At 41.3% G+C, this 144,179-nt stretch overlaps 1 protein-coding gene and 1 long non-coding RNA gene across 2 annotated transcripts; one reads left to right on the top strand and one right to left on the bottom strand.

The window, feature by feature from the left end:
- The first annotated feature begins 83,101 nt into the window (after nt 1-83,101).
- On the top strand, nt 83,102-85,505 carry LOC144336167 (uncharacterized). Its single transcript, XR_013407689.1, has 2 exons — nt 83,102-83,358; nt 83,503-85,505. It is a non-coding gene; the product is annotated as an uncharacterized LOC144336167 (long non-coding RNA).
- Nucleotides 85,506-100,935: 15,430 nt separating this feature from the next.
- OLFM4 (olfactomedin 4) lies at nt 100,936-124,274 on the bottom strand. Its single transcript, XM_001085453.5, has 5 exons — nt 123,681-124,274; nt 118,474-118,626; nt 110,876-111,088; nt 109,748-109,907; nt 100,936-103,038 (listed from the first exon to the last, which is right to left on the bottom strand). The coding sequence occupies exons 1-5, from the start codon at nt 123,888-123,890 to the stop codon at nt 102,236-102,238; spliced, it is 1,539 nt and encodes a 512-aa protein (XP_001085453.3). The 5' UTR covers nt 123,891-124,274; the 3' UTR covers nt 100,936-102,235.
- Between the last annotated feature and the right edge of the window lie 19,905 nt (nt 124,275-144,179).

Here is a 144,179-nt window from a genome sequence, read left to right as displayed (position 1 = left end):
GTGAGGAAGCCCAAGCTAGCCATTTGGAGTAGACACATGGAGATAGAGATGTTCAGATAGCCTCCACAATTTAGACATCCAACTGAGTCAATAGTCATGTGAATAAAAAAGACATTCTGGACATTCCAGCCAAACAGATATGGAGCACAGATGACGTTTTCCCACCAAGCTTTACCCAAATCACAGAATTATGAGAAAATGTACAATTACTGTTCTTTTAAACCACTAAGTTTCAGGGTGGTTTATTCTACAGCAATAGATAACTGAAATAGAGTGTGTGTGTTTCCATTTTTAAGATTATTTTTCTTTTCTTAAATATTTTGTGTGAATTAATTTTCCCATGACTAATTTTCTAATAGAAGACTAAGATTTTTAGAACATACTGGCACTGAAATCACAGGAAAGTTATTTTGTGCCATATTATCCTGTTCTACTTTCTTTATGGCATTTATAATTGTATGCAAATATCTCATTTATTTGGCCACTCTTTTTAATCCTTGTTCTACACAGGAATGTAGCCTCTACTGTGTCTTTTTCACTGTTGGATCCCAGCATCTACAACACTGCCTGGTACGTCGTAAGGGCTCAGTAAATACTGTACACAACGCTAATATAGGATACTTTTTTAGGGAAAAAGAAAAGGTCCCTGAGATTGACATTTCAAGTTTCTGGTTGCTTAATGCTAAGATGAAATTGTCTAGGGTACTTTGCTTCCACATGGAGGATGAACAGTTTAAGCAACTCCCTGGACTTGTAGAAGATTTTTGCTTCAGCAAAAAATAAACTTTATTGTATTAAATCACTAAGAATTTGGAGTCGTTTGATCCTGTGGTACACTCTAACTTATCCTGACCAATATGGTGCTTAACAGTGAGTTTATATACTTTTTGAACTCTGAACTATGAAGTCTGGACAGCCGTTTATGGATTCAATGATAATTTATTGAATACCGATCATGTTCAAGGTACTGTGCTAGGTCAAGAAATAGAAACAAAGATGGATTAGATACTGCTTTCAAGAAGTTTATAGTTTGATAAGAGAAATAAATTATGCACATTATAAGCTGCAGTACAAGGTAGAAAATTATGAGTGTCATAGATAGGTACAAGTAAAGTGATATAGAAATGTATCTGAGATGGATATGAAAAGGTGCCTTAGCTCAGACCCTTATTGGTATGACAATTTATGAAAGTGAGAAGAATGACTTCCTGTTTATATATGCCATGGTGGAAAAAGTCTAGCTGTTAGGCTTTCTTTTTCCCAACATTTTCATTTCTCTGTGCACCCTCACTCTAGGCTGTTATGGGTCAAATTGTGTTCCCCACAAATTTACATGTTGAAGTCCTAACCCCAAGTACTTCAGAATGTGGCCTTATTTAGAGATAGAGTCTTACAAAGGTAATTAAGTTGAAATGAGATTATTATAGTTTGCCTTAATCTGATATGACTGGTGTCCCAACAAAAGGGGAAATCCGAAGGCAGACATGCCCACAGAAAAAACAACAAGTGAACATCAAGGCAGAGATCAAGGTGATGTGACTACAAGCCAAGAAACAGCAAAGATTACCAGCAAACCACCAGAAGTTAGGAGAGAGTCACGGAACAGATTCTTTCTCATGTCTTAAGAAAAAAAAACCCTGCCAATACCTTGATCTTGGACTTCTGGCCTCCAGAACTGTGAGACAATAAATTTCTGTTGTTGAAGCCACCTAGTTTGTGGTACTTTGCTACAGAAACATTAGCAAACCAATAAAAGCCTTAAAAAGATGTATGAGATAGGGAAAGGAATAAGAGCCTGTGACTAGCCAGCTCTATGTTCCAGCTGCCCATTATCTAGTTTTCTTTCCTCTTCCAGACAACAAACGGCTTCATTAGAAAATGTGGAAAGTAACCAAAAATTTCTGACTATTGTCACCTGTGGTGGAAGAAAGAAAGAAGGAAACAACCTGGGAGAGGGGGTGGTCATTAGTTGGTTTTTCAGAACATTTGATTAGACTCCTGGAAAGAGGGCAGAGAGGAATTGTGTGTGTGTCTTGGGGGTGGGGGGTTGTGGAGGTTATTCTCCCTGTTTGCCTTCTTTCCTTCTTCAGTGAATGTCTTTTAAACATGATTTTGATTTTTTTTTCCCATGAGATCCAGTATAACAGAAATTTGAAATTTTAAAATGCTTTAAAACCTTTTAATGTTTGTGTTTGGAATTTTCTCGAGTTTATGTAGGTGTGTATAGCATTAGAATGATTTGCTTCGTATTCTTTCAATGAGTTTCTAACTCATTGACTTTCTGAGCCTTTCACACACCAACACAGAGCACTCCCTTTGGATATATTTTTCACTTTTGGTCTCTCATGTTCTTTTCTGTGTATCAGACGTGAAATGAAGTAATGGCACTAGTTTTTAATATGGTTTTCACAAGTGGTTCTGAAAGCAATTCCAGATGACAAGAACCAAAATATTTGGAGTGATGACAGATCTCTGATAGTGTAGACTCTATAGTCTCCCCTGGTGACCACTTTAAAATGCAAATATTTTTAGTTTACCTAAGTTCTATTATTTTTAAATCTCACTAGTTTGTAGTCCTAGCCAAGATTCTTTGGGTTTGGTTTTTTTTTTTTTTTTTCTGTTGTTGGCTTTTTTTGTTTGTTTTGAGACAGGGTCTCACTTCATTGCCCAGGTTGGCGTGCAGTGGCGAGATCACGGCTCACTGCAGCCTCGACTTCCCAGGGGCTCAGGTGATCCTCCCACCACAGCCTCCCCAGTAGCTGGGACTACAGGTGCGTACCACCATGCCTGGCCCCAGATAAGATTCTAAATATACATTTTGCTGCTTCTTAAGGCAAGCCAGCCATTGCCAACATAGAGTAACAAAATGCACATTGCTTTGCTAGGCACCTTACAGAACAGATAAATGACACAATGCCTTCCCTCTAGGGAGGATAAAAAGAACAATAAAGATATGTTTTTTCCATAAATGCATATATTAACATTTGACTTCACAAAAAGTGCTCATGTAAAGAACAATACTTTCCCTTGAAGTTAAGAAATTTTATGATGGATCTAACAGTACAAGGAAAAAGGAAAAAGGTCTTGGGGCTAATAATAATAATTATCACTTATGTTGGTACTTTCTGTGTTCAAAGCATTTTGTGGAAGATTAACTCATTAAATTTCTTCCCAGCGTTCTTGTCAAGTTTATAAAGCTTTAGACTGTTCTGATGTTCTCTCCAGTACAATTCCATATAATATGGGAACGCTCATTTAATTTTTGCATACAAATACTACTGGAGTTCTGATTAACCCACACGGTGTCTGATACCCAGTAAACTCACAAACTTTGGTGGAAACAATGGATGGTATTTCCTGGATCTTTATTTCAAAGATCCATTCAAAATTCAAGAGTCTGACCAAAGAATGGATGATCACTGTAAGCGTCCAAATATATTTTATCAAAATGGTATCATTTTACATTTTTCTTCATTTAAATCATGAGTTCCTCAAGGAAAGGAACTGTGTGTTTTTCATGCTTGTTCCAAGAATCACCTAGGTGTGTGTTGGCTCCGAATGATGCTTAGTAAGCATGTGTTGAACAATAAAAATGAATTCTTTACGGATAAGTTCTTATTAAATTGTGAGGAATAAATAGCATGTGGTAATCTGTCCTGCCCTCTAGGAATAAGTATGAAAGAGGAAGCAGGACTTATGTACAGAAAGCAACTGGACACAAAACAGAAAAATACAAAATACAACTAAGTGCTATAATGTCTGGTTGGAGAAATGAGTGCTAAGGAAAAATTACAATTGCTTTGTTTTGTTTTTTGCTTCTCAGCCCATTAGCTCTACCTCCTTCCTTTGGGTATATGTGTATAGAGAGAGAAAGAGTGAGCCAGCTTTTGGCCTGCAATAAAATGTAACAGCGTATAAACATATTATATTTTCTACTCTGTTTAATATAGAAAGTTCATTCACTTGGAAATTGTATACAGATCTTTAAAAGTTTCTGTCTTACAAAACAACAACAAAACTCCACACAGAAACACACGCACAAATACACTGAACTTTAATGGTGATCTTTATTCAAATTACAGTTTCAGTGCATACCTGTAATCCCAGCTACTCCAGAAGTTGATGGGAGTATCCCTTGAGCCCAGGAGTTCAAGTCTAGCCTGGGCAACGTAGTGAAATTCCACCTCTCAATCTTTTAAAAAATTAAATTACAACTTCCCATATTATAAAAAAGTACTACAGCTCTAAGCTTTAATGGAAATTCATTAGATTTTTATGAATTTGAAGGAAGTTTATTTCTGAAAATAAATTTTGTTGAATTTTTGTTGAATTTCTTCTTCTTCTTCTTCTTCTTCTTTTTTTTTTTCTACGGAATCTCACTCCGTCGCCCAGACTGGAGTGCAGTGGCCGGATCTCAGCTCACTGCAAGCTCCGCCTCCCGGGTTCAGGTCATTCTCCTGCCTCGGCAGCCCGAGTAGCTGGGACTACAGGCGCCCGCCACCACGCCCGGCTTTTTGTAATTTTTTTTAGTAGAGACGGGGTTTCACCGTGCTAGCCAGGATGGTCTCGATCTCCTGACCTCGTGATCCACCCGCTTCGGCCTTCCAGAGTGCTGGGATTACAGGCGTGAGCCACCGCGCCCGGCCAAATTTCTTCTTAAGGTGAAAATTTGTTTTTCATTCCTTTTCTTTGCATGTGAGTTTTGTATCAATTGTGGAACTCTATAGCCCCACTACATACTGGAATATTTGAATCTGTCGTGCTTTTTCCAGGAAATTCTGAATTTTAGGATAGTCTACAGGTACCATTAATTGACAAGTCCAAACAATTAGTTATCTTCCCTGAAGCCCAAACCTGCCATTTTTCTCAGACATGAAAGCCACCAAACCTAGGGTGCATCCCTGCCACTTCCCTCTGGCCCGTCTCTGGCTCATCCGCCACAGAGACCTATTTATTCTATCCCCTGAGTATCCCTCTAATTCCCTCTCGGTTCCAGCTCCACTCTTTCAGCCACGCTTCAGGACCACGGTCAGTGCATCGCTCAGTCTCATCCTAATTTATCCGCAGCTCCACCCACTCCAACCTCCTCTCCCCTCTCTAAGACAATCTTTACGTCACCGCTTATGCCTGTTCCAATTTACTGTCTCTGAGCCCCACATAGGCCCTTTTCTGCCCTACATTATGATAACTGGAGCTGGAGCTAATTTATTTCGTTAGTGGGCACACTGTTAGTCCTTGTCGGTAGAGGGCGCTAGAGGGACACTGCACGAGGAAGGGGCTTCTCTTCGGGTTCCAGCTCTATTCTTAGAAAACATGAGCTGCGAGGCCGGGCGCGGTGGCTCAAGCCTGTAATCCCAGCACTTTGGGAGGCCGAGACGGGCGGATCACGAGGTCAGGAGATCGAGACCATCCTGGCGAACACGGTGAAACCCCGTCTCTACTAAAAAAAATACAAAAAACTAGCCGGGCGAGGTGGCGGGCGCCTGTAGTCCCAGCTACACAGGAGGCTGAGGCAGGAGAATGGCGTAAACCCGGGAGGCGGAGCTTGCAGTGAGCTGAGATCCGGCCACTGCGCTCCAGCCCCGGCGACAGAGCGAGACTCCGTCTCAAAAAAAAAAAAAAGAAAAAAGAAAAAAGAAAACATGAGCTGCTTCCGTGGCAACCGGCAGGTCCCTTGGTAGGGGTATGCAGAAGACCTGATGACACAAACCCTCCAAAGAGTTTCACCCTCACCATAACAGGTGGCTTCCTGCTCGGCAGCCCATACTGCATCACTTCAGTGGACTTCTCTGACATCTACTAGACCACATTAAATGAATCACAGCCTTGAAACTGAACTGGAAGGACTTCCTCCAAGGTTACACCTTCTCTGAATGTTTTCAGCCCTATGCCTAGTGACTGCTCCCTGCGTCTTACCGCAGTTTTCTTGATAATTCCCTTTGTACTTCTTAGTAGGTAATACCCTTTAATTAGCTCCTAATTTTTATGTGGTATTAAGTTTTCCCTGTCCAAATTATTGGTCATGTCTCACTTAATGATGGGGATATGTTCTGAGAAATGTGTTGTTAGGCAATTTCATCATTGTGTGAACATCATGGCATGTACTTACACAAACCTAGACGATAGCATAGCCTATTAACAACAACCCTAAGCCATATGGCGTAGTCTATTGCTTCCAGGCTACAAATCTGTACAGCATATTACTATACTGAATGTGGTAGGTAATTGTAACACAATAGTATTTGTATATCCAAACATACCTAAACATAGAACAGGTACAGTAAAAACACATTATTGTAACCTATGGGACCACCATCATATAAGCAGTCTGTGTTGGACAGAAATGTCATTATGCAGCTCATGAGTGTACTATTGTGGTTTCTGTCTCCTGACCAAACCCTGACTGCTTACCACTTTTGTTCTTTCATTCTTTTCTTTCTTTTGACAGAGTCTCTCTCTCTGTCACCCAGGCTGGAGTGCAGTGGCGCAATCTTGGCTTACTGCAACCTCCACCTCCTGGGTTCAAGCAATTCTCATGCCTCAGCCTCCTGAGTAACTGGGATTAAAGGCGCCCACCACCACGCCTGGCTAATTTTTGTGTTTTTAGTAGAGACAGGATTTCACCATGTTAGTTAGCCAGGCTGGTCTTGAATTCCTGACCTCTGGTGATCTGCCCACCTCAAAAGTCTAGTTGGGAACGGTAATCACACAGTTTGGCTATCTCTTCAGGTCAGATTACTCAAATAAGGATTAAACTGCCGCTTATCTTTATGCTTGGCAGCATGGTATCTGGCCACATGGTACCAAGAGTGACTCAGACATGTCTTACCCTCTCTATTTTACATAGCTCACCTCCAAGCTATGTAAGGTGTTGAACTGTAACACAGAAGCACCCATTTCTCTGCTTACAAAGTGTCATGGTACCCAGAGGCAAAACTAACTCAGCCATAATAGTATTCAAGTGTTTTCCATCGTTCCAGCTTAATCCAAAGACCCTCAACACATTCCCTGAAATGAGAGATGAAGTGCACTGAGAGAATTCAGGGCATGTTTGAGACAAACTTTTCTCCTTGCTTAAGTCTTCTTGGAAATGGTTGGCTCTACCAATTTCATTTTTAAAGGCCTGCAATTGTGTGCAATGAAAGTAGTACCAGGCTGTTGTATCTTGCTCCCTTTCCCATAGACATCGCCAGAAGCCCAATTCATCACATTCTTAACAGCACTCTTCAGATTTATCTGTCAGGGCAAAGGATCCAGATTAAAGATGAAGCAACCATTTCACTTGCTTGACAAGGGGAGACTCGGTCTGCCAAATTTCCGTCCCTATCACTGGAGAACAGGACTTCAGGAAATAAATAATAAATGCTTTCTGACCTAGGGCCACCTAGCCTGGAATACTTAGGGGTGTATTATCTTAGTGCAACAATTATTCCAGTTAATAGGTTAAGGGATATATATAAGATTACCCGTAATCCTTTCGCACCGTTGTTCAGGGCTTATTTGAGATGCAGGGCACACATATTTAAGGATTAGCTCCTTCTCTCCCTACTCATACCCTTAGAGTGATACTACTTCCTGCTATCTTCTCTTGTGGAATAGAAATGAAGAATAGTTACACTAGGGGAGTTATTACAATCAGGCTCTTTTATATCTTTAAGGCAATTACAAGCAAAAACAAGAGTGCCTAATGCACAGCATTTCCAGAATTTGTAATTTTGGCATCTCATCTTGCCAAGCCTTGATAACATCCAGATGTTGCCCTATTGAAAGGTGTTAAATAGAATAAACCTCAAGCCAAGAGTACTTCCATGTTATATTTTGGAGACTTCCAAAATGTAAAACATTTTCTTTTTGAAATATCAGAACTTTGGTAGTTTAAGCAATAATGTTCTAGTCTGCATAATGTTTTAGTGTCTAATAATAACAGCAGTAGCACTTTGTTTCTCCATTTAAAAAAACTTAGTGTTGACTATGTGCTTTTCAAATATTAACTTACTTAATTCTCTATGTGCTCTCTCCTGGTACAACAATCTGCTCCACAAATTTCTCCAGATTTTTATCTAATTCCTGTTGAACAGTGTAAAATGCCACTTCTTCCAGGGTTGTCTGCTTATCATCAAAAGGGAAATAACACTCACTGAAGATGTGCCTTTGCTAGGAACTAGGACAAGGGTGGTCTTTATCAATTCATGAAGAGAAGGTATTGTGTTCATTCACAGACCTTGTGTAGGAATTAGGGAGAAAAATGTAAACCCTAAAGTTAATACTCCATGGGCACAATCCGGGCACAAGTTGCCTTGAAGACATTTTGAGGTGGCAGAGCTGGAACCACCTGTGCTATAAAGGAGCTGCTCATTCAGCAAGTCCCCACTGAATGCCTGTAATGTCTCTGTGACAGTACACACCTGCAGGCACATGCAGGAAAAGAAGCAGCCCCTGCACTCAGTACTCTATGGTCTCACAAACATGGGCCTGGGATGTGCTGGGTGCTGGCAGAATTGTAGGCACAGTGTGCTAAGGGGGCACTGAGGGAGGACACAGAACCCAGCATTTGGGCATCTAGAAGCCTTCCCAAGGGCTAAGGAGACACCTGAAAAATGAGAAAGAGTTACAGAGCCAGGCCCCCCGAGTTGGCCCTGCCAACCACTCTCCAAAACCCTTAGATTTTGCTGCCTTTGCCCTTGACACTGTCCTTTCCCTGGAGCTGAAAGTCTGTGGGTAGAGGAATGACTTTAAAAGTCCAGGATCAGGCCTGGTGCAGTGGCTCATGCGTGTAATCCCAGAACTTTGGGAGGCTGAGGCGGGTGGATCACCTGAGGTCAGGAGTTCCAGACCAGACTAACCAACATGGTGAGACCCCATCTCTACTGAAAATACAAAAATTAGCTGGGCATGGTGGAAGACACCTGTAATCCCAGCTACTCTGGAGGCTGAGGCAGGAGAATCGCTTGAACCTGGGCGGCAGGGGTTGCAGTGAGCCAAGATCACACCACCGCACTCCAGCCGGGGTGACAGGGCAAGACTCCGAGTGTTCCAAAAAAATAAAAGAAAAGAAAAAGTCCAGTATCAGATGTATCTCCTTAGATCTGTCCTGTTCTAGAATCTTTTTAATAATGAGACAAGCATTCTCAATAGTTTCTAATCCCAAAAAAATTCTTTATGGCATTTCCCAACATTTCCTTTCTGGGAGCCAGCATATGAACTTGCTGCCTATCTTTAGCAAGGAGATGCAAATGACATTCACAGACCTCTTCTGCTGTATACCTGGACGAAAGCAAGGCTAGCTGTGTGTCCTGTGAGTTAGAAGGAAAGATGCTTACCTTAGATCCATCCACAATCTTCCCCTACTCCTACACCTCCAATTCAGAAAGCTGTAGTCATTCTGAATATCAGCTCATCCTAGGAGAATCACAGCTCTCTCCATGGATACAGGACAAGGTGAAGAGCCCTAGGCTGTTGCATTCTATGGACCAAAGATGAGACTGGGGTGAGGTACCTCTGGGTCACTGCTAAGAAGTAAAATGTAGAGGCTGTTCATTGCAGTAGTATCTTAAGAATTCCAAAATCAGGCTACCACCTCTAAACCAGGCAAGAGGACAATGAGTCAAAGTGATATGCCTGAAGGGTTAGGAACCATGAGGAGCTTATATTAGGGAGAAGGAAGGGAAGAGAGACCCAAAGAAACTTCATGGAGCTAATGAACAAGCACCTACAGAGGATTTATATATGATATCTGCAACCAAGAGAGTGGCATGCTAATTTAGAGGAAACCAGAAGGTAGCCAACACCTTCATTTCACAGCTGGCAAAAGGAGGAAAAAAATGCTTACTTAATTGTTGCTAAGAATTGGTCTCTGCAGAAATGCTTCGGAGCAGAACACCCAGGCCAGAAACACACTGCCATGTTTGTTCATAAATGTATTATAGCTGCCACCACTCACCCCCAAAGCCACCCTTTCCAAGCTACGCAGATCCACTGGGATCCACACTTTATATGTCCTCACAACAATCTCACACCCAGTGCGTCCAGGATGAGGGCAAGGAGAAAAGCATCCCATTTTTCACCCAAAAAGAAGGCACAAAATTAAATGTAACTCCAAGAGTTTTTGTGAGCACATATTATTTGGGGACACAAAGATGAGAAAACATGGCCCTTCTCTTCCTGAAAGAGTTCATAGAGTCCAAAGTAAAAGACAAATTGATTTGAAAAAGTAATTGCAAAACAATTCAGGCCCTCATGCATGAATGCATTTAATAAACATCCCCTGGTCACAATTTGGAAGTAAAAGTATATGCAAAGTGGTACATGAGTACAGAGATGCTACCACTTTACCAAGAACACAAAACAAATAGGAAGAAACCTGACCATTTAAGATAAGAAAGAATTCTAATGGGTGTTTGCCCACTGTCCTTAGAAAGTCCTTATATTGAGGTAATAAGAAGAGAAGTGCTGACATTTACTCATCACTTTCCTCATAAAATCTCTGGGAGGTCCATAAAGACTGTGAGCTCTTTGAGGGCAAGAACCATCTCCTACTCACCCCAGGATCCCTGCCCTTCATCGGTACCTGGTACATGATAGTTAATAAATGTGTTTTAGACTGAACCGACCTGAGGTTTTTCTAATTCTTGCTTTTCTAACTTTACAAATGGCACCAAGGACTGAAAGATTGTAAGAAGTAAGAGTAAGTAAGTTTTTAGCTGCTATATTCCAATAGCTAGTTTTTAAAAGTATTTTTAACTCTTTTCCTCTATTCTTGCTAGGTGGACAAGGTTAAAACCTGGGTTTAATTTTCATTTCATAAATTATTCTTTAAAAATAAATTATTTCAACTGTCTTGAAAAGTCTGGAAAACAAGGTCTGTGAAGTCACAGAGGGAAAAAGAATCAGAAACTAGTAGACAGCAGTTGGACCACGGGTGTTTGTTATACATTCTTTCTAGGCATTCATCAAAAGCTCAGAAAGGGAAAGTCAAGCGTACAAAATCAATAACGTTTCTATCGTATTTCATCTCTTTGGATTTGCAGAATGCTTTGGTAATTCTGTTTCTCAAGCCTGCACATCACAAGCAAACAAGTATGCTTATGGGTGTCTTAGCCCACTAGGCTGTTTATCAGAAAGCTACCAGTCCCCTGCGAGAAGCTGGCTTTCCTCCAGAATGTAGAAGGTGTTTAAGGAGACATATTTCTCTGGTACACCCTAAAGCAAGCTTGTCCAATGCACAGCCTGCAGGCCTATGTGACTCAGGATAGCTCTGAATATAGCCCAATACAAATTCATAAACTTTCTTAAAACATTGTGATTTTTTGTGTGTTTTTGTTTGTTTGTTGCTCGTCATCTACTGTTAGTGTTAGCATATTTTATGTGTGGCCCGAGACAATTCTTCTTCTTCCATTATGGCCCAGGGAAGCCCAAAGATTGGACACCCCTACCGTAAAGGCTAAGAAAAGCTTAGATCCTGTCCCCACCCACCTCAGGCTCATGTTGCTCTCCAGCTGGGTCGGCTCATAGAGCTCACTGTGGATTATGTATGCCCCGGTGGTGACAGTGTCGACAATGGACAAAACCAAGAGAGGTAACTTTAAGTATCACACAGATCCTGCTGCAGCCTTGGGAGCAGCACTCCAGAAAAGAAATCATCACTTAAGGCCCAAACAGCTTCTCAATGACGACCGAAAGTATTTGAATGTGCTGCCCCAGTAACACTGGCGGGCCCTGGGGAGCTAGCTGCCTTGATTCATTAACAGCAGTTCCTGAGTCTTGCCAGTTAATTCAAGACACTCTCCAGAGATATGCTCCATCACTCCTTATTTGGCTTCAAGGCCTTTTTTTTTTTTTTTTTTTTTTTGAGATGGGAGTCTCACTTTGTCGCCCAGGCTGGAATGCAGTGGCGCGATCTCGGCTCACTGCAACCTCCGCCTCCTGAATTCAATTGATTCTTCTACCTCAGCCTCCCGAGTAGCTGGGACTACAGGCACATGTCACCATGCCTGGCTGATTTTTGTATTTTTAGTAGAGATGGGGTTTCACCATGTTGGCCAGGGTGGTCTTGAACTCCTGACCTCAGGGGATCCACCTGTCTTGGCCTCTTCAAGTGCTGGGATTACAGGTGTGAGACACTGTGCCTGGCCGGCTTCAAGAATCTTGATTGCAACCCAGAGACTTAGAATTTAAGAGGAGGGGAGAAGGGAGGAGGGAGAGAGAGAAAGCAAAGAAGGATGCCGGGATGAGGTGGTGCTCAGGGAGAAGAAATGGATGGACCTACTGAGGAGAATGGACAGACACAGGAAAACACAGGCACAAAGAAAGGCATAAGGAGAGAGGAAAACAAGGCAAAGACAAAATAGAGAGACGGAGAGAAGGAGAGGCTGAGTGAAAACGACAGTTTTCAAAGCAGGGCTCATTATTCTCCTTTCAGACACATTAGTTACAATTTGCTAATGTCACTGATGTAGCTTGCCTCATATTCTAAGGGCTGACAATGGTTATTTCCTGAAGGCCCTGCTGAGTAGAGTGGAGGCGTAGGTTAGGTCAGGAGAGGAACTGAAAGGACAGAGGAGCTGCTTTTCAGTTTGGAGACTGATTTCCAGGAAGGGAGGCTGTTATGCAGGGAGAAAGATGGACGGCCCCTCCTCATGGAGGCAGCACACTTTTAGAGCTGACTGTGAAGAAGAATTGTCTGATAAAATGTTTGAGAGAAATAATTTGAGGGTAATGGAGAGAAAATAAAGGCTTATATCCATATTATCATGCCGGCGCTCACTAATTAAGTCCTTTTTTTCAATTTCCCTCATTCTTGTTTGTGCCTCTATTTTTGGCATAGGAAAAAAAAATAAAGGCTCACCATGTTTCCAGCAAAAAGAGAAAAATAAAGATGAGTAATTTCCATACTATATTACATCAGGAAAATTTAAATTTGATGTTATAACATTTTTTTATTTACCGAATATGCTGTCAATTTGAAGAACAACTGTTTGGTTCTCTCTACTTTATCAAGTGTGAGTTTAATTAATCACAATGGAATCCTATTCAAACTATTTTCCAACCCAAGAGGCAATTGTTTCCTAGAGCAGGCTGTTTCCTTCTAACTAAGGACAGCACTAAACCGGAGAAAACATTAAAACCCTGACGCGCATCATAATGAACTCCATGCAAAGTAGTTATATTAATGTAATGGAGTTGAGATCTTAATTGCACTCGTGTTTATATTTGCAACCTCCTTTTTTAAAGCCTTTTTATTTTACTAAATGATTTTGAACAACGAGGTAGGAGAGGTTACATGGCCTGCTAAATAGAGATGGGTTTCATCACACTAAAGGAGGAAAAATGAATCTGGGAGGGAAGACTAGCTAATTTAATTTTGTAAAGTAGGTTTTATTCTCAGTTGATAATGGCTAAAATTGCTCTGTGAAAGCAATCTTTCCAGAGCCAGAAAATGTTCCCTGGACGCTTAAAAAGAAGCATGTCCAAGAGCCATTTTTGTTCCTCCCTATGACAACCATTAGCTGCCACTGACAAACCTCCAGCCTGAGTGCTGAATCCTTACAAAGCAATTTAGGCGATGCATCCTCTGGCCTCTGATTTGAAAGAGCTGATATGTAGTAAGATAATTTCCAGCCAAATTTAAGATAGGAGAGATTGCACAATAGTGGTGGAAGGGAAATTTCCTATAAAGTAGACATTTAATTAAGAGTTATTGTTTGATGAATGAATGAGTGAATGAATGAATTCATCAGGGCTTTTAGTCCAAAAATGGTGACTCTCCCTTCTCTACTCTTTTTTTCTGTCCCTGTCCATCAGACACAAACCAGAAGAAAATATATTTATTTCCTCATTAAAACTCATTAATGTAGAGACTGGACAAATATTATACTATTTTTCCATAGCTCAGCCAGGAAATCAGAGGGAGAAGATGGCAGTGTTCACTAAATCACATGTGCCCTCATGAGAAACTTCTCTCAGGTCTCAGGATTTAGAGTGGTTGCTCTTTCCCAGAGCAATGAGTCATTTTGTTACATAGATAATAATAATTGTATAAACCGATCTTGTACCCTCTGTTTGTGCTGCTGGAAAGCTCAAAAAAAGTTCTGCAGCCATCTCTAGTGCTGGGCTACTCAAGACAGGCAGGAGATACACTAACTCCATCCCTCACTTGATCCCACCACCTTTTTTTAAAATTTGATTTGATTTTCAAGTCTTATTTTATTTTTTATGTGATTGTATTCATGGGGTAAAAGTGCAACTTTACTATACTGATACATTGAATTATGGTGAAGTCAGAGCCTTTGGTGTCTGCAACACAACAGCAATGCACATGGTACCCACCAAACAACCTCGCATCATCCAGCCCCTTCCCACCTCACCCCCACCCCTCCAAGCCTCCACTGTCCATCATTCCACACTCTGCGTCCATGGGTACACATTATTTAGTTCCCACTGGCAACGGAGAACACATGGTATTTGTTTTTCTGTGTCTGAGTGATTTCACTTAAGATAATGGCCCCCAATTCCATCCATGTTGCTGCAAAATACAGGATTTCATTCTTTCTTATGGCTGAGCAGTATCCATTGTCACTACCTTTTTTAAAACCTCAGCTAGTTTGTTTTTTGATAGTTTGTACAATGTAGATTTTGAAATACTATCTCAGATTTTTCTCTAAGGGGAGAAAATAAGAAGGGAAGGAAGGTAAAAAGATGAAAAGACATAGAGTTGAGTTAGATTCTATAATGCTTTCAATTACTAAAAAACATTCATGGCTTTCCTGTTGAACACCAGGCACTGTGTACTAGCTGTGTACTAGCTGTTGGCGAGTGCATAGTCTAATGAAGGAGTCAAAGGAAATTATAAAGTGCAGAGTAGTACCATGCAACTGTGAATAAAGTACCATGGGATGCAGTACAGAGGAACATCAACTCTAGCAAGGGGAATTCTATTACTACTATTACCAGGAATTTAACATTGCACTAGGTCTCAAAGGCGAGAAGGAATTTGTCTGGTAAAGAAGGGAGGAAAGGGCATCACAAGCAAATGAAAAGGTATATGCAAAACTGCAAAGGCATGAAGGGGTATGTTGTTTCCAAGATGCAATGAGAGGCTTGGTTTGGCAAAGTTTCGTACGCTTCAGGGTGGAGAGAGAGTAAAGAGCCAGAGCCTGAAGGATGAGAAGGTCAGAGTCAGATTTGAGAAGCCCAGAATGACAACATATGGAGTTCAGAGATTGATCCCAGGCAATGGGAAACCAGCAGAGTTTCAAAGAAAAAACAGCTACATGGTCAACTTTACTTTTTCAAAAGAAGTATACTTGGATTGGGATGAAGAGGGACTAGAGAGGAAGACTGGTAGAGGTGCTGGAGTTCAGCGAGAAATGTTGAGGAAGAAGATGAGAAGAAAACAGAAATACAATAGAAATAGTCCTCCTCTGCTGGAATGGTAGAGTTCACTAACTGATTGGAGAAACAACCAGGGATAATGCTGTATAACTTGGGAGATGGAGGATGTGACTGAGGCTGGTAACTGAAATCTAGACTACAAGAGGAAGACGGCAGCAGGGAGGGAGCAATGCTAAGTGTGAAATGCCTTCAGGACACCCACGTACATGGCAGAGAGCTAAAAATATCGATCTGGAGCTTGGGCAAGGCATTACCAAGGGAATTAGATTTGACATTTTCCAGCACACAAATAGTACCTAAAAAATGATAAAGAAGATCAGATCACTCAGAACATATGTATGTACAATACAGGAGAAGAAAATATGGGGCCCTGAAATTGAGGATTATTTTTAATCAAGGGAGTTAAACTCATTCTCCTTTTCTGGGCATTTTGAATATAGACTAGGTTTTCACCTACCTAGGGTACTTTAGGTTAGTTATTCTTTCAGGCAGAAGTATCAGCCAGGTAATCTTTCAAATGAGTTCAAGTAACTCTCCCAGGAAGGGCACTAAGCTTGTTAAAAGATCAGCCATCTAGACTCCTTAAGTTTTGTTGAAAAAGCACCATGCCATAACATTAGCAAGAGGGCACCTCTCAGTGCTTGGGAAAGAACAGGCAATATCCCCCAGCGGACCCATGTCATGTTTGGAAGAAGCAGCAGAAGTAGGAAACTGGGCTGTGTTCCAGTATAAAGTGGTGTCTTAAGACTATTTAAAATACACTGGAAACTATGTGTGTTGCTTTGAAAAAAACAGAGGAGTGTCAAGAAAAAGTGGTAAAGAATTGTGCTGATGTATAAACGAAGAATATGGAAACTACCAGCCAGTTTTCAATATAGGTGAATGATATCGGGGACCAGGATGCTGCAGTGTTGAAAGAATTAATAACAGAGAGTGAGATAGAAGGGAGAAGGGCAAGGAAAAGAAATGCCCTTGCAAGGAAACAAAAGAGAAGAGCCCAGGAGAAAGCACCCAGCAAAAGCCAAAACTGCTGCTCAGAGAGTGAGGGCAGGGGCCAGAGTCACAGAAATCCCAAAGATAAGGACAGAGGGACCAGAGAATGTTAACGGAGAGAATATCAAGGACAGACAGGATTTCTTAGGGTCAAGGGTAGAGATGTTAACAATTGAAGATAAAATGAAGGTCGCTGCTGAATCAATATAAGTTTGCTCTGATGAACAGACTTGAAGCAAGAAGTCCTGAGCTCAGATATAACTAATATCTCACAATATGACCTTATTTGGAAATAAGGGCCCCGCAGATGTAACCAATTTAACTCTGGGATGAAACCAAATCCAACATAACTACTATCCTCATAAAACAGGGAAATTTGGACACAAATACAGACACAACATGATGTGAAAACACAAGGATAACACCATGGAAAGTCAGAGACACAAGGGACACTAAAGACTGAAGGCCACCACTAGAAGCTGGAAGAGGCAAGAAGGTATTCTCCTTTAAAGACTTCAGAAGAAGCATGGCCCCGTCAACACTGAGATTTTGGACTTTGTCTCCAAAACTATGAAATAATAAATTTCTGTTATTTTCAGCCACCCAGGTTTTGGTACTTGGTTATCGCAGCCCTGGGAAACAAACATAACAGGAAGAGAACTAGAGGGAGGTGGGAATCCACAGAGCATGCTGAAACCTGCCGTCAACAGTTTCCACCGTAGAAACTCTAGACTTTAAAATCCTATACACTGGCATTACTCAGGATTCTTTTGATTGCAGTTAGTAATGTGCCGACAAGCTGGGGTCTGTGGGATGGAGTGTGCAAGGTGGAAAGAACAAGAAGGCAAAATGGTAAGGCAAGTCCAAGGTAGGACCGAGGTTAAGTCTGCAAAGGGCAGTTCTCTTTTTTTTGAGATGGAGTCTTGCTCTGTCACCCAGGCTGGAATGCAATGGCACGATCTCAGCTCACTGCAACCTCCGCCTCCTGGGTTCAAGCAATTCTCCTGCTTCAGCCTCCCAAGTAGCTGGGATTACAGGCGCCCACCACCACGCCCAGCTAATTTTTGTATTTTTAGTAAAGACAGGGTTTCAGCAGGTTGGCCAGGCTGGTCTCGAACACCTGACCTCAGGTGATCCACCCGCCTTGACCTCCCAAAGTGCTGGGATTATAGGCATGAGCCACAGCACCCAGCCAAGCCACCTCACCCAGCCTGCAAAGGGCAATTCTCAATGAGACAAAAATCCGTTCTATTTGTCTGGCTGACAGAGAAGCAGCAACGTAGGTCAAGGAAGAACAAGACAAATATGGAACATGGTGCCATAAGCATTATTTAAAAAACAAGCAAAACCATGGGATTCACATTATTCTGGCAGAAAAACTCAAAATAGAAACATGTATGTCATGTTTACTTACCAAGTTGCTAATAAGTCAGAGAATCAGGAAACTGAGCAACATAAAGAAATAAACATACATAACAGAGAGATATTTGAAAACTCAATAAGGAAAAGTTTAAATTTTTAAACTCTTTGAGAATGAATTTATCCATCAGAAGGGAAGGAGGATAGGGATCTAATTTACGGAGTCCCACTTGGTGCCAGGCCCTTGCTAAGCATGGAACACAGGTAACACTTAGTCCCCTCACTAACTCTGTATTACGGGTGAGGAAACCGAGACTCAGGAAAGCAAAGGATTTAAACTCTAATATGCCTGAGTTCAAATTCATGCTCTGTTCCCCTCACCATGTGGATTTAGGAGGATACAAATTAGAATTAAACTTCTCAGGAACCTAAAAAGTCAGCAACAGAAATGGACTGAGATGTGCTAAAAGGAGACCATGAGGGGATCATCCCAGCAATCCCAGCAGCCTGTCCCACTCGGAGTCTGGAACTCAGCTTAAGCACTTGCTCAACTCCCACTCTCTTGCTCTCTCTCTACTCTGGCTCTCTTGCTCTCTCTCTCCTCTCTCTGTCTCTCAGGAGCTGCCAGCTCTCCACTGGGCCAGTGCACAGCTGGGGGACTTCCAGGGGGCATCTGGACTCCGCTGGAGACAATTTTATCTCTGCATTGTCCCACTGCAGAGATAAAAGCCCGAAGACCCGGCTCCACTCCCTGAAGACCTCCAGCCCCGCCCCCAGCCAGGTGTATGCTCCCCCACATCCTGAAGTAGCTCATTGCAATCAGGGTCTGAATAGTAAAACAGAAATTAAATCGACACTTTGAAGCATTAATCTAAGCACAAATTAATATTCATCAACATCTGCTATTTGTTCAGGTGAATATTCAGCTTAAACAAAAAATAGCCTTTCTACCCAGAGACAGCGTGTACCAAAGAAAATGGCGTCCGCATGCAGGCCCTCTGCGCACAGCAGTCGGAAGAAGTGGGCTCCCTGAGGAGACAACATACCTGACAGACCTCCCAGAAGAACCCTGCTTATTTTTCAATAAATCATGTCTATTCGGTCACTGTTTTCTTTCTGACTCTCAAGACATCACCGTTCCTTCTCAAGAGGGAGGGAAAAGGAAGCTGGGTGATGTTTATTCCATCTCAGTGCTAGGCAACTGGCCTGCCCCTGTTGTCTGCCATGTGATCATCATCATCTGGGCAGGAGAAATTTCTTTGCTGGAAAATTACCAGCTACATTTCAAAATGTGTGTGGAGAGAAGTTTGCAGGGGGACTAGATGGGATAGTGGAACCATACGGGTAGCTCCACATGGACGGAGAATGAAGCAATTACACAGTAAACTCTGTACTGTTACAGACAAGGGGGGTGTTTGATGGTGTAACACAGAGAGTATCATTGAGTCAATAACATCTTTAGAGCAAGGGAGTATTTTTTAAGGTCATAACCAAGCTAACGGTTGTTCTCTTCCTGCCAAAAAGCCAGAAAAACTTCTGAGAGCCCTCCTGCGACTCCAGGCCAGGACAGATCTGAGAGATATTTAGAAACATAATCTGTTCCCTGGGTAAAACGATGGCTTCAAAGAGCACTTTGGAGAATGTATCTCTTTACGTTTCAACATTTCTCCTCTCCCTGTCCCAGATAGTTGAAACACAGGCACTAAAATGGTAGAAATATAGTTAAGACAATAAACAAATTTAAAAACTACAGGTTCTGCATACTTTGGGGGGGAAATGTCTTCCAATGACTGGTGGGAATTGCATGAATTTGGTAACCTGCCTATTCCTGTGTTGAGTAATGATGAAGGGATGTTGCAGAATTTTACATGTCATGAATGGGAGGAGAGTGCACTCATTAAGAGCAAGAACTCCAAAGTTAGATCCTGAGGTCATATTCCAGCCATCTTACTTACTACCTGTGTGATCTTGGGCAACTTACTTACCCTCTCTGTGCCTGGCTTTCTTTATCTGTAGAATGTGGATGTTGTGATGATTAAATGAGCATTTGAAACAGTATTTGCCACCTTACAAGTATCATATAACTGTTAGCTATTGTTATAAACTTAGTAATGAAAATTGTGTAGTAGTAGTATAGAAAATTGTATAGTAATGAAAATTGCATAGTAGTGAAAATTGCCAGAAAGTCCCTGGCAATTCTATCAATAGAGAATGATATTGCTAAAGGTGTAGAACGAGTGAGCCAACGTTGGAACTGGTGAACCCATTAAATTCATTTTACTTGTGGGAGAGAAGGGAGGAAAGAGACTAATGGCAAGTAAATTAATGAATACAGAAATAAGAATAACATAAATAGGAGTAAGAGCAATGCAGAGAATGAAAGAGGTTAATGTGATAGAGGCTAGAGATCCACCTTAAGCTGAGCAGCCAGGGATGTCTCTCTGAGGAAGTGACATTGAAGTGGAGACCTGTATGAGAAAACCCAGCCATCTCTACATAAACAGGGGAAAGTGATCCAAGAGGTGGAACACCTAGTGTACAGCCCCAAGGAAGGAGCATACTTGGAGAATTCAAGGAACAGAAAGAAAAACAGGAAAGCTGGAGTGAATATGATGAAATAAAGCTCGTGACATTAGAGGTGAGACAAGCAGGCTAGACACGTGGGGCTCTGCAAAACGACGAGATACTGGATTTCATTCTAAAATGTAGCAAAAGCTATTGGAAGTTTTAAGGAAGGCTGTGATATGATTTAAGGAGGGGTGATTTATGATTTTAAAAGATCACACTAGGGCCATGTGGTAAGCAGCTTCTGACATGGCCCTCAGTGATTCCCACCTTCTTGTATGCACACTCTTGTATGAACCCCTCCCCTTGAGAGTGGGCCGGACTGAGGGACTTGCTTCTAACAGAACATGGCAATAGTGATGGGTTGTCACTTCCATGATTAGGTTACAAAACGCTATGACTTGCCAGTCCTCCTTCTCTTTCCCTCTCCCTCACCTTAATGGAGCCAACTGCCATGGGAGCTTTAGGGAGAGTCACACCTGGCAAGGGAACCACAGGAGGATTCCAGCCAACAGTCCATGAGGAAGCTGGGCCCCTTGATGAAACTGAATCCTGCCAACAATCACCTGAGTGAGCTAAGAGGCAGCTCCCTCCCAATCAAGCTTTGAGATCGTTGCCAGAGAACCCAGATAAGCTGTACCCAGACTTCTGACCAAGGTAACTGTGAGATAATCAATATTATCGTTTTGAGTTACTGCATTTGGGGGTAATTTGCTACACAGTAATAAATAACTAATATAGGCTACTGTGTAGAAAATGGAATTTTAGAGGGCCAGGGTGAAAGAAGGAAAACTAGTTCAGTGGATATGACAGTAGATGAGAAGAGAGATTATGATAACTTGGATTAGGACAGAAGTAGATGAGATGAAGAGAACGGGACAGATTCTAGGTATACTTTAATGATTTTAGGGGTAAAAGCCAGAAATAAGACTAACTGTTTTGACTTGAAAAACTAGATGTATACAGAAATGGCGGAAAGAGAAGAAACGAGCGCGAGGGACAAAGGTTAATGCTGAGCTTTCTGTTTTTGTCATACTGCATTTCAGATAATGCTTACTAAATACCCATATGGAAAGATCAAGTAAGCATGTGGATAATTGGATTTAAGAGTCTGGAGTTCAGGGAAGAGATCAGGGCTGGAAAGTGGGTTTGGAACTCATACGCTTTTATGGGCAGTATTTAACGTCATGCTAGAGCATGAGCCCCCTTAGGGAATGTATCAGTTCTGTTGCTGCATAACAAGCCACCCCAACATTTAGTGACCTAAAGCATCCATTTTACTATGCTCATGGTGGGTCAAAAATTTGGCAGAACACAACAGGGAAGGTTTGTCTCTGCTCCATGATGCCTGAGTCCTCAGCTGGAGCACTACACATGGCCTCCTGAAAGGCTTGGGCTTTCTTTCACTGTGACCACCTCAGTGCTGGAAGCTCAGGATTCCTAAGACTATGTCCCAAGGAACCCAGGTGGACACCTCATGGTCTTTTATGACCTAGCCCTTGGTGTTACAAATTATCTCTCCTGCTGCATTCTAATGATTACAAATGAATTACTATGTTCACCCCAATTCAAGGGGAGAAGACATAGATCTCACCACTGGATGAGAGGAGTGTCAAGGAGTTTGCACACATGTTTTAAAGCCACCACATAGAGTCAATACAAACAGAGAATCCTAAGGGGAACTCTGAGGCATGCATCTGAACTCCTCTCAGATGTAGAGGAGAAGATGAATAATTAGCAGAGGAAACTGATACAACCGAATGTCAGTGAGGTAGAAAGGAAACCACTGGGTGAATATGAGGTCATGGCAGCCAGCATGAGAATCTATTTCCAGAAAGTAGGAGTTGCCATTGTGCTAAATGCTTCTGAAAAAGTGAAATATGTTAGAGACAGAGAAGATTGGGGTTTGGTGACCGAGAGTTGCTGGTGGCCTTGACAGAAGCAATCTCTGGAACGGAAGCCAGCTTAGATTGGGTTGAAGAGACTGTGAGGAAAGGAAAGAGGCATCAACCATAGCTGGCAGCTATACATGGTTGTATAGCTTTCAAGACTCTAGTAAATCAGAAGATCACAGAATCCGTGATGTAGGTCATCTGGTGCATATATTTGAGCATTTCTGATGTTAGGGAGCTCACTACCTTTACAGTAGCCCATTTTGTAGTTGTTAGAAAAATTATTTCTTCTATAGAGCTCATTTCTAACATGCATTTATCTTTGCCTGAAACAGCACACAACCAGTCTACTCTGGGTGTCAACGTGCCTCTTCAGGCTCTTTCCTGTAGATGAAGCATTGGTGGTGCCTCCAGTATCTGGGCACTTCCTGTCCAGTTTTCACTGCCCTCCTCTGAATATGTTCAAATGTGTTCCTGTCACTTCCACAGTGTGGCATTCAAAGCCAAACTTAACACCCTGGATGTAGTTGGAAGATGCCACACTCTGGTCCCACCATTATCTGTAAGGCTGTTTCAGGTTTTTGTCAGATTGCTGTCACACCTAGTGGAAACCAACAGCCGCCAGCTGTCATTCATATTGAGCCTTAATCATCATTATTGTGACTGATGAACGTTCAATACTATTTGATGCAATAGTCTCAATGAATTGTTCTTCCATAGCAAAGCTAGATGTTGACAAGTCCAGGTACACTGAAGAAGAAGCTGGAAAGACGTCTTCAGCCTTACCTCCCATACATTGTTGCTGTGGCCTTTTTCTTTGCACTAAATAAGGTGAAACACAAAGGAACAGGAAGTGGCTCCTGAGGCTGCTGGTGACCCAGGTCCACCTCTAGCCGACCAGGAGCCTCCGAAGAAGTGGAATGGAGGTTGTGCATAAGTGGAACCAGGCAAATCCTAGACCTGTGCCACAATTTACTAGCTAGCACACCCTCCAGGGCTTTTTCTTCTCTCCTTCCTAGATGCATAAAACTTATAAAAAACCAAATCAAAATTCTCTTTCTAAAAGAGAAATTTGAGCTAGCTTTTTAACCTCTCTTTCTCAGGGTTTTTCTATGAAACTGTTTAAAAGTATTTCTAAATCACTTAAGTGAATATTTGTATCTCCAGATTATATATATATATTTTTTACTTTAAGAAAAGGTTACGAAAGCTTACCTGGAACTAGAGAGAAAAAAATCCTGGAGATTAAGACAAGAAAACATGGAGCTTATTGTAACAGCTGTGTCAGTGTGGCACTAGTATATGCACACACACGCGCGCACACACACACACACGCGCGCACCCCTGTAGGGAGGTGAGAAGAAGGCCCACTGTGCCAGACTGCTCCAAAAACCATTGCTTTGTTCTCCACTGGTCTCTGCCGGCATGGCGATTCTGGGCAAAGCAGGTGGCTAAAGTGTTCTGAACAATTTGGAGCAGGAGAGTCTCATTACCCTCGTCATGACTCGCCCACCTTCTCTCCCTTCCCTTGAGAGCTTAAAAAACTCTCTTTGGATAAGAAGAAATAAAATATAAAAATGTACTAGTAAAATAATCATTTTCAGAGTCTTTCTTTCAGCTGTTCTGGTCGGGAGCTAATAGATCATTTGAGGATTAAAGGATATGCTTTAGAGCCTTATCCAACCCTATCAAATTCTCCCCAAAGTTCAGAAGGCCAGAAGGATAGAGGTTGGACCCTGAATAAATTGTGCATTTTTATCTCTTTAGTATCTTGACACATGTGATAGAAGCATAATAATTATTATGAGCTCTCTGTGATGCCAGTCCTTCCTCATGATACAGAGGAAAGGGTCAAACCATGATTTTTGAAGTCAGACAGTCAGGAAAGCTATTCCAGACACTTTCACATACTAGATTTGAGACTTCAGGCAAGACTCATAAACTTTTTGAACCTTAGTTTTATTTTCTTTAAAATAGAAATAAAAATGCCTCCTATAGGTACATTCCTGAGGATTTCAGTGAGATAACTTCATAGAGCATTTTTTAAAATATCATTTATAATGCCATTTTATTTTTTGACATCAGAAAATATTTATTAGTGGTTAAAAATGACAGATAACTTTTAGAATGCAATAAGTGCAGTGCATAGCAAACGGATTATGTATTAAAACTGAATATTTAATTACAGCACAAGTTCAAGAAGTTTTCCCATAACTTAGAGTGTGAGAGATAAAGGTGATAAAGTGTTAAATAAATGAGAAACACAGGGGGAATGATCCAGAAGATCTAGTACTTATCTGTAACAAGAATTCCAGAAAGAGAGATCAAAGTATTCAAAAGATCAATAATCAAAGAAATAAAGTCATTCTTGAACTAAAAAAGACATGAGTCTTCAGTTTGAAAGGGTTCACCAGGTATCATATAATGAATACATTGACACACACATCAAGACATACCTTGTTTGCATTCCTTAAAATTCAGGTATTAGGGGAGAAAATCCCATAAGCATCCAGGGTTTTTTTTTTTTAACATCACAGTGCTTTGTATATAACAAGTAGTCCATAAATTTTAGTTTCTTTGCATTTCTCTCCTTTTAATTCATGTTGCTTGAGTAGAATATCTAATCCACCAAAAACCTTTCTTTGATCATGTCATTCCCTTCATTGCATCCTGAGATCACTTCTCATTGTATGATGGATAAAACTCAAATCTTAGCATTACCCATCTCACCCTAACTTACCTTTCAAGCCATATCTTTCCCAACTGCCAAAAATGAAGCCTCAGTTCCTGCTAGCAGCAGGACTTGCAGTGCCCAGGTTTTCTCCTTTCATGTTCATTTCTGTGCTCTGGTTTGTTTACAGCCTTGTCTCCTCTGGGGTATTCAATTTCCACCCACCTGCCAATTAAAAGCTTGCAAAGCCATTAAGAACCAGCTCAAATACTTTGCCCTGAAGGCCCCAAGATGGGATCACCCTTTTCTTCCTAAAACATGCTTTAGGACTAATTGTATTTTTCGTAAACTCCTTGACAAATGATATCTCTTCCTGTTTATATACATATCAGAGGCACATGTCAAAAGATACAATTTCTATCTGTTGGCTGTTTATTTCCCACACTAGATGGAACTCCTTAGCAGCGGCGACTACATCTTGTCTTATATCTCTAGCATCTGACACAGTGCCAGGCACCTAGCAGGTGTGCCGTAAATAACCACGCAAAAGGTTTATCCAATAAGCTATCACCCTACACCTAAAAAGTTTAATTGCAAGATGTTTTGCTTAAAAAGTGGTTACACGTTCAAATCCTACAGCTACCAGGCATCTAACGTAAGTGGCTGACACAGGCTATGTCAAAGAGAATGAGGGAATGTGGGGACTGTGGCATTTTGGAGCAGGGCATCCTGCCTGTAGATGACTGTAGGAATGTGGTCCCAGTATCGTCATTGATATTTCAAGAGAAGCCAGAAACTCCTATTTTTTGTAGGCAATATCTCCTGATTCTTAACCATTAGAAAATAAGGCAATCATTTGTTTGTTGAAATGTTGTGCAGGTCCATCATAGAGGCCAAGCCAAATACAACTATGTTTGCAAGCATAAGATGGATGGATGTGGTAGGCCACAAGAAGCAAATAGCCCTTTAGAGGTGCGGATTGACCTTGCAGAGTAACAGGTGGGGCTAGGAGAAACCATGTTGAGTGGGACTTCTCATCCTACCTAAAAAAGACCAACAGATGGAAAGCTGGGTAAAGAAGGGAGAGAAGGCAGTAACAGTCAGATTTCAACACGGTGAGACTGTGACATGTGGGACTTCTGAGTGAGTAACAGCTGTGTCTAGAACTGAGTTGAACGGGGATCCTCCCACACCACCCTGGCAAGAGAACTAACAAATTGATGACTGCTCCAAATCAGTCGCCAATCTACCTAATACTTCTACCTGGTAGGTAGCCTGATACCCACTAACATCAGGCAGGTACTATATGATTAATATTTCATAAGATAAATATTAATCATTAGCAACTTTCAAAACTGAGGTACAGCTACTTCAAAAATGAAGAAGGAATGCAGATGAAGAGCACATATCACTAGAGAAATTAGTGATACAGAGTCAAGCAAAGTCTCCAGAGTTCTGAGGCAAAGAAGCAAACAAAGAATCACAGCCATTCTTTGAGGAAGCATCCTACTCATTAAAGAAATGCAATCATGATTATGCTGATCAAATGAAAATCTCAAAAATAGAGAGGCCATGGGGAAAGTCCTGGTTATGAGCACTGAATTCATTTACATATAAAACAAGGCAAAATAACTGTCGTAATATTTTGTAATGGTTATAAACACCAAATAAATGTTATATAGAGGTGAATTGCATAAAAATAGTAATATAGCAGTTTCCCCAGTTTTTCTTAATATTTAGTTAATAAATGCTGCCTACACTTGGCACATGAAGTTCAAAAGTATAATGACACCAATCTTTTAATATTCTTTTATATCCTATTTTTTAAACTTCAGAAAATATTTTGGGAATTAATATTTCTTGTACTTAAAATGAATAATTTGCTTTATTTCACTTTTTAGGGCTTTTAAAATTAAGTACGGTTAATTTTTTTATTTTAAATTGTGTGACAGAATATTCCAAATTCAGTTTTTCTGTATTTTTTTCCTGTTTGTATTTCTATATAGAGAGATACATAGGATGATATTGCCCTTTGTTAATAATGGTTATTTCTGTATAGTGGGAGACGGAGGGACTTTTTTTCTTTCTTCTTGGTACCTTTCTTTGCTGCTTGAATTCTTTATAATGAGCTATATTGTTTTCATGAGCTCAGTAGAGTTACTCTTCTTGAAAACATATAGTAATTGAGAGAAGCTTAATATTTGGCATCTCTAATTTTTAAAAAGTAATAAACACATATAATGCACCTCTTATGTCTTCTTTTTCCTTAAACCTTTCTACCTACTGACTTTCTTTCTTTTTTTAAAGACAGGGTCTCACTCTGTCACCCAGGCTGGAGTGCTAGAATGCAGTGGCACGACCAGAGCTCCCTGAAGCCTTGAGCTCCTGGTCCCAAGAGATCCTCTTGCCTCAGGTAGATCCTCTTGCATCCGAAGTAGCTGAGAATACAAGTGTGTGCCACCATACCTGGCTAATTTCTTTTTTAAGAGATGGGATCTCGCTATATTGCCCAGGCTGGTCTTGAACTCCTGGCCTCAAACAATTTTCCTGCCTCAGCCTCCCAAAGTGCTGGGATTACAGGCATAAGCCACCAAACCTGGCACTACCTACTGAATTCCAAGTTCTGTGATCCTAGAGGGTAAACATTAAGTTATTTTAAAACTGTAAGGGGCCCTCAGAAAAGCCACCTACCTTCTCACATTCCTTACCCCTCAGGGGATACTTCACATAATCAATTCTCAGAAAGGCTGCATGAGCCCCAGACACTTCTTTAGTTTTTACCCTCTAGAGAAAGGCTTTTTACATAGTGTTAAAAGGTTGTTAATACTGTCCCCACACTAAACAACATCATTCATAATGCAAACAATTGTAGTAAATGGGAAGTTATACGGTTATGCATATATAGCTTCTCTGGGTGTTTGAAAGTCTTGAGACCCCCAAAACCCCCAAAAACAAAGATGCCAAGAAGGTAGATGGCAATTATTTTCTGTTTAATTTTTACCTACTCCAAAGTTCTCTGAACCAATCTGATCTTCTACATCAATCCCAAACCGACATGACTGTGACCCACGCTTATTATTAGTATGCTGAACCTATGTGCCCTGACAACGAATGCCATGTATAGACAATTTGAAAGGCAAGGTGTGGAGAACCCAGACAAGCTAGCAGCGTTCAGCAGGTAATTCCTGAATAAAGATGTGTCTAAAAACAGACAGCAAAAAGCCGAAATCTGTGAAATCAAAACTAGATGAACACCTGCCCAGAAAGATCCAAGAAGCTAGAACCAAAGAAAAGGCAAGTTAGAATAGACGAACTAGTCAATCCAAGTGACCAAAGCAAGAAACTAAATCTAGCAGAGCTGACACCAAAGGAGCACAGAAACAGGTCTCCAGATCCGGAAATGAGTTAGTCAGAGGAACCACAGCCGAAACAAGTAAGTCAAGGATGGGAGGGTGCACAGACCCAGAGGGAGTTCCCAGATGACTCGCTACTGCTTTAGGAGTCTTCAACTGGTCCAGTCCAATCACACCTCCTTGACAAATGTTCCACAATTTATAAGACTGACTTAGGAGCCCCTATAGCATGATTACAGTACCCTGGGGGTAACTTTATCAAAGCACCTGCCATAGCTTCACCTGCCACACTGAAATTGATTTCCTTTACCTGTCTCTGCTAAGAAACTGCAAGTCCCCTAAGAAGAGATATCCTATCTTATTTGACAGTGCATCTTCAGCATCTAAAATGGTACTTAATATAAAGTTCGAAAAAGTCTAGGTGAATGAATGAATGAGTTTCTGCATCTAAAATTTAAAAGCAAGAAACATGGCTACTAACAAATAAGAGTAAATGTCCTGTAACAAAACTCATGCAACGTTACTCCTTTTCTCCTATCACCTAAAGTCTCAACTTTGCAACACATCATGCCATCTAATTGTTTTCAACCTTCTTTAACAGAAATCTCTATTCAAAATGGATGAAACAATGAGGAAATGTTTTATTCCACATAACCAATCCACATAACAAACTGTCCTAAGGGAAAGTGACTCCAAGGCCCCAGGAGTTTTTCATCTTTCTGCTCTGTCACCCTCAGTAAGTCAGTTTGTCTTCAAGCCAGCCATCCTCATGGTCACAAGATGGCTGCCTCACATGCAAACATGACAACTTCTAGCAGGAGAGTAGAGCGTGTTTTCCTATAGGACTCTCAACAGACACACATTTCTTTGCATCTCTTTTGCCTCTGTACAAATCTTCAGCCACTGACAAGAGAAATTAGATCACTGTGATTGGCTTAAAGAAGTCTACAACTGTATGGGGGTGGATCATGTGAACAGAATTAACAAAGTGGGAAAAAGTATTGGGTAGGTGGCCAACAGCTATTTCTACAATTTCATACAATGCCATTCATGGCCTCTTTGTCATGCCCCCTTGCCTCCAGCCTCCTCTTCTACCATACCTTCTATCTCAAACTCTGTATTCAGACCATACCTGTTGTTCCCTAAATATACCAGAAACTTTCTGCTTGACCAGATCATTTTTTGTCTCTGTGCTTTTGTTTTGTGTTCTTAGCTTTGCCAGAAGTGCTCTTCTCCTCTGTCCAGTGGGCAAACACCGATTCATTCTCAAACTCTCCACTGAAGCATCAATTTTCTGCAATGTCTTTCCTGACCTCAAGTAATTAACTACCCTATTAATGTTCATTCCCCACACCTTGTCTGCCACTTCTCTTACAGCATCCCTCATACTGAAAAGTGCTCCTTTGTTTACATTTTCATCTCTCCCATTAGACTCAGAGCCCCTAGTGAGCAGGACTGTGCTTTGTCCATCTTCATATCCCCAGCCTCTAATTCAGTGCCATGTGTTTTATAGAAATGTCATATAGGCTTGATACATTGAGAAAAATTGAATGAGCTGAACTGAATCTGGTTGTGTGTAATATTTCCAACAGTTTCTCTAATGTAACTCTGTCTGCTGTGGGGGAATCTTTCTTTGAAAGAACAATCACTGGATGATTCAACAGGGACTGTGCTCTGAATTGTCCTCTACAGATGAGGCTGGGGGAGGAACTCTGAGCTGTCTAGAGCCCAGAAGTCATGGAGCTCAGAGTCCTCTCCTGGAGAGCTGCCCATGTCCCTACTGAGGGAAGCAACCATTCTGGCTTTAGCACTGAAAATCCTGCAGCCCAGGAAACTCCTGAGTAATGGGCAAAGCAGAACAAATATCACGGAACCCTAAGTGGTTCTGCCATGACTTAACTTCTCTCTGCCATCTCAACAGAATCTCACATAAGAAGAGGATCAGTCTCCACCAAGTGCTTAATCTCTAAGGAGATGACAAAGGTTGTTTGTTACAGTCCTCATTGGGGAAGGAGATTAAGAATTCTCACCTGGGGTTAAAGGTTTAGAAACTGTGGGTAGAAGCGAGCAAATTATAGAGACCCTCAATGGTTGTCCAGGGAAGAGAGTTACACAACATTAGTTGTTTCTAAGGCAACAACTTCCCAGATTTATGCTAGAGCTTTGGAACCATTTCCCCCTAGAGCAGATGATTATATGCTCATTTATCTCCAGAGAAGCTCTTAAAACCTCTTCTTTCTCAGAAAATCCATTTGGCTAAAAAACACAGTGTTTAAGATGGAGGGTTACTCTGAACATTCCAAAATCCCCAGAGAAATGTTTGTGGAGATTGTTATGCCGTCCTAGCATTTGGCTCCAATTCCACATGGCTTCAGTTCAGCACAGTTTCATCACTGCAGCATGATCAGTTACTTTGGAAGGAAATTCTGAGGCAATATCCAAACGGTTATTTATACATTGGGGTGTCTCCTCAGAGCGGTTCTTAATAGGCAGTGCAGTGAGTCTATACCACAAAATGGCACTGTGCACTTACATTCACTGATGGTGATGAAGAAGAACAAAGGGAAAATTCCTAAGGGAAGGACCAACCTCTTTATGCAGTGATGCTCCCAGTCCCGTCTGATGGACAATGCCCTCTGCATAAGGATTCACAGTTTAACGGGAAGCTCAGGCCAGCCCTTCTTGACAACTGCCTCTCTTTCTGAGGCATGCTAAGACAACCACTTCTCAACACTTGTCTCAGCTGTGGCCTTGTCCAACAGTCTGGTAACCCAAAGCTTACACTGCACTCCATTGGTGGTAACATCCAGGTCTGTGAAATGTGTCTGGGATTCTGAGACTGAAAAAGAACGGTACTGCTATTTTGGTTAGAACCCTCAGACTATAAGCAGTTGAAGGCTAAAGGACTACATCTTATTTCTCTTGGAGCAAGACTGCTTTGGTTCAAATCTCAGCTGTTGTTACTTACAGCTTGTGAAACCTGGGCAACTTGTTTAACCTCTCAATGCCTCTATTTTTGGGGGAAAAACATAGAGATAATAATAATAGCATCAACTTCATAGCATTGTTCTGAGGATTAAATGAATAATAATAGCTGTAAAGTGCTTAGAACATGATGTGATGTGCCATAAACATTGTAACATTTCAGTTATTATTATTCTTCGTATTCTCAGTATCTCACATCATCTTTAGCACATAGCAAACATTAAAAATAAAAAAGTTGGCCAAGCATGGTGGCTCACGTCTGTAATTTCAGCACTTTGAGAGGCCAAGGTGGGCAGACCACCTGAGGTCAGGAGTTCAAGACCAGCCTGGCCAACATGGTGAAACCCTGTACCTACTAAAAAACAAGTACAAAACTTAGCCAAGCATGGTGGTGCATGCCTATAATCCCAGCTACTCTGGAGGCTGAAGCAGGAGAATCACCTGAACCCGGGAGGCAGAGGTTGGACGGAGCCAAGATCGCACCATTGCACTCCAGCCTGGGCAACAAGAATGAAACTCTGTCTCAAAAAAAAAAAAAAAAAAAAAAAAAGATTCAAACAAGTGTACTGAACTGAACTGAACTCAAATTTCCACTCACAAACAAGGCAGAGGTAAAAAAAATTCACCAAGTGCTTAGCATTACATACTGTCGTCATTCTAGGTTGGTTTTGCTTCTTTATTGGCTAGTTGGTGACATGTCCCTTTTTATTTGGTTGGATACCCAGCCACAAGCTTCAGAGGGGCTTAGAGGAAAGAGGACAAGTGACAGGGTCTCTGTACAAGTTCTAGTCCCAGCTGGTCCATTGAATGTCAGCACTTTGACAGTTCAGAGGAGAGAAAAGCACACCTGGTTGGGGAGCTCAGGACAGGCCTCACGAAGGAGTTGTCTCCTTAACAGAACCTTGAAGAGATTTCAAAGAGACAAAGAAGGAGCACATTTCTAAAAGAGAAAGCAGCATGCGATGGTGGAAAATCATGAAGTAGGTTCAGGAGATATTGCGCAGTCCACGCGGTCATGGGCTGTGCGGGAAGCCAGAGCACTGCTTTATGCCACATTTCTAACCTCATTCCTAACTATTTAGGCCCAACAATGGCACAATGCTGGGAGTAACCCAGAGGTCAGGTTAAGAAAGAATTCATTTCTGTTTTTCAGTTCCTACCAGGATCGTATGACTTCAAAGCCCAAAGAATCAGCTAAGTAGCTTTTAAAAACCAGAGAGACTTAGTCTGTTTGAATTTAGGATAGAAAGCAGCGACTTCTCAAATGGCATCACCACACACCTGTTCTTCCACAGAGCACATATTAGGTATGTGAATAACCACTCCCAAAGTGCTCACTAGAAATGCCCCAAATGAGTCTTACATGGGAAAGCCAGTGCGTTACCAACAAAAACCAGCCACAGCTGCTGGGGGATAGTAGAGTCAGTACACACAAAAAGGTGTGAAAACCAGGCTCCCACACCATACCGTCAGTAGGCCAGGGAGGGGTTCTTAAAAGAACAGAAGTATGATCAATGAGATCATTCACAAGACAGCTGTCTTACCAGACTGTCATTTTAAGTTTCTCTGCATAAGAAGTTCCCTTTGAATAGTGATTCTCAACTCCATATCTCGTGCCTGAAGCTGTTCTCCCATGTCCCATCAATCACTCAATCATCTGATCTCACCATGATGGATGACATTAACGTGTTCACAGACACACTTCTATTACATTGTTCCACATGGCCTCCAAGCTAGCCAAAAATCTTATGGCCTGAAAAAAATAGCTCATACGATGTCATCCCTGATTCCAAAGAAGAAATAATCTAGTTTCTTCAAAAACTAAATGGTGTTAAAATAGGGGGAGGAGAAAGAAGAACTGTTGTAATTAAAGCATTTTATAAGAACTAACAATCAAGTGCAATGTGTAGGCTTTGATTGGATTCTGATTTGAACAAACTCACAGGGTTTGAGGTAATCAGGCAAATGTGAACTTGAAATAGATATAAGGCGATATTAAGGATTACTACTAGTTTTGTTAGGTATGAATGGGATTGTGATTATGGTTTGTTTGTTTGGTTTTTTTTAATGTCCTTACCTTTTAGAGATACCTACAGAAGCACTTAGAGAATTTCTTCTCTGATCTTTGCTTTAGAATACTGTGGTAACAAGTGAGGCAAGGAAAGAAAATGATATGGCAAAAGATGAAACAAAATTGGCAACATGTTGAAATCTTCCGACATTGTGTGGTGGGTTCATGAGTTCATTTGTACTATTCTCTCTAATCTTGTGTATACTTGAAAATTCAGTAATAAAAATTCTTTATTTTTTATTTTTTATTGTTATTTTAGAGATAGGATCTCGCTTTGTCATCCAGGCTGGAGTGCAGTAGCATGATCACGGCTCGTGGCCACCTCAACCCCTTGAGCTCAAGCGATCCTGCCACCTCAGCCTCCTGAGTAGCTGAGACTACAGGTAACATGCACCACCATGCCCAGCTAATTTTTTTTAAAACGTTTTGTAGAGAAAGGGTCTCACTATGTTGCCCAAGTTGGTCTCAAACTCCTGTTCTCAAGCAACCTTCCCACCTGGGCCCCCAAAGTGCCGAGATTACAGGCATGAGCCACTGCGCCTAGCCAAGATATCTTTTTTCAGGCTTCCCAGGCTCACTTATACTGACCAACTAAATAGTGCACTCCATTACACCAGACACTTTGACAAAGAAATTGCTCCACTTACTCAGTGCAGCAAGCAGAGAAGAAGTAAGGGCCACTGTGCATGCTCCACCTGTTGCCACACTGCTGCACCCAAGGAAGTGCAGTCTCTCAGACTCAGCATACCTCAAAAGTAAATATGATGGACAGTAGTATGCCACTATACATGATCGCTGTTAGTCCATGACTTAACAGTTACTGGGCAGACCCCTCCATTTGCTTGTCCCAGGGAAAGTCAAATAAGTCCATTCTGAACAAAGGAAATGTGTCCCAAAGCAGCTCTCATCCTTGATTGGGGGCTTAACTTTTTCATGCCACTGCCCTGCATCAAAATAGGGCCTGGTCCCCACACTTCTCTCTCCTCAAACATAGTTAAAACAGAAGTAGAAGTAAGGACATCATTCTGTCAGTCCTTAGATCCCTCTGTCAGAGAAGTGAGATCCTGATTATTATTGACTCAACTCTTTATCTTACTTAAAGAGACAGATATAATGAAGCCTGGTAATCAAGACATTGGAACGCACATTGTCCTGACCTGTGCAAAACATCCTCAATCTTTACATATTCTAAGGCAAAATATAAGCAGCCCCCAAACCTAAAGATATTCAGTATGCTTTTCCTTAAAGCAGATGATCATACCCAGATGAAAAATCTTACTCTTTTCTTCATCTGTCAAGGTAAATCCTAAGATAGATAGATAGATAGATAGATAGATAGATAGATAGATAGATAGATAGATAGATGTGTGTGTGTGTGTGTGTGTGTGTGTTTGAGTGGCATATGCAATTTTAGTAATATTAAAGAGAGCAAAAAACAAAGTAGGGCACCAATGTGGTAAAGATAGAAAAAGGAAGACAGAAAGAAAAATCGTAATAGCTGCCATTTATTGAAAATTTACTAAGTGCCAACCACTTTACAGACATTATCTCTGTCCCCACAAACATCTGTCAATCCAAGTAACATTATCTTCATTTTGCAGAAGAGGAAATGGAGACTTATGACACCTAGATGGTAAGTAGCAGGGGCAGAATTCTACCTTCTATTGGATCTGATTCCAGAGTGTATACATTTATCTATTACTCATCAGAACGCACAGGGGAGTAGACCCAAGAAGATTATAAAACTGCACATACCATATGAAGAAAACTTTTTGTAAAATATATTCCCATTGGATTAAAGAAGAAAAGAATTGATACACTGTACTTCTAATTAGTGACTGTTTCTCACTAGTAGGATTATTCTATAGACTCTTCTTTTTGCTTCTTTGTATTTTTTAAGTTTTCCATGAACATGTATTGTTGTTACAATGAGAAAGAAAAGAAGTTATGTTTAATATTTTTAAGTACAGAGGCGGTTTAGAATTCTGAACACTCTGCTTAGGTCTCCAATAATTATGTCTTCTATGAAAACGTAAAGCCCTCCACTGACTTGGCAATATAGTATTTACTCCAAGACAGCAAGGCCCAAAGGACTGGAGACTACGTCCAGAAGAACTGTCAGCCCAAGACTTAGGGCAAAAGAGCAACATCCTCATAAGCAGGAAAACGATCAGCTTCAGATCTGCTCGGCTGTTATCTCCCTCCTGCGATTTCTCTTCCTGTGAATTATTCCACCGCTTGTGTATTTATTTTTTAAACACATAACAGAGGAGTTATTCTCCAAGTCTCTATCAGCTGAAGTATTAACAACTTCCAGCTGAGAAAATATCTTTTCACTTTGCTTAAGCCTAATCATTATTTTCTCCCTCCTACAGGAGTTTCAGTATCATACAAAGGATCACAATACAAAAGACCGTGTGGATGCTATTTTATAAAGTTGTTCATAGACTTACAGTGTATAATTTGGGTGTAAATCTATTTAAAGTTGTCAGTTGTTTGGCTTTTCTTTCTAAAAAGAAAAACCTTGCCCCCTTGTTCCTTGAAAGCCTAAATATAAAGTACCCAAACTAAGAAACAGAAAAGAAAAAAAGGGCTTCTTTTAGAACTTTCATTTTATGTCTTAAAGTCTCTCTTTTGAAATTGAAATTATAGACGTGGAGAACTTTGTACTGAAAACTTTTAATTGTCTAAAATGTAAAACTGTGTCTCACCACCTGTACAGAAAAGTGCTCCCTCTCAGATGTAAAAGGCGTTCTAAATAGAAATACTCAGAGTATGGAACTCTTTCCCTGGCCCAGGAGTCCTATAAGAAATGGATTCCGCTCTGATACTGTGTTTTCTTATGTCAGTTTCAAGTACCATTTACAACTGACTGGGCTACAGCTTCTTGTTAATGAAACAAGTCAGGAATACATTCCCTTTAGAAACCAATTGCCTTTACTCTGAGGCACAAAAACCATCTATGCCAGGCAGTCCAGACAACTATCTTGCAAATGCCTGCCATTTGCCTTTAGGAGATTAAAGGATGGGAATGGTTTCTAGGCACTCTCTCGGTACTACCAGCTAGCTGGTAGTAATCCCTGGCCCCTTGTTCTATGTCTTTTTCTACCTTTGGGGCATTCCTTTTTGTGCTCCTTAGGCACCCAGGAATCTTTTGCTCACCTCTTTTTCATTTTACCTTTTTTTAAAAAAAAAAAAAACTAAAGGTAGTTCTCAGAAAGTAACATGAAATTTAGCCTTATTTCAGTGTAAATGACTGATATCCCAAAGGGTTTTCCGCTGCCCAGACCCCTCTCCCATCTGCTCTCCCCAAGGACACTAAATACTATGGAACACTCAGAAAAGCCACACTCTACAGAGGAATGCTGTCTTGAACTGTAGAATTTTACGAATCAGTCAGGCTGAAAGAAGACTCTGGGCCCAGGAAGGATCCTATACTCCTGACCACAACAAATAAGTGACTATCTAAAGTCAGCACCAGCATCTTCCCCACAGGAAGAGCAGGAGACTCTTTATGTTTGGGGTATAAATTCATTTCCTCCCCCATAAAATGGTAATAATAATAATAATACAGGCCTCATAAGGTTGCCATGAGAATTAAATGAGATAATAAATGGGAAGCCCCTGGCACATAGTAAATAATCAATAAGTGTTAGCTTGTTAGCTCCCTTCTTTGCCTTCCCTTCATTTATTCACCCATTCAATTAATATTCAATGAGCCAGCTTCTTCCCAGATTTGAATCACTTCCCAGTGGTAATATGAGTTAGAGCTCCGGGACATGCCTGGTCTCCTCCAAGCCAGTAGGATACAATTTAGTACCCCTTAGCATAATGCACTAATTGGTCCCTAAGTGACCTGAAAGAGTTAATGCATTATTGTAGGATTTAATCTACCACTTCCTGACAAAATGAGTTTTACCATTTTTATACATAAATTCCCTAGAATTATAGAACAGAAATTCTCTTTCGCTCTTTCTCTCACACACACATAGACACATACATACATATGCACACACACAATGCAACTCCCCAGAGCAGTGAGACAGGTGAAATAATAGAATTAAGATCGTTCATTTAGAGTTTAGAGTTTTTTCTCATCATGAAAGCAACACATTGCAGGATATACATAAATCTAAATGAGACACACATTTTCTGTAATCTTACAATCCTCCAAAAAATGGTTCTCAGAAAACACTATAAGCATTTTGTTCTATTTTCGCCCAAACTTTTTTACTCTTATGTAATACTTATTCCACAGTTTGTATATAACATATCATATATACTTTATGTTCTGTGTTGCTCTTACAATTAAAATTGTGTCATGAACATTATTCAAAGTCACTGAAACTCATTAAAATATTTTAACAGCACTTTATATTCCATCATATGGACATTCCATGATTTGTTTAGCTATGGGTCTATTGGGGGATATTTAGGTAATTTCTTTTTGTTTCTACTATAAATGATATTAAGACACACCATTTTATACATATATTTCAAGCACATTTCTGTTATTTCCTTAGACTAGACTCCTATAAAGGAAATCGTCGATAAAAAAGTACAAACATGTTGAAGGCCCTTAGTAAAGACTGTCAAATTTCTTTAACGAGCAGTGTTAAATAATCCTCTTTCACCACACCCTGGCCAGCCCTGAGTATTTTTATTAAACAATCTGTGTTATTCTGATAGATAATATATTTTGTTTCTGTTTTCATTTGTGTCAGTATGATTACTAATGAGGTTGACCATCCATTCCTGTTTATTAGCCATTTGTTCTAGCCCTTGTATGAATTATAGGTTTATGTTTTTGCCTATTTTATTAAGAAAATAGGAGTCTTATTATCAGTTATATTCACTTATTACATATTAACATTGATATGGTGTGGCTCTGTGTCCCCACCCAAATCTTATCTTGTAGCTCCCATAATTCCCACGTGTTATGAGAGGAACCCGATGGGAGATGATTGAATCATGGGGACAGGTCTTTCCCATGTTGTTCTCATGATAGTAAATGGGTCTCATGAGATCTGACGGTTTTAAAAACAGGAATTTCTCTGCACAAGCTCTCTCTTTGCTTGCTACCATCTGCGTAAGATGTGACTTGCTCCTCCTCGCCTTCCACCATGATTGTGAGTCCTCCCCAGCCACATGGAACTGTGAGTCCAATAAACTTCTAAATTGCCCAGTGTTGGGTATGTCTTTTTTTGCAGCATGAACTGGATTAATACAGTAAATTGGTACCAGTAGAGTGGGGCACTGCTGAAAAGATACCCAAAATGTGGAAGTGACTTTGGAACTAGGTAACAGGCAGAGGCTGGAACAGTTTGGAGGGCTCAACAGAAGACAGGAAAATGTGGGAGAGTTTGGAACGCCCTAGAGACTTGTTGAATGGCTTTGACCAAAATGCTAATAATGATATAGACAATGACATCCAGGCTAAGGTGGTCCCAGATGGAGATAAGAAAACAGTCTTACTATCAGTTATCTTATTATAAGATAAGAACTGGAGCAAAGGTGATTCTTGTTATGTTTTAGCAAAGGAACTGGTGGCAGTTTGCCCCGCCCTAGAGATTTGTGGAATTTTGAACTTGAGAGAGATGATTTAGGGTACATGGCAGAAGAAATTTCTAAGCAGCAGAGCATTCAAGAGGTGACTTGGATGCTGTTGACGGCATTCAGTTTTATGAGGGAAGCAGAGCATGAAAGTTTAGAAAATTTGCAGCCTGACAATGCAACAGAAAAGAAAAATCCATTTTCTGAGGAGAAATTCAAGCTAGCTGCAGAATGTTGCACAAGTAACAAGGAGGAGCTGAATGTTAATCTCCAAAACAATGGGGAAAACATCTCCAGGGCATGTCAGAGGTCCTCACAGCAGCCCCTTCTATTAGAGGCCTAGGAGAAAAAAGTGGTTTCATGGGCAGGCCCCAGGGTTCCCACATTGTGTGTAGCCTCGGGAACTGGGGCCCTGCATCCCAGCTACTCCAGCCATGGCTGAAATGGGCCAATGTAAAACTCAGGCAGTGACATCAGAGGGTGCAAGTCTCAAGCCTTGGCAGCTTCTACATGGTGTTGAGCCTTCGAGTACACAGAAGTCAAGAATTGAGGTTTGGGAACCTCTGCCAAGATTTCAGAAGATGTATGGAAACACCTGGAAACCCAGGCACAAGTTTGCTATAGGGGTGAGGTCCTCATGGTGAACCTCTGCTGGGGCAGTGCAGAAGGGAAATGTGGGGTCAGAGCCCCCACACAGAGTCCCTACTGGGGCACTGCCTAGCAGAGCTGTGAGAAGAGGGTCACTGTCCTTCAAACCCCAGAATGGTAGATCCACTGACAGTTTGCATCATGCACCTGACTTTTCCTCAGACATTCAACGCCAGCCCAGGAAGGCAGCCAGGAGGGAGTCTGCACCCTGCAAAATCACAGAGGCAGAGCTGCTCAAGACTATGGGAACCTACCTCTTACATTCGCATGACTTGGATGTGAGACATGGAGTCAAAGGAGATCATTTTGGAGCTTTAAGATCTGACTACCCCACTGGATTTTGGATTTGTATGGCCTGTAGCCCCTTTGTTTTGTCCAATTTCTCCCATTTGGAAGAGATGTATTTACCCAGTGACTGTACCCCCATTGTATCTAGGAAGTAACTAACCTGCTTTTGATTTTACAGGACCATAGGTGGAAGGGGCTTGCCTTGTCTCAGAGAAGACTTTGGACTGTGTACTTTTGAGTTAATGCTTAAATGAGTTGAGACTTTGGAAGGCATGATTGATTTTGAAATGTGAAGATATGAGATTTGGGAGGGGCCGGGGGCTGAATGATATGGTTTGGCTCGTGTCCTCACCCAAATCTTATCTTGTAGCTCCCATAATTCCCATATGTTGTGGGAGGGACCCGGTGGGAGATGACTGAGTCACAGGGGTAGGTCTTTCCTGTGCTGTTCTCATAATAGTGAGTGGGTCTCACCCAATCTGATGGTTTTAAAAATGAGAGTTTCCCTGTACAAGCTCTCTCTTTGCCTGTCACCACAAACATGTGACTTGCTCTTCCTTATCTTCCACCATAATTTGAGGCCTCCCCAACCATGTGGATCTTAAGTCCAAGAAACCTCTTTCTTTTGTAAATTGCCCAGTCTTGGGTATGTCTTTATCAGCAGTGTGAAAATGGACTAATACAAACATATTCCTACTGTTTTATTTTTAATTTCTAAAATATTTACTCCATAGAAAGGACCCATAGACCTCAAACAAAGGGAAGGTATTTTTCTTGCTAATAAATATATCCCATTGAAATATCAATGATGCATAATATTTTCATTTCCTTTTAAAGTTTTATGATGTTTTGACACAAAGTTTTTAATTTTAAATATTAAAATCAATCTTTGCTTTTGCTATCTGGTCCATTGTATGTATGTTTAGATCATCCTTCCCCATTTTGGAGCAGGTGAATATTTACCACAAGTTTCTTCTAATTTCGTTAAGTGGTTCCCTTTTTCATGTTTCACTTTTTAATTGATCTAGAATTTACTCTGTTGTATAGCAAGAATGTAAATGGATCTTTTAATAGATTTGTTCAATACCATTTGTTTAAAAATTTATCCCTTTCAATCTTAATTTCCTATGAATTAGGATCTGTGTATGTACTATATATTATTTCCCATTCATTTGCCTATGTATTAGTTCACCTTGCATTTTGAAGTCTAATAGGTCTGGTCGTTTCCCTGTTTTCCCTCAAAAAGCCTTAAAAATTTTTTTATATCTATTCTTTCAGACAAACTCTAGAATTATTTGGTCCAGTTCTGAAGAACTCCATACAAATACCTGAGATAGTTGTCTTTGCAATATTCTTCTTTTGTTTTGCTAGTAGGCCCCTGTTTTGTTCAAAGGAAGAATGGGCACAACCTCCAATGATAATTTACTTCCTAGGCTCTACTGTAATTAGACTGAAGAAGTGAATCCATTTTGGTCAATGAGGCAGTAGTGGTTTAAAAATATGTCCACAAATGATTTGGTTCTTCTCCCTTCAAAAGATAGAAGTAACTGTCTTAGTCTGTTTTGTGCTGCTATAACAAAATCACCTGAGACTGGGTAATTCATAAAGAACAGAATTTATTTATTTTTTATTTCTCACAGTTTTGGAGGCTGGAAGTCTGAGATCAAGACACCAGCATTCGGTGTCTGGTGAGGGCCTTCTTGCTATGTCCTCACATGGCAGAAAGAAGAAGAGCAAGCGAGTGTGCTAGCTGAACACTGCATGAAGCCTCTTTTTAAAGGGCCTTAATCCCATTCATGAGGAAGAAGCCTCCTTGGCCTAATCACCCCTTAAAGGATCCATCTCTTAATAATATCACATTGGCAACACCTGAATTTTGGAGAGGATACACTCAAAACTCAAAACATAGTATTCGTCTTGTAAGGCTAGTTCATAAAATAATGTGATTTCTGCCTCGCTGCCTCTCAGGTCACTTGCTTTGAGGGGAGCTAGTTGCCATTTTGTGAGAACACATCGGGAAGCCTGTGGGAAGGCTCATCTTGGCAGTGAACCATTTTAGAAGTGGATTCCCCGGCCCCAGTCATGTCCTCAGATGACTGCAGCTCCTGCCGACATCCTCACTGCAACTCCATGAAAGATCCTGAACTAAACTCACCTAGCTAAGCCTCAGTGGAATTCCTGATCCATAGAAATTATAATAATTATTTGTTTTTTCTTTTCATCTGTCTTATTCCCTGCAGTATTGTGGTGGTTGTTTTACCACTGATTTTGAGGGTTATTTGTTCTACAGAATAGATCATTCATACAGAGATATAAGCAGAAGACTTCTGGAGGCTCTTTACTTTTCTTGATAAATAGGAAATATATAGCTACAATCACCCCCTCTTTTCTTCTTTTACTTCTTGAATGCAGATGTGATGCCAGAAGTAGAGCAGCCATCTTGCAACCACAAAGCAACAGCATGAGTATGAAAGTTAGTGCATTAAGGATGCTGGAATAGAATGATTGAAAACCAGATGCCTAATGACATTGCTGAATAGCTGAAACAATACCAGCAACTAGCTGGTAAATATGTCTTAAAACCAGCAAATATATCTCTCTCATTATGCGAAAAAAATAAGCATGTTGCTTGAGCTACTCTTAGCCAATTAATCTGTTATCGCCACCAAATGAATTTCTGACATTTGGTATCAGATCTTGCTGCATGGTCAGCACAGAGGAAGGCACTTTGTGAATATGTTCAATGTGATTTTTAAGTAATGGTTGGTAAATTTCAGCAGCTCTAATACCATAATACATGTAGACTTCCTTCCAAAACTTAAAGTTTGTAGAAATCATAGAAGGTGAATTAATAAATGACAGCAGAATTTAGATTACCTCAGGGAAAAATGCTTCAGAGCATTTAGCATATGAACAGACTCCCGATTGCAGCACTTTTTTTGTGTGCTCATGTAGCTTAACCAGTGGTCAAATATCCTGCAATCAGGTATTGATCACAATTCTTCAAAATGCCCATGAAACATGAAACAGAGTGAAAACATTTTATTGTTATTAAAATTCTAAAACCCCACATTTTAAAGCAATTCTGCACATCTTTCACAGAATAATTTAGAGCAGCTATCCTCAAAACATTGTTCGTACATAAATTCTCTGTCCCTAGTATTCCCCTGTGAGGTCATCCATGGATTTGTCTCTCTCAGGACATTATTTAATCTTTAAAATACAAATATTTATAGCTTTTTTAAAAAGTTTTTAACTGTTGTGTTTGACAATATCTATTCTTAAAAATGGAGCCATTTGTACAGCTACCAGAAGGGCTAAAATGTAGAAGACACAACATCAAGTAATGGTCAGACTATGGAACCAAACTCTTGAACCAGAACATTCATTGCCACCATCACATTGGAAAACTATTTTGTATTTACCAATGCTGAATATATGTGCACTCTTTGGCCCATCAATTCCACTCCTAAGTGTATAGCCAACACTAATGGTACATATGTTCAGCAAAAGATATGTGCAAGAATGTACATTGCAACATTATTCATAATAGGCATAAACTGTCAACATTCCACACGTTCATCTACAGTAGAAAGGATACATGAACTGTGGCAACTTCACCAGGTGAAATACTAGAGCAATGAGAATGAATGAACTTTTGCTACAGCAACAACATTAATGACTCTCTCAACCACAATGTTGAAAGAATCTAGACACAAAAGAAGACAAACTGTATGATTTAATTTAGTCAAAGTAATTTATTTATATTTATTTACATTTATTTATTTATTTATTTATTTTTATTTTGAGACAAGATCTTGCTCTGTTGCCTGGCCTGGAGTGCAGCGACACCATCATGGCTCACTGCAGCCTCAACCTCCCAGGCACAAGTGATCCTCCCGCCTCAGCTTCCAGAATATAGAAGCTGGAACTACAGGTACGTGCCACCATACCTGGCTAATTTTGTTTATTTTTGTAGAGACCGGATTTCACTGTGTTTCCCAGGCTGGTTGTGAACTTCTGGGCTCAAGTGATCCTCCTTCCTTGGCCTCCCAAAATGCTAGGATTACAGGCATGAGCCACCTTGCCCAGCCTAAAGTTGATTTTTAAAAAGTGATATGTAATGGAAGTCAAAACAGTGGTTATCTTTGTCAGAAAGAAATTAGAAGGAGGCACAAGAGGCAGTTTTGGGGATTCTGGTAATTTTCTATTTCTTTACCTGGGTGGGGCTTACATGGGAATGTTCAGTTTGTGGTTTGTGAAAATTCATCAGGGCACATTGTTTAATGTATGTTATGTTATACTTTACTTAAAAATGGTGCTATGTCTTCCCATTTGTCCCTGCAGTATAATTTTTAATATATTTATTATTATAAAACATTATTTTTAATATAGTTAATTAATGAATTTTCTAATATAGTTAAATGGCTATGTAAAGCAGACAAAGCTTGTGACTCATAGCAACTTTCACTTCAACAAACCAAAGACAGAAAAAAAAATTGATAACCACTGTTTTAAGCCAAATCAAACAAAACAAAAAAGAACACTTGTGTCAACTGATCCAAAGAAGATGAAAGGCTGAAGCAGTATGTTTCTGGGTGGAGGTCAAAATAAATAATATCAGCAATCTCACTTTTCTTACCCATCTTGGCCTAAATTGGGCCTCAAAGGAAGGTCAATAACAGAAGAAATGGAAGAATTCACCCCTTGCCCCAGCTTCCTACTCCTGAGTTAAGAAAGCGGTAGCATAGCAGGCTGGCAAGTAGCCAAATCGGGATTTTCTATCTACCTTAATTTGAGTACCATTGGCTTGGGTGGCTCTGCTTCCCAATATTAGCACCCATGGGCTGCTCACTAGAAGTGTGGGTAACCATAAGAGCATAAAGGCCAACAGTTGCTTTTTGACACCTATCAAAATTCATCTCCACACGCAAACTCTGACTCTCAGGTAGAAAAATTTAAGCCTCTGTTCAGTTCTGCTCTGCCTCTCACATTAGCTGTAGGCATATTTTCTCTAAGAGAGTATGAAGAATGCATGTTAAAGATGACTTCTCTGGTCCTTAGCGCTTTTTCTTTTTTCTTTCTTTTTTTTTTTTTTTTTTGGATTTATCTGGAGGTCAGATGTCCAAGATGGCGAGGTTCTATCTTTAAGGATTATCCTGAAACCAAAGTGCGTCCCCAGAGTCCTGGGGTCCTGTCTCATGCTTGATCATTTTTTTCCTATAAAAATGTGCCTAGAATTTGGTCAGAAAAAAAAAGATATATGATGAAACAAATATTTTTACCATTAAAAAAACACAAACCCAGAGACGTTCACACAGACTATATGGTGGAAAACTATTACATGTTTCTAACAGTTTTCACTGCTTATGAATGGCAAAGCTGTTTATCCGCAAGAGGGAAAAATGACATATACCTCCACTTCTTCAGGTGCCCTGAATTTGGAAGTTTAAAATAGTTCTTTGTATCACCTGCCTGGGATTTTGATAGATGCTTCAGGCTATTGGTAAACTTAAAGAGATTTAACAAGAAACTGCATTGCACCATTTTGTTTTAATCTGTGTACATAGTTACTTAGTTATGGCTGGCTTTAAACCATCCCGAAGCTGGAAGCATTTTAAATCCTATTTGTTCCTTGAGTGGACTATTCATTAATGAGTTTATTTGCTTGGTTGCTTCTGAAGTTAAATCTTATTTCTACATCTACTTTTTCCAATGACTTATACTTTTTGCTTTGATTTGTTGGGCACAATTTGGTTTGTTGGTTTCTTAATTGTACACTGCCCAGACTCTGCAGTTTGTTTTTTAAAACATGTTTTAAATGTCCAAGGCTCAAGACACCTCTGACTTACCTCTTTTATAAGGTAGATGCTCCAAGCTTAGAGTTATTTTTCCTTCAAGATACCAATAAGGGCTAATCACATGCACCCAGCTCTACCCCCAGCTCTCCCTATCACTGTACGCCCCTCTCCACATCCACAAAAATGTGCCTGTTCTGCTTATTGTCATAAAAAAGCTCTAAAAGTCTTTAAGAGCCCATTCATTGGGCCATTCCTCACCAAGAATTCTTCTACTATGCCTTTCCTGGAAAGTACCCACTCTAGATAGACCCATAAGCACCTGCGGATTTGCAAACCCCACTCTCAGCTCACAGTTCCGGGTCTGCCTCAAGGCCATCTTCACACATCTCCAGGGAGGTCACTTCTCAACTCCAGAGCCCAAGTCATCTCTGCCCTCTACCTGGGCTCTCTGTGTCAATTCTGCTTTCTGATTACTCTCCTGAGCAACTTCCCAGAACTAATCCCTCCTGCCTTTACATCCAGGGATGAGGAGATTGTCTCAGTGAGTGAATCCAACAGTCAAATTCTAGCTTAGTAGAGTGCATTTACACAACAAGAATGATAGACACACAGTAATGGCGAATTGGGAGTGGAGGAATGGGAGAAAAGGTTTGAAGGTGATTGAAGAAGCCCACCCACAAAGAGCAATGTCATTAATACTATCAGGTGACAATGACTTGGGGAGAGAGCTAATTAGACTACAAAAATCCTTCTGTCCTTGCAATGACCTACATCCAAAATGAAAAGTTATTCAGCCTCTGAAGAGAAGCACTTTGTTTGGGGATCTTCAAGTATGCTTGTCAGGTACGTGCCCATCACTGGAAACATCTTCAGAATATACTTGTCGTCTCCCTGACATCAGTAAATCCATTCATTCCCAGCTGTAATTTATCTCTTGATAAATCATGCTATCAAGTTGAAGTGTGAAAGCAATACCCTTAGGACATAAAATACCACTGAATCTGCTGTTTGCTTAATTTATTACTATTATTAGGGAACTGACAGGATTACTTTAAAAATCGAGTGCCCAGCGGCCCCAGATTTTTATCAGGTCTCGATACTGGAACAGTGTTCAATCACGCCTGGCTGACCCAGCCACTTCCCCCAGCCTCCTGCCGCCAGTCCCTTTGGAGAATTCTTGTCGGAAGAGAGGAGTAGCTGAAGCCAGGCACAAGCTCCTCTGCAACATTCAGACAGAATGGTAGGTCTAACGATCAAGAGAATAAAACCTTAGAGCTTTTTCTCAAGGAAGCTGTTTGCTTTCTTAAGAGGACTGTCTCTCTATTCAGTCCATGATATCCTGGCATTATGGATGTTGTGGCACAGCACTCAAGACTGACAGGGTGCAGTAAGAGGAGCCCCAATCCAGGAGGCAGCAGAAGTGACTTGAAATCCTAGCTTTGGCATTCCCTAGCTGTGTGACCTTGGACAAGTCATGTGATGCTTCTAAGCCTTGGTTTCTATAGCTGCAAAATAGTGTTAATAACAAGATTGTTAAGATAATTCATTCAGACATGTAGAAATGCTCACCTCAAAATAGCTGGCTGAGAATGTCTCTTGCTTCCTCTTAATACTACCGTTTTAAAGGCAGAATTTATATTAATAGAAATGTATCAATGGTCTTAATTGTCAACCACTTGTGAGTATCCATTTCTCTGTCATACTGAGATTCGTTTTAATTTGGGATTCCACTCACCACTGGCCATTAAGATAGATGGTAAATAAAGACACTATTGTAAGACTTTTCACACCTTAGAAAGCTAATAAGATGTATATTAATTCTCATTACAACAAATTCCATGATGAACCCCAATCTTATTTTTTTTAAAAAAAGGAGAGAAGTCGTAAGAAAGAGAATCAAAGCTACAGTCAAATGAACAGTATTTCAAATAGTATTTAGCATTTTCAACAGTCTAGCATGAACTTTGTTGTAGGAGGAAGTGCCCAGTATAAATTACCAGGACACTTGTCTAGGCACATGTGGTGGCAAATCAGGAACCTACTCCAGCCCCTGCTGTTGCCCTTCCTACTTCTCCAGCTGCTCCAGGCTTCTTCTTGACAAGCCACTTCCACGACCGCCTCAGGACCTTTGCACTTGCCAGTCTCTCAGCCAAAGGAAGTTGTCCCTGATCTCGACTAACCTCCCTTTGCCACTTCATGCAGATCTGAGATCAAATGTCATTTCCCTAGAGTAGCCTTTGCGAAACACCTCTCTAAAATAGTTTCCACATCCCCAGGATATCTACCACATACTCCCTTACCCTGCTTTTTCTTCATAGTGCTTAGCCCTACCTGATGTATTACTTTTTGTCTCTCGCTAGAATGTAGCCTCATGAGCACAACAGATATTTTCCCATTTTACTCACCACTGCTATGAATGCCTAAAATCACTGCTAGCATATAGAAGGGAGTAGGAGGAAGGAAAACTGGTGCATTCCCCCATCACATAGGGACAAAGTGCCCTTCTTCAGCCTGCAGGTGTTCAGTTCCTAAAATCTGGAGTCCTACAACAGAAAAAGAGCAGAGTCGACTGGACACCACCTATCCAGCCTCATTCAGACTCTCATAAGCCCTACTGGCCTTCTGGAGTAAGCTCCTGATTGTTATCTGTTTTACAAGTCTGTGCTCTATTTTTTTTTTTTTTTTTATCAACCCACATATCTCTTTTCTTGTTTATTTCGGTTTTGTTTGCTTTTAATTAATTGAGATACAATTGACATACAATAGACTGCCTGTACTTAAAGTGTACAATTTGATGAGTGTGTCATATGCATATACCCATGAAAACATCATCTTGATCAAGATGGGGAACACTTATATCACCCCCAGAGTTTCCTCATGACCCTTTGTAATATCTCCCTCCCACCTCTGCCCCATCTGTCCCCAATCTTCATCCCCAGATTAATTCACATCTTGTAAAATTTTGTATCAATAGAATCACAGAGTATGTATCATATTCTTGTCTTGGGGTCTTGGGTTCATTCACTCAGTGTAATTATTTTGAGATTTACCCATGTTAGGGTTATTAATGGTTCCTTCCTTTCTATTGCTAAGGGATACTGTATTGAATGGACATACCAAAATTTGTTTATCTAGTCACCTATTGATGGATGTTTGTATTGTTTCCAGTTTCTGGCAATTATGAATAAAGCTGCTATTAACATTCATGTGCAAACCATTGTATAGACATGCTTTCATTTCTCTTGAAATAAATACTTGAGAGGAATACATGGTCATATCCTAGGTATAAGGTTAACTTTTGAAGAAACTGCCATATTATTTTTCAATACAGTTGTTGCATTTTATAATCCCACCAGCTGCTCATGGTTGTTCCAGGTGCTCCAAATCCTCATCCACATTTGGTATTTGACAGCAACATCTAAACGAAAGACAAATCTGACCATGCCACTCCTTCACTTAAACGTATCCATGATTTCTCAGCCCACCTTCCTTAGGGATGTTGCAAGTTCCTGCCTCCCAGTACAAACACATCTCCCGTCAGGATTCCCTCTCCACATTCCCAGCCCGTAGACCTTTTCCACCTAGATCACAAGGCTTCCTTGGTCTTCCATGATCTCGCAGCACCCTTGCCTGACTCTGGGTCTTTATACAAGCATTTCTCCATTCCCTCACTGTTATGGACTACATTGTGTCCCCCTCCCCGCCAAAAAATTTGTATGTTGAAGTCCTAACTCCCAGTACCTCAGAATGTGACTGTATTTGGAGAGAGGGTCTTAGAGGAAAGTTAAAACGAGGTCATTAGGGTGAGCCCTAATCTGATTTGACTGATGCCCTTATAAGAAGAAGAAATTTGAACACAGCCACACACAGGGGGAAGACAATGTAAAGACACAGGATGAAGGTGGCCATCTACAAGCACGGAGAGATGCCTGGAACCAACCCTGCCGACACCTTCATCTCAAACTCCCAGCCTCCAGAGCTGTGAGAAAATAAATTTTGATTGTCTTAGCTACTCAGTCTGCAGTACTTTGTTATAGCAATCCACACAAATAATACACTTACCTCTTTAATGACGGACCAATTCAATGGTTGCTTTCTCTGTTAAATTATTTTCCCAACCCTCTTGCCCAGGTTTAATTACCTTCTTTTATCTTTCTCATGGTATTTTGTTCATACTTCTATTGGGAATTTGATCTCAGTGTAGTAATTATGTGTTTAAGAGTCAGACTATCTACCCCACCAGGCTAGAGTTTTTTGAAGATTTATTTTATCTTTGCATCTCAAGCTGTCTAGATTAGTCTCCTGACACAGTATAGGTCTCTACGCATTTTTGTTGCATAAATTCTCTGGAACTAGGCTGCTAACTGAGCTTTCTCTTCCCCATGGCTTCCTATTGTCCTTTTTAAAGGAAAAAAGTTTAGTAATTTTCCCCTATGGGAATTTATCCAAAGGAGATCTTTAAACAAGTACATAAAAATGGATGTAAAAGAAAGCTCTTCAGAGCATTGATTGTAATATCAAAAAATTGTAATCAGCCTAATTGTTGTTCAATAGAGATTAGTTAAATAAATTGTGATATGTCTCACAGAGGAATACTGTGCGGTCAATAAAAATGAGGGTTTGGATCTATATTTATTGACACATGAAAAAAAACCCACCACCTATTATTGAATGAAAAAAATAAGATACAGAACTGTTTGCATAGTGTACTACTTATGCACAGTTATATATGGGTATAGCTGCAGATATCTATGCATATAGAAACATATGAAAGAGTGTTTACCAAAGTGTTACCACAGTTAAGTAGGAGTGGTAAGATTTCAGATAATTTTTTCTTTTTCTCTAGATATTCAAGAATTGTTTTAATTTTTAAGAGTAGGCATGCATTAATTTATAAGCAGAATAAAATAGTAAAACTATTTTATTTTGAAGAAAATATAATTAAAAAGAGGAGAATAACTGGGCTGCACAATTCTGCTTGATCAGCCCCTTCCCACAAGCATGGGAAGAAGGCAATTCTCCTTTCATTAATTAGGCCTCCTAAAAGCAGGTCAGCCCTGGGCCCAGGCCACATGGATGGGTATCTGCACGGCACCATCAGGCGCTATTGAGCAGCTTCACCTACCTTGCTTGGTCTTATTCCCAAATGAATCCTTCAATCAGCTTTTAAAACCTAAGTTTCTCCCTATTAGTTATTCCCTTTAGATACTTCAATTAGGCAGCTGTTAAAATGCATGGGCAAAAGCAAAAACACAAACTATTATTAGTTAGGGACATGGTAACTCCAATTAATTCCCCAGCAAAAGGCTAGATTATTTAATTCTGATATGGGAAAGGAAAGAAGGAAAAATGGGCAGGAACTGGTGACAGGATTGGGGGAAATTCAGCATAAACAAACTCGGTCATTGGGGAAAGTAGAGAAAGAGCAATGTATTAGTCAGGGTTCTCCAGAGAAACAAAATCAATAGGCTATATAGAAACATATGAGGAGGAGATTCATTACAGAAATTAGCTCACATGGTTGTGGAGGCCAGGAAGTTCCACCATCTGCAATCTGAAAGCTGGAGAACCAGAAAAATCACTGGTGAAATTCAATCTGAGTCCAAAGGCCTGAGAACCAAGAGTGCTGCTGATATCTGAGAGCAGAAGATGGACATCCCAGCTCAGGAAGAAAGAGAGAACGTGCCCTTCCTCTGCCTTTCTGTTCTATCCAGGCCCTCCCTGGGTTGGATGATGCCTGCACACATTGATAAGGTCCTGCCTACACTTGGATGATGCCTGCCCTCAATGGATGGTATGATCTTCTCTACTCAGTCTACCCATTCAAATGCTAATCTTTTCCAGATACACCCTCACAGGCACACCCAGAAATAATGATTTACCAGCTACGTGGGCATCCCTTAGCCCAGTCAAGTTAACACATAAAATTAACCATCACAGGCAACAAACAAAAGGAGTGACTAGGGAGAAAAAGCCTAGTTATTTTGTAAATGTGCTAGGGCAGGCCAGTTATAGTAGGTAACTAGTCAGATATGAGCAGAGCAGGAGAGGGCTACCCTGCCACACACGCACGCCAGGAATCTCAAGCAACCATCAGGTGATGGTCAGGTGGCTAACTGTCTCTCTAAAATAGTAATTGGTCACAGCCTGCATCAGGGACAGGCAGTCTCCCAATAGATTAGAAAGAACTGAAATGTGATCTGCAGCTTCCAGATAAGATTTCAGGAGTTGGGCGAGTGGGCTCAAGCATGCACATTAAGAGGCAAAATGGCAGAGTTTAACTGGTATATGACCTCCTAGGGTCATTCAACTGGTAAGGGAAGAACACCTAAAGCAAGCACGTGTACAACTCCAGTAAACACACTGTGCATGCTCCCATCCCAAGTGCTAGCAGGCCACTGTGCATGCGGACAGCCCACCCCAAGGGAAGAATCACGGGAGAAGTAATGCAAGACCCCGGAAGCAGGCCACCATATAAAACCACAAGTCAAAGGTCAAACAGGGCATTTGATCTCTCAAGTCACCGGCTAGGCCCTCTTCCGAGTGTACTTTACTTCCTTCCATTCCTGCTGTAAACTTTTTAATAAACTTTCACTGCTGCTCTAAAACTTACCTTGGTCTCTCCTTCTGCCTTATGCCCCTCAGTTGAATTCTTCCTTCTGAGGAGGCAAGAATTGAAGTTGCTGCAGACCCATGCAGATACAGGTCCACTGCAGACCTCCAGTTCCTTTGTGGTACACAAATAACTGAAAAGTGTCCTTTACCCCAAGAAGAGAGATTAAAGATACAAGGAGAAAGAGAAAGGGAGAGCTTGATTCTCCATCAATGTACATTTTATTTCTTCGGGCCCACATCTGCACACATGGATGACGATTATCAGTTGCAGTCACTTACGTGACAAAAAAATATTGTGGGATATATATTTCTTGCAAAATCCCTTTGGCAGATTATATTTTCCAAAGATGACCATACCAATATATATACTATTTCATAGGCTCACAAAGTGACATGAACAAGACTCCCCATCCAGACACAGGGTTAATATTCCCTCCCCTTGAACATACCAGTGGACCTTTGCAATTGCCTTAACTGACAAAAGAATGTTGGGTGATTGATGGGGTCTCTCATAAAGGGCAATATGGCTTCCATTTGGTTCTGTCTCTCTCTTCTCTCTCTTTCTTCCCCCTCTCTCTTCTCTCTCTCTCCTCTCTCTGTTAATTTTTATCTTGGAACTCAGCCATCATGTTGTGGAAAAGCCCACAGCACATGGATGGAGTGGCCATGTGAGAATCTTTCAGCTGACTGCCTGGTTAGGCCTCCAGCCAACAGCAACCTCCAGATACCACATTTCCAAGCTTTAAGATGATTCCAGCCCATTATCTTTGATGATTTCCAGCTGAGGCCCCAGATATGGTGGAGCAGAGATAACTTGTCTTCACTGTGCCTCATCTGAATGACTGACCCATGGAAACAATGAGGAATAATAAATGAGTATTACTGCTTTGAGCAATCACTAACACAGAACCCTACCCCTTACCACTGCCCTCAGGTTAGGTTGTTGAAAGAAAAATGTGTCAACTATTTTTTGAGTTTCAAAGCAGTTCAATACTCATCTCTATGACAATGGCTTAAGGGAATTAGAATTGCAGTCTAAAAATCCCTAGCATTTGACTATCAAAAGACAAAGCCTTGAAGAACTTAAAGGCATAATACTTATACCTAAACAACAAATTTGGAAGAAGGCAAGTGAATTTTCCATTCTGAGACAAACTAAGATGAAATTTAAAATTAAAAAAATTTTTTTTTAATTTTTTTTTTCTGTAAAGAAGAGAGAGACTGTGTCTGAGGAGTAGACCTGAGAAGCCTGGAATCCCAAACCAGGGGCTTTGCAGCAGGAACCAGGAAACATAGACCAGAGGGGGTCCATGGGTATCAGCAGATGCCAACGGGAATCAATGAGAAGTGTCAGGGATGAGGGAAATCAGACATCTCAGCAGATATTGCCAGCACTGGCAGATGATGACCTAGAACCAGACGGGCCTCCTCAACAATCCACAAGTTCCAGGGGGAACTGAAAACCAACCCTGATGGAGAAGGAAAGAGTGAAAAACTGGTATGAACATGAGTCACCTGGAATTGATCATGTTAAATGGTCTGCCATCAGCATGAGGATGTTTGCAATACTGTTTAAATTTACTTATTAAAAAATTTAGTGACATTATTTATAGATCTGAGTTATAGCTTAAGGAATTTGTACTTTCTTCACCATTTTGATGGTTAGTTTCCTGCTAAAGTGCAACCCCCAAGAGAGGAAGGAGGTGAAAGGCCCAGAGCAGGCACTTAAAACATATGTGTTGAATGAGTAAATAAATGACTGTGTAATGAATTCTCAAGAGCTCTGTTTTGGAAATCAGAGGACCTGAATCATCTCAGCTCTGTCTCCATCAAGTCAGGTCACCTTTAACACGTCCCTAGCTCTCTCTGGGACCAAGAGTCTTAAGCTATAAAATTAATGATCTCTAACTATACCTCCAACTTTAATGTCCCAGTGGACAATAAGCTACAAGAACAGGGGTCAGGACCCAATCATTTTTGCAGCCCCAGAATCTAGCACAGTGCCTAGTACATAGCAGGCCCTCAATAAATATTTGTTGAAGGAAAGAAATGAACTTTATACTATGTTTCCAAACCCTAACCAGGACAATGTGTAATTTGGGTTGCCTTTTCAAGTACAAAAATGTTAAATGAAAACTACAGATAAATAACTAACCAAGAATATCATAATGTCATCTACATGGTAGAGCAACATTTGCTAACTGCCCAGCATTTAAGGAGTAATGGCTCTCTCGCCCGTGAGTCTGACATGGTGATTTGCTCCGACTCGCCTCCCTGTTATTCTGACTGACAGCCTCTCTGAGCCGTCTTTTGGTGGGCAGCTGTTGCCCCTGGTGCATTTTTTATCAAAAGTCCATATGCTGTCATCTTTTATAATCCTCAGAAGTTGAAGATTGTCCTTTACTTAAGTTTTGTGAGATGAAATTAGGTTTGAATAATAATCAGGATTGTGGATCTTCTTAAGCAAAGGCACTTTATGAGAAAACGCTATCTTATGATTCTTCCAGGCATAGAGTTTCAGAGTTGAAAGATTTCTCCATCCTAGGATTTTATCTTATTAATATTCTCCTTTGCAATTCAAGTACCAAGAACTGGAAAAAATCTCTGATTGTCCTGCAGCAATGGCATTAAAGCCTCCTCATAACATACAGAACCAGAATTGTGCCATAATTTACTGAAATTGAACATTGCTCTGTGACTGCTAATTTTCCATCGAGATGATTCTGTCTCTGACCAAGAAAAGAAAAGGTAAAATCTTGATAGAAAACACTTTTCTGATTATTGTGAAGACTCTCAGATGATTCAGGTTAAATATACCATTTTACCGTTGTCCTAATTTTTACCACAAAGTTCTGCTGAAACTCTTTGTGACTAGAATGTTGTAATTGGCAGTTTCTCTTTTAATCTTCTACTTGGTAAACCCAGCTATAATTGTATAGTGATGATGCATTCTGTTCTAAGAGACTGCTGTATCAGCGTATTCATTTTTAACCTTTATTTTCAATTATTTGCAGTTTGGGATTTAGTCTCCAAAGTTAATTTGGGAGAGTTCTTCTCTTATAATAAAGGATGATAATTTGCCCATTCTGCAGTTGCCAGACAAACCCATTTAAAAATATGAACACATGCATGTAATCCCTGAGTTTTGAAATATACTTTTTAAACTTCTCTAATACGTTAATCATTAATGCAAAGTATCTATTATCTTTCCATATTCTGCTACTTGCAGTGTGCCTTTACGATGAGAACTAGACAATGAGACTACAGATCTTGTGGATAACGTGAGGTTTTTTGTTTCTTTTTTCCTAGTCATGTAGAATAGTTGCATATTTTTTCTCAAGAAAGCACCCACTAGCTCCATCAAATAAAATGCAGAGTTGTTTATATCCCCAATATTGGTAATTCGTGTAATTTTTAACAAGTGTTACAGCATACAGTCATGTCCACTGTGCAAGTCTGACCCATAAGATTGTCATATTGGGATGAATTAGATAAGCATCAATGTGCTATGATTTGAGCATCCCTCCTCCCTATGAATTCCACACTGCACAATATGAAATTCATGTACTAGTCATTCCTTTGGCTTAATGAAATCTCTTTTAAAATGAAAACATATTAACTGACGGTTATAATATATTGTCACGTCATGGCATGTGAACACTTAAGGATTAATTTAAGAATTTAGCTAATGAGCTAAATATCAAAGGCTTGGGCTTTAAACAAGGAAACATAAGCCAAGCATCAAAATAGAAGTAAAGAATTATACTTTTTAGCAAGCATCCCCAATAGTATTTTACACATGCCACAGTTAGCATTTATTTAGCATTTGTTTACTTTTAGGTAATTATTTTTGCCTGGGTTTCCTAGAGATCAGAGCCTGAGGCAAAGATCAGAGCCCAAGGCTTTAGAGGAGGCGCAATCCCACTGTCACAACAATGAAGGGAGGAGAGTGAGGAAGGGAAGGAGGCAGACATGAACAAAGTAGTAATTTACTCAACTGGCTACATCTTCCTAGAAAACACAGTTGTTCAATCACTTGACCCCCACTGCTAGACAGCTCTATGGTACCACTGCACCTCAGAATAGTCTGTGGTAGACAGGAAGGCATGATTTATTTATCTGCCAGCATCCTCCACTCCTGTTTATCATTGATCAAAGGTCACCAAGTGTCAACTCCCAGAACCACTTCCGAGTTATGATAGTCAGGCCTTCCTGGAAGCCGCTGGAGAAACCAAATCCACAGCCAACCATGTGATGCTTCCTCTGAGAGTCAGAAGTGGTGGGGAATTCACAGCTCCCCTGCCCACACCTGGAGCTCAGTCAAGTCAGATCTGAACCAAGAAGCCCCGGGCCCTCACTTCAGCAGACAATACAGAGCCCATGCTGAAGCCCAGATGCTGGCGATAAGAGTCGGACTGTGGCTGCTGAGGGCAGGGTCTCCAGGGAGCAACCATCCCAGGCCTGGCAGGCAGGTGGAACTGAGCATACCTGGAAAGGCACATTCTAGGCTCTGGGCCTGGGGCCAGGCAGGGTGGCATGTGCCTGTAATCCCAGCACTTTGGAAAGCTGAGGTAGGAAGATCACTGGTGGCCAGGAGTTCGAGACCAGCCTAGACAACATAATGAGACCCCATCTCTAAAGAATAAAAATTAAAAAATTAAAAAGATCTGGTACCAAAAGTATTTCTGTGTCTATTTTTACAAATAGACTATGTGCTCCTTGTTGGCAAAAATCCAATCCTGTCATTTCCCTTTGTACCTCAGAAGTTAAGAAGTTACCTAAAGCACTTTTGGAATGGGATTATATTATTTGAGTCATTATTTAAAAAAACAAAACAAAACAAAACAAAAACCAGCAAGACTCCCAGTATTCTGTAGTAGTTAAGGGAAGACAAATTCTGGACTCTAACAGACCTAGTGATGTATTGTGTATCTTCAGACAAGTTACCTTGCTAGATTTTGGGTTTCTTTTCTGAAAAATGGGGAAGTAATATCTGTTTTATTGCACTGTTGGGACATGTGTTGGATTGTGCTATGTCAACTTGATTAGGCTGAGATCAGTGTTTTTCAGACACCTGTTTCCTATATGATTCAATATAGGATTGGCCAAAAAAAGAATTTGTATAAAATTTGGAAGGCAAAAATGAAGCAGTTGAGAGGGGAAGGGCAGTCAGACAATGGTGATGGAGTGACAGAGTCTGGTGGATCCCAGCTGACACTGACTTTCCTCTGCTCCATGTCTAGTTTGTTTTCCTGACTGCTGACTCTGCTGACCAAGCCCACCACCAGATGCTTGGCTGCACACCCAGAGGGCAGCAGCTTCCCGTGGTCCTCTCCAAGAACTTCCCCTTTGCAATGCATCTTCGGCAAGTGGATGAGTTTGTCTTTTCTGATTTCTCCGCAAGCTCTGCATTGCCCACCTGAACCAGTGCCTCAGAAGAACTAATGGGATCTCTGACCCTCCAACATCCTCTTCCAGACTTTCACTTTCCTGGCTCCCTGCAGGGATATGTAATAAATGTGCTCTCCAGAGAAAGCCTGATTTGTAGCCTTTGCTGATTTTGTGGTATAAATACTCCCTGCTTTCAAGCTCATCAACATTAAGTCCCTGAACTCAGAGTTAGGAAACCAGGCCCATGAGTGTTAGTAACCCATGCAAGCGAGCTCCAGTGTACCGCTTAATAAGCCCCTCCACCCAAACCAGTCACAATGGCTATTTCCCCAGCTGAACTCTGACTCATGGAGGGTGATTAGGAAATGCCAGGTATCATGCACAATAGTTCCTGGCACACAGTAAGTGCTCAACAAATTAAAGTTATCATGTCACAGAAACCAATCCTCATGTTGTGTTTAGATCTGAGTCTTCTAAAGATGTGTTTATTTGCAACCTGCAAAGAAAAAAAAAGGTCCAGAAATAGCAGGATTTTCCAACTAACGCAAGAATCATTTTTATGTTAGCGCAGGGTTGTTACCTTCTTTACAAATTAAGTAAACAAATTCCATGCTCTACAAAACAAATATGCTTTAAGTAAATAATGGAATGTTTTGTACATGTGGCAGTAGAAGGTTACAGTCTATGAATATTAAACAGCAATATTGTAGTTAACATTAAATGAATATCTCCACACAAAAAAATTATAGCTACTGAGTCTGTCCAGAAGCTTCTAGCTCTTTTCCAATAAACAATAACAGACAAAGCCTGTGTAAATTTAAATTTAGATACTGCCCTTCCCCCTCCGGTCTGTTCTCTTAACTGTGCACTTTCAGGCTCTGTTGCTGTGGCCACAGAATGTAAATATCCTTATCTCATCAACAAAGCACTTTCAAAATTCAAAGCATGTGACATACAAAATTCCTTTTCTTCCTGGGCTTGTCAAACACCATTATGACTTAGAATTGCTTTTAATTTTAGGCAAGGGTTTTAGGTTTATAATTTTTGTTTCCCCTGCTGAGAGTGAATAAATTAATGCTTGTTTTGGAATTGACTGCATATAGACTATTAAACAGTTAACTTAGGCAAGAAAACATATAGTAAAATACTCATTCTTCCTCACCTCCAAATTGGTGAAACTTTAGCCAGGTGTTACTAAAAGAAATGTTCCTTTACAGATACTATTCAAATTCTCTTTCTTTCTTTGTCCTGAATCTACTTTATTTGCTGATCCTCTTCTTTGCTTTACAAAATTCTACCTCTGACGCCATTGTGCTCTGCAAAGGATGCTTTCTTATATCAGGGCTTTCATTCAAATGATAGGGAATTTTTAGTTTCTCAGTCAACAACTGTTCAAAATTTATCTTTAAGTCATCAAACTTATTTCTGAGGAGATTTGATTTCCTCTAAAGTGCACTCTCCCTACAAATAGTGGCTGCCTCTAATAGTCATACAGAAGTGACTTTTCTTTCTTTGTTCTAATCTGTCTCTGAACTGCATTGTGGCAATGGGAAGGATTTTATAAATGCTGGCTTGGATAGGAGAGGGCAGAGGAGGAAAACAACATCTAGGCTAACTATAACCCGAACAAAATGTTACCATTGTTCAGAATTCACTACATTTATGTTATTTCTTGTATAAACCTATCAGAAATGAAGAACAGGAAATCATCCCAGGCAAAAGAAATAGCATGTGTGAATGTCTGGAAAGGAAAGAAAAAATACTCCAGTTCAGTGGCAGGAAATTAGCCAAAGATACAACTGTGGTGGTAGACTTCACAATTCAGTAGAACACGGTGTTGTTTTCTGCCCCTGACCTTTGATTGGTGGAGTCTCATTGTAATCCCTAGCCTGAAAAAGGTTAAGCAGAAGGAATGGAGGAAGGCTCAGCAATGGAGTGAAGCTGAGGAATGAGGAAAGGGTAACGTTGTTTCTTTATACTTTGCAAAACAATGATATCAAAATGGCTGCCTCAAAATGGCTGCCTGACACTATACTGTTTAAATAGCTTTGTATATCAAGCTAAGGCTTTGGACTTTGTCTGGTAGGAAATAGGAATTTAATGGATGATTTTTAGCATGAAGGTGATATGAGTAAATTTGATTTGACTCCTGAAGACAGGAGTCAAGGATCCTTGCGGGCTACTGCCATAACCCATGCCCAAAGTGGCATGGAAAAAAGGGCAGGGTTTAATAAGAAACTGGATTGTCCTTGTAAGGCTTGGTGGCTGCTTATGATGACTCAAAGGTGGTCCCTTGGTGTCTGAATTGGAATATGGGTGGATTTCCACTTCAAAGGGAGATCAGAAGGTAATGTGGGGAAGAGTAGGATCATCCTCCTAAATCATCCCTTCCTGTCTACCACAGACTATTCTCAAACTCAGTATGTTGAACTCAGCCTTCAACATATTGAGTTTGAGATGCCTGTGGGTTAATCTCATAGACTCTCCACAAAGACATTAGGATGATCGGGCCAACACCATTTTTCCTGGGTCTCTCTGGTCCTCTCTACCCATGCCTCCTGAGGATCTCTGAAGGTCCCCTGTATTTCTGCCCAGCCCTTAAAGAGTGTCACCTCCATATCCTCAGCCCTGTTCTTTACTCCCACTTCCTACTCTTCTCAAGGGATTCATCTACCACCCATGCAGAAATTACTCCCAGATCGATAGCTTCAGTTCTGATTTCTCTCCTGAGGTCCAGATCTTTACATCTACCGGCTTGCAAAGCATCTTTCATCATATATTTCTCAGGCACCTCATTTCCACACAACCAAAATTTAATGCATCGTCTCTCAACCCACACAGTCATATCTGTGTCTCTTTCCATATTCTCTCCTTTCATCGTGATCCAACCTTCTAAGCCAGAAACTTGGGTTGTCACCCTTTCCACTCCCTCCTCTCATGTCCAACATTAATTGGACACCAAATCTTATTAATTCTGATTCCATTCCTCTCTCTACTTCACTTCTCTTCTCTCCCATGCCCCAGCCTTAGTGTAGTCACTCCTGTACTTTCCACCAGCCTCCCACTGGGATACTCTTGTTCTTTCCTGGCCCCTTCCCAAATTGTCTTCGTCTAGGTGGCCAGAAGGCTTTCTAAACTGAAAATCCGATCATGCCAACATCATGCTTGAAACACTTTTACTAATCCTTATTCCCCAAAGGATAAATCACAAACTCCTAAGCAAAGCTCTGAGGTCTTTAACATTTAGGTTTTGTCCTCTCTTCACCTTCATTTTAAAACCCTCCCCACTTTGCTTCTCCTCCCTATCTGGCTTGGTTTCTGGGCTCCACTCTGACACTGTCCACTCAGGATTTATTCTACATGATTCATCAAAGACACCTTCTCTGGTGTCTCCAGGCAGGACTTGGTGCTTTCTTATTCAACCCCCTGCAGTACCTCACGTATTTATCTACTCTTGCACTCCTCTCATTGGAAAATGTGTCTATTTATTTTGTCCCCTCTCAGGCTATAATCCCATCCAGGGGAAGGACCATGCTCTTCTATCCAACATTTGGGATAGTGCTTGGAGCACAGCTATCCTTTAACAAATGTTCATTAAATCAACAAATAAACAGATAAATAAAAAGAAGGCAAAGAAAAAATCACTGGTATACTCCTCTTGGAAACTGCCTGTGATTTCTCATTCTCTCTTCTTATGATACAACATTTACTTTCGTTTGGAGCTTCCTGACGGCCAATGCAGAAAGAGAAACAATAAAGGGTATGGTGTCCCTGCTCTGAAAAAAGCAAAACTTTCACCTCTTTGATAAAGACAAACTTTTTCCTGAATAAATTTTTAAAGGAATTCATCGCATAAGTTCTTGCACAAGGAACATTGAACAACGTAATGGGCAATATCTTTAAGCAGTTTTTACAGAAGCCACAAAAATATTCTTCACTTCACTGTTTCTAGTATTAATGGACTTTTTTAAAAAAAGATAAAGACTTAACACTAAAACATGATTCATGAAAGAGTTTTTACTGGGAAAGTCTAAACTAATGAGCACTACGTTTAGATGTTTCTGGTGATCATGAATACAGCTCAGCACACATAGATGAGAAACTGCACACCTGTAAACTACATTTCTCAAATATCAGTTTTCTCAGCCAGGCTTCGACAGGAGCTAAATGACAGGCCAAAATTGGATTCTCTGATGAGAGCCTAGAAAACTCCCACTCATTCAAGAGTAGCTATTTGTAGCATGTAAACTCTTGCCAGACTGAAAGGAGAATTTGGCCCAGTGAATAAAAACATAGAGAATAAATGCTCAGAAATTGAAGGAGGAGGAGAGGTTCGGGATTGATTGTCCAACCACACCATTTGGTTTTATTGCGCTGCATAGAGGCATTCAAAACAAAAAGTTAGCAGTTTAGGGGCTTATCACTGACCCGAATGCATACCAAGACAAGAAAATTTCTCCTTCCGTGGCTTTGTGTCAAAAAACACTATTCACTTTCCCCCCAGCCTCCCTCTACAATGGCAAATATGAATTAATCAGGAATGAAGCCTCTAGAAATGGGACTTGGGGTGGAGGGGATAAATTATCAAAGGAAGGGTAAGATATCTAAATAACTAACAATTCTTCAGAATGTTAAACACAATAGAAGATTTCATTTTAGCCATTGCCCTGCTTGCAAGTAGGAAGCAGAACAGCAGATAACAGTTCAAATCAGACAGGCATCAGGCCGAGCAGTGCAGCTGCAGACTTCATCAGTTCTAGTTCCATCATTGTACTAATAAAAAAATCTGAGCATGGCAATGTTGAAATTCAGTTGCAAGAATAATCATTGAAGGAATTATCAGAACCCAAGAAAGACTTTCGCAATGATGAAAAAAAGAAGCAAAGTGTGTGTATACACACACACACACAAACACACACACACACTATATATATATATACCTGCAATAATTATTTTCACATCTAAATCAGCCAACTATTGAGACCCCTGATATAAAGAAAATAAAAGAAACCCAACTTCTAAAATAAAGCTACCAGAAAAATATCAGCAAAGCAGTTTTCCAGAGCAAAGTAAGTGGATGTTGCTTCAGTATATTGATGGATATAAAATCCAAACATATTGACTTATGTGTAATTAACAAGAGTTTAATTAATCTGCTGATTGAAAATGTCATCAATCTTATTCAAGTGAATTTTAATTCAAAGATAATATCATTATGAGTATTATGCACAAGTAATTTCATTTAATTAATCATAAAACTTGTTCTCACATATGCCTTTAGCTTCAATAAATCATAAAATAGATGACAAATTTTCTTTCTAGGAGAAAATTAAAGATAGCAGTTTGAAGCACTTTATTTTATATTATTGCTTGGTGTGTTCTGAAATAAAAATTAAATGTTTCAAAAAATATCATCTTTCCTTTTCTCTCTGCTTACATAGTCATATAGGATGGCAGTTCTTCAGTGAGCATTCTTGTATCTGTGAATAAAAGTCCCTCAATTATTTTAAAGGAAAGTTATGTTTTTTCAGAAGTGAGGAATATCTGAGTTTGTTTTTCTGAAAACTTGGCAGAAAAACAAGAACGAGCTACTGAATAATCATTCAAATGACAAGTCTTCGTTAGGTTGAATTACTGAGATGAAACTATTTTAGTAATTGACATTCTTCTCTCGTCCCATATAGCAAACTAAAATGAGCAAAATACACTTTGGGTGTAGAAAGCAGATCCCCCAAAGCCAATTAATGTTCCCAAGCTAGTAGGATGCTAATTAGCAATTATTTCTGCCCAGTGATGCCCTGGCATCCTGGGTTGCTAAATTCTCCCCTTGTTTAGGTGAGTATTTTATTTCCTAAACCACCAGAGTACACTCATTAAATAGCGATAGTTTTTTTCTGAGGTATTTTATAGAGTGTGTCTTTACTACACCAAATGTCCTCTTTCCTCATCCCTGAGAAAGATAAATTGTGTGCAGATAAGGAAAAGCCAAAACAGATATAGGCTTAAGATAGAGACTTTTAATAAATGGCACTACGTTATAATTGAACAGTCTGAGAAGGGCGAAAAGCTGGGTGGAAAGGAGAGGCAGTGTTTAGGCAGAGATGAAGGTAGAGATGTGAGGAAGAAAAGGGCAGAGAAAATGGAACAGAATTACTGTTTTCCTGCCTCCCTCTTCCTACCAGTGTGAATCAATTTGCAGTTTATACAGTGAGACATAATTAAATAAAAAGTCACTTCCCAGGAGCCCCAAAGTCACTCCTTGATCCTGTGGTCTTTAGTAATCAAAAAGCAAAGAGACCGTCAGTGGTAGGAGGAAAGGCAAATCCAATTTTAAGGAAATTCTAGTATATTTTCAGGAGTATGGATTGTGACCTTAATTCCCATTTGCTCTTAAGCACAATTTTTTCTAAAAACTAAGTACATAATCCAATGACGCTTTTTCTCCTCCAAAGTTTAAAATACGTGACAGTGTAAAAATATCTTTTTTATTCATAGGCAGCAAAGTCAACTAAATTGATACATGAAAGGTCTAGCAGGTTCACTGGTAAACAATGGTCTCATGGCCAGCATATTTTTCTAGTGAAGATTACATAATTTTTACTTGAATTGAATTACATTTAACAAGTACTTATTGAGCACCCTTTATATCCAAGGTAGCATGCTTTGAGTTATAGGAAAGTCAGATATAAAATAGTCTCAGCCTCCAAAAATTTTGGAATAACGAGAATGGAGAGTAAAGTGAGACAAGTAGACACATTAACAAATACTCCAGTGGAGACAAAATAAGTGAGGGCCCATAAAAAGATACAAACAAAATGAGATAAGGTGTCAAGGAGAGAGAGATGATACCTGATTTCTTTGGAAGGATTCATTCATTCATTAAAAAATCACTCATAAGCTCTGCCCATGGACTATATCCAGTGCCAGAGCCAGAACACAGGGGTGAACAAAACAAGAAAAAGGAAAAAATAATAAACAGCTTGAATGAACAGTATTTTTTCCCTTTCAATGGCTTATTACGTATCTTTTTCCACATGCACACTAATACTGGATATTGTTGTACTTTATTTTTTAACAAACAGAAAGGAAAATGTTGTTCCCTGTTTCAGTTGGCATTTTCCAGATGACTAGTGAAATAAATAATTTTTTGCATTTCTTATATTTATTGTTCATTCATATCTCTACTAGGATTTGTCTTCTATATCGTTTGAAATTTTTTTCTCTTTTCTATTTGTCTTGTTTTAACCATTTGTAGGGATTTATTTTATTCCAGATACTGATTCTTTATCATGTAAGCAGAAAATATCTTCTAGTTCATAGCTTGTTTTTAATCCTTGTTTATGGAATATCTTTTCTTAATGGAGTCAAATTTATCTAACATTTACTTACTTAATTGTGCTTTTTTTATCATTTTAAAGAATTCCTTATCTCAAGTTCACATTTTTCCTATTTTTTAAACATATTTTCCCTAGTAGTTTTAGAGTTTCATTTTTCACATTTTTCTCTGAAATTTGTGTACGGTGTGAAGTAAAAATCTACTTTCCATTTGTTTTACTTGCAGGAAGTAATTTGTTTCAACAGCATATGTTTTAGAGGATATCTTTCCCCCCACTGATTTTGATGTTGTTTCAGTAGGAAACCAAGTTCCATGCCCAAGTCAGTTTCTGGGGTCTCTGTGCAATTCTCCTGATTTACCTATAAATTTCTCTACCGGCCACATGTTGTTTGCAATATAATAACTTTGTAGTAACTGCCTGGCAAAGTGGATACCCCCTTATTGTTGTTCTTTTTCAAAATTCTCTTGGCTTATCTTGCATCCTTTTTTATCCATATGAATTTTAAGAACACTTTGCAAGGTACACAAAACGTTCTACTGAGATTTTGATGGGGATTGGGAATGAGTTGCATTTATAAACAAACTTCAGGGAAATTTTTCATCTTTAATGTCTAGTCTTCCCATCCATGAATATTATATATCTCTAATTTGTTCACATCTTCTTTTATGTCCATCAGTAATATTTGATAATTTTCTCCATTAAAACCTTCCATATTTTTATTATGGTTTTTTCTTAGGTATGTTTTAGTTTTTATTAATGTTGTAAACGGCATTTTGTTCTATATTATTTTTATTTTATTACAGTTTGTCAATTTCTCCATGCAGTTCTCAGTTTTGCTTTAATTTGGGGCTATATACTTTGGTTCATGTTCTTTGTGGATTGTTCCTTGTATTTGTATAAAATTTTTCTCTGTGTATTCCCTAAGTTTATTCAACTTAAATTCTATTTGGTCTGACATTTATATTGCTATGCTAACTTTCTTTTGGTTCATAATTGCCCGGTATATCTTTTTCCTCCACTTAATTTTAATCTTTCCATATTCTTTTATTTCAGAGACATTTCTTCTAAACCATACATTCACACATTGGTAAATTGCTGCTTGGGTTTTGTTGTTGTTGTTTGGTTGGTTATTTGTTTTTTAACTACTAAGATTCTGCCTTTTAATAAGTGAGCTTAATCTCTGTTTTTGTTCTGATTGCTAAAATACCTGATGCAACAATTAGAATGTTTCAGCTTCGGGCAATAAACAATCTCAACTGATACCACTTTAACAATAAGGAAATGCATTATCTTCATAACCAGAAGACCAGGGATTGGACAGTTTCCAGGTGCCACATGATCAATGACTCAGTGATGCCCTCAAGAACGTAGGAGTTTCCACTTCTCTACTTTGCCCCTCTCAGCTTCATGCAAGGCTAGGTACCCTCGTGGCTGCAAGGAGGCTGGTAGAGCCAAAGGAGCTACATGCTTCTAGCAGGAGGAAGAAAAAAAACCTCGCCCCTAACCAGGCAGGATAAATTATTCCCTTCAGTAGAATTAGACCAATGTAGGACACATTTATCTCCCTCCTCCTCCTCCTCCTTCCCACACAGCAGAATCTCCAGGACTGTGTCATTGTCTGCTTGGTCTGTATTCATCACACACGATAGAACCAATGTCAATATGTAGAGTCGGCCTCATTGTTCATACTATTAGAACTCATTTCTGCCATCATAGCTGGTGTTTTCTATTTGCTATGCTTCATTTATTCTCTTCTCCTCGATTTTGTTATCAATCATATTTTCTTCATATCCTTTATTTTCCTTCATCCATTTAAAGTTATATGGTCTATATTCATTCCTTTAATAATAATAATACCTAATTTTTCATATATATGTATACGCACACACACACATATATATAGAGAGAGAGAGAGAAAGAAAAATTTGAATTTTTTCTCTCAGAGGGACAGTTATACATATAACTGTCTTTCTTCCAAACTAAATTAGGACTTCTTCGTAAACTACCTTCAAAAATCCCTCACCTAACTCTTCTGTTATTGTGCTATGGTGGGGTTTTTTGTTTGTTTGTTTTGATATTTTCATTTCTTCTTGTTTGAAGCATATTATGAGCAATATTGCTATTATTCTCATTGATTTTAATGTCGATTTAGATTTACCACCATTCATTGCCTTTGCTTCTTGCATCTCACTTCTTCCCGCAGAATACTTTTTTATTCAAAGTAAAGTTTATCATTTAGTAATTGTTTTGATGACAGCCATCCATTAATATTACTATGGGCAGTAAATTTTCTACATTCTAGTAGACCTAAAATATTTTTATCTTACCTTCACTCTTCTATTTAATGTTTCTAATCAGTAAAACAAGCACATGATACATTTCCAAGAAGTGCAAAATATCCTCAGTCTTAAATGTTAGGTTGATTCAGCTGGGCATGGTGGCTCACACCTGTAATCCCAGCACTTTGGGAGACTGAGGTGGGTGGATCACCTGAGGTCAGGAGTTTGAGACCAGCCTGGCCAACATGGTGAAACCCCCTCTCTACTAAAAATACAAAAATTAGCCAAGCCTGGTGGCAGGTGCCTGTAATTTTAGCTACTCAGGAGGCTGAAGCAGGAGAATCACTTGAACCTGGGAGGTGGAGGTTGCCATGAGCTGAAATCACACCACTGCACTCCACGCTGGGTGCCCATCTCAAAAAAAAGAAAAAATGAATAAATAAATAAATACATACATACATGCATAAATGTTAGGTTGATTCATTATAAATTTCTAGCAACCCAAATATTTGCCCTAGTAACCTTGAAAATATACCCACTACCTTAGGACACCCATTGCTGCTGAGGAGAAGTATGCTGCCACTCTTACTGTGAGATTACAGTTACCTCTTTATTTTTCTCTTTGTTGGCTTTTAGGATTTCTCATTATAATTGCTATTCTACACTTGCACTATTAAGTGTCTAGATGTGGAAATCATGTATGTATCTATCTAGCTCTAATTTTCCTACTTTTTGTCTTCCAACTGGCCAATTTTACCGTTGCTCTGCCAAAGCACTATGAGCTTAACCAGCCCCAGATCAGTTTTTAAGTTAGTTCATGGCTTCAGAGTTCTTGTGTCACACAGGCAGCACACATTTGGGCCCCAAACCTGTGCAAGACACAGTCCTGGAACTGAGACCCAGCCCTGGTAAGATTATTTCCAACCCTTGTCTGAGGCAGAAGCTTGTTTTAGGCTATAACCTCTGTCTAGTGGACTGTGGGGTTTTTTTTCTCCCTGTAAAAAAAACTGGGAGTGAGGAAACACATTTCTAGCCCAAAGCCTCATACGAGGAATCCAAATTCTGAGTCTACCCTGACCCAGAGCTTATAAATTTAACTTTGTCCCCACAGTAATGTTGAAAACATAGCTGCTAATGGCTCTGTTGACTTCAGGCCTCCCTTGAGCAAGTTGACTTTGTCTCCTACTCATTACTTCGGGTTCCTCTTTTGTTTTTAGCATTGGAGAACTCCCTTCTTGCTTTGAGGGGTGACTTTTTAAATTTTTTTTTTTTTTTTTTTTTTTTTGAGACGGAGTCTTGCTCTGTCACCCAGGCTGGAGTGCAGTGGCCGGATCTCAGCTCACTGCAAGCTCCGCCTCCCGGGTTTACGCCATTCTCCTGCCTCAGCCTCCCGAGTAGCTGGGACTACAGGCGCCCGCCACCTCGCCCGGCTATTTTTTTTGTATTTTTTAGTAGAGACGGGGTTTCACCGTGTTAGCCGGGATCGTCTCTCGATCTCCTGACCTCGTGATCCGCCCGTCTCGGCCTCCCAAAGTGCTGGGATTACAGGCTTGAGCCACCGCGCCCGGCGACTTTTTAAATTTTTTAACGTGTTGCCTAGCATTTCAATGAATTTAGGTTGGGAAGCATATTTCAGTGTGTTCAATCTACTCTCTTTTCCAGGAAATTCCTTAGTACTTGTTACCAACGTTGGAAACCTCAGAATCACACAAGATTCCTCCCTGTCTCTCAATCAGTTACAAACCCTTATTTATTCTATTCTTCAAACTCTTTCAATTTTACAGCCTCTTTTCTAAGTCACCTTTACTGCTACCAAAGCCAGTTCCTTAGTTTAGGCTGTTAGCTTTCCTGACCTGAAAGCTTTCTTTTTAGTAACAAACCCTGGAGTGTGCTTTAACAAGGAAGGTAGCATTCCTGTCCATCTCACAACTGTTTTCCTTGATCCCTTCCAGTACAGTCTGTACAGTGACACTAAATTGAGATATCTCTTTGAAATATATTTTTCCGGTTATAAGAGTTTATTATTCAATAAATAGTGTTGGGCCATTATTTAGGCTTTTGGAAAAAAAAAACTTATCTTCCAATATCACACTATGTGCAAAAACAAACTCTTACATTCTAGAAGCTATAAAAGCAACAAAAATATTTAATTTTGAAATTATTCTACTCTAGGAAATTCTTTCCTAAGCAGGGGGCAATATCTAGAAATCATAAAAGAAACTGTCAGTTTTACTTTATATAAATTTTAGATTTCCTTATAGTAAAAGTCAAAATAAAGTCAAAAGTGCCATATTGAAAGAAATTACTAAATATTAATTATTAAAATGACAGAGGATTTACCATTCAAATTATATAACAAACTTCTACAAATTAATATGATAAATATGAAAGTCTCAATTTTAAAAATAGAGAAGGGATAAGAACTGGCAGTTTACAATAATAAATAAAAATAGGCGATGTTCATAGGAAAAGATTCTCAACCTCATTTAAAATAAGGAAAATGAATATTTTTAAAATTTAAGCCCAATGAATTCAAAGAAATTTAAAATATTGATAATTTCATTCTTTGAAAAACAAGTACAAGAGTAAATCACTGAGTCTATTGTAGAAGTCATTTTTGACTACATTTTGACTACATTTTTCAAGATTTTAAATGCTATACTCTTTGATCAAACAATATACTTCTAGAAATCTTAAAGAAATATTTGTGTATGGGCATAAAAATGTATAGACAAAATATCTTTGACGTAATTCTTATAATAACACTTTTATTTAAACAGGGAGTGGCTAAAACAAACTGTTTCATCCGTTCGATGGAACACTATGAAACCTTTATAAAGAATAAGATACCCATACATGAAAGGCTTCCAGACCATTGTTATTGTGAAAGTATCACCAAACAAAGACATAGCATGGTTGTAGTATTTGTGTTTTTTAATTAACAAATTTGAATCACAATGTGTGTATACAAATGTGTGAATATGTGTGTGTATATGCAAGCATGTATGTATGTGTGTCCATGTATACATACCCACAGATGCATAGAAAGATCAATAAGGGACTGAACAATAAACCATACCTATTGGGAGAGGATGTAAGTTGATGGGGAGAGTAATAAGAAAAGCCCAACATTTCTCCATATATGTCTAAATTTTTTAAGCTTTTTAATAAAAACATAATTATGCAACATTTATATAACTTTTCAAAAACAAAAGTTGAATGACAATTTTGAACACACCAAAAAGGACAAGGAAAATTAACATCACTTACAATCCCACCATGACCTTTCATGAATGAAAATCTCATCTCTATGCAGTGATCAATGACTCCCCATTCCCTCCCACATAAACGGCAAGTATTTTAGCCTGTAGTGCTTATATCCCTGTCTCCTTCCCAGCTTCATATCCTATTCTCCCCAGGCTTGTAACCTCACATCTGACCAGGACTTGAAATATCCTGAATACACGTGATATTTCTTCTGCCTGAAATACAATCTCCTACATTTGTCTGGCTAGCATACTCTTGTTTGCTCTTTATTCCCCTTTCTGTTTCAACATGATGGTATTTTTGTTAATGCTTTTCTCTCACACTATTAAGTTATCTCCTCTGCTAGGCCATCCACAGTTGAAAGAAGGGATGCCTCGGTGCCTGTTCCTCCTCGCCTACCTACCTAGCCAGTGAGAACTGGCTCACAGTAGGCCACACGCCAAATGATGAATAAAGAAACACAAAAATATAAGGACTCAGCAGCAGCTGCAGCAGTAGAGACTCAGCTCAAAAAGCACTGCATTGGACTACCATGGAACTTGACTGGGTTTCCTGACTTTCTCAAGCAACACCTCACACCTGGACAGCAGAAACGGGGAAAGGGGGAAAATGCACCAGGGAAGGTTGTTGACAAAAGGAGCAAAGGACAAGGATCACCATTCACTGTGCAGTGGTGCTGAGAACATGGTTAATTGGCTGTTGCAGCTGGTGAGGGAGCCAGAGCTGAAGCAGAAGCCTTGGGGGCTGAGGTGGAGGTAGGCTTAAAGACAGAATGTTCCAGAGTATTTTTTCCCAAAGTAAGCAAATCGGTATTTATTCAGGGGAGAAAAGTCTTCCATGATCAAATGTTTGGGAAACACTGAAAAAAATGGAGATAGTTCTTATTAGTATGATTTCTCAGAGACTTGAATTTGGTAAAGTGTTTTATTACGAATCTTCTAAAGCAGGGTGCTGTACCAATTTTTACCAAATGTATTTGACATCATGTATTAGCTTGCTAGGACTGCTGTAACAAAGCACCACAAACAGGGTGGTTTAAACAACAGAAATGTATTGTCTCTCAGCTTTGGAGGCTGGAAGACCAAGATCAAGGTGTCAGGAGGGTTGGTTCCTTCTGAGGGCTGTGAAGGAGAATCTGTTTTCCTGCCTTCCCCAGCTTCTGCGGGTTTGCTGGCAATCTTTGGCCTTCCTTGGCTTGTAGATTCCGCGATCTCTGCCTCATGTTCACATGGTGTTCTCCCTGTGTGGGCGTCTATTTCCACATTTCCTTTATAATAAGGACACCACTTATACTGGATTAGGGGCCTTCTCTGCTCTAGTATGACCTCATCTTAACTGGACTAATTGCACCTGCAACAACCCTATTTCCAAATAAAATCACATTCTGAGATACTAGGCATTAGGATTTCAACATATGAATTTGGAAGGGACACATTTCAACCCAAAACATACAGTAGCTATTTGGCATAAAGCATGTAGCATAACTGGTATCCACTGAGCTCAGTTTTAGTAAGATCTGCCTATAATAGATTGTGTTACAAGGGTAAGTCAATTGAGAGCTAAAGTTAGGGGCTCATTCACTGAGTCCCTAGAATGTACCAGGCAACCCAAGAAAGGTAATATTGTGTGGAAATTTTACAAATAAGAAAACAGATTCTGATCATTCAACACACCAGCTAAAAGTGACCAGGCTGCGATTCAATCCAAGGTCTGTCTCACTACCAAATCACCTCTCTCTCTCCACTCCAACTCACTGCTTCCCAAAAGAATATGAGCATCATTAAAATGAGATCCTTGTCGTGGAAATAATGGGGTTTTTCTTCCACCCCTCACTAATGCCTAATCCATACTGAAAAGTGGATGAGATTTGAAACAAAGCAAAGGCAGTGAGGTTTTCTTCTCATTGTGGAAATAAATCTGTTTAATACATATGAAGCACTCCTGGTTAAATGTTTACCTTTTGAACCCTACACTGAAGGAAATGGTTTCTTGAAGCTCTGGCTAATCTTTTAGCAAACTGTCAAACTAAAAACTTGGGTGCTTCTTGATGGGGATTTTAACTGCACTATTGATTATAGTGCAGCTAGAAACCATTTTCAGACTTATCTTCATATGATTTAATTGACATTGAGAAGTGTTTTAATTGAAACGTTAGACTTCCTCAGTAGAACTACCCTTTGCTTCTAGCAAGGCAATCTAGCTTTTATGTTTTTAATCGCCATCTGTTGTTCAATAAATGTCAAATCGTTCCTAATGGTCTCTCTAAGCATAGGGTTGTTTTTTTTAATTTGCTTTTGTACTCAGTGTTCGTTATGGGCAAATGAGTCCTTGCCGTAAAAGACCGACATTTCTCATGGTGCTCCAGTCCCGTTAGAAGGAAAAAGTGATTAGAAATAAAGAGACAAGAGAAATGCTGCTGCTTTTTTTTTTATTCTTCTCAGCAGTGGAGAGATTTAGACAGTCTATAAAAATGTTTCCTCTCAGCAGTACTAGTGATTTTAGTCCTATTCAAAGCATTTAAAAACAAAAATACAGAGACCTCCAAAAATCTTTGAGTCATTTGAATTGTCTCAAATGATAGAGACTAATATATAACAGAGGGTTAGTAGAGGGAAATCCACTAGACACAGCCAAGTTCAAGATGTACCAAGGAGTTCTTGACTTTATAAGGCAACAGAGATAGCTTTTTAAATCTGTGACTATTTTGTAGGAACAAAGCAAAACTGATGCAAGAACCCTATAACTCTTGTTCCCCAGTGGACTCTGAGCTGATCCATCTCACTCTCCAGAGGTAGAGGAAGAAGATGGCCACTAACTTCAGACAATGCTCAGTAATGGGAAGGAAGGAGAGGGCTTCCCCAGGGAGATGCAGAAAATGATGGCAAGAGACACGAGAGTGTTTCGCTCTTCCTTGTTAGTTTTCTGACACAAAACATTCTCCATGAAATGTCCTCTTCCAACATTAAGTAACCAAATGACACCAGCTCTCTGGAGCCCTGGAGAGCCCTATAGATGATTATGTGGCTCTTGGGAAAAGGGAGGGGGTGTTTGTGGAGATTTGTGTGTATATCAGGTCACGATCAGCTGTCTAACCAAAAAGTATGCTTGATTGCATGGTTCAGGGTTTACAATATTCTTCAAGGGCTGGGAGAAGTATATTCTAAAAGGTAATTAGAATTGGTTGAAATACAGGGCTATAAATGGGTGACTGGCGAGATTTTACAAGAAACAGATCATAACTCAACATTCTAATGACTTTTTCTTTGGAGAAGGTCAGCAAAGCTATTAACAAGGGAAGTGGGCATGCAGAGTTCTCCATCCCAGACTGTGACTGAACTTTGAACAAATACTTCATCAGAGTTCTGACTCTAATTATCTGGACTGGCTGCTTTTCCTCAAAAGCAAACACGAAGAGGGACTAAATGGGCAGCTGAGCTTCTGATGGCCTTCTGCACTTTTCTAGTTCTCTTTCCCCAAAGGGACAAGAATAAAGATGTGGATGAGTTCGTTTTTTCAGGTGCTATGGCCAAAAATCATTGCCATGATGTAAAGCTTTGGGAAACCTATAACTAGGAGTATGTAGGGATGGCCTCTCTGAAGTGAAAGACAAGTTCTACAATACAGTAAATTTTTACAAATATTAAAGTACCCCAGACCTGGGTACAATTTCCCACACTAAGTAGGGGAGATAAGGCTTTATAACAGTCTCTCTATCAACCTGTCCCCAGCCTGAGACACGGGTGAACACACCAACATGGACCACAGGCCACAATGGAATTTAGAAGGAGAACTCAACCCCAGTGTTCCAAGTTGAGAACATGAGGATGGATAATTTCCAAATAAACCCGACTTCCCTGTTACCACCTTGTGTTCTTTGTGTTCACATCAACTATACTGGTCATTAGGTATAAACTATGGTCAGAGAATATGTTGATTTACTCTCATTTCCCTACTCATCCTTCAAACTCAAAACAGTGCCTGGAACCTCAACAAATATTTGTTAAATTTAAAAAACTACAAACTAGGTGATTTCAGAGAAGCCTCAGAGCAGCTGTGAACTCCTTTCAAATTATCCTGCTTTCCCCCTGAAATTTTAGGGGTTGGAGACAGAAGTCCTTTTGGACTTCTTTCTGCTTTTTGTAGACAGCCAGCATCTGTCTATCCTTTTGTTCCTCTGGAATCCTGTACTGACTCATGTGATTGATTTAGTTTGGATGTGTGTCCCTGCCCAAATCTCATGTTGAAATGTAATCTCCAGTGTTGCAGGTAGGGCCTGGTGGCAGGTAATTGGATCGTGGGGTAGATTTCTCATCAATGCTTGAGCACCATCCTCTTGGTGCTGTCTTTGCAATAGCAAGTTCTCCTAAGATCTGGCCATTTAAAAGTGTGTGGCACCTCCCCCTCTCTTGCTGCCACTTTTGCCATATGAAGAGTTACTCCTCCTTTGCCTTCCACCATGATTATAAGTTTCCTGAGGCCTTTCCAGAAGCTGAGCAGATGCCAGCATCATGCTTCCTGTACAGCCTGCAGAACCATGAGCCAATTAAATCTCTTTTCTTATAAATTACCCAGTCTCAGGCATTTCTTTCCAGCAATAAAAAACTGGACTAATATAGTGATCTTGACCCTAGGCTTCTCCTTCTGCAAGCCAAAGGCCAAGATAACCACCAGAGTCAGTGTCAACAAAATCCTCCCTCCAGCTGCAGCACTTCTCCCCCATGCCACCAGGCACCTCACCAAACTAAACAATTTGGCCCCAGACTCTAGAATCAAAGTGCTGTCCAAAGTCAAAATTGTGAGGGACAAGAGAGAAATATGTCTCGGGCCATCATACCTTCCTTACAGTATTATCACTCCCTTAATAATTCTTATTTCTGTGATGTCCTATCTTATATACGTCTTATAATTGCCCTATGTATGATTTCTTATATCCTATGATTATATAAGTCCATCATTTCCTTTGTTTCCAACACTAGATCCTATTAACATTCATGTTGGACTCAGCTCTTGTTGCTCTCAGCTTCCAAAGAAACTGGAGAATTAATAGGGTTCCCTAACTAAGCTCCCTTATATCAGTAGTAGGCCCAGCCTTAGCCTTCAGATTCCCAGGCCCACTCGTGTCCTGCCTCAGTTTGCCTGAGGTCAGCTTAGTTCCTGACACCCCTGACTCTGGACATCATGCAGTCATGCTCTGGGGATGGTTCTGTGTAACCAAGGTGACAGTGCGTTGCCTTAATTACTATTCGAAGATGTTTGTTGTGAGAGGATACCAGGACAGCTTTTCCATCCCCCCGCTGTTAAGAATTCTAAAGGTTAAGGCCTCCAGTAAACTGTGATTAGGAAAAAATCAACGGAATAACTGCATAATCATCCACTATATTTAGTAGGCAAGTGATTTCCAGAGTAACCTGGCATCTCCGCCCTGCAGCCTTCTTCAACCCCTCAGGAAGTCTTCTGGCCAGAACACGTGATGTGTTTCCAGCCTGGCACCTAGAGCAGGGCCATGGGCCACAAACATCTCATCATCTCACCTGATAAAAAGGAGCCCAACTCCAAAAGAAAAAGAAAGAAAACAACTTACAGTAAAATGGTTGGGTGAGGTAGTGCTGGTTCATAAAGCAAAACTGTTACATAAAATTCCAGCCAGTCTTTTTTCCCTTAGGTTCACGCAAGATACAGCCCCATTTCTTAGATTGCTGAAGATCTGGTAGTGAGTGGTCAGTCATGTCTTCCACATACTATGGGCTCTTTCTTCTGTGGCTTTTCTGCCTTTCAAGAAATTCCTTTCTCTTCCTTCCAATGCTGGTTTGCTCTTCTTGTCCTAAAAAAAAAAAAAAAAAAAAAAAAAAAAAGCTGCTTTTCAGAAATTCTGTCATGGGTACCTTAGTGTGTCCTGAAATTCACTTATGGGAGGAGAGAAAAGATGATTTATTGAGTACTTACCATGTGCCAGGAACTGTTCTAGGTGTGCCATATATATTAATCTACTGAAGTATCACAACCACCCAATGAGATACTTTGCTATTATCTAATTCCCATTTTACAGATGAGAAACTGAGGCACAGAAAGACCAAGAATCTTGCCTAGAGTCACACAACTAGTAAGTGGCTGAACTGATTGCAAAATTCATACTCTCAACCTCTAAACTATTCTATCTTTCAAACACTTTTCACCACCAGCAGCCCTCATTTATTAGTAAAGATTGGAGTGGAATGTTAAATCTGGCCCCTTAGAAGAACCTTTCAATCCTAGCTATGCCTGCTTGTAACCAGTGGCTCACAGGCACCCAGAAGAAAAGAATGGAAGCAGAATAGGACCAAGCTGGTTTTCTAAATTATAAAGGGAAACTGTGAGAGCTGTCTACTGGGACTTTCAACCCACTTTTCTCTGCCCCCAGGATTTCATCACGGTAGAGGGGGCAGGGCTCCAAGACTCCCTGCTTTCTGCCAGACCCTCACACACTGGGTGTCTGGGTAAGATTTTGATTTGACATAGAGATTCCAGCTCAAAAAGGTCTGGAAACCACTGGGGATGGAGCAATCACCCAGATGTCAGCTTCCTTAATTGCTAAGCCCTTCTCATGGCTGATTTACACAGTTCCGTACTCCCTGGAGAGGCAAGGTAGGCGGGTGTAGACCCAGGGCACATTCTGGAGTCTGTCTCCCCATTACCGCCTCTGCTACTGTCAGCTGCCCTCCCTGGAAGCAGAGAGAGAGAGCTCCTAAGGGAAGGGGACACACTAGGGAGGACTATGACTTTAACTTCAGCCCAGATAGGCAAGCCTAAAACATGTCTGAGGGTAAATGAAAATCAGATGAATCTGTGTGATCCCTTTCAGCAAGTGCAAAGCATTTGGATATTCATTTCTTCACCTGTCTTCAAAATTACTTAATATAGTTACACAGTGTTCCCCTGTGGTCTTCGTGCTATTTCTCACCTGCCTGTCTAAGCCCTGTGAAAGACTACCCATAAACAGGTGACTACCCATAAACAGGTGACTACCCATAAACAGGTGACTACCCATAAACAGGTGTGTGTGCGAGCAGGAGAGATTTCAGCCAGGCTAGCTGGCTTGTCCTCTCTGAGTACCTCTCTCAGCAGGTTCTGTGGATCAGAGAACCAATGCCCTGTTCCCAACATGCATCCGAACTTAGAAATTGTATTCAGGGCACTCTCAGCTTTACAGGCTCTAGGGAGGCAACAGGGCAGAGGCCCAGGGGAAATCCTGGAGCCAGAGTGACGGGGCTGAGTTCATGTCCCAGTTTTGTCACTTACAAAGCTGTGGGACTTCAGGAGACTTCCTAGTGGAACCTCTTTGTCCCAGGTTAATCATCTGTAAAATGAGGATAATAATCGTGCCTCGTGGTGGGGTTGTTGTCCCATGCCTAAAATGCTGGCACGTGGCAAGATTTCCATAAGCATCAGCTATATATAGCTGTGCAGCACTTCCCAGCCGCCTTGGGCCCTGCCATGTTGGCCATTCCCGCTCCAGTAAGAGCGTCCTGGCTTCTGTCGCTGCAGAGTACAGATGCCCACAGTTAAACAGGAAGATTAGCGCCGTCCTTGTTGGAGACCATCAGAAGTTACAAGGTTCCTGGGGGAGGCTGGCACTTCATTAGGCTTTCTTCCTGGTGTAACTTAAAATTGAAAAGGCTGCCTGAAGCATCTTGTGATTGGAACAAATATTCTTCATTCATTCACCCCGTATTTATTGAGCACATCTTAAAAATAATAGCCAACACTGCCTAAACACTCCTGTGTAAATGCTGTGCTAAATGATTTCCATCTACTCACAACAGCTAATGTTCTTTTCATTTTGCATATGAGGCTCAGAGAGATAAGGGAACATGCCTCAGGCCACACAGTACACGGCAGCGCTAACATTCCACGGAGTGGTCTGTGCTTCCCCTCTCCTCTTCCCTCTCCCCTCTCTATCTGTGAAATGGGAGGTTGCAAATCCTACCTCCTTTCTTGCTAGCTCATGGAAAAGTCCCTAGGCATCTGTCTACACACTGAAACCAGAAGGGAACAATGCTGGAGTAAGCATTGCTATTTAGCCACACAAAATCCAGGCTTCAGTTTAAACTTTACACACAAAACCTCTCTAATCTCTCTGCCACCGCATTCAGACAGAAGGTATAAAGAGAGGCTTCCTTGTTTTCAAGCCATACAGATGTAATTGTGATTAAAAAAAAAAAAAATTGTCTTGGGTGTGCCTGTCATAGGCTTTTTTTTTTTTTTTTTTTTTTTTTAATTTCAAGTAGGTAATTTGGTCTGCTTCAAGCAGAGATCTTCTTTTTTTCCCCAGAGAAATAAAATCCTTTGTTTATTGTAATTAGCAGTTAGTATTTTGTCAACTGAACAGTAACACTGGGCCCAAAGTATAGCTAGTACAATTACACAGTATTCAAAAAGTCTCTAAAAATATTCACTATGACATTAAGTTAAATCTGTACCCCGTCAGTACCCCCCACCAGCACCACTACACACACATAACACAGAAAGAACGCAAGGATGCCTTGCTTGGTGATTGAGCTATACAATTCCCACACAAACTCAGTGAAACTCACGTAGCTAACACCCCATGCAGTGCTCTGAAAGTTTTATTAATAAAAAATCCATAGAGCAAATCCTGTGGTTGAAAGCATTTTTAGCCCAGACGACCAGACAGGCGGCCCAGGGGGGTCTCTTGAACACAATGTCAGTCAGGCTTTTAGTCTCCAGCACGCTCCACAGTCTAGCAGGTGCTGTGTGCACCTCGATTCACAGCTACCCCTCTCAGCAGGGAAGCTGTTCACTTCCCTGGCTCAAAGAACACAAGAGCTTCCCAGGCCTCTCCTGTTTCCCCAGTGGCCCAGTGAAGCTCTCTGGCCCTGAACTGGGCAGCAATCCCGGCCTGGGTTCAACCGTCTCAGAGCCCACCTCCAACTGGAGGCTCCATCAGGATCACAAACCCCGACCTACTCTAGGGGCAGCAAGGCAGGACCAAGGAGCATGCACACTAGGGGCTGGCACACTTGGGTAGGGGATATGACTCTGTCTTTTGCTAGATTTGAGATCTCAGGCCTGTTTCTGGTCCTCTCCAAACATATTTTATCAAATACTAGATGGTGACAGTAGTAATTACCCCATAGAGCAGTTGGGAGATAAAATACACAAAAATACTTGGTAAACACTCAATTTAATTATTCTTGGTATACATCCCCTTCGATATAGTTCCCCTCCTTTTCCTAATAAAATTTAGAATTAAAATAGGGCCAGATGCAGTGGCTCACTCCTGTAATCCTAGCACTTTGAGAGGCCAAGGCAGGAGGATCACTTGGGCCCAGGAATTCGAGGTTGCAGTGAGCTATAATTGCCACTGCACTCCAGCCTGGGTGACAGATTCTCAAAAAGGTAAAGCTAAGAAAAGAATGAAATCTTACCTACACAGAATTAGAATTCAGCTTGCCTACAGCTAGCAATGGAGGGAAAATTTATATGTGGGAAGTGGGCAGGTGGACTCTGAGGTTTGCCTTCTTCTTGGAGTCTTAGGGCGATGTCCACCACCAGCATCACTCTTCTCAGGCACTTGTACTTCCCCTTTATGCTCTCACCCAGATATGTACTCTCTGATAGTTCCATGTGACAAAGTAGAGACCCAGCCATAAAATTTTTAGAAAGTTAAAGTAATGGTTAAGGGATCAAAAAAGATAAATAAACAGAAAATAACAAGCAACCATTTAATCTGGTTTACACAATGTAGTTTATCCATTTTTATTTAGTAAGGGGCTAAATGTGCATGGAGATACAAGGGCACATTTAGTTCCTGCCATCCTAGAGGGCCCTCCTGAATCTCCACATCAGGGATGACCAATCCATAGCCTACATGCTGTAGTCCTCCCTAGGCTGCTCATGGCAGACATCACTAATCAACCACACACTCTTCCTCATTGAATGAAGACTTAGTCTTAGTACTCCAGCATCAACTACCAATCAAAGGTAAATCGGCTTTATGATCCCTGCTTGAGACCGCTCAAAGTTATTTTCAAAAAGGCCAAAGCTCAAAGAAGACCAGGGAATGCTTTTGTATGCCTGCCTAAGGTCCACAAGTCTTGGTTTCCTGTCTAAAGAACCCCTAGCCTCCAAGGGAATGACCCGCCAGGAACAACTTATGCCACGGCAGCCAACATCTGCCCACAGAGATATCCTTCTCTATTCACCACTCAAAACCACACATTTATGGGAAAGTCAATAAGAGAAGGATCCTTTCAGGAATCTCCTCTTGTAGCTTCCACCTTACCCCCAAGTCCACAATCAACACCAGAGGCTGCTGCAGTACTGGCTGAAGGTGGATATCTTCATCATGTTGCCATAAATCTACCCTGCTGTTATCATCCTCACTGGGACAAAGAAAAGTTCATTCCACTAACTGGTTATGAGAATTCCCTTGTGCTCCATACTATACCTCCTCAAAGTGCCACCACAGAGGAGGGAAAAAAATGTTTCCCTAAAACTGGGTGAGCACCCATCTAGGAATGTGAAAATTCTGATTCTTGGGGCACAGTTATGTCAAGACCAAGCTGGTACCAGGGAATGCAAGGACTGCTCCCGCCTGTCCTCGAGTTTTCTTCTTGACCCCTTCCCCCTTCCTGGGCTTTACTTATGTCATTCATTTTCACACCAACTCTGTGAGGTGTGTATTCATGATGCCCATTTTACAAATAAGATAACTAAGATTCAGAGAAGTTAAAAATTTCTTCCCAAAGTGACATTGCTAGTAAACAGTTGAGCAAGGACTTGAAAATGAGACTGTACAGCTTCAAGTCCCAGGCTCTTATACCATACTAGCCCTAGTGTCAGATCCTTCAAGGCCATACTCAGATCCAGACTGGCCCAGGACCAGGGCCCTGTTGCCATCATCCTTGGCCTTTGGGAGTACAAGAAAAAGTCTGAATCCCAAAGAAGGGCTTCAATAATATTGTTCACATAATAAAGTGTTATGGGGTTGTTCATGGAAATAGCTGATGATGACCAAATGCTGGACTTCCTCAATGACTCAAGAGTACCAACTCAATGCATCTGCAGCCATCAGCATGATACTGAGAGGCAGGCAGATGATAGTCATGGCTTAAGACTATTCCAGACCAAGGATGCTAACCACAACCAGTCCATCAACAAACTGGCAGGTTACCCATAAAACAAATCAGTTCACCTTCCTTCACTTCCACTGCCACCATCATCATATCTCTCCAGAAACTACAGTAACTCTTAAATTTGTGTCCCCCCATCTTCTCTGTGCCAAACTCATGTCCACATAGCCATCAAATTCCCTCCTTTAAAGCTACCAATGGCTTCTGGTTATTCTTTAGAATAAAATCCAGGAACCTTATGATGGCTTTCAAGTTTCTACCTGATCTGGCCCCTGCCTGCTCTCCTCATATTTATTTACCTCTTTATCTGTATTGTGTCTGTTTGTCCAAGTAGAAAGTTTATTGCAGGAAAGGATATTTTTTGTCTTGTATACTCCTATAATTGTAATGTCTAACACAGTGCCTGGTTTATACTAAACCCATGAAAATATTGGTTGGGTATATAAATTACTGTCATCTGTGACATGTAGATGAGTATAAACTCTTCCCTAAAGCAATTTCCTAGAGTTGTTGGCTTGAGGATCTAAAGAAGTATAATGGCCTATAAAGCAGAAGACTTGGGTTTCAGTCATTGCATCAGTACTTTAATTAACAGCATGAGTCTAGGAAAATCCTCAACCTCAATTTCCCTATCTGTTAATGTTCTTTCCCATGATGGATGTGATAATTCTACTCACTTAGCAAACTTTATTGAATGCCTACTATCTTCAAGGCACTACACTGGGTGCCAAAAAGGCCAAGATGAGTAAGACACAGCACTTGTCTAGGAGAAATGCACAGGCTATTTAGGGGTGAGGTGAGAATATGTAAACAAGGAGTAAGTATAATAATCTTATTGTGTGCTCCAACAGAAAACCAGTGAAAATACAATGCAACACAAAGAAGCAAGTACTCATTACCATTTGTTGTTCAGAGTGGAGACCACCCTTGAGCTGGATTTTGATGACAGGTAGGTTTTCCCCTGACAGGAGGGTCAGATTACTGCATGGACCACATGCAAAAGGAGGCGGCATCATGTCCAGGAAACAAGAAGTAGTTCCAAAACGCTGGTTATAGAGAGTATAGACAGGTATAGGTGGCAGGTGAGATTGCACAGGTAGAGCCTGGAGCTTTTATATCAGGCTAAGGAGTTTCCATCTTATCCTATAGGAGAAGGATTTTAAGCAAAGGCATAACTTAACTAAGTTTGTCTTTTAGAGAGTTTAGTCTGATAGCAGCCTGGGGGGTAGATTAGGAGGAACGTACAATAAAAACAGAGACTAAGGAGGGCAAGCTGTGGTAGTAATCCAGACTAGCAGGGTACCCCAGAGTATCAGAGAGAGAGAAAAGGCAGAAGAGACATGACCATTGAAAGATCAGTTAAGTCTCCACTGCCTAAGAGAGTGGAAATATCCAGGCTCAGGTGATTGGTTGATACCATTTTTCTAAACACAGGGTACAGGAGGAGGAGCCCATTTAGGAAGAAATATACAAAGTTCCTTCTTGAACCTGAGTCCACTTCTAGGAAAATACACAAGGGCAGGATATGGCTAGTGCTCTTGTTGTTTTAGGAAGGCCATAGTAGCTGGGACTCCTTAAGCAAGTGGCCGCCCATTCCTTCATCTTCTCAGCTGTGGTGAAAGCAAGTTATGATTGCTTCTTTCCTCATGAGGGTGTAGTGAGGCTTTGTTTCTCTGTTTAAAGAGCTGTGCCACATTCCGATGAAAGGAACTCTGCTAGGAGCATAAGGAGACCGTGCACAAAGGAACGTTTAAAGGCTGCCTGAAGGGTAAGAGACAGGCTTGCAGGGGGCTCGTTCTGGCTTCATAATTAGATTTAAAAATCCAGAGATGAAAAACAAAAGATAAAGACAGCAGAAGATATGGATTAGTTCTCTCTCCAGATGGATTAACATTTGGGTTGTTTTTCCCAGATGTGACTGGCCAGGATTCAAAACCTTCCATGCTTCCCACAAGGGGACATGCACACAGAGGCAATGAAGACCCAGGGGGCCTCTGAAGAGACAGCTGTCAGCTCATCAGCTCCCCATGGGGACCACACTCTGCAGAGGTGCAGAGGCTGGGACCTCAGGCATGAGATGCAGCCTTTTACAGCCCAGGAAGCCACCACCAGTCCCTCCACCCTTGCAAAGCCCAGGGGAACTGTGCATCAGCCACCAGCGCCCAGAAGCCTGGAAAAACAGAAAGAAGCTTTCTTGGTACTAAGCACCAGATGGCTCCCTTTCAGAAAAGACTTCTAAGTGTCCACAACAGCCTTTCTTCTCAGCTAACCTTTGAGGCAGCTTCTCCAACGGCACCTGGCTTGCACTAGTTGTTCCTCCCCACACGCTCTGTGAAAATGGGTCAGACTTTGTGAACTCTGGAAAAACAACTCTTCTTCCAGGTTACAAATCTCTGAAAGAAACAGCCCCTTCTTCTGCTTGCGTGATGTGGCTTCTTCACACTCACTCTTTCCCTCCACTCCCCTCTGCCCATTTCGAGCACTTGAGTTATCTATCTTTAAATCCCTGACAAATCACACACTTACCCCCAAAGCCTTCCCAGATTTCCCAGTAGGATTTTCTCTCTCTCTCTCTCTCTCTCTCTCTCTCTCTCTCTCGTTGCATTTTGCTTGTTATAACCCTGAGTTGTCTACCTGCATTATAGTTTCTGTGGTTCTAAGTTTCTCTCCCATTGTTGATTTTCAACCCTTTGAGAGTAGAGCTATGTTGAACTCACCCTGGTAGCCTCCAGGGAGTGCTACATTGAAGCTGTTCAGTCAATGTTTGTTGAATTCATTAGAATAGGTGAGTAAAAGCAGCAAGTTGTGCTGCTGCAGTGAGAAGAGGCAGGTATCCTCAAAGTGATCTGTTTCTACTAGCTGCCTAGATTTCATCCCAATGTTATTGCAGGGGGACTTAGGGATGTCTGGCAGGAGCCACGGTTATAGGTCTGAGAGTATCCACTGGCCAGACCTGCCAGCAGTTCACAGGGGCAGAGTTGTGCCCCTAGGAAGAGTTCTGGCTCAAACATGGCTTGGTTGATTCCTGGCTCCCTCCACCAATTTTGAACCCTGGAAATAATAGGCAAATTTCTCACTCTATGATTCTTCATTTCTTCATTTGTCAAATCATGATTCCTTGCAGATAATTGTAGGAGTAGTGTGAAATCTGTAGCGAGTAGGCACTTTGCACAGTGCCTGACATCAAATAGGTGTGCAACCAATTCTTTGAATAATTCATTCATTGATGGGAAATATTAACTAAGAGAAGGCACCGCCTGGAGGTGGGGATGCCCAACCCATAAACAAAGCTGGTTTTTGTGGTGCCAGTTAGTGAAAATGGTTAGGTGTCAATGCATCTGTAATCTGAGACGTGAGAGCTGAATTCTGACCTAGCTCTCCTGGCACCCCAAAAATATACTGAATAACATTTCTGAGTCTTGATTATACCAAGTCAAGGCCATGGTTCTCACCATCTCCGCAGGGTTCTTGTGAGTAATAAACCAACACAAGGCTGTTGACTCTCTTATGAAATGCACATGTATTGCACAGCCGCATGCTCAGCCCCTAGTAAGCAAGCCATGAATAAGAGTTAGTTTCTACTGTTATCTTTTTTCCCTCTAGACTCTAAACTCCTTGGAGCCAAGAACCATTTCAGTTTTGCTTCTAATTGTGTCCCCACATCCTTAACTCAGTGCCTGACAGATAGGGGCTCTCAATGAATGAAAAAAGAAATTAATGACCTGTCTGGTGTCTTTAAACTCTGAAGCATGGAGGCTGTGATAATTAGTAATGTTTATTTCATTCTAGTGGCATTCAATGATTGCTAGTCAGACGCAGTGACCAGTTCAAGTCAGAAAGTATTTCAGCTATTGAGTCTGTGATTGCATTGTTCCATGAATGAAAATAAATCAACATTTTTCTTTTCTTTCTCAATCTAATTATTATCTCTGTGCAATAATTGGGGATTCGGAAAAATTCTATGTTTCTTCTTTTTTAATGTTGACCAACAAACTTGTGATCTTGAATGCATATTAATAATTAGTATTTATTAACTTGATTGATAAGCTTCGGCACATAGTATACTGGAAATTCTGCAAATTTTCTTGACCACGGGTGCCGACAGACAGAGGACAACCTGAATCCATGACCACCGTGAGTTTTTTTCTTAACCAAAGAACCACACTTCTGACCTTGTCCAAATTCATGACTCCAGAAGTAAAGAAGAGGGAAGTGACCATTTTTAATGTGTCCAGACTTGTGCAAGGACGTTGCATTTGGGTAGCAGTAATTTGTGCTGCCCACCAAATAAATATTTCTGGCTCTTCTGGGCACACTTCACTTCCCTCTTGAGGTTAGGTTTGGCTACATAACTTGCTTTGGACAATGAAATGTGAGAAGAAGTGATGCATATCGCTTCTGGGATGAAGTTGGAGTGGAGTTTGTAGAGTCAGCCTGCAATTTTGCACACTCACTTGCCCTCTGCCATGTCAATATGCCACATCATGGCACTTCCTTCAGCCTGGGAACCAGAGTGAGCCTGATGTGAAACAGAGTCCCCAGCCAATTCCCCGTGAATATGTGGCATTAGCAAGAAATCTTTCATGGTTTAAGGCACTGTGACAGTCATGTGTTGCTGCAGAATTGCCCAGCCCGTTCTAACTGATAAAATATGTTAGTTCTTTAATTTTCATGAAACAAAATATATGAGGTAGATTGGGAGACAATCCTTCACTGGTTTCATGCACTCAGTATGTCTTGCAAGCATGGCAGTATCACCCTTTGTTCCAATATATCTTCTCAAGGACATGTGGAGAGCGAACAGCCTGAAAAAGGGAAGATAGCATCTTCTGCCAGAGAAAAAGGCAAGCATGCTTACTGCCCATTTTAAATTCTGGACACCTAAGCTTGGAGTCCCTCTTCTTTAACACAGCTCACTCTGTGAACGAGCATACATCAGAGCCATTTGCAAAGGAAATAGATAAAAATATGGTGATGTTCATGTTTTGCCATGCCATGAGTAGTAAATTCCATGTATCTGACCCAAAATACCCATGTCTTCTGCAAGCATCTTTGAAAATGTGTCAGGCCACATTAGCTTGAAAGAAGGTAAAATCTCAGATTTCCCATAGTTCTTGACAGTGGGTATTAACATTGCCATTTTACACGTGACAAATTGAACCTCAGGGAGAATAAGTTACTCAAGGTCAGCGCACTAATGATTGGCAGATCCCATTTTTCCCATTATTCCACATCACTTGCCAGTTAAAAAAACCCATAAAATACCACTAATTCATTCCTATATTCATTAATTAATTCATTTATTTGATTAATGTCTATTAAGTGACTACTTTACATCAATCACTAAGCAAAGGTACTCTTTTCTAGAGTTCCTTAAAAATCAGCATTGAATTCTCCCACCATAACTAGTTTTAAGAGCGTCTTAATCTTGGCATATACTGTACCTATTTTTAACTGCCTTTGCCCAGCAAGCAGATGACCTGGATAGTATAGCAATGAGTCAAGTTTCCCACAATTTAACATCAAGGGTACATTTTGCCTATTGGTGCAGTGATATGTCTGGGAGCAGAGGCTTAACTCAATCTCCCTGTCCTTTCCTAAGGCCTGAAACAGATGAAGAGGAGCCAGTGCTCAGCAAAACTAAGCTGTAATAGAGGTTTGCATGTCCCTCTACTGCAAATGTCTCATGGTCTTAGGTCCCAGGAAAAGTGAGCCAAGTCTGATGTCCACCCCACTCTTAAGTCATCCTTTTCTAGCAGGACATAGTGAGAAGACGGGCTGACAGTGCTGGGTTCAGTTCTTGATTCCAACTCTAATCTACAACTTCAATGATTTGGGTGCAGGTTTTTTAATCTCTCCAGGCTTCCATTTTCTCATCCATAAAAAAGGGAAATAGTACCTAATTTATAAAATGTTTGTGAAGATTAATAAATGAGATCTCATATGTAAAGCACAGTGTCTAGCACATAGTAGGTTTTCAAGAAATAACAACTCACATTATTACCATCATCATTTTGCTTTGACTGGGAAGACAGAACAACCCTTTAAACAAAAAGAAAATTAGAGATTAGATGCAGAGCCACTGGCTGAAAGCCAAAAGGGGAAGATAAAGTGTTATAATCACCTCCCTTGGGAAAAACAATAAATCCAGGCAGCTGTGCTGCTCCCGCTCTTATGCAACACAAGAGGAGGGCTGCGTCCGAGGACTTCTGTCTCAGAACATGTGAGTGTCCATGTACAAAGCACTCCTCAGGTGATGCCGGTGATACAGAGAGGAAGCAGACACAGCCCTGCCATCCAGGAGTTTATTATCTGCCAAGATTGGGACAAAGGGAGAATTCTCCAGCCAAAGAAATCATTCTAATATGGGGCAGACTGAGAAGACAGAGGAATATGCAATAGGTATTCATGAAGAGTAAGCTTTCATTCTAGTGAAGAGGGTTAAGACAGGCTTCACATAGGAGCGTTTGGGATAGCCACTAATCATTGATGAAATTTCAACACAGAGACATGGGTAAAGGGAGGGCAATTAAGCAAGGGGAAAGTAAGAAGTCTAAAAAGGATTGGGTCCACTGGAGAACAGCAAGTAACGCCTTTTGGGTGCAAAATGCAATGGGGTAACCAGGAAACAGGGACTACACCGTGGATGCCCTTGACAGTATGCTTAATCTGGTTATCAGGGAAGAGTGGAGCCTCAGGACTATGTTTAAAGAAGATTAATTTGCCAGCTGGGTTCAGGACAGGTTAGAGGAAGCAGAGGTTGGCAGCAGAGAAACCAATTAACTAAGTATGCAACATTTGGCTGGGCATGGTGGCTCACGCCTGTCACCCCACCACTTTGGAAGGCTGAGGCAGGTGGATCACTTGAGGTCAAGAGTTCGAGACCAACCTGGCCAACGTGGTGAAACCTCATCTATACTGTAAATACAAAAATTAGCTGGGTGTGGTAGTGCATGTCTGCAATCCCAGCTACTCAGGAGGCTGAGGCAGTAGAATCACTTGAGCCTGGGAACAGGAGGTTGCAGTGAGCCAAGATCACGCCATTGCACTCCAGCCTGGGGGATACAGTGAGACTCCATCTCAAAAAAAAAAAAAAATGCAACATTTGAGGCATAAATTAATTCAGAGGAGCAGCCATGAGACTAGAAAGGATTCCAGGAAAGGTAAAAAGTCTAGATTCAAGGAAGAAAAGTTGGAGAAGAAGCTTAACAATACCCAAGCCAGGTAACAAACATTCCCTGTACCTGTAACATGCCCACAGAGAGGGCATCAGCAAAGCTTCCCTGTGATGGGGTTGTTGCCCACGCACTGAGAAGGGAAGCCAGGTGCCTGGAGAGTACCCTCACCAGGACCAAATTCATTAAGGATTTGAGGGTAAACTTCAGCAGTAACTTTCTAACAAAAAAGGGATATTATCCATCCAACAGCAAACTGAGCGAAGAACCCATGGGCTTGACCGTTTTGAAAGCTTTTAAATACAAGCATGATGGAGGATGCCATGCCACTGATCAGAAGACTTAGGATTAGATTAGCTGAGCTTTAGAGGTCAAGTTCAGGTTTAGGTAGCCTCCAAATGAGTATACACAGGACTTTCTTAGGAGGAGGTCCGAAAGGATCCCCAAACCAGAGATATTTCCAACTGTCCTAGACATAGCCCAGGAGAGGAAGGAAGAGGAAACTGACTCCTGATTCACCAAGAATATTTGGATTTTGACTACCCTTTTCACAAAACAGCCCAGTCGGAAACCTTGGCCTGTGCAGCTTTGAGGAATGAGCTTTACAAAGCAAAGCACTGCTCGTTTTTGCAAAGCCACTTGGCAGTATGGAGTAAGATTCTGACAAGTGTTTGTGTTTTGACCCAATAATTTACTTAATCTGTCCTAAGAATATGATCAAAAGTGCAGGCAAAGATTTATATTCTAAGAAGTTTATAAAGTCAAAAAATAAAATAAAATAGGAAAAACAAACTAACTTGCAACAACAGGGAAATGATTAAATGAATTATGATATGTCTATGGAATAATTTATAGACATTAAAAGTCACGTTTACTCAATGAGATAAAACCTAAAGATCGAGGGCCCTGTACTCATTAGCTACTGCCACAATGAAGTTGCATAATTATCTCCTCCCGTCAAAAATCATGATTTTAAAAAATAAGGGAAGCTGTCCACAAAGAATGTTAAAAGAAAAAAAGCAGCCTAGTAAATTGTATGTACATTAGGAACTCATAGCCTACTAAAATATACATACTTTAGGTTAAGAACATGGGTCTGTCATTACATCTTCTGTCATTCTGTACATAATGGGAAGAGAAGCAGTCTCTAAGAGGTGGAACTAAGGCAGACTTTATTTCCTTCTTCATATCTGTGTGAGCTCCCCAATTTTTCTGTAATACATATGTATTCACAACTATTTACTGAAGACTTGGTATTTACCGGGTAAGGTACTAAGAACTTTACATACATATCACCTCCACTTAATCCTCATTGCAACTACAAAATAAGCACAATCATCACACCCATTTTACCACTGAGGAAATAGAGGCTTAGGTTATTTGCTCAAAGTCACCTATCTGGGAAAGGGTAGAAGCCAAACTTGAAATCAGACCTAAGGAGCCCCAATTCCTCTATACTTAATTATGACATTAACTCTCCCTGATGATTAGTATGTATCTATGTGTGTACTGCTTTTAATTCAAAATTGTCCTTTCTTTATAAAGGAGTACAGAGTGTTTAATAGAGAAAAGCGTGACCTTCAGGAGCTAGACTATGGTTTTCTGCCAAGTAATTCACCATTTATGTTAATGTCACTCAACACCACAGACATGAACTTCTTTATGGTGGGAAGAATGTGAATATAAAAGGTCAAATAAAACTACTTTCCATTGTTAGCAATTAGCTAATTAAGTAAATTATGTTAAGTAGTTAACACTAGAACTAGTAATTAGAGTTCGCAAGTAGAATAAGAACAAATTATGAAAGCGTTTTTTACTTTGAAATAAAATGAAATGAGAAAAATCCACCCATTTTCCCTTCGGGAAGCCTAAGCCTGTTTCCTTGATAGGCAGAGCAAGGAAGGGGAAGCACATTGATGCCCACCCAGGCTCCTGATCTAGCCCAGCCTGGCCACCTGTCAGCTGCATGAAGACCTTGGGTAGGTCACTTATCCTCTCTGCGTCTCAATTTCCTTATCTATGGAGCAAAGGGGTGAGTCTAGATGACGTTTTGGTTCATTTCTAGCTCTGAGGATCTCTGCTTTTATGCTTCTGTGACAAAATCAATATACAGGATAAACCTATATCTGAAAAGGCTAGTCGACTACCAGGCACAGGAATCTAGCATTTTGCATGGTCCTTCTCCTGTAAAAAGCAGGGTCCCTGTCCTTCTCCCCAGCCTGGAAGCCCCAGCTGAGATCCCATGTCTTAGCCAAAGCTTTCTGCAATAGATCAACAAAAACAGGCATGCAACTAAGGAGAAAAAAGTGGAGTCAGGGAGGGTAGAGAATAGGGTATCCCAGGGATTGCCAGAGTAATTCCCACTCAGGATTCTTTTTTGGAATGGCAAAGAGCATTGCATTCTGGTTCCTTTTTCCCTACTCTTTACAAGCACGATCTGTGAGACTAAGGGTTCATCATTCTAGCAATTGCCAAGCTAATTTATAAAGTGAGAAAAAGAAGTTATTTTCTGTGATGCAGCATGATTTCTCCCCGATAATGCAGGCCCTGGGCTGGCAGTGCCTGACTTGCTTCTCCTCTACACCAATTGATATTCTGCTCACAGCATTGCACACAGGAGAGTCAAGGCCAAACCCAGAGGATGCACAATAGTAACAGGCCAAGAGCAGGCTGTTTTCTGGGAGACAGATCCTGTTACCCTCTTGGAGATAGCAAGAAGTAGAAAGAGGAGCAGGCCTTCAGCAGTGTTTGAAAGGCAAACACCCGTGCCAAATCACTACAGGATCTACCTGCAGGAACTTCAAGGAATCAAAACATAACTCCGAGCTGCATGATTTCTGGTAAACAAAACACTCCCTGTTCTTTACCCAACTGTATTCCTCTGTTCAGCAGCCATACAACAATTGCCATTTCATAAGCCGGGAGCCAGGCCATCCCTACGGAATATATGAAGTTGGATGAGTGGGGCTAAACCTGGATGCTGCCTGTAATGAGTATAAAAACTGAAACGAAATAAAAGGTTGACTGTGGTCATGCTCCCTTGGCCAGAAGAGAGCACATTTTTCTCTTCCATAAGCCTCCTCCCGCTGCGCTTACAGGTTCTTAAGTACTAGAGCTGGAAGGCAGGATGAGGATAAATTGGAAACTAACATTTATTGACCATCCTGTGGGGCAGACACAGTGCTAAAAGCTGGAATATATTATATCAGCTAACACTCATAACTACTACGTTTCATAGTAAAGGAAACTGAGACTCAGAGTGTTTAAGAAACTTGGCCAAGGTAACACAGCTCATAAATTGTGGAGCTGGGAGGATTTGAACTCAGATTTGATTGCCTCCAAAACCAGATCTATTTATACTATGTCATACTGTCAGCTCACCCATATGTTGAGTGCCTGCTTTGTGTGTGTGTGTATGTGTGCATGTATATGCATGTGTGTGTGTGTACACATATCTCCAAAGTCCCTCCTCTGCAGAGAGGCCAGGACGAGTGATCACCCTTCACTTTGCTGGTGCTGGAAGCAGATGTGACTGTGTCCTCCCCCTACTTTGAGTACCTCCATCACACAATACCCCTACTGTCTAGGCAGTGGGCAAGAACCCACTGGGCGGCTACACTACCACACAGCCACATCTTCAGCATATTGTACTCCCAAAAAGTTCCATTCAGGCCACAAGTAGACTAACCTGCTGTGCCATTTTCCAAAGCCTTGTCCCTGCTGCCAGGCTGATGGCTTTAGTGCTAAGCAGTGATCACAGCCAGCATTGGGGGCCTGAGGAGGAATCAGGGACCCACGGACAACACGTTCCATTTTAATCTGCATTTTTGGTGCAGTTTGATGTATTTTAGGCTTGCCTTGGGTTTTTGTTTGTTTGTTTGTTTGTTTTACCACTTGATTCATGTTTCTACTTGTCACTGAATTGCTATGTGAAGGTAGAAGCGTGTGTCTCCTTGCAGCTTCCCCAAAACCAGACCAAAAGCAATGAAGACAGAAACAAGAGACAAAACAAATACCCTTTTTCTATGAGGTACCTATCAATAGGGTGATTATATGATTTATTGTTCAAATTGGAACCCTTCTGAGAGTAAAAGGTGCTCACTATTAATAATTATACCAGGACAACAAGCATGAACAGAGGGAGGCAAGGTCTCACTGTTGCCCAGGCTGGAGTGCAGTGGTGTGATCTTGGCTCACTGCAGCCTTGACCTCCTGGGCTCAAGCAGTCCTCCCACTTCAGCCTCATGTGTAGCTGGGACTACAGGCATACACCACCATGCCAGGCTAATTTTTGTTGTTGTTGTTGTTGTTGTATTCTTTATAGAGATTTGGTTTTACCATGTTGCCCAATCTGGTCTCCAACCCCTGGACTCAAGCGATCCTCCCACCTCTGCCTCCGAAAGTGCTGGGATTACAGACATGAACCACTGCACCCGACCTGTTGTTGTTAATACCCATGAAAAACAAGGGGAAATAAAAGAGGTTTTTCTTGAAAAGGGGTGGAGAAAGGAGGCCCAGCAAATGTAGGAAAAGGTGTCTCTCCAGCATTTGTGTCTCCTTTTCCTTTTGCCTTAAACTGTCCAGATGTTCCTCATCAATACCAAGCTCCGCTTTCCTCAAAATCTTTATGCTCCTCATTATTCAAACTTTTCAGGCAAGTTTTAAAAAGCATTCTGAATAAATTCTCTTTGCCAAAGATATTTGCATTTTAACTGTGAACAAATCTCTAAGGCAAAGGAATGGCTCTCAGCAGCCTCGGAATCAGAATTGTACACCAGGTGGGCAGAGGCCGCCTCTGTTCTCTTGTGAGGCCCCTTCATAATGAAAAAGCACCTCCCCCTTCTTCACTTTGCCAGAGGGCTTAAAAGGAATAACCTGGCACTCACGCGGATTGAATCCTTAGGATTAACTGGCTCTCGGCTTTGTCGATACAAGGTTAATGAGAGACAGACGCCGGAGGTGCATGATGTGCCAAGCTGGCACTCTCACCTGTGCAGGAGAGGGCCACAGGACGCACACCTCTGCGATGCCTCAAGGATGTGGGGAGTCCACTCCAGAACCCCCTATTTCAGTTCGACAAAAATGAAGTTTCTCCCTGTCGGCAATGATGACAACCATGCAGACCAGAGCTCTGCTGCTGGCCCAGTCTGCAGCCAAATGACAGCAGAGCGGCACTGAGAGAGAGCTTCCAGGGTACTTCTTGATTGGGTGCACAGAGTCGGAGTCTACTAATGGCCATTTAAATACCAGTCCCATTAGCTGCTTCGCTATAGAACTACCTACCAGATGTGTAACAACCATAGTTACTGGTCTGTTTGCAGCTGGTTATACCTTCTCCGGGCTCATGCCCTATTCGTTTAAATGGCTGTTTCTCCATCTGCTTAAATGAGAGAACCATGATACAGCCCCAGGACATGTTGTCTCACACACACCCACAAGATGCCCAGTGCAGGAGCAGGAGGGAGAACAGTGTCATGGTCAGATGACTACAACCATCTGAGTTTTATGAAAAACAACATTTAAAAAGAACAACTATCCTATTGCCTCCAGAGTATTTTATTTTTCTGCTGGGAGAAGAAAAGCTCTCTGAATGTTTTATTCAGCAGGAACTGGAACACTGTTATTACAAACTTTCCTTCCCAAACTAATTCCCTGAGCTTATGCTGCCAGAATTCCTCCTCTCCGGGGCAGTTCTGCCTTCACTCATTGACTTCTCAGATCCTGCTAGAAAATTTGCCACCCAGGCTCCAGCAGGCAACAGATCATCTCAGTGGGGCTGGTGCAGCCCCACCCAGAATCATTCTGAGAAAACCGATACACTGCGTGGTATCATTTGAAAGAATCAGAACACTACCATGACTCATCAGGATGCTCTTCAGGTGAAGATGAGGGACTGTGGAAGGCCCCAGGGTGGTCCCCCTCTGCACTGTCACCTCCCAAGAGCAGTAGCCGGTTGGCCAAATAACCCCATAATTCTTCCTGGGGAAAACTTCAACCAGTATTTCAGGGATGACGAACAGGGGAAAATAGGGAGTACGGGATATTCCAAATTCTAGAAGCTTCTGGGTGGTTCTGACACAGGAGATAGAAAGAAATTATTTAGGCAGATAGTGAAGATAAAAGAGCCGTTGGCAGAATTTTCCTTTTAACAAGAAAAGCAACCCAAAATCATTTCTTTTCTAACAAAGAGCAGCCTGAAAAATCGAGCTGTAGACATAGATAAGCAAGCTGGAAGCTTGCACGGGGGAATGCCGGCAGGTGTGCCAATAGAAAAGGGCTACCTGAGGGCCAGGTATGTTCAACATGGAGGCTCCATCTTCCTTTTCTTTGTCACCACGTGCACAGTAAAGAAACAGGCAACATGGTGCTGGCCAGGTAGAGAACCCATCTGCATAATAAAAGATTAGGCCAGCTTTCCACACCCTATGCAAACGGCACACCTGGTCCAACCAATCTTTCATGCCCTACGTAAATCAGACACTGCCTCCTCAAGCTCATCTATAAAATCCACTGCATTTCACTTCAGAAGTGGAAAACCTGCTTGGGACCCCTGTCTCTATAGGAGAGAGCTTTTCTTTCTTTCACCTATTACATCTCCACTCTTCACTTCTTGTGTGTCCACATCCTTGATTTCCTCGGTATGAGACAACAAATCTTGGGTATTGCCCCAGACAACACCACCACTTCAGTTCTACCCAGAAACAGAAGAGATTCTTACCCAGAGACAAAAAAGAATTTTTTCAGGGGCCTGAAGTTCTCCTAGGACACTGATGGGTCACCAGAGAGAAATTCGCCATGTGGTGCGATGTGACTCTGATGAAGTCTGGTGGAGGGGCTATAAATTGTAAAGCCCAGCTCCTCTTCAAAAGTTTGTTTGGGGCCAGGCGCAGTGGCTCATACCCACAATCCCAGCATGAGCCACTGTGCCCAGGAGGCTGAGGTGGGAGGATCACCTGAGGTCAGAAGTTCAAGACCAGCCTAGCCAACATGACGAAACCCAGTCTCACCTAAAAATAACAATAAAAAAATTAGCCAGGTATGGTGGCACATGGCTGCAATCCCAGCTACTCAGGAGGCTAAGGCAGGAGAATTGTTTGAACCTTGGAGGTGGAAGTTGCCGTGAGCCGAGGTCACACCACTGCACTTCAGCCTGGGTGACAGAGCAAGAATCCATCTCAAAAAAAAAAAAAAAAAGTTTGTTTGAAAGGTTCACTGTTGGAGGAGAAAGTCTCCCCTATTATGGTGGTATCAGGCTAAGCTACCACTGGAGTATGAGCATTATAAAATAAAATAGTGACAAATGACCAGGGGATACAGTAGGTGCAAAAAGAGCAGTCACCAAGCAGCAGCAATGATGAAAACGGGGTTACTGAATGAAGTTGTTGTGCCAGGTATTGTCTATTGGCACTGGCATCAATTTTCAACCTTTCCTCTCATTTTCACTGTGTCACAGGGGAAGAAGATTAAAACTACATTTCCCAGCCTCCTCTGTAGATACAGTGCAGGGTGATTTTAGATTCAGTCCGTGAGATCCACTTACATTCGATTTGAAAGGTGGAAGGCTTACTGTGGAAGGGAGTGGGGTGGATAGGTGAGCACCAGCAGAGATGAGTGCTTGTGGCAGATAGAGTCCATAGTCCATCATCTGGTCCAGTGTGGGGGATGTGGGGATGACACACCAATAGTAGCAGCAGATGCAGTTTCCTGATTTCTAGGTTGTAGGTAGTGGAGTGACCTCAAAACCAATTGTTAAATTGCAGCCCCTAGTTGCCCTGCACCTTCAGGCTTTCCAATGATTTTGTAAGCACCGGTTCTCTGTATGAAATCCTTTTATTCTTGCAATACCTACAGTGGTAAGGCAGACTGGCTGGCTGTTCACCAACCTATTTTCTTTTCTCCTGTGTACCCATCAACTATATGTTTCCCAGCCTTCCTTACAACTAGGCATGACCCTATGCTAATGGATTGTGAGCAGAAATGAACCTTTCAGGTCAAACCTAAACCAACCTCTCACATAGGCTTCTTCACCATTCTTTTCCTTTCTAGTTGTTTGATGCAAATGAGCACAGTGACCTTGGAAGCTATATGTGGAGATGGTGATAACACGAGATGGAACTAGCCTGGGTCCCTGACTCACTGCTTGGAAGAGAATCATCTTGGAAGAGAAGCTCTCTCCCATTGTGGCAGCACCAGACAAAACCACAACTGGGGAATGAGGGAGGAAAAGGGTGTTGGGATGAGAGAAATGCTAAAAGAAGCAATGACCAAGGACAAAATGATGAGAGCAGTGGTCACTGAAGTGAGGGAGAAAAAAAGAAACCCACTTATGCCAAGTCACTGAGACCATGAGATTTATCTGATAGAGCAGTTAGCAGCTCCAGTTAAAAGATGTAGTTTCTGTTCTTACACTGAACCCTGACAACAGCCACCAAGGTGAAAGAGAAAATCACAGGCAATATTGATATAAAAATATTGTTGGTCACAACCAAAAAGAACACATGAGTTGGCAGAATCTAAAAAGAGAAGAGATTTGGTTAACTATGTGAGGCAATTGATATGTTAATTCACTTAATGATGGCGATTATTTAACAATGAATACATATATCAAAGCATCATGTTGTATACCTTGAATATATACAATTTTTGTTTGTCAATTTTACCTCAATAAAGCTGGGGAAAAAGAGACTTGAGAAAGTTGAAGTTACTATAAATTTGATGGATGGAGGTACAGAAATCAAATTCCTTTGATGGTATAGAAACCCTGGGCCCTATTCATTCTTTCATACCCATCCTCTGCCACCCTCCACATACACTGAGCTCTAGAAAAACCCCTTGGAAGTCCTCATACATACCATAGGTCTTTCCTTAACTGTCCTCGGAGCAGCCGAGGTCTGAGAAACCCTTCTACAGCAGAACTTTTGGCTCCAAGAGGTTCAGGGTGCCACCCAAGAAATCTCCCCTTTGGACAAACTGAAGGCCATCTTTCCCTACTGGACCTTGATTCCAAGGGCTATTCCCCCTGAATAAGTTCCAGGAACATATGCAGATCTCAGAGACAAGTGGGCGCATCCCAAGCTACAGATGTGGGGCCTGGCAACTGAACTGACAGCTCAAATAGCATCTCTTACCCACGAGCCAGGCCAGCTGGTCTGTTCCACTGACTAAAAGCATGCCTTAGAAATGTGCCTGCCTTTTATTTTCTGATGTGTCACAATTTACTCTTTTGTTGTTCCGGAACATTCTGGAGCACAGGAGGCTAATCACCCTCCCATAGCATGACATCTGTTTGAGATGACTGAAGGCTCAGGCACAGAACCTCCCAATGTCATCCTGAAGGCAGCCCACACAGTCACAGGACAGAGGATGAAGCTCTCCCGTTCAGTGGTTCATGAACAAGAAGGGGAGAAAAATAGACCCTTTAGATTGGCGATATAAATAAACCTTAAGAGGTAAATATATTTTACTAAAAGTGGAGTACAAAGTAAATACCCATGCGTGTTCTGAAAAGGCCAATACCCGTGTGGACTACAGCAAAGCGAGTAGAAAAACATATGCATTTATTTGAGTCTTATCCATAGGGCTTCATGACAGCCGGTCTTCGTTTAGGTTGTCAGTGGCCCAAAAGAAATGGGAAACAGGCTTCGTTTCTGCTGCTCACATTGGTCAATCTTTTGGAGTCAAAGCACAGAAAATATCAGCTCTGAGGATCAATCTTGGAGTTGAGGACCAAGAGAGGACATTCTAGCCTTTGGAACTCTTTCATGCCAAAATGGCCCCTGCTTCAAAGAGTCACTAGTTGCAACAGCCATTATAAGGGGAAATGTAAACTTGAATCCCAGTTAGCTTTATATCTTGTCAACCCAATGCCTATTCTGAACCTAAAATTCAAAATGAAAAACAGAGATTAAAAACTCATCATAAAGGGCAGAACATGGGCCAAGGACTTTCCTAGACACTTTATATACTTAATATCATTTAATTTACCCAACAGGCCTGTGAGGTAGGTGGTTTTATTCCATCTTTTTTTTTTTTTTTTTTTTTTTTTGAGATGGAGTCTCACTCTCTTGCCCAGGCTGGAGTGCAGTGGCGTGATCTCGGCTCACTGCAAGCTCCACCTCCTGGGTCCACACCATTCTCCTGCCTCAGCCTCCCAAGTAGCTGGGACTACAGGCGCCCACCACCACGCCCAGCTAATTTTTTGTATTTTTAGTACAGACGGGGTTTCGCCGTGTTAGCCAGGATGGTCTCAATCTCCTGACCTCGTGATCTGCCTGCCTCGGTCTCCCAAAGTGCTGGGATTACAGGTGTGAGCCACCGCGCCCGGCCCTAGTTTTATTCCATCTTACAGAAAAAGACACTGAGTCTCACAAAAGTTAAGGCACCTTCCCAAAACCATACCACATGCAAGTAGTAGGACCAAGAGTCAAATCCATTTTGCATGACTCTGAATCCTGTGCTCATAACCACTCTATACAATGTTAATTAATATCCTGTCTCACCTGGGTAGGGATGCTTGTGGTACAGGAGTGAAGACTGGAGAACAAACCTTCAACAAGCCTGGTAACAAGAAAACCTCATGCTTTGGGAGCGCTGCCTGGTAAGTTTGATTGGTGCACAGATTTAGACCCCTCCCATGGCCCTACAGGCCACTCGGGAACACTTACAAGGGCAGTAGGTCACCACAGCTCTCCATAATCCCCTACCCAACCCCAGGAAAGATAATAAACAATGCAGGGAACCCCAAGAGCACTGGTAATGTCCAGTTCGCCTCTGGGGTAATTTGAACCGACTAATTCCCTTGTTGAAGAAGGCAGATTCAAAAGCCTATTCACTATATAATTCCATGTCTATGACTTTGGGGGAAAAGCAAACCATAGGTATGGGAAACAGATCAGTGGTGGCCGGAGCCTGGAGTGTCAGGGTAGGAGTTGACTATAAAAAAAAACACAAGAGAACATTTCACGGAGGATGGAAGTGTTTTATTTCCTAATTGTGGTAGCCTTTACACGACTATCCACTTGTCAAAACTCATTGAATTGCGCACTTAAAACTGGCAAGTTTTATCACATGTGAATTATATCTTATATAATTTATGTTTATTATATATATATGTATGTAAATTTCAAACAGGCGGTAGCTGATGAATCTGAAGCTAAAATTTCCATTGTGTAACTGCACTGCAGTAAACCCAGGAGTCTGAATCCCTGAGTCCTTCAACCTTCCCAGCAGGGAGATTTCCTGCAGGCAGTCACTGCAGGCTGATACACCATGTCCAGTGAGAAAGAGGCTGGGAAGTGAATTTTTTCAGGCAAATGCTTCTGTAGCAGTTCAAATGAGAAGCTGATTGCTAGGGTTACCTTAGCTTTCTGTCTCCTTTCCTGAATTTTCAGAGGTCATACTGTGTACTTGGTACAAAACATTCATCTGGAAAACTGCCTAGAGCCAGATTAAATATAACATCCTGGTTTTTAACTTGTATCTCACATGACATACATGTCTTTAGCTTCATATCTTGTTGCATTTTGAAGGCCATACCTGTCTCTACACTCAGCCCTGAAGAGATAGGAAAAAATCTTACTAAAATACTAAATATTATAGCTGCCATCTGTCTCAAAAAGCTTGGCAAGGATCCAAAATGAGAATTTCAGTAAGACTAACTACATCAGCCCAGTGTGTCCTTCCAGCTGTAGGTCACCTGTCTTCTTACACATTCTCTTTGGTAAAGGTACTTCTCCTCCTGGTACAGCCAGTTAGTCCTTCTGCTTTCTGCCCAAGTCTTCCTGTCTGGGGAAGATTCAGAGGCTTCTGATCCATGTTAATAGCTCAATTGGAAAAGGAACATAAGCCACATAAATGTAGTCTAGCATTGGAAATAATCAGATCAGTCATGCAAATTAGTAAGTACATAAGGTCATATCCCAAAAGATAATAGGGCAGTCTTGTACAATAAAAGCTGCCAGAAAGAGTGGATTTTAAAGGGAAAGAAAAACTAAAGAGCCAGGCTAACTTTGGACTCTTATAAAAGTTATTGATATGATCTGTTTTTAGGTGTGCAATCTCCTGGCACTAGTGTTTGGGAGGTAGCCATTCTCTGAACCTCATTGAAAGAGATGGACTACTCCCTTAAGAGCATTAAAAAATATTAAAAAGTAAATAAAACAAACGATGACTTTTTTCAAAGCACACTTTAATCATTTATTTTAAAAAGGGGAGTAAAGCATTTAAATAGCCAATCCTATAGACTGGGACTTGAACATCAAAGGAAAAACAGACAAAGACCAGACAATAAAGTCATTCAAAAGCACAGAAGCACATCACATACACCAGCAAGTTTCCCAACTACTGCACTGATTAACTAGATACTCTCAATAGCTTTTCCATAGCTCGTCCTAGAAAGAAAAAAAAATTGAATTTTTATTTTCTTACAAGTTCCAGGCTTAAACAAAGGCAAAAATGACATGCAACAATTGATATGCTCATAAGTCGCACATATGCGTCAAGGTCTTTATTATGTAACAATAAATGCTAGCACTTTATCGCTGCCATCAGATTTTCTTACAGTCTTAGAGCCATGTAAATAAAAGTTCATGATGAAATCAAAGAAAATTAATTTTTCTAATCTTAGATCAGTTCCATAGAAAACTATTAATTTTTTTACTGCAGGCAGTAGAGAGGGGGTGGGGGGTGGGAATTGGTTAGTAAGTCTGGTTCTAATCTTCTGAGCTGCCTTTGGAAGGAAGTTATGAGGTAGAGGGTTCTACTGACTTTTAGTTAGGTGGACAATGAGAGAAAAGAAAAAGCAGGTGCCTCATCTGCAGATCCTTCTGGGATTTATCTGCCATGTACAATTTAATGCATAAAAAGGCCTCCCTCCGTAAAACTCAGCACTTTACAGACGTAGAATATATAAGCATGCCAAATTTACTTAGCTGCCACAAACAAAGCATCATTCCAGGTGCTAGTGAGGAAAAAAAAAAAAACAGTTGGTGATTTTGTCCCTCAAGGAGCTCCAGATATTAATCTACCTAACTAAGCCCCCAGGTTCCTTCCAGGCATGAAATAATTAGTGGGACTCATGGATGAGGACTGGTCACAGGGCAATCTTTCCTGTACAAAGGATCCCTAGAAGTCATATTGAGTTCTCTTTAAGCTCCTTAATTCCTAATTTAAGGCTTCTAGTGAAGCCTCCTCACGGTAGGCTTCACTAGGCCCACAGTGCCCCTAGAACTCTAACAATCCTACCCTAGACAGACTTTATTGGAAAATGCACCTGAAGAGGCAGATGGCTCCCAAGAGAACTCACCAAATCAAGACAAATGTCCTAGGTCTCTAGTGTGGCAGAACTATGCACCTAAATATTGCTGCAAAAAGAACACACTTTTAGACACCCCTGCAGATATCTAAGTAAGCGGAGAAGACTATTTTTTCAACATACATTTTATTTCTCTTTCACCCTAACTCCTAAACAGCTTACTGGGGGTTCTGCAAGAAAAAAAGATCATAATTCAGAAGGTAACCATCATTATAGACATAAAGTTTCCGGTCAAAAGGGTTATAATTAATGCTCTGCACTTTTTCCTGCATCTTATGCACTACAATGTCTAGTTTGCCCTCTTTCCCTGTGTTTGTGTCATAATAGTAAAAAATCTCTTCAGTTTTGGTGTTCAGAGTACGGGTGGCATACAGAACCCCACATACCATGAAGGCATTAGAAGCAGATGGTTTATACTGCTTGGTATACCAAGTGTTTAGCACCTGAAGTGTGGTGTCATTGAGTTTACTAATCACTATGTTACCAGTGCTGGCTTCAGTTGAATAAATCACCCACAATCCATTCTCATCCACAGCAAAGTCAATATCTTGCCAAGCAACATTAGCATATGAAAAACGGTTATTATAGGCAGCATTAGGGAGAGTTTGAGTCACAGCAATCGTGTTGGTGGTCAGGTTAACTCTGGCAATATTCCTGGTGTTGTACATGTTGACGTACATGTTGTTGTTGTAAACTGCTGTACCACTACCTTGGCCATAGGCGATCCGCAACTCACGAGCATTTACGTACAACAGCAAATCATCCAGTGTGTTGTACAGTCTGTAATACTCCAACAGTTTCCCATCTGTATTCAATGGTGCCACCCAATACAGTCCTTTGTTTGGATGCTGGGGAGAGTAATCCCTACCCCAAGCACCATACTGATAAGAAAACCCTCTCCAGTTGAGCTGAACCACAGACGGTTTGCTGATGTTCACCACACCACCATGATCACAGCTCCCTATACAAACAAGAAAATAAAAAGGCATTTTTAGAGAAAAGGAACCACAGGATACAAGTAGTTTAATATCCTAAGCACCAAGGAATCTATAAATATTTTTCCTGTCAAGGTTCAATAACAACAGTGGTTCTGATGGAGAAGAGCCAAACCTCCTCTTAGTTCAGTGCATTCAGTCTCAATGCAAACCCGATGTCACTCTACAGAGAACTACCTTCTGTTTCCATGGGTGGGCTTTCAATCTGGAAAATAGGAATAATGAAACTGGCAAGAACTATATTTAAAATGTTTGGAGGCCCAGAGAGAGGAAAAGGAGACTTGGTGAATTTAATATATTTCCTTCTATCAGAAAGCATTTTGCAAATATTATCTTATTTCATTTTTCTTACAGCAAAATCAAGAAAGCAAGATTATTCCACAATCCTACCCTATTTCTATAAATCCACAAGATGTTATTCACTAGGGTCAGCCCCAGAAAGAATTGTGATGAAGAAGAAGGTTTTCCCAGGCAAGGCTTCATGCCCTTCCTCGTTCTCCCCTTCCTTGGGACCCCAACTGCACATCCATGCCAGGTACCAATCCTGCTTTAAGCTATTCTCAGAAGAAGACGTTTTAAATAGAGCATTTTATAGATCCAGAAAGATGGTCCTATAATGGTGGGATTTCACCCTTTAGAAGCCATAAAGTTATTTTGGGGCAACATTGCCTGCTCTGTACCCAATGCACAGCCCATCAATAAATCACTTGGTGACCGTCCTGCTGCAGAGTTACAAGGTGAGTCCTGCCGTTCATTACCCACATGCTATTGTGCCATAGAATGACATGCAAGTATTTCATCTTTCCATCCAGACACTGTCATTGTCACAATGTGTACAATCAAGTGGGACAAGATTCACTGGTCCACTGAATCTACATTCTGTGTAACACTTGGGTAAATGACTCAGTCTGGGCGATCAACCCTTCACATTGTACTCCCACTGAAATGCCTGCCATCCCAGGAGTTTATGGGCTATAAAAATAAAATAAAGTTCCTCTAGTATTTTTATAATAACTATCCAAAGAGTTGAACACACGTTTTCTGGGATCTTAACACTCAAAAAAAAAAACTCGTGAGATGGTTTATTGGATAACAAAGAAAACCCAACTTCAAGTATATTTGAGGTCATTTTCCCTCGTCCTGCTGCTCAGAGCAGAGCAGGTGAGACAGGAAAGGAGCAGAACCTAAATTGTTGGATCTGGCTTGAAATGCTTGCAGGGACTCAGAGAGCCATTGAGGAACATGAGGTGAGCTGGAGCCAAAAGCAGAGCTCCAAAGAATTGCCTGAGATTAGCATGGAGGCTGGGAAGGGAGAGCAAAGCCTTTGTCTCTGGGTCTCTGCTGTGTCCAATATGCAAAGACCCATTCCTTTCCTTGCTAAATGCCTTCCCTCCCCATCCTTCTCGCCCAAGGACTGCTCAAAGGTGAAACCATTACTAGAAATTCTGTTTTTATTTTTCCGATCTGCTGGGGCTTTTTGGTCCCAGAATTAAATATGTGTTCCTTAAATGGTCTCATAAATCTGCAGTTGGTGAGAAAGCCAGCCAACCATACAACAGGTAGAGAAATGAAACCACTCTGTACCCAACCTCAAAATAATTTTGCATATCATTAAGCAGAACACAGTCGCAGGTTTATTTTAATAATGCATGTGCCATTTCATAAATAAAAAAGCAACGTGTGTTCAGCCAAGAGACTATTCTCCACTGAAGAAACAATAAATAAAATTATAAATTATTATTTCTTCTACTAAAAGTGATCTCTCAGATGAATGCTTGTTTGCTTTTGTTTATGAAACAATGCATGAATTATTAAAATAAAGTTAGTGGTGTGTTCAGTTTAATGATAACAAAAACTATGCAAGTTTCCATATGCTACAAACTGGATTTTCTAGTTAAAGTATCTTCCTGAGAACTTGTTTATTTAACTACATTTCACTCTGAGGAAAGTCACTTTTTTTCTTTCAGGTTGGAAGACAGAATTGTTTGCTTCGTTGAATCTTGCCTTCCTGAAAAGAAAATATCCCAAATCGACAGCAACAAAGTATTTAAGGAAAATTTATGATGCATATCACTTATTCAAGCACTACCAAGAGGTTAAACTACTCTATCCCTAGATGTGGAAATTTTTAGACATGAAGGACCCAAAATAAACTTCTCAAAAAATTACTATTACTACTACTATTACCATTATACTAATTGCACTATTATTAGTATAATAGTATTAGTACTGTTACTATTGTTACTACTACTAATAATAATAGTGGCTCATCATTTCATAAGTTGACCAGAAAATTCGAATTGCCCAGTGTAAATATTAAAATGTATGAAACTTTCTTTTTCTCACCTCCCAAACATTCCTAAACACTTTCCTGTTCATTTGTTATCCTCCTTTTATCCTCTATGGGTAAGGATAAAGGGCCATTTTTAGGGTCCTGGCTATGGTAGAAAGGAAGCAGAAATGGGGATGAGAACTCAACATTGCTGCCAGTGCTACAAATGTGGCCACAACAATGTCAGACTAGGAAAAATGCTATGGCAGGCTTCCTCGATTCCTGGCAGCAAACCATCTTGGACACGATACTGAAACTGACAGCCCAGTTCCCACTCTTCCTCAGAGTCCCCATCCACCCATCCCATCTTCACTGAGCTTCTTACTACCCTCCCTTAGCTCATATTCCTTCCCAGCCTCTTCCTTCATGTCAAGGTCTTAGACATACTTCATTCTATACTTCATACCCAGTTTCCAGCCCAACTTCACCCTGACACTTGGGCAACAGCCCATTGCCCAGTCATGATCCAAGAATTCTGAAAGACCATTGAATCATTTTGCATTTTCTGGTGGAAGAGAACACACAGCACAAAACTGTCAGGAGCAAAAGTATCCTTTTACCTACTCCACAAGCAAGGAGGCAAAGATAATTTGGTGTTAAGCAGATAGGTGAGCTGTTGGAATTTTCTTTTCACTCCAGAAACCACAGGTGCACCTCTCTGTTAGAGCATCTATGAAAGGCAGCCTAGTATGAAAAATACTACTAGCCAGATTCTAATTCAAAGCCTGATTCCAATAGCAGTTGTGTATCCTTGAGCAAGTTACTTAACCTTCTAAGCCTCAGTTTCCTCATGTCAGAAGAAAAATAATACCAACTCTGCAAAATAGTTATGAAAAATACAGAGAAGGCATGTAAATGTTACTCAGTAAATGCTAAATATCTCAATATAATCACATCATGTTACAACTGGAGGTTTAGATCTCTCCTTTCCTAGATAGTGGCTTCTGGGGGTTTCTTTACTCATGCTGGTATAACCAGTACCCAGAACAGGGCCAGTCACACAGTGGCACCAAATTATGTTTGTGGAATAAAGGAAGGAAAGATGAATCAAACCGCCTAAACTCCGCTTACCCTTATTTATAAAACACTAGCCTTCCACCCTGCTACATATCTGGTTTTTCAAAAAGCCTGGTATTTACTCCATGGAACATAATTTAAGGAACCCTCTATACAAGTTTAGCCTTTATTGGCACTCTCTTCATCATGCAATTCATTAGATGGCACCATGGTTCTCTGAAAATATCTGAGGAAGCCATAATCATGAGACTTTAAAATATTCTGACTCGGCTTTTTTAAAGTATCATGGTTAGTAGCATTTTTTAAAGCCAATGATTATATGCCTGCAGAGGAAAATTAATCTTGGATCTATTAATGCACTCTCTCAACTGGGCAACTGAACTTGGTTTGAGCCAGGAGGAGAATATGATTGACTTATAAGAATTAGGCAATTAAAACAATCAGTCACAAAATGATTAAGACTAAATTGACTCTGAAGTGTTGGATATATGCTGTTCAACACGTGGCTCTTCCCTAAGCTTGAGATTTTAGCAGATCACCCCATTTCTTTCAGACCCCATTCAATCATCAGCTACTTGCTGAGCATCACTAGGGACCAGCATAGAACCTTGCATCCCCAAGCAAAATGGAGATCAATCCCGGAGCACTCCGATCACATTTGGCCTATATGCAGTCATTTAGATTCACAGGCAAAACAGAGACAGACTGAAGTTTGAAGGGAAAAAACGTTAATGAGTAGAAGGCCAATTATTTTAGATTAGAAAGTTCTATGAAATGAGGCAGAAAAAGGGTGTTGTTTGTAGCAAAAACCAAATAGGAAGCATATTTGATTGAACCTGGGATACATTCACTTGTTCTAAGTTCAAGCTGACCACTGGGTTAGCAAACTGTAGCTATGAGGGAGGGGGCCCAGACTGCACAGAGTTACTTTAGAGCTGAGACTTGCATATAGTCTTTTTTATTCTGTGCAAACTCCACAGTGAAAAAAGCAAACAGGCCAGATTTTAAGGTCCCATAATAGGGAGTAACTTTAATTAAAGTCTCCACAGGCTCACAAGTTTGTGGTGCCTGGGGATTTTCCAATTCTGCATTATCAACCACTCCAGACAGAAAGAGAGCAAGTGAAAGAAATTGATTTAAAAACATGACCAAAAGTCAGTTTAATATAAACATCATAACTATAATATGAACAAAGCTGGAAGAGAGCCAGGTGGCTTGGCAGGGATTCAGGTACAGTCAAGGTTGTGGGAAAGTGAGTGAAAATCTGGGTCCAATTTGCTTAAACAACACAGCTGGGTTAAGATGGATCACAGAAGTCTAAGTGTGAGGGCCTAGGGAAAAGTTCCGGGGAAAAAAAAAAAAATCCAACAAAAACAACCCAACAGGCTCACTTGTTTTCTTCCCTGGGTACTAAGCGATACATTTTCTCCCCACCATTGTCCTTGGATTGCTGGTGCCTGCCACCCTCAGTCCTGAGCTGACCAGGAAGCAAAGACCCTTGTCTTGCACCTTCTGCTCTGTCTTTAACTACTTGTGTGGCCTCAGGAAAAGCAGCATCCTTACTATCCAAGTCTTCTCCTCTGAGACAAGATGGGGCTAAGTTAGATGGCCCTGAATATTCCTTCATCTAAAATGTCCTCATTCGAAGGGATGCATAGAAAATTGTGCCAGAAAAATCCATTCCATGAGGAAGATTTGCAAGGGGTGTTGGGGAGCTAGTTCAGGTATTATCAGTTGTTGTCATTGCTTCAGCCTCTGCCTCAGTGAGCCCTCTGTGGTCCAGCAGAAACAGTTCTCATTTGCTACATTTTTGCACCACTAATCCCAGACTAAATTTAGCCTTAGTTTATTACAGAGGACAGACCATGCTGTCTGCCCTAAACCTCCTCTGCAGGTTGAGAAATTTGAACAGTTGTTCAAATTTATGTTACCTCCTTTCTGGAGAAGTTGAAAGGCCATTTTGTTCTGGGGCAGGATTCTGACCATTAGATGACACCTGTTGTAGTAGGATAGACTCCTATTTGTAGAGGGAGGAAAAAGATCCGCCTGAACAAGACCAAGAGGCTTATATCCATGGCTATACCTATTTAATAATTGAAGCCTTAAAAAATCAGTTACATTGACAAGAATTCAGAAACACAACCTAAAAGAAAGCAGGTGTGAGGATTGGAATTAATAAAAATAAAAGGGTTGCATGATTTGATGAAAAGATACAGTCCCCATTCAGGCTAAGATGCTCAGGACCTGCAGAGAGAAAGTCCCTGTGTCATCGATATCTCTAAAGGATGGGGCTGAACGCTGTGGCTGAGAGGCTTTAGTTTACCTGGAGGGATGCATCGCAGGGCACAGTGATCTGGCACTGCTTTTGTTTTGTTGCAAGGTTTTCGCTTCAATTATCAACATTATTAATAATATCCATTGCCAGCGTGTGAATGCCGATCATAAGGCTCTGAGCTTCCCAAGCATTGACTCATTAATCCCCACAGCCACCCTGCAAGGCAGGCACTATTATTCTCCCATTTTACAAATGAGGATATTAAGGATCCTTTTTGCTGTAGCCACCTAGCTGGGAAGCTCAGGTCTTTGGGATTCTAAAGCTATGCTCTTGAACCCTACACTCCCCTGCCTCCATTTATGGGTATATTTGCAGAACACCCACCTCTGTGCTGTACTTAACCCCAGTGGCAACTCATTAGAGACTAACATGCCACCCCTACCCTCCAAGCACTCACAATCCATGAGCAATGGCAAGACACACCCACAAGCACAGGATATGTGGCGTCATTCCTTTAATCCTCACTGAATCTCAGGACACACAATACAGCAGGTATGCAGCATGCATTTATAGAAGAAAAAAGGAAAAATTAAAGAGGAGAAAGGGAAGGAGAGAGAGAAGATGGGAGCATTGAAGGCATAAACCCAGCTCATCAGATAAGTGAGCCAATCAGCCCTTAAATACACAGGAACGTGGATGCTACACACAGATTCCAGAGGCTTTCCCCTGAGGCCCCTGACTGCCTCCATCACCATAGAGATTTCTGTTCCCTGTTAGAAGATGCAAAGAGAATACGTGTAACTTGTGGATTTTGTTTAAATCCCTCATTGTTTGTGCTCTTTCTCTGTGAAACCTAGAATATGATAGCATGTAGAATACTCGGGAGGAAGGGACCTTTAAAACATGGAAGAGAAAACTGAGAACTGAAAGAAAAAAAAAAAAACAAAAAACACCTTCTTCTTTCACCATTGCGATCCCCAATCCGTTCCCCACCCCACTCACAGCTGCTTATGGGGTCTGGCACAAGTGGTTAAAAAAGTAGCACGCTTACCTGGAGTGGGAGTAGGGTGGACAACAGGGGTGTTTTGACCTTTAGAGGCCTCACACTCTTTCAGCTTGGTCTTCAGAGCCACGATTTCTCGGCGAATGGCAAGGACATTGTTTTTGTCAAGCGTCTCAAGCTTCTCTACCAGGAGAGTAATATTCCTTATCTGAGGAAATAAAAATTCAGAGTGACTTTATATTATGGTGCAATTTCTTTCATAAACATTCCAGGGCTGAATTTGTCATTTAGTGAAACATTGCCAGAGAATACACCAGAGATTCTTCTGAATGGTTTCATTTGGAAGAATACATTTTATGGTTTAGTGTGAACGCCTGTCAGATCTCAGGCAGATGTGTGTGACAAGAAGAAAATGGCAAAGATTTTAACGGCTTTAATAATAGAGCCCAAGCTCATTCTCAGCATCCACAAATGTCCATTAAAGTTCATTTCTAATAACGTTCCCCTATAAACTTGTGTTTACTCATGTTGTATTATAATTAAGATTCTAATGAATGGTGAGGGCCAGAGAAAGCTTAAATTCTAAAATATGTAACTAGAATTCTCAATTATAGCCCATGTCATGACTGTGCTAGTAAATTCTCGTTGATATAAATTACCCAACCATAAATGTGATGGTCTTTATCCACAGATCTTAAAAGGCTTCACAGAAATATACAAGAAATTTATTAAAGGAGGTTTCCAGTTTGTGGAGAAGGATTCCAGGTTATTCAAAAGGAGAAACAAACCTAACAAGTTTGCCACGATCAGGTATATTGTGGATTTCCAGTTCCAATCGAGAGCAGAGAAGACACCTCATATAGCTTGGCCATGAACAGTTGGTCAAATTTATGTCACCTCCTTTTCAGAGAAGTTGAAAGGGCATTTTATTCTGGAGCAGGATTCTGACCATTAGACGATACTTGCTCCTAAGTCAGCACGTTCCCAATGTGCTTAACTTATTATTCAAACGCAGGCCCTTATCCAAAACAGAACATAGTGATATGCCATGTGGCCATGAGAAAGTAGAGAATTAGAAGTTGGAAGAGCGAGTTTTATTTCCTGGTCCTAGTACTTGCTTATAGTCACTGAAGGGAGTTTATTAGTAATTTACCAAGAAGTGAGTTCACTCCTCACCTCCACCTCCAGCTGGTCAACAATTTCTGAGCTTCCACCAAAACTCTCCTTCAGCTGTACGACCAGTTTCGCCATCTCCTTCACTTCTACCTTGATCAGCTCAAAGTCCAGTTCAGTGTAAGAAATGGTATCCTTCTCCATGATCTCAATTCGGACAGTTAGGTTTAACAGTTTCTTTTCATACACACTGATTAATTTGACATATTCCTTTACCTGAAAGAAAATCAAAAGGTTCAAGCCAATTCCCTGAGTAGTATCACACCATCTTCTTCCACTACCAAGCCCTTGAGCTGAGAACTATTTGATTCTTGCCAATCATTGTTTTTTGTAAAGAAATAGATCAAAAATATATTTAACTAGATTTTTAAAATCTATCCATATACAAAGAACTTATTACTCCAATTGAAGGGAGGTAGATTTTATATTTTGCTAGACTAAAAATAATTTTGTGTCAGCATCATCATTTGCAGGTATACTTTAATCTTCATTTTTTAAAAAGCTTTTAGGTTCGGGGTACATATGCAGGTTTGTTAGATAAGTAAACTCATGTCATAGGGCTTTGTTGTACAGATTATTTTGTCTCCCAGGTACTAAGCCTAGCACCCCAGAGACTTTTTGTTGTTGTTCCTCTCCCTCCTTTCACCCTCCACCTTCAAGTACGCCTCTGTTGTTCTCCTCTTTGCGTCCATGTGTTCTCATCATTTAGCTCTCATTTATATGTGACAACATGTGGTATTTGGTTTTCTGTTCCTGTGTTAATTTGCTTAGGATAATGTCTTCCAGCTCCATGCATGTTCCTACAAAGAACATGATCTCATCCTTTCTTATGGCTGCAAAATATTCCATGGTATATATGGCCCACATTTTCTTTATCCAGTGTACCATTGATGAGCATTTAGGTTGATTTCATGTCTTTGCTCTTATGAATAGTACTGCAATGAACATACACACCCATGTATCTTTATGGGAGAACAATTTATATTCCTGTGGGTATATACCCAGTAAGGGGATTGCTAGGTTGAATAATAGTTTTTTTTAGTTCTTAGAGTAACCACACTGCTTTCCACAATGGCTGAACTAATTTACACTCCCACCAACAGTGTATAAGTGTTCCCTTTTCTCTGCCACCTCACCAGCATCTGTTATTTTTTGACTTTTTAATGATAGCCATTCTGGACTGGTGTGAGATGGTATCTTACTATGGCTTCCATTTGCATTTCTCTAACGATCAGGTGATACTGAGCTCTTTTTTCTTAATCTCCATTTTAATGTTTGAAGATATTAGCTCCCCAAACTAAACTGGTTTGTATCATATTCTCTTGCCATCTCTCCTCCTTTCAACACACTTACTCTAATTGTTGGCATTTGGGACTGGATTGTCATTTCTTGTGGCAGTTGTGCTGTGAATTATACAATATTAAGCAGCATCCCTGGCCTCTTGATGCCAGTTGCATCCACCTACTCCCCAGTTATGATAACCAAAAATGTCTCTGGACATTGCTAAATGTTCCCTGGGGACAAAATCATTGCCGCTGCCACCACCACCTCCTTCCATTTAGAACCACGGCTCTAAATCTAAGTATTTTCTAGAAGAGGGAGAAATGCGCTATGCTGAATTCCTTCTTTGATCACCATATGCAATTAGTTTTGATCCCCTCTGCCTTTTACAAAGTGGCATAAAGATCCAACCTACTACACAATATGTGAGTGTGTGTGCCCTGTAGAGTACACATTTCATTAAGTGCACCTACATTTATTCCAAGAACTGATTATTGCAATCAGACCTTTAAATTACACATTTGTTGCATATATTTGAATGTCTGATCATTAAGTTAAAATACTTCCAAAAATTCCCTTGGCGGTTTAGTGTATAATTGGAATCTCCAAATGGATATTTTAATAAACACAGTTGGTGGTTCTTTCTGAATCTGATCTCTAAAGAAAATGCCATGGCTTTTTTAAGGACCTGCTCATTAAAAGTTGCTGGCTTTATATGCTTTTTAAAAATTTGAACAGAAGTGATACTTTTCCCAAAACTACACTAATATCAAGTAGCTGATCCACAGTGCCTGGATGAATTTAGAGATGTTGGCCTCTAATCCTTCTAATACCAAAAGCAATCCTAACTTCTGTCATTTCAGCCCTTCCACTTAACCCCATTGTGCAAATTAAAGTAGACTCATAGACCACAGACCTAAAGAGCTAGGGCTTCAGGCAAAAAGGATTTTAATGAAAGTTGAAAAAACAGCCTTTGGCACTGCTAGTGTATCTCCTCAGGCAAGTGATGCTCACTGCCATCAGATGTACCATAACTCAGAGGATGACAAGGCTGGTGATATTTTGGTGGATAGGGAGGTTTAAACATATATACTGCCACCCCTCTGTATCCATGGGGGACTGGTTTCAGAATCTCCCAAGAATAACAAAATTCAAGGATGCTCAAGACTCTGATAGAAAATGGTACACTATTTGCCTACGATCTACACACATCCTCCCAAATACTTTAAATCATCTCTAGATTACTTATCATACCTAAAACAATGTAAATGCTACATAAATAGTTGTTGTATTGCTTATATTTGTATAATTTCTGTTGTTACATGGTCATTTTTATTAGTTTTTTTCTGTGAAATTTTTCAATCTGAGGTTGGTTATATCTGCAGATGAAGAACCAAGGCTATGGAGGGCTGACTGTATATGAAACCTAACAAGTCCCCCTCAAAAGTGCACTGCAGATATAGGACTGCAAGGTTTCAGTGTCTACAAAAATCAGGCATAAAACCTTGACTATGATAAAAATAAATAAATAAAGTGCCAATCCATTACAGAAATGGAAGTTTGAGAAATAAATATGCTTGTTGGCATTTGGCCTTGCCAGCTCTTGGAACAAATGAAACACCCTCAGCTTCTCTGGAACATTTTGGTGGCACATCGCAGCTGTTGTTCTACAAAAATGAGTGATTCAACTGTCATCTCTGCTAAATAAAATGTGGTTCTCCCAGATTTTCACAAAAAAAAGCAAGGCATATTCTGGAGTTTGCTACCTATAAAAATGTGTGGTGTGCGCCTATCCTGGTGCAGACAAAATGAAGGGTCTGTACAGATCCATCTGAGGAAAAAAACTCAAGGTTCTTCAGCAGACACTTAAAAGACGCTCAGTGGTGTTCAGGAAAACGGCAATAATCCATGGAGTTAGAGAAGACACAAAAGAGCTTGGGGATGGGCCAGAAAGACTTCAGAGTGTGAACTTCACTAATTTAAGTAAATCATTCATATGAACCTTTCACATATATGAATCTGTAGCTTTGGGAATGCGTGGACAATGCTGAGCACAAGCCATCTCCTCCTGGGAGGTGCAGTCTTGGGAGAGGCAGCCCAGCCTGCCTGGGAGCCTCCAGTCCCACATCCCTGGCACTTGGGGCACTTTCTGCATTTTTTTTCTTCTTCTAGAAAATACAGTTGTTTGTTGCATAACAACATTTTTGTCAATGACAGACCACATATATGACAGTGGTACCATGAGATTATAAATATATTTTTACTGTACATTTTCTAGATATATATGCATACACAAAAACTTACCATTGTATTATAATTGCCTACAGTATTCAGTACAGTCACAGGCTGTACAGGTTTGTAGCCTGGCAATAGGCTATATCATATAGCCTGAGTGAGTGTGTAGTTGGCTACACCCTCTAGGTTTGTGTAAGCATACAGTGATGTTCACCAATGTTAAAATCACCTAACGATGTATTTCTCAGAATATATCCCTGTCTTTAGAAGACCTAATGGCTCTATTTTGATCTAGAACAGTCATTCTAAATGGAGGGAGGGTGGTAGTGGTGATGATTTTGTCCTGGTTCTCATAACTGGGGGGTGGGCGGGTGCTATCGGCATCTAAAGGCCAGGAACACTGCTAAACATTCTATCAAGAATATGGGTCTAGCCTTGAGAAGACACGTCCTGTATCAACATCTTTACCTTGAAGCTCCTCATCACGACAAGTCTGAGCACTAGACGGCTCATCTATGTTTTAGTTGAGTCTTTAAGCCACCAGCCTAACATTCACAGCTTCCATTTTATTTTGCTTGTTATGCACATACTATGTCATTGATGAGGAATAAAATTTGTGTGAGGGTTGGTTTGGGGGTGCTTGTTATTGTTCCTTATAATTAATGTGGTCTTGTCATAAATAAGGATGTAGTGCTAGTGAGCTAAAGAATTAATCTGGTTCTTGTTTCTGCCAGTCTCTCAAAACCTGTGATTATAACTATGGCCAGACTATTTGAAATAAGTAAGTTTACTTTGCAACATACTACTGTTTTCAATATATGTTTCAAAGTAAATGTAACAGGGTTCATTGAGCCTGAAGTGATTGTAAAGACATATAAAGCACTTTGGAGCTAGACCCAATTAGACTCAAATCTAACTTCAGGACTTAGTGAGCAAATCACTTAATTTCTCTAACCCTTAGTTTCCTGTAAACTGGGGGTAATGATATTGAGTTTACAAGATTACATAAAGACTACAGATAATGTACATTAAGTGCCTAGCTAATGGAGGCCCTATGAATTATAGAAATTAGTAGAGAAACAGTAATTTCAGCGTTTTCAATCTGACCTTTTATTTTCTTTCACTACACAAAATATGGCTCAATCAATGTTGTTTCTTTATGGGTTGCCTTAATGTCTCCTAGGCTGCCTCAACCTTCCCATGCATGAGGATCTACTAGCAAATATGTCATATTAAACAACTTACCCCAAAGACCATAAGCCTCCAGAGAAAGAGAAAATCTTGAGCTGCCTTTTGTGCCACCCCTTTCCTAAGTATAGTCACAAAAGGACATATCGTAAACAACAGAAAAGTATAAAATGCTTTCAGCATCTTATGCAGAGGCAGCTCCCTGTCTTCTCTGCGTACTGACAGATAATGAATCAATGTAAGGCAGTCAAAAACCTTTTCTACTGGCCTGTCCTAAACGGGCATTCTCCCAGGCCCCCAGTTAAATGATGATTTTCAAGGCAACCTAGGGACAGCTGTAATAATTCACTTGGAAATTCGAAAGCCCTCAGCTAAACAGATAACTTTGGATTTGAAGGCATTACTGACCTACTGCCGCTCTTTCTGGGCTTACCCTAGAGGATGCTGACAGCATGGCCAAGAGGAAAGAGAGTTGGGATGATTTTGAAGACTCGAATTCTGACCTGGCTTAACCAGCCAAGAGAGGAATGACCTTGGGCAAGTCTCCTTACCTTTACGAACTGCAGTTTTTCCTTCTCTAAAATGGGAGAGACAACACCTGGCCTATCTGCCTTAAAGGGTTACTTGAAAGGAGAATAGAACTGGAAGCATTTGAAAAAGCACAAACAAAGTGCTACTATTATTGTTGTTATTATCACCTGCCACACTAAATAGATTATATAATTCCTAGCTAGCAGATAAACTTTTTCCTTAGGCCACAATCACAGATTTTTTTAGGATCTGAGCAGCCACTGACACATTCAGAACTAAAACTTTTCACCTATTCTGCATTTTGTCCCTACCTGTTACTAGCAAAGCAGATGCTACCAGTCCCCCGTACAGTACTGGGATTGAATGTCCCATATCCACAAACCTGGCAAGCCACATACCCTCCCTGGAGCGCATAAGGTTTCAAACTGCCCTTCACACTGCTGCCAGCAAAGATGACATGTAAATCAGTAGTTCCCACTATTTCAAAGCAAATGACTCTAACTGAAAAAATCTTTACCTAGGATTTTCCTCTACTTGTTATGTTTTTATGCATAACTTCTTATCTGTACTTGATTATGCTGGAATAAGGCTATGAATATTAATGGTTAGAATTTATAATTTAGTGCTGTGCCTTTTCTGCTGATTAATTCAAGGACATTTTATTTCTTAAGCAGCTAGGTTTCTAGAGTAGTCAAACACATTTTCCTGGACACTCATTTAAACTTAGAATATTTATCTACCAATTCAGGCTGAAAGTAGGGTCTCAGCCTCATCATAATTTTTGTTTTAAAGGATAACTATGTTGGATGTTGAGGTGGAAAAGCTTAAATTTCTTAGGAAAACTTATTCTGAATCTTGCAGTAAAGCCAGAGCTCCTTGTAAATTAATGGAGTTGTATTAAATAATGCATAATGTGATTATAGCCTAGCTTGGACTTCACCTGTGCAGAAAATAGGAACTTTTCTAACTGATTTTTAACTTGGGCTGAAAAGGTGGAAGGGGTCAAAACTAGAACACCAAGTCACATTGTGCCAGCTAGCCCAGAGAAAGGCAAACCCTTTAAGATAACTTCCTCTGGCTAAAGAAAAAAACAGTAATCAGAGTTCAAGTCAGTGTTTTCACCAAGGCTGAGAAACCTATTAGTCTTGATTCAAATTCCCAGGGAAGCCTTCAATTTTTGTCTGATGTTGGACACATCAAATATAATGTTCCTGCTGAGACAATAGAAGATAACCATCAAGAAAGAGAGATGGATGGAGGGTGAGGACGGAAGTGGAGATGGTTAAAGGGTAAAAAATAAAAGTAGTTAGAAAGAATAAATAAGACCTAGTATTCAACAGCACAACAGGTGACTATAGTCAATAATAATTTCATTGTACATTTTAAAATAAGTAAGAGAGTCTAATTGGAGTGTTTGTAACACAAAGGATAAATGCTTGAGGGGATGGACACTCCATTTTCCATGATGTGATTATTATGCATTGCATGCCTGTCTCAGGGTATCTCATGTACCCCATTATTATATACACCTACTATATACCCAGAAAAAATAAAAATTAAAAATAAAGAGACTACAACCTTGGGTTTCACTTGGAGAAAATGGAAAAAAATAAAAGAGACTACAACTTATTGTCACAAAAAAAGAAAGAGAGTGAGGGAGAGAGAGAAGGAAGTGAGCAATTTGTAAAAGGGTTAAAGAAAAGAGAGAGGGAGGGAGGACGATGAGAGGGAGAGGATTTGAAGGAGTGGAAGTAGAGGAAGAGGAAAAGAAGGAGGGAAAAAAAGATCATCTAAAAGTAAGAAAATACCCAAAAATGTCCCCCCCCCAAAAAAAAAAAGAATTAACCAGGAAAGGAAAAGATAGATTAGAAGGGATGAATAAGGGCAAGGATTGAGGCAAGAGAAATAAGAAAGTAAAAGATGCAGGAATGGAATAGAAATAGAAGAAAAGGAAAAAGAGAAGGGAGATAGAACTAAAGGGGATAGAGGAGAAGAAAAAAAAAGAAATGAAAGCTTGAGGAAAGATCTGGAAGACCAAAAGGAAGAAACAGCATCAAAACAAAATAAAAATTGCAGGTTGGGGTTTGCAGGGAGAGCTTCTTTCCGACTACGTAAATACCACAATACTATAGTGAGTTTATCCACAGCGTGAACAATCTGAAGCCCACTTTCTTCCTGTGTTCTCACTTCCCCTGCCTTAATAAGAACTCCATTGGTGTCCTCTAAAATAAATACTAAAATCACCATAGAATAAAAATGTGATGTCTTTGATACAGTGAAGAATGGTTGCTTAGAAAATCCTAAATTAAAACACGTTTTGTTTTGCTTCTTTTTATCAAGATACTGTTTGAAAAGAAAATGCTTACTTTAGAAAGCTCTTTCTCGAACTTCTGAGAAAGAACATGAGCTGTGAATTCCAAGCGTTCCACTCTGTCCACGGGAAAGGTGGTGTCTGGCAGGAAAACAGAGCACTGGCAGGTCCCACGGTCATCCACGGAGCCAGTGACATTGGAAAACAACTGCAAATAATAACAAGTTGAACATCAGTAACAAGCTGGAATCTGAGCTTTTTGGCAACTGGAGTGACAGAAATTGGCCTGTCAAGAGTACTTACAGGCAAGTAAGTGGAGTCCAATACATAAATGAATAGAATCATAGAAACAAGCTAAAACAGTTTTGTTTTCACAGGTGGGGACCACACAGCGTTTAGCCACATCGCCGTACGAAAACCACTATGGTTTTCATTGTACGAAAACCACTACGTCAGTGGACTTTCCCGAAAGGAAGATTCTCCATTCTGGAGTCTTAAAGGAGATTATTCCTATCTCTATGCAAGGAAAGGGAAATAAAGAAGCTATGAGAGTGCTAAGTTCGAATTTCAATTCTAGCACTTGCTAGATGTGAAACCTCCTTAATTCTTAGTTCCTTCATCTGTAAAATAGAGATAACCTACTTCACAGGGTTATCCTCAGTGTTAACGGAGTAATGTGAGCCAAGTCTCTGGCACAGGGTAGGTGATCAGAAAATGTCACATTCTCTTTCCTTCTACTGCTCATTTTCTCTTCCTCACCTTCACCCCAACCCCAGTCCAATTCCTTTTCATCAGAATGAGGGAATCACCAAGGATGCAGGCTACAATGAAAATATATGATGCAAATTCATATTCTCTCATCGCCTGGGAAATTGTAAATTAACATCCTTCAAAATGAGAGCCAGCCATTTGTTGGAAACTGAATAGCATATGAGCTTGAAGGTTTTGTGCAATTTTTTTAGTAAAAGTTTTTTTCCAGCTTACCATTTGCAGAAAAAGTCATTTTAAAATATTTGATGTTTCTTTAAGATATTCAGACTCACACTTCAGTGCCACTGCATATTTTTAAATGACACGTTTGAAAGATCCTGTTTTTCTTTTGTCCCCTTTGAACTTCCCCAAGAGGATCCCAGCACAATTAACATTTTTTCATTACTACTGTTGCCTTACGGAGTAACCCTTGGCAGCCAATTTGCTGTGCCTTTTAATGATCTCATCTGAAGGCCAACCCAAAGCTCACCTGTGGAACATCAGCCTGAAGGGACTTTTTATGAACCGCTAAGGAGACAGCAATGGTCTTCAGAGCTAGAAGAGACTCTGGCCATGTCTCTCAAAGTTCAGGTCAGCCAGCTGCAGGTGGTGTCATGTGTCCTGTCATTAAATGGCCACCAACCTCCATGACGCCTGAACAAGCTGGGTCTAGATGCTTCTATAATGAAGACTTATTTTATCACTGGCCTCGGGGCCAATCAAGCCTTTTGCACCTAAGTTGTTTTTAATTTAATTTAAGTTTCAAGATGACCAAAAAATATATATATGTGTGTGTATCCAAAAGTCTCTATATGTGTTTAGTCAAAATTTACGACCTTGACCTCAATTTTCTTTTCCAGTCACATCCCCACACGGGAAAGAGTTCAGGAGTAGGGAGGAGAAACAAGCAGATTTATGTCGAACATAGGGGTGGACAGCAGGATTTGAATAGGGCAAGGGTCTTTGCCAGAGATGAATAAAGATTGGACAAGATACACCAGGAACCCATCAGAGAGGCCAGCTTCCCTTGAAACCAGCTTTACTCATTTCTCCAAAGACAGAAAGACTCCAACTCAAGCATGCCAAGGCTTTTACAGAAAAGACCGACATATCACGGACCTTTGAAGAAATAGCTTATTATAATAACTGTCTAGCAAAAAACAAAAAAAAATCTTGCATTGCATTTTAACAAGGGGAGTTTAATTAGCTGCACAAAACAGCGTTGGGCCATTCTCAGAGTTCTCTGAGAAACTCTGCCAACTGAGAAAACAGTGGATATCATCAAGCAATCTCTAGACAGTCAACTAGGAACCACTAGCTAACAACTTTTAGTACTGAAGTTCACTTGAAAGACAGGCAAATACTTATGAGCCCTGCTGACAGCCATTCCACCGGTTTCTATTGAACATCTCTGTCCCAGTGCTATGGACTCCCCCAGCTTCCATCCTGCTTATCATCAGCCCAGCATGCTCAGCTGACATCAAAATGGTCCATAAGTTTGATCAGTGTCTCCCATTAGAGATATTTCTGCTCCTCGCATTCAAAGACAATGAAGCTAATGGTGATGAGTCTCTCTCTGCGGTGAATGCTCAAACTCCACGTGAATGAAGCCTGGGGGATGGGAGACAAAGACAAGCGCTTGTCCCCTCCGCCTTTGGAAGAATATGCGATTCCCCTTGTGTAGGGCAAATAGGACCCCGAGTTCCCCACAAGACACCTTATACTGGTAGGTTTTCACTAAGCATGTGTTCAATTAACATTTACTGATGTCTATACTATGCCAGGCTCTGGCTTTAGGGAGACGATTAAGACTCAGTTTCTGCCCAGGAATCAGGCCCAATTAAGACTCAGTTTCTGCCCAGGAATCAGGCCCACCTTCACTATGAAAGCCCTACTTGTTTTTTCAAACCAGCCTGATAGCCTGATGAGAACAAAACACGTGACTCGCTGCAGTTCCGACTATACCAGTTACTGTGTGGAGCGGAGCATTGAGCCTTTTCTAGTCTTGCGAATTGAGGACCCTGCAGAGGCCCCTCCTCAGGAGGCAGACGTCTGAGGCAGAGAGTACTCCGAGTGCTTACAACAGAAGGTGCAACTCACATTTAAGGTGATTTAAGGTTGCAATTGGCTCTAATTAGTAGCCAAGGCTAGGCGTCAGCAAAGATTCAAGGTATAAAATAATGGTACTCAACATTTTCAGAGTACAGAAAATGATATGTTTGGAACTTACTCAGTGACAGTTATAAAAGGGTTTTCCACCACCTTCCAAAGAGCTCGTCAAGCTGACAGCCAGCCCCAGAAAATTAGGTTGATAGTGAAATTGACTCCCAGTCCACTATAAAAAAAAGTTGGAGTTGTGATACTGACTCACCAGGGAGAGATAAGTAAAAAGGAAAATTAAAACCTCTAAGTACAATTTAACTACCATGTCTCATCTACTTTTAAATATTTGTCTTTTTACCAGACAATAGGCATTCTGGATTTCTCTGTTTCTTGATCTATATTTTCTATTATTATAGCTGATGATCTTATCCAAATGCTGGTTTCTGATGGAGAAATATTGACGGAGCTTCATAATAAATGATTATTGTTAACCTCAGTTCAAAAAAGAGTGCTAGCCAATTCTGATCATCCCCAGAAATCATTGAGTATCACGGAATAAAATTATGTATCTGATTTCTGACTGCAAAGAATCCTTGTGCCTACTTATGATTCCCAAGACTCCCTCCTCTAAAAAATAAGCAATTTTCATCTATACTCCTTGGAAATATAGAAACCTGCATGTACAGACATGGTGAAGAGAATGGACAGACTAATTTTGAGCTATATAACTTGTTAGCTTAGTGACTTAAACTCAATGACTTCACCTTGTTAAGCCTCAGTTTTCACATCTCTAAAATGGGACTATTAATTTTACCTACCTCTTAGGCTTAAATAAGATAATATAGGCCAGGTGCGGTGGCTCATGCCTGTAATCTCAGCACTTTGGGAGGCTGAGGCGGGCAGATCACAAGGTCAGAAGTTCGAGACCAGCCTGACAACACAGTGAAACCCCGTCTCTACTAAAAATACAAAAATTAGCCAGGCATGGTGGCACGCACCTGTAATCCCAGCTACTCAGGAGGCTGAGGCAGGACAATCACTTGAACCTGGTAGGCAGAGGTTGCAGTGAGCCCACATGGTGCCACTGCACTCCAGCCTGGGCAACAGAGTGAGACTCTGTCTCAAAAAACAAAAAAACAAACAAAAAAACAAACAAAAAAGATATGTATTATGTACTTAACCTAGTCCTGGCATGTATTAGACACACAGTAAATGTTATTGCTGCTGTTTCTATCTAGGCCCTATCCAAACCATTTGTTAATTATCAAATTTGTAATATTTGCATATTTCTGATGGTCAAAATGAAAACAAATAAAAGCCTTTTCCTCCTCTTTCTCCCATTTGCCCTTCCATTCAGACACGATCATGTAAGCAGCCACCTGACCTGTGAGTAAAGATCCTAGAGGTTGAGAGAGAGGAGCTTTGGCCCAGATAAGACTCCCCCACCCCAAGTTATACCTTAGTGAGAATAGCCTGGGAGGTTTGCAGAGTGGGGCTCTCGCAGAAAGGCCCAGAGTGAAATGAATAACTGCTTCTTACCTCCTAACCCCTCATGCCCTCCAGCCTATTCTCCTTTCTTTAAAGGAGATCCAAAGAGGACCCATCCCCCAAGGAACTGGGCTCACTATGCCTTCTATGCACTTAGCCTAGCTATACCAGTCTCTTTGTAATGCATGACTTTTGGTTTTGTTTGTTGCTGCTGTTGTTTGGAGCTGGAAATGGCTCTGAAGATTCCCTATAAAGAAGATTGCAAAGAGTGAACACTCCCCTAGGGAAATGTCCCCTTGTAGTAACACTTTGCTAAAGACCAGTAACTCCCCTGCTTATTTCTGACACCCATCTACTTTACAAACCAGACCAAGAGAAATGGTCAGGGCTTCAACTAGAGCACTGTGGCTCTCACTCCCTCAAGGGCTACTATTCACCATCCCAGGACCCTGCCAGGCAACAAATCAACTGGACAAACTTTCTTGGAGCTGCAACCCACAGATTCTTCTCCTAACAGTTCCCATCCTGGACTGTATATTAGAATCACCTGGGCAGAGGTTTTTTAAACTATCTGATTTCTATACATCTATGCAGGATTTTTTTAAGTACAGAACCCAAGCATCTGTACTTTTAGAGTCCCCCCGGCCACCCATCCTATTGTGCAGCCAGATTTGAGAATTCCTCTAAAGCATAGATTTTCTCAAAAGTCCCAGCTGGAGAACTGAGATGTCATCTCTCTTGCTAACAATTTAATTATTATGCTGAGGCTTTAATTCATTTCCAGGGCACCTATAGTTAACACAAGGGGTCGTAAATCTTTTAGAGTGCCCAGGTCTAGCCATCCATGAAATTGTATTCAGGTCCCCAAAAGCAAGAGGAAGGGAATGAAGGCACCTCATTCGGATTCTGGGGCCTCCTCACCTGGGACACAGAACCTCCGCTGCCTGAGCTGCCGTTGTAGCTGGAGCCCGACATGGAGCTGGAGCTGGAGCTGAAGCTGGAGCTGGAGTCAATGCCTGGGAAGGTGCTGAAGCTGGGGCTAGGAGTTGGGGGCCCCGCATCCCCCAAATGCCCTGCAGCCTGGCCGAGGAAGAACAGAAGGGCTAGGAGAAATGAGAGGCCGGGCCTCATCTTGTCCTCTTAGCTGGAGCCCGGCTCTGCACAGAGCCCAGGGGCTTCTTATAGGGCCCAGTGGGGATTTCCCCATGGCCAGCATGTAGGAAAAGAGGAAGTGGCCAGGGAACATGTGACCTGCCCCAGGAGGGTCAGGACACCCAGGAATCTGAGTCACGGCCCACACCGTGTCAGTGAGGCCCACTCTGTGAGCTGCCTTTGGATCCAGATATCCCCTGCCAAACATTAACTCCAATGTGCTTTGTAAAGCCCAGTATTTGGTTTCCCACTTGGTACTTCCTTGAAAGAGATGGGATTGAAGTAGTCTTTGTGGATGAGACAGAGTTTGGAGGCTCCAGGGAGGAAAAGCAACCCTCAGTCCTTTGCCTCGCAGCACTTCTAATGTGGAAAGCACACTGCTTTCCACAGACAGGGAACTTGCCTTAGGGACTGTGGCTCTCCTTCCCATATTACTGCACACTGCTTTCCACAGACAGGGAACTCGCCTTAGGGACTGTGGCTTTCCTTCCCATGTTACTGCCTACTGCTTTCCACAGACAGGGAACTTGCCTTAGGGACTGTGACTCTCCTCCAGGAGCGACTGAGCTTCCCTCTTCAGTTCCTACTGCCCAAGTTGTCCTTGACCTGTCCCTTACAGTGACTGTTTCTAGACAAAGCTGTCTAACAACCCCACTCTAAAGGAAAGATCAAGGACGTTTTGTTCCCTGGCAAACCAGGTAGGACTCTGTCCTATCAAGCACTCACCACTGTATGCTTCATGTAGGGAAGAGAAAACACCCAAATAAACAAAGGGATCCCGATGACCCACTGCCTGCTCTCCCAGAACAGGGCACTGCCTCAAACCCAGTCAAGGAGGACCCCAGGAGCAGTTTCTCCTCCAGAAAACTTAGTCTGACCTCTGTTACCCCTCAGCTTCTTGTGAGCCAGCCAGGCATTCAAGATCTCAAGCTTATTCTTCATAAAACTGAGAAATAGGATGCATTTTTCTCTTGCTCAGCAGCCCCGACCCTGGGCTCCAGGATCCATTTGCCCTGCTCAACATTTCACACACCTTTGTGGCCTCTGCCTTCTCCCCTGGAGAATGAAAAAGGCGTTAGTCTCAGTATTAAGACTCAGCTCTGGGCCGGGGATGCTGGCTCACACCTGTAATCCCAGCACTTTGGGAGACCAAGGTGGGAGGATGATTTGAGCTCAAGAGTTTGAGACCAGTCTGGGCAACATGGTGAGACCCATTTTTTCTCTACAAAAAAATGAAAAAAGTAGCCAAGTGTGGTGGTATGCACCTGTAGTCCCAGCTACTTGGGAGGCTGAGGTGGGAGGATCACCTGAGCCCAGGAGGTTGAGGCTGTGGTGAGCCATGTTCACACCACTGCACTGCAGCCTGGGTGACAGAGTAAGACTGTCTAAAAAAAAAAACAAAAACAAACAAAAAAGCTTTGTCACAATGAGTCAGTGGCTTTGGGCATGTCACTTAGCCCCTCTAGAGTTGTAACAATTCCTAAATTGTTTGAATTAAATGAAATACTGTATGGGAAGTTGCTTATAAGCTTTGACGTGCCATAAAAATGTCAGCTTTTTCATTGTTTAATTTCCTAAAGACTAGATCAATATGTAAAATTGTTGCGTTCAAAACAAGGACAGAAGGTTCATGCCCCACTGTGTCGTCATACCACCCCACCCTCCCCAGAAGCTCCACACAAACTCTTAGAATAAGCACAGTGCTAAGGTGACAAACAGGGTGTTAAACCCCTGGTACACTATTCAGAAACTGGGGTGGTGGGGAGGGGGAAGCAGGGACAGGAAAACCACAAATGGATGAATAGAGAGTGATGAAGAACAAATACGGAGAAATGTGGGCTGTAAAATTCATTGTTCTCTGTGGGAAGCAATTCAGCCTTGGCCTCTTTGGTCAAATGTTCTAACCACTTAGATGCCCAGTCCAAGGCAGAAAATGTGTATAGAATGTATGAGAATGAAAACTGGGAGACTGTATCCATTATTCTAAGATTGAATGCTATGAATATGGACATAAGAAGGAGAGTGTATCTCTACCTTCCATCACAATTCCCCTTTTCCTCCCGATTCCCACCAAAGCAAAGGGCAAATTTGTTCTCATTTGCTAGTAGCCTCTGCATGTAGCTGTAATGAGCCTTCCTTTTACCTTTTTTCAAGGAGCATGTTGGTGCCCTGTCAGAAAGAAAATCTCATTAACAATAGTATAGCCTGTAGTCATGACTACCTTTAAGGGCTCCTATGGCCAATTCAGTAGAAGACCCCTTACCAGAGGGGTTGCAATGCTGCAGAAATAGGACAGCAGTTCTCCCAAGCACAAATGTGCCTTAGCCAGGGAAGAACCACCACCCACTGTGCTCGTAAGCTTCTTTGTTCTTGTATGGCTCCAGAGTTTCCAGAATAAAACTTTAATCTATTTGGTACCCTCAAATGCACAAAAGCATTGGTGATGCCTCAGTAATGAGATTATTAATAATAATGAGATTATTAATAAAAATAGTTTGATCAGTTTCCCTGCAAATACCTTTGTCCTAAGAAACAAGCAGCCTCCTTGTTATTTGACAGACTCAAAGACAGGAACAAAATTATCAGAGCTGCAAAGCAAAGAAAGCAAAGTGTATTATTTGTAAAAATGTGTTCTCTCCTGGGTTCCTTCTAGAGTAAGGGGTCACTGAAATTCAATTGAGTAATACAGCAATCTTCATTGACAGTTTGAAAGAAAATTACTGTTTATGCACTTCATTAGGGAACCTTCCCAAACCATACTTCTTGAACAGTTGCAACACACAAGGAAGACATCCGTGTAGATATAACTTTAATTTAATCCTCCTGTCATTAAAAATCAAACATACTGCTGCACTTTTGCAAGAGGTTGTCTACAGGGTATCTGGTGTATACGAAGATAACAGAGGCTGTGTTTAGTCTACAGATTGGCAATAGAGGCTTTTCATATCAGTTGACTACATCATCAACAACCCTCAAATTTCTATTAGTAATATCAATAATCGTGTGTATAAGTAATAATCAGCTGACCCCATTTATTTACCTTAGAAAGTCGTCCCTCAGTTAACAATGTATATTAGAGCCTACTCTGTACAGAATACCAGGCTCTATGATGATAAGGAAAGAAGAAAGCATAATTTTTTCTTATGAAAATGCCTAGTCACTTATGGAAGGCAAGCCACTTCTACTAGGAATAAACACAAATTGAACACAAAACCAGTTAAATGAATACTGAGAAATGACTGGATAGACTCCGGTGACCCAAGGTGGGTTGAAGTGTGAAGAATTTGCCAGGTGCTGAGCTTCTTAGGGATGGAGACCATGGCTTCACTGATTTTCAATCTCCGGCACCTAGCCCAGTGCTCGGCATTTGGTGTCTAATAAATGTTTGTACACTGAGGAATATATTTAATAAATGAATGCATGCATGCATGAATGAGTGGATTGATTTAATAAGAATTGTGAAGGAAATTCTTAAATAACTATTGGAGAAAATACTTATTTTTTTAAAATTAGTGTTGAAGAAAAGGGAGTGATTTCCAAGCAAGAGAAATTATACAAGTAAAATAACATAGGCAACCCAAATTCTCTCTAGGGTCATGATTATGCCCTTGTACCTACAATCTCATGTAGCCCACTCTAGCAACTCATACTTGGATTCAAGTTCTTAAGGTTATTCCTCAGCCTGACCTGAACACCAAATCAACATTCTCACTCCCTAAGCATATCCTATATCAAGAACTACCTAAATTTTGCCATGTTATTTTGGTTTAAAAGATTAAAACCCCCAATTACAGAATTTTCAGCCAAATACTTATGTTTTCAATCTGCAGCAAAATCATTCCTGTTGACAAAATGCAGAACCAAACTAGTAAAAACGGCAACTAATGGAAACCAGGGCAAACATCTATGCAAATGCAGAAAGGCAACAATAACCAAAGGGTGAAAGGTAGCATATACTAATTTGGGAGAGAAAAGAGAAGCTTTATACCCTCCACAGAGAAAGTTTGGACTAATGAACCGTAACAGTGCCCAGAAGCATTTCCCCACCACCATCACAAGGGAGACACCAAACTTCAGGTTTATCTCTGGACCCCACTAGATGGAATCTGCCCAGAGACCTAGAACCAGACTGCCCTCTAAATTCCTCTTGCCATCTCCTGACTAAGCATTGAAGTACACCTTCACTTCACCTCAACATCAATACCCGGGTTTTTCATATCCCATACCTCTTGGATATTGTAAATCACCCACAGGTTCCTCCAAGGCCAGGTGAGTTGGTTTCTGCAGCCAGAGGCAAAGAGCACCCTCTCCTTGCTCATCTGCCCCAATACAGAAGCCTTTGCCTGCCTCCCATCCAAACCACCTGAGTTCTGAGTGATACCTGTTATCTCCGTAGTTAGTTGCACGTGTCTAACCCCCACCCCTCTCGCTGTAAGAGGCAAACTCTTCCTACACCTATTGGACACTGTCACCCAGAAATTTTAAGTACGACCACTGCAACTATTTTAAGCATTTTCAAATTTAATCATACCTCCTATTTTTCTGTTGCTGTTACTTCCCTGCCCAAATATTCTCAAACTGTGTTATGGACTGAATGTTTGTGTCTGCAAAATTCAAGATTGAAAAATCTTAAGCCCTAAGTGATGGAATCAGGAGGCAGGGCCTTTGGAAGGTGATTAGCTCATGAGGGTGGAGCCCTCGTAAGGGGAATTGGTGCCCTTATGAAAGGAACCCCAGGCAGCTTTTTTTGTCCTCTTTCCTCCATGTGAGGAAAAGCCGACCGTCTATAGCCTGGAAGAAGCTCTTCACTAGAACTCGGCCATGTTGACATCCTGATCTCAGAATTCCATGTTCCAGAATTATCTGAAATAAATGTGTGTTGTTAATAAGCCACCTAATCTATGGCATTTTGTGACAGGAGCCCAAACTAAGATACCAGGCAAATGCTAAACCCCAGCTGGGTGTCAGAATTCTGCGCTTAGTACTTCGGGGCAAATCAATGGAGTGAGAAGGGCAAAGAGTCCAAAGAGTCCAAATTACTAAGCAAAACTATTAAACCTACCAACTTCCTGAGTGACTGAGTGCAAAAGCACAGCAAGACCTGAACTTTACAATATGGCAGCCACTAGCCCTGTATGGCTATTGAACACTTGAAATGCAGCTAGTCTGAATTGAGATGTGTTTTAAGTAGAAAATATACACAGGATTTTTTTTTAATGTCATATAAAAGAAGGTAAAATATCTCATTAATAATTTTTATATTGATCACAGGTTGAAATGGTAATATTTTAGATACAGTTAAAATATTTTATTAAAATTAATTTCACTTGTCTCTCTTTTTTAATGTGGCTGCTATAGAAAAATTTTAATTCCATTTGTGGCTTCCATTATGTTTCTATCGCACAGTGCTACACAGAGCACATAGCACGATTAGCCATGATGGAGACGCTCCTGGAGGTTGCCAGAACATCGGAAGTTGTACCAAATGTCTCTTCCCACTCACAGGAGGTTAGCTAACCAGGTGGGTTGCTGTCATTGGATTTCAAACTTAATATTTCTTCACAAATGTTAAATGTTACAGAAGTTCTCTCTAAGGAACCTCAAGATGAAATTAGACATGCTTTACTCCTTATATTAAAAAGTTTATCAAATGAGAGAAATGAAAAATATGTCAGTGCTAGTTGGGACAAAGTGAAAGAATTATGAATTTCACTTATGAAAAATTTTCACAAAGTGAAAAATTACCTCTGCAAGAGTAACCACATGGTGCTTTACTTGAGCCCATGTTTTCAAAAAGCAAGAGATTTCACATAAATTTCTATGTTTGAGGTCCCTTTGTTAGAGAAAGAAATATCTCATAACACCAGGCCTACATTCCCCATGATCTCAGTGAGCTGGAGTGACAGCAGAGGCCCCTTTGAGTAGCACATGCTCTCCAGTTTGCCACAGTCCCCATCATCCACACCTGGTCTCTTTCTTTTAGGTACATGACCTGTCTAGCCTTTATAAGCCCTTGGGTATGCAATTATTGTTTTAAGATTTCAACTTTGAAAAATGAGCTTTTCAGAAGCAAAGAAAATTTAAAGGTAAAAAGAATGTAGCAATTAGGATATTGCATTTCCCCCCCTTTCATCAGAAGAACAGCATAATGTTAAAATGTATTACCAAGGATAACATGCCATGTCACTAAACTTGGATTTATGAGTTCTGGAAAACAATCAGAACATAATGAAATGAATTTTGAAACTGCTATTTAAATGGAACAAAATTTAATGAATCATTAAATGAAGCAATGGCCAAACATGTGCAGGAAATTTATGCAAATAAATTTCATAAAACTACCAAATAACTCAACCTCATCTATGATCGTTTAAACATAATTGAAGCTGGCTCTTGCTTTGTCCGTCCTGGTCCTTCCTTAGTGCTTCTTACTTCACCCGCTATGAGTTATTGGTATGAGTTGGCCGCTGTGGGGCACAGAGCAAAATGAAAATGTGGGGCCTTTGTTCAAAAATGATGAAGAAGGTTAAAACAGTGATAGCGAAGCATTAAACCAAGTGTGAGGCCCTTCTAAAGGTGGGGACCTGTGTGACTCACAGATGGCACATCCATGAAGCCAGCCCTAACTGCAAGGGGGATCTAATCAGTTCTGGGGGGCTAAGAAAGTCTTCCAGCAAAAGGGAAAGAAATTTCAAAATGAGACTTGAAACATGATTTTCTCATCTGTATAATCTAAAACTGGGCTTCGCAGCATCATGGTGGAAGAGGTACCCTCTGAGCTGTCACTCGTGCCTGTTAAGCAGCATTTGGCAACCTACTGCTGAAACCTCGAGGATCCAGAAATATTGGCATGAGAGAGCCTGAGGCTTCTCTAATTGAGTCTCATGTTTAAGAATTTTGCACTTCTATTGCCATGAAGTTTCAAACTTCCTGATGACAAATAAATCTTGCTATTGTGCTGAGAGTTAATGACTATTGCTTTTATATCATTGTGAAAATATTTAATGAGAAGTTTACACAATGATTTTAAAATATACATTTGTAAAACATTAGCCTGAATGTTTTTAGTTTGTGGCTTACTTAGAAGCCTCTTTTGGTAACCAGACCAAACAGACCTAACACAAGTGGTCTACACCCTATCTTGACCCAGCGTTCTTACCCCCTCCGCAAGTCAAACACTTTAGTTATGCTATACCTGTGCTGGGTTAAGTTTTATTTTGTATGTGTATGTGTATGTCTGTCTGTGCGTGTCTCTGTGTGTGTGTATGTGTGTATTGTGTATGTGTGTATATGTGTGAATATTTGGTTTGGTTTCGGGTCTTGCTGAGCTCTCAATTCCTTCATGTAGTGGAGAAAAGAAGAAGAACAATGCTTATTTTCTAGGACTGTTCATTTATTTACAAATACTTAATGAGCTTGCCCTGTAGGTAAGGCTGTTCTAGGTGTTGGGGGACACAGCAATGGAAATAAAAACCATTGCCCTCATGCATCTGACAGTTTAATTGAGACAGATGATTGATGATATAAATTAAGCAAAATATATAGTATGTTAGATGGCATTAAGTACCATGGGAAAAAAAAATACATAGGAAAGGGGAGTAGGGAAAAGTAGATATCAGGGGTTGCCTGTTTAAGTAGGGTGGTCAGGGAAGTTATCAGTGAAAAGGAGACATTTGAGTAAAAGGTATAAAGGGGAAAAGGGAGAAAGACGTGAGGCTCTCTGAAGAGAAATCATCCAGAGAAAAGCAAATGCAAAACTGCAAGACAGACATGTCACCTAGAACTGACTGACAAAGCAAGGAGGCCAGTATGGCTGGTATGGAACAAAGTGGAGGAGAATAGTCTGAGGTCAGGGGAGTGCCACATTGCATAGGGCCTCTAAGGTCCTATGCAATGGTCCTGGAAGGATTTTGGTTTTACTCTGGCTATGTGGCAGCTGGTTGAGTAAAGGAGCAACATGATCCCATTCTTATTTTAACAGGATCACTCTGAGAGCTCTGTTGAGATCAGAATGTGCTGAGTAAGAGCAAAAATGGGAAACCAGCATGGAGACTTCTAAGATAATCCAGGCAGGAGATGATGGCGGTTCACACCAGGGTGACAGCAGTAGAAACTATGAGACATGGCCACATTCAGGATGAGACGATGTTAGAGGCTGTGAAGAAAGACAAGACCCAGATACTCTGAGGTGTTTGCTCTTAGCAAGAGGAAGAATGAGGTTGGCATTAAATGAAAAGGAGAAGACCACAGAAGGAAGCCCAGGGCATCAGTTTGGGAATGTAAAGTTAGAGATGTTTTTAGACAACCAGGTGGAGGTAGTATGTTGGTAGTTGGATATATGAAACTGGAATTAAGAGGAGAGATCTAGGCTCTTGAAAACTCTTTAGGAATTGTTAGCTTATTAATGATATTTAAAACCATGAGACTCAGTGAAATCACCAGTGAAGTGAGTATAGCTAAAGAAGACAAGACATCTGAGATCTGAGGCCTAGGAGGCTCCAGGATTAAAAGTCAGGGAAATAGCCGGGCATGGTGGCTCACATCTGTAATCCCAGCACTTTGGGAGGCTGAGACGGGAGGGTCAGCAGGAGAGTAGCTTGAGCTAAGGAGTTCTGGACCAGTCTGGGTTATGTAGTGAGAGCCCATCTCTACAAAAAATTAAAAATTAGCCAGGCATGGTGGTGTGACCCTGTAGTCCCAGGAGGGACTGAGTTGGGAGAATTGCTTGAGCCCAGGAGGTAGAGGCTGCAGTGAGCAAGGATCATGCCACTGTACTCCAGCCCGGGTGACACAGTGAGACCCTGTCTCAAAAAAAAAAAGGTGGGGAGGAACGTGGAGCTAACAGCCAAGGAGATGGAGAGGAACTGCCAGTGGGGTCAGAGAAAAGCCAGGCATGCATGACGTCCTTGAAGCCAAATGAGAAAAGAGTTTCAAGTAGGAGAGAGCAATCAACTGTGTCAAATGACTCAATTGGGTCAAATGAGATGAGAAGACTGAGAATGACAATGGGACTTAGCAACATTGTGCATCATGGAAACCTTTCATGAGAGTTGTGTCAACAGAGTGGTGGGCCTGGAGGCACAATTTAGGGGGATTAATGAAGAGTCAGAAGAAATAAATTGAAGACAGCAAGTGTACACATCTCTGAGAAGAGTTTTGTTTAAAAGGGGACTGAAAGTATGGACCAAATGAGACACTGTGTGTGAAAGCATTTTGGAAATTGTAAAAGCACTCTGTAAATGCTGAGTATAATTGTAAGATCTGAGACCTGTTGTATACTAAAAATATGGCTTTCAAAATGTCAACCAGACTCAAGAATTTCTGTGCCCAGTTAGAGCTGTAGCATCTCCAGAAAACTGTGTTCTCACTGCACCCATAGCTGTTCCAAGTAATCACTAAATCCTCAGGAAATCAGAGTTCAAAGACTCCTAATAGTGATAAGCAGTCTCCTAAACTCCTCCTTCCAACCTGCCTACACAACGACTCCATAAAGCACAGAATGAGGAAAAAGCCAAAGTTCTACACACAAAGGAAAGGTACAGTTACTGTTTAAGAAAAGGGTTCTTTGTTTTTTTGTGGTTGCAGAGCTTTCCTTGAAAAAGTCTCAAGCTAATCAGTCTATCTTGCTTGATTACAGAATCAAAATATTACAAAACAAGAAATTTCCAGTAAGAAATGTGTCCTCACCTAGTGCCAGTAAGAATGAACACCCCTTACGGCATCATGGGATGTTGCAATTGATCAAAATGAGCATCTGTTCTGTTCAGTTTAGAATGTCATGTTAATATTTTATTCCTGGAAATATGGGCACAGGTGCACAAGGTTCCTGCAAGTCAGAGTCCATAGGCTTAAAGTAGGGTGTTCCATCCCAGGTTACTCCAACTCTAAGGGACTCGTGTCTACGGACCACTGATAGCCAGGCTGCCCAGCTCTAAGCACTGAGCATGAGTGGGCTGTGGGGTCATATTTGGAGCAAAGCAACATGAGCTGAGCCTGAGGTGGGAAGACAGTCACCTACCCTTTCACACAGATCCATCTACCAGTTTGTTCATTAAGCAGATGTGCCAGGCACTATACTCCATACCAGTGCAGCCTAACAGAAACATAGTGTGAGTCATAAATGCAAGCCTTATATGTGATTTTAAATTTTAGATTTCTAGTCAACACATTCAAAAGATTAAAATGAAACAGGTAAAATTAATAATACGCTTTATTTAACATAGTGTGTATGCCCTAAGACATCACTCCAACAAGTAGTCAATATAAAAAGTGATGAACAAGAATGTAAAATTATTTTACATTTTTTTGGTACAGAGTCTTTGAAATCCAGTGTGGATTTGACACTTCCAGCACATTTCAATTCAGAGTAGCCACATTTCAAGTGCCCAATAGCCACCTGTAGCTAGGGGTGACCCTGCTAGACAGTACAATTCTAGGCATGAGGATTCTACAGGAACAAACCACATGTCTTGCCTTCTAAAAGTGGACAGACCCTATGAGGTAAAGACGACTCAGACAAGTAAACAGGGCATTAGAATCGCACCCAAATCAAGTTCATACCCTGCAAGAAAGTAGCCCCCAACCAATTCTGAGCAGGAGGGGGTCCGAAGGGCTGCTTCAGGAAGTGAAGACTTAGCAGAGCCCCCCAAAAGTAAGTAAGAGTCTAAGGGATTGAGTGGCAGAAAGGGGTCAGGAAAGCCATGGAGACAGAGGAGCAGTCCTGGGAATAAGGGAGAATAGGGTATGTTCTGGGAGCTTCAAGGCATTCATTTTTGCCAGACCACAGAGTTTCAAGAGGTGAATAAAAACAAAGGCCTCAAGGTAAAGCTTGACCAGACCACGAAGTGCATTGTGAGCCATAATGAGAAGGCTGCGTCTCCTCCTGAGGGTGTTGGGAGTCCTGAGAGAGTTCTGAGTCGGGGTTCTTGGTTGCCTGCTTTTCTAAGCCTGTCTACTCCAGCCCAGTCTGTCACAGTGAGGAATGGAGCCCAATAGAAGTGAAGAATGGAGCCCCATAGAAGTCGGATTCCCAGCTGGCTAGTGGCAGAGCTGAGGCCAGAACTCTGATCGTGGTCATGATCTCTCAAGGCCCTTCCACTGCCCGTGTGCCAGAAGCTAACTGTGTCAGAGCAGAAGGGGAAGCACCATTGCTCCACACAACAGATGGAGGTAACACAGCTGATCACACCAGGAGGTGAGGCAAGAGGATCAGGAACTAAGCCTTGGGGGGGAAAAAGGGAGAAGTGTGGTCGTCCCAGAGGGCAAGCAGGCAGCCAGGGCTCTGCTCACCTGCCTGAGCCCAGGGTGTGGTTAAAGGGAGAAGTCCCATCTCTGGTGAGAAGGGAAAGTGCAAGCAAGAGCAAGGCCCTCAGCCTGGGACCTGCTGGCTGCAACTCCAGGCCTCCTCTGGAAATGGGGATAGGGCAGCCTGCATACAAATTCAGCAAGTGAGACAATTTGCCTGGAACGCACTCATGTTTGTTTTAATATAAAAATATCATTTATAATAGAGACAACTGGAAGATGCACCTCATTTATCCTGTGGCTTTCCACACTCTTCGGCACAGTGGGGTAAGACTACCCCAGTCTGAGGGGCTCAGTTCGGCTGCCCTGTGAGATGAGCAGAGCTTCTTGAGCTCTTCTCAGGGTCAGAAAGGTTATGTGGTTTCTCTAATGACACCCAGGATGTTGGCGGAGAAGCGAAGGTTAGGGTCCATGTCTTCTGTCTCCTTATCCTCCAGAGGGTTAGGACCACGCCATCAACATCATCACTTGGCTGTTCCACCACTATCCCTTAGCGCCTTTGAGTGTGGGTCTGTTTATAACTACAGGGCTAGCCTTTTATATGCAAATATTCCCAGGAAGGGTCCAACCTTGAGATATCATTCATTAATAGAGATTAAATAAAATCAGGAATGAAATCCAGAAAAGGTTGATGACCAGGCGCCAGAATGGCAGCCCAGGAGGGCATTAAGGGGCTCTGAGGGCAGAAGGAGGCATGAAAGCCAGCTTTGCCCTCTTTACCAAGCTTCCTGGAACCATACAGCAAACATTAACTGAGTGCTGAAGGTATATAAGGCACTATGCCACACCCTGTGGGGTACATAAAGAAGCATAAGGAATGTCTCTGCCCTCTCAGTGCTTAAAATCTAGCTGGAGAGTATCAGTTTTCCATTGCCACTGTAACAAATCACCACAAAATTAGGGGTTGAAATCAATGCAAATTTTTAATCTTACAGTTAGGGAGGTCGGAAGTCTGGCACAGATCTCAGTGGGCCAAAATCAAGGTGTTGCCATGGCTGCGTTCCTTCCCCACTGAGAAAGAGTCTCTAAAGGAGCATCCATTCAATGCCTTTTCCAGCTAGAGACCACCCACATTCCTTGGCTTGTGACCCCTTCCTCCGTCTTCGCAGCCAGTATGGCTGGTAGCACCTCTCACATCACACCACTCTGACACTGACTCTTCTGCCTCCCTCCTTCACTGTGATGACACCGGGTCCACACGGATAATCCAGGATTATCTCCTCATCTCAAAGCCAGCTGATTAGCAGCCTCAATTCCATCTGCAACTTAATTCCCCTTTGCGTGTAACATAATATAGCCACAGGTTCCAGGGACTCAGAAGTGGACATCATTGGGGGAGGAGAGAGAGTTGACCCTATTCTGTCTACCACAGGAAGGCTGAATATTCAGATACAAAATTAACTCTAGTACAAGGTAAGAGCCACATGGTTAAGTGCAGTGGAGTTCAAGAAGGGAAAGATCACTTCCGGCTGGGATCATCCATCCGGAAAAGCTCTGCAAGACAATGGGCTGGTGGCATGCAGGAAATACCAGGATGCCCTGTGAGAGGAGGGGCTGGAGCTCTGTGATTCCCCTGTGTCTGTCCAGCTCTAAAGCGCTATGTCCCATAGAAGCAGCACCAGCAAACGTGGCAGGCATGGAAAAGGCAGAAGTGCAACTGAGGACGCCTGGAAAATCATGGATTCTCCACTGAGCTGAGTGGCTGGGGATACGTCCTGGAGGGCTTGGGATGGCAGGCCAGCTAATGATGCTTTGTCCCCTAGGCACTGAGCAGCAATTGAAGGTTGACCCTAAAAAGGCATCAGATGATGAGGAAGGGAATCTGGAGATGGAGAGGGACGAGGCAGGAAGAGCAGTCAACACTGTCAGCGCTCTAGACAGAGCTACGCAGGGAGAGTAAAAGGGTGGTGGCAAGGGACCTGGGAAGAGGGGCGGCACATGGGGATCCTGCAGGTGGAAGAAAGAGGACTGGCGACTGGTGGGTTGGGGAGAGCTGGGCAAGGACAGTGGCACAATGATGGCAGGAGAAAAGAGGATGTTTTTAGGAGCAGGAGTCTGAGGCATCGGCCAGAAGCCTATGAGAAATGGTCCCACTGGCTAGTGGAAATGCAGGTTGGGCCTGGGATAACGTTGGGATGGCAAGGAGGTATGGGAGGAAATAAGATCTGTGATGAAAAGTAATGTAATAAAGGACAGGAGGATACAGCCTTGGGTGATAGCCTACTTAGGGTCTGGAAGAGGAAAGAAGGCACTGAAGGAGATGAAGACACACCCCCACAGGCAGCCCCACTGGAGCAGAGAGCTTCATTGGTGCCTTATCAAGAGGGTGCAATGTGGGAAATTGATAACCACAATGCTTATCAGCAACTAGTCTATCAGGGACCAGCAGCTCACAGAGAACAAGAGGTCCCCAAGAGGTGAGAGCAGGTGGGTCAAGGGTGACAGCAACTTAGCTGGGACTCTGCCAAGGAGGACAAGTTCCCACAAGTTCCTGCAGCACCGTTACTCCCCAGGGCCAATCAGGAGGACTGCTCTCCCTTACAGGGGCTTCCTCAAAGGATGCAGGAGGGGGCTGAAGCCAGCCTGTTTTGAGAACTGCCCTGAGCCTGCCTGGCTGAGGCAGGGCCCCTTCCCAGTTTCCCCACAGAGCCTCTGATTGCTGTTCTGTAACATCTCTTGGGCAACTACATATGTCCACAGTCTCTGGCACAATGTCCCATGTGTAACAGAGAAGCCACGCTTGCAAAGACAGATGGAAGGAGGGGACAAAGTTGCTCAGAGTATTTCCAGCATGGTCTTTCCCACATGCAAAACTATGCTATGGTGGGGAAAAAAACAAAACAAAACAAAAAAAAACAATGCATTGTCCCATTACATAAAATTCAACAAAAGAAAATGCAAAACACATGTCTGGTGCTAGGAGTTAGAATAGAGGTGGGGCTTGGGGCTAGGGAGAGGGGACCAGCGCAGCAACAGGAGGGAGGTTTCTGGGAGTGCTGATGCTCTACCTCCCAGTCTGGGGTTGGTTACATAAGGAGGCTCATAATGAATTTGGTGAAAACGCACTGAGCTGCAGTTTTACGGTTTGTGCATTTTCTGCACGTATGTAATACTTTTATTAAAAAGTGGGCCAGGCACTGTGGCTCACGCCTGTAATCCTAGCACTTTGGGAGGCCAAGGCGGGTGGATCACGAGGTCAGGAGTTCAAGACCAGCCTGACCAACATGGTAAAACCCCATCTCTACTAAAAATACAAAAATTAGTCGGGCTTAATGGCGCACGCCTGTAATCCCAGCTACTTAGGAGGCTGAGGCAGGAGAATGGTTTGAACCCAGTAGGCAGGGGTTGCAGTGAGCCAAGATTGTGCCACTGCACTCCAGCCTAGGAAACAGAGCGAGACTCCATCCCTAAATAAATAAATAAATAAATAAATATAAAAATTTTGTTTAAAAAAGTGTACTTTTAAATGCTGTTGTAAGAGAGGGCCCTGCATATCTGCATGGGAGGTCAGGACAGCTGGATAGAAAGACAAGAAGTGATGGCCAAAAAAAAAAAAAAGTGGGGGGCGGGGCGCTGGGTGCAGTGGCTTATGCCTATAATCCCAGCACTTTGGGAGGCCGAGATGGGTAGATCACCTGAGTCAGGAGTTCAAGACCAGCCTGGCCTACATGGTGAAAACCCATCTCTACTAAAAAAAATACCAAAAAAAATTAGCCAGGCGTGGTGGTAGGTGCCTGTAGTCCCAGCTACTCAGGAGGCTGAGGTGGTTGAACCCAGAGGCAGAGGTTGCAGTGAGCCGAGATCATGCCATTGCACTCCAGCCTGGGTGACAGGGTGAGACTCTGTCTCAAAAAAAAAAAAAAAAAAAAAAAAAAAATAGAGAGAGAGAAAAGGAAAAGCACAGGGAAAAAAAACCCAAACCCCGGCCATACTGCAAGGGCCACATGTAGCTTTTCTCCAAAGGAGGGAATCTGGTTGACAGAAGAAATCACTAATTAACCAAGCTCACAATGCATTGTCAGTGGTGGGGCAGGCACACCTGAGAGCCCACTGCTTGTCATGTGAAGAAAGCATCACAGACTCCACAGTAAGCAGGACAAGTGGTCTCTGCAATGGTCAATTTCATGTGTCAACTTGGCTAGACCATGGTGTCCATTTGTTTGGTCAGACACAATCTGGGTGTTTCTGTGAAGGCATTTTAAAAATGTGATTAACATTTACAATCAGTTGAATTTAAAGCAGATTATCCTCCATAATACACACGGGTCAGTTGAAGGCCTTAGTTTCCTGAAAAAAGAAGAAATTCTACCACCAGATAGCAACAAAGACATTCTGCCTGAGTTTTCAACCTTCAGAGGTAATACTGCAACGTCAACTCTTACAGAATTGCCAACTTGCTCTAAAGATTTTGGACTTGCCAGAACCCACAATTATGTGAGCCAATTCCTTGTGTATGTATGTGTGCGTGTGTTGTGTGTACATATTCAAGTGGTTCTGTTTCTCTGGAGAACCCAAATACAATTTCTAATAGGCTGTTCCCCCAGAAGCCCAGATCATCTTTCTCAGGCCTCCCATGAAAGCAAACAAGGTGGGAAAGCACTTCAGTTTAAGGGCTGCAGCCTCAAGTCAGGAGCTCTTCTTTAGGAGAAAAGAAATCCCCAGCCAGTCCAGGGATCTAAATGCTGGCTTTTACCTCTTTACGCTTATTTCAGCTAATGTCACCAGGCACACTCTAGCTGGCACCAGTGTGAAAAAGGGGAAGTACTGCGAAAAGGAAATATTGAGAGAAACCTGCATATTTCCAGTTTCTTCTGCTAGGGTTGCTTATGTGACTTTTTCAGAGTCCCCAGAAACTCCAAATAAACAGCCACATTGCTGAACCCACCTAAACTCTGACCCAGTTAGATACAGCAGAGGAAGTGGATGAAACAAACACGAATGTTTGCGGGTGCTTTAATCTTCTCCAAACACGGAAATATTGTTGAGATGTTTTATCTTCCATTGCACACAGAGGAGATTAAAAAGCCGTGATAAACAGCATGCTCTCTGGGAGGGAATGCCATATATAGGACAATACATAATTTCCTGCTTCTGGTACCATTTGGGATAATTGTTCTGGTAACGTGAAAACAGGAGGAATATTAATTTAAGATTAAAGCACAATTATAAGCTCTGTCATACTGTTAATTTCTTTTAAATGTTCCTCTGAATAATTCCACCTTTGCAAGATGGAATAAGCATACAATTAAAAACTGCATTAAATAAATGAATAACTAATTAATGAATAAAAAGAACTCTGAAAATAAAATGGGTCATGCAAATTCTAAACAATAACTTTAACAATAGGCCAGATCTTAATCCTTCAGACCTTTGAAAGAACAGTATTGGGGTGCAGATAGATAGCATCTCTCTGTAGATTCTGATCTGGAATTCCTGTGTTCTCTGTTCACATACTGCCCAGGGATAGCTTTAGGTACAGGCATTGCAGGGAACTGAGGTGCTGCAGAGCAAGGCATAATTGACTAACCTGAACATCACACTACCTCTCCAACTTTATTACCAATGCCTCTCCCATAATGCCTGCAATTCTACACTTTCCTTTATCCTCCAGCCAGAAGTTCTACCAGGGTGATTCTTCCATGGATTAGGAATTCAGCTGGAAAATGCAAATATTTCCATGGGGGAAATATTCCTGTAAGGGTTAAAGATCGATGGTTCATTAGCATATTGATAATGAATTCCGCTAAACAGATTGCTTTCCTCCCAACACCTAATTGAGGCCAGCCTCTTTGGGGGAGTGGGATGAGGAAGAGAGGAGTGGTCATTTTGCATTAAAGGGGGATAGTAGGCTGAGAATGGTGGAACTGCTTGAGTGTGGCCTGGAGTAGAGGTATTCTGAGAGCCCAAGGAGCCTGAGAGCATTAAAATTCCATAATGAGCCCACCATGACATATCCACAAGGGAGTTAAGACTTTCAGGACAAGACACATGGGTGAGGGAGAAAGGGAGGAAAATATTGCCTAAGATTGCCTTGATGTGTCAAATAAAATCAATATGATTATATGCATTTTATTAGTTGAGAAGTTATTATCCATGACCACACAATAAGGTGGTAAACGGGAGAGAAGAAATTAAAACTTTGTTCATCTGAGCCCCAAATCCATTCTCTTTGAACCATACCACACTTTCACACAGCAGTCTTATGCATATGGGATGACTGACCCATTTCTAAGATGAGCAAATCAAGGCTTTCAGAGATGAAAGAAGAGGCTATTTCCAGACATGAAAACATCAGGCGTGTCCAGTAACTGCAAATACTCTGGGTCCTTGTACTGAGTGTTTACATGGCAGGAGATGAGGCTAAAATGTCGTAGGTCAGCTGGGCCCAGTGGCTCACACCTGTAATCCCAACACTGAGAGGCCAAGACGGGTGGATCACCTGAGGTCGGGAGTTCAAGACCAGCCTGGGCAACATGGTGAAACCCCATCTCTACTAAAAATGCAAAAATTACCCAGGCATGGTAGTGGGCACCTGTAATCCCAGCTACTTGGGAGGCTGAGGCAGGAGAACCACTTGAACCCAGGAGGCAGAGGTTGCAGCAAACTGAGATCGTGCCATTGCACTCCAGCCTGGGTGACAGAGCAAGACTGCGTCTTAAAAAAAAAAAAAAAAAAAAAAGTAGGTGAGACTATGGGAACCACGAAAAACTGCTGATGTTGACCACAAGTGTATGAGTCAGGCTTCCAGATCTTCGCCTCCAGACTCTAACAGGATATTCTGACCTTCAACTAAGTCAAGTTGCCAAACCTGGGAAAGAGTCCAAGCTACACCTGAAAGCATTGTTCTCACTTCAAACCAGCTTGCTCTAACAGGCATTGATAAGAGCTGCAATTAACAGCTCTGTTCTGAGGGACCAATTACCAACATAAAATCCTGCAGTTATTAAAATTATCACTTAACTCTGGGAGAGGATTGTGAGATAGCCCACTTTGTCAGGTGCCAGGGAAAGAATGAGAACACTGCGCTTAAGAAAAGGCCTGGGACTCACATCCAAAGAATGTTCTCATGAGGGCAACTATAGGCAGGACCCCATGGGAAGTCCTCCAAGGCTAGGAGCCTGCTAGCAGCCTGGGCTGAGTGCCCACCTGACCATGCCTTCTCAGCCCCCCACCCCCAATTCCACCGGGTCCTCAGGTCATCCTGCTACCTTCTCTGCTCCAGCCAATGCTTCAAGTTCTAGCTCTTTTCCAGCTCCCCCTGCTCCTGTGACATTCTCCTTTCCTGGCAACTCCACCCACTAAGCTTTCCAGACCTGCTAGGTTCAAGGAAGGAGTCTCAGCAAGACCCACTCTTTCCTTATCAACCCCCAGTTCCCTGCAACCCATGTCCATCTCCCCAGTCTCTTCTCCTTTCTGGAGCTAATCTGACAAACTCACTCAGGTTCCTGCTACTCCTCACTTTTAGCACTTACACTCCGCAGAGAGTTGTGGCAATGCCTAGGCCCATCCATTTATTAAGTTCCCACCATGTTCTGGGTACTGTGGGGGGCCCAGGTGTAGAGTGGTGAACAAAAAGACACCAGCTTGGCCCTGCCAGTCTCCCATGGATTGTAAATGCCTTTGAAGGCAGGGCCCAAATTGTGTTCATCTGTATAATCCTGGTCCCTAGTAAGGGCCAATAATGCTATTGGACTACTACTGTATGCATAGTAGTAGTCCAACAGCAATATTAAAGCTAAAAGGTATAATTACAGTTTACAGAGGTCTTTGATTATAGTCTTAAAGTGCTTAGATGTTAATGATCAAACAGAATCAATAGGCTTTCCACCATAGATAACACATTTGCATCTTAATGAAAACCATTAATCCCTTAAACCTCACTCTCTGACCCTACTCTCCTCTAAGTCCTAATGGTTATCATTTCAGTTCCTGGGAGGCCTAAAAGGGGGGTATTTGAACAAGACCCTCCAAACTATACTACGTTTATAGTCTTCTACTCTAGGCACATAAAAACTAGGCCTTGGTCGTCCCATCTGGACTCCTCAAACAATAGCTAATAAATAAAATGCCCAACATTATATTTTTCAGGCATCTACAACTTGCGAGCCAAAGCTAGATTTAACCCTCAGATGTTTTTGTAAGACTCCACTTGTTTCATAAATTTTGAATTTCACAAAATGCATGTTTCTGTTTGCCACAGACTTCACCATTCCCTATTACCTTACACTTGGCCCTAATCAACAGACTTGTTACTCATCTATTCCTACCGCTGGAAACATACAGGTTTTTAAATCTCAAATAATATGTAACAGTTTAAGACTAATCTGTTGCCCACAATAACCCTGTGAGCTAAGCAGGGGAATATTGTTATCTCAATTTTATGGTTGAGGAATCTGAAATCCAGGGAAGAGGTGCATGACTTTCCCATTTTTATTCAGTTTTCTGCGATCTGTGTCAGCCTGGCTTGTGGGGTTTGGATAATAGTGGCAATTACCAATGACTGATGGCAATCACCAATGACTGTCTCCAAGCCAGTGATGACCTCTAGGGTCTGGATTCCTTCAGGGGTTTTTAACCTGATCTCCATACACCCCTATAGAGGTTCTAGAAATGAGGCTACAAATGTTCCATGGGTCCCCTGGAATAGCACACAATTTTGTGTACATGTGCATATGCAGGGGGAAATGCCTGTAGTTTCATCAGCTTCTCTCGGAATATATAATAGCAGTATGAGGTAACTACCTGGTTGGCAGTTGTTTCCTGGAGAAGATCTATCACCAGTCCACAATGTGCAAAGCCATCTGGCAGGGCATGGAAGGGTCCCTGGGTTGGGGGAGGGGGGTGTTACAGTTAACCAAGTAAATGAATCTTTATCTGTTCTTGCCAGTAATCCCCTGGCTTATCTCTGTGGCTGGAAGATGGGAGTACAACAGGATGGGGTGGTCTAGCTGGCCCTGAGGAGTA

Source organism: Macaca mulatta, chromosome 17 (genome assembly GCF_049350105.2).
Source record: "Macaca mulatta isolate MMU2019108-1 chromosome 17, T2T-MMU8v2.0, whole genome shotgun sequence".
Taxonomy (NCBI): Eukaryota; Metazoa; Chordata; class Mammalia; order Primates; family Cercopithecidae; genus Macaca; species Macaca mulatta.
Note: the sequence above shows the minus strand (reverse complement) of the source record. Positions and strands in the feature narration are given on the sequence as shown.

Excerpts from the sequence above, each read along its gene's own strand:
- OLFM4 (XM_001085453.5), bottom strand. The coding sequence starts at position 123,890 with ATGAGGCCCGGCCTCTCATTTCTCCTAGCCCTTCTGTTCTTCCTCGGC. Across the intron at positions 111,089-118,473 it reads TCGAGAAAGAGCTTTCTAAA|GTAAAGGAATATGTCAAATT; the intron begins GTAAGCATTTTC and ends ATTTTCTTTCAG. Across the intron at positions 103,039-109,747 it reads CCACCCTACTCCCACTCCAG|GGAGCTGTGATCATGGTGGT; the intron begins GTAAGCGTGCTA and ends TTGTTTGTATAG.